Below are 143,028 nucleotides of genomic sequence, written 5' to 3'. Positions count from 1 at the left end.
TAGTGCAGAATCATGCAATGGATCAGATGGAAATTCCACATCAATGGACAGACCTTGAAATTAGGGATGGCATAGAGTATTTAGCATGTCTCCATTCCTTTTCCTTGTGAGTAGGTTAGTGATCACTGGCAATGGTGCTACGTAAGCAAGCTGAGTAAATAGGTAGTTATGGAACAGAAAGAATTTAGAGTAATAAGGAATTTGCCCTATCCTCAGGTACACTATTCCACATTCACAAGACATAGGTGTTTGGTGAAAGAAAGGGAATCCTTTTCTAGACCGTTAGCAACAAAAGGCAGCCGAGAAGTCCAGCATTCAAAACCCCAACCCCACACTAGTGAACCTGCCTTTGCAACGTTACCGTTTGCACTACGATAAACCAATGCAAATAGTTGGTTGCTACAGATAACTGTTTTAAAGAAACCACTTTGATATATAAACTGACTTGTGTAATATTGTATGCATCAATCTTTTGTAAATAAATGTTTATTTTTTAATCACTGTTGGTATACGTTCATCGCAGGCCAAACAATAACTTCAACCTGTACTTTAGTTTAATAAACACAAACCAATATTCTCTTCAGTGCAGAATTTCCTGGATTTTTAAACACAATAATACTATGTAGGGACAATGCAACGAAGTAAACCATACATTGAGAGTTATGCTACCTTTGATATGTTAGGTTTTTTTGGTTTTGTTTTTTTTTTTACATTGGTATATAAACCACCTGTGATAAACGATGGGTGTTGACACATGTTTATAAGGTTCTTTGGGTTACTGTTTTTATGGTCATTTTTGATCCACAACTGAGTTTCCATACTTTGAATGTTATGTCCATCAATAATGATGATGCAACAAAAAAAAAAAAGAAAAAAAAAAGAAAAAAAAAGAAAAAAATTGCTATTAAATACATTTTATTATATTTAAAAGTTTGCAGCAAAGTATTATCTTTATTTTCAGTCAATGGAGTAAAGAGTCCAATGGAAGGCTATGAGGATGATTAAAGGACTGGAACACTGCCCTATGAGGAGAGGCTGAGAGACCTGGGGCTGTTTAGTCTGGAGAGGAGAAGAATGAGAGGGGACTTAATAAATGTCTCTAAATATCTGAGGGCTGGGTGTCAAGAGGGAAGGGACAGGCTCTTCTCAGTTGCACCCTGTGACAAGACAAGGGGCAATGGATATAAACTACAGCACAGCAAGCTCCAGTTCAACGTGAAGAGGAACTTCTTTACTGTAAGGGTCACAGAGCACTGAAGCAGGCTCCCCAGAGAGGTTGCGGAATCTCTTCTCTGGAGATTTTCAAGACCCATCCGGATGTGTTTCTTTGTGAGCTGCGCTAGATTCTATGGTCCTGCTCTGGCAGGGGGGTTGGACTCAATGATCTCTGGAGGTCCCTTCCAACCCCTAACATCCCGTGATGCTGTAAACCTAGTACACGGATTTCCACACAAATTCTGTATATTTTCCTTATGTTGACAAACCCCCCCCCCAAACCTGTTAATTGAAATGAAAAATATCTATTTACTATCAAGCCCATTTCATCTCCCATGTGAAATACAAATGCTAAACCAGGTGGTTTGTTAAGGCAACACAATTGCTGGCAAAACATCTTCATGTTAGCACAATATGCATTTTTTGTTAATTCCAGAATTCACTTTGGAATTTTCCTGCCTGTAAAACCACCCTAAAATTGCAAAAAAATACTTGATTTCCCTTCCTTCTTTAATGTGTTTTCTGCCTGACTGATAAATATTTTGTATTGATCTTTCTACTTTTTTATTATTATTTGTATGTAAGAACATTAAAATTTAAAGTGTGAGCAATGAGGTTTGAGAGCAGAGCAAAGGGATTTTCTACCATTTCTCTTGCATGAGACTGAGTTCTGCTAAAGCTGCATCTGAGCATCAAGCAGATGTTCAGCTTCTCCTGATGTAGTTCATCAGAGCAGGTCTCTGGGGCCCTTAAATACACTTTCAATTTAGTTTCCCACAAAACACAATCAGAGTAAGCAGAAGATAGCTTAAAAGCTCTTGGAATACAGAGTGCTGGTGTAGCCACAAGAATTAAAAGTCTAACACGGTTCCTCCCCCCTCTCAAACCCAACATTACAGAGGGAGAAATCTGAGGTATGATGAAGTTAATGGCAAGACATCCGCTGGCTTTAAGGGAAACCAAGGTTTTGCCCTTTGACTTTTAACTCATGACATTCAGGCACAAAATAGTCCCCATCCTGCTCACGTGAACTCTCTGCATACTAAAAACCTTTTTAAACAGTTTGGAGACGTCAGATTAACCTCCCTCGTATCCTGTGCAGGCGAGACCTTTGCTTGCTTTAATTGGGTCAGTTCATATAGCAACAGCTGCAGAGATATGGCTGCACAGATTTCGGAGTGACAGCAAAGAAAATAATATTCCCAGTCTGCACCAAAGTCCTGTTATGACACTTGCAGGATTGTTTTCATTTGTGATAGCTCAACTCAAGCTAATCCAAATTCAGTTACCCCCATCTAAGTAACATACTTGACTGACCAGTAACAACAGCACCCTGTGAAAATGTAGTGCATGAGAGATGCAATTCTTTGCTGATATCAGTGAAAACAAAAATACACCAAACCCAAGAAATATATATGAATAAGATATGAATAATATGAATTCCCCAAAGCATCTACTCCAACCAGCATTCCATCCTGACATTCACATAAATTCTATTCCATGGAGATTTTATGAAGTATGTGTCCTTCATATTTTGCCAGACAAAGTTATTGTAGTGCAGTCCCAGCTCCCAGGATTTGGGGTTTTTTTTAATATTATATGACACACAAGTGCTTACTCAAGGAACATAGAATCAGTAAGGTTGGAAAAACACCTTTAAGATCAAGTGCAACCATCAACCCGACACCACTGTGCTCCAAAGTGCTGTGTCCACAAGGTTTTGAATGTGTGTTGGGCTGATCTTATTGATTTATCTGCTGAATGCATCATAATTAATGTGTTTATTGACAATGAATTTGGTATGTTCTCGATTCATTCAGTTCTTATTGCTACTACAATCTTGAATTTCCAAGGCTAAGGTCCTAGAGATCTCAGCAGTATCCCTTCATGGCTCACTCAAATCCCACCATTAAGCTGCTTACCCAGAAATACAAAAATAGGCAATGGGAGAAAATTTATGAGAAAGAAACAGCCTCATTTCCTTGTCTGGCTTATTAAGAAACCCACAGGAATGACACAGGGAGAATTCAGCTTTCCAAGGCAGCATCCAAGCGCTCAAAGGTGCATGTGCATGCCTGCAAATGGGGGGGGCAATCCCTCATCAAGACCTTGCTTCAGCTCTTCCTCTGGTTCTGCCACCCAACTCCACCCCTCCCACTATGAACTAGATCTTTGCCAGTGGTATTCCACCCCTACCCCCTACCCAGTTCCAGTTACGCTGTGGTTCAGGCAGTGCTTCCACTCCTACACAACATCTGCCATTCCACCCCAGCACATGTTCACCCCCAGATAGCAGCACACTCCCTACTCTGCCCCACGGCCCTGCTGCAGCATTGCCCTCCTGCCTGTAAGCCAGCTCCAACCCATCCTGCTTCTGCTGAACGCTGCGGTCTGGGGGAAACCTTCCAATATGCTCCGAACAGAGCCTTGGGGGAATTTAACATCTGACACAGAAGTCAGCAGCACTAAACATATGTGAACAGCAATTCTTCACAGATGTACTACTTTGCTACGTATCAGCAGATTTCAGAGGAACAAGTCAAGGTCAACTCCATTCACAGATTTAGGTAGCTCCTGCTCAGTTCTGTAGAGCCTAGATACGGGGTTTTATGGTTGCGCATTGGTGTTTGGGGTTTTTTGTAGGGTTTTTGGGGGTGTTTTCTTTTTTAATAAGTGAGATTATTGAATTGCCTCATTCTTGGATGCAAATGAGCTCTTTTGGCTAAATGTCTTAAAAGAAATCAGCCTGAGACCAGGCTTGGACAGCTCAGTCCAGGCAGTTGCATTTTGTTAAAGTTACAGCAAGAATAAACAGGATATTATAATATGAAGTACTGGGTGCACAAACATAATCATCAAATGATCTCACCTGCAGTTCTAAATCAATTAATACTGAAGTCAGGCAACAGTATGTTATGGAAGGCACTAACTAAAAGCTTGACATAGGGTGAGTTCAAAACAGCACCATACCTATGTAACTGAGCAACAATATCATGAAGAACTTTAGTTACCTGTGTTAGCTGGAGTACTGTGTCCAGCTTTAGGGCTCACAACACAAGAGAGACGTGGGCCTGATGGAATGGCTCCAGAGGATAGTCACCAAGATGATCATAGGGCTGGAGCACCTCTCCTGTGAAGACAGGCTGAAAGAATTGGGGCTGTTCAGCCCAGAGAAAGAGAAGGCTCTGGGAAGACCTTAGAGCTGCATTCCAATATCTGAAGGGGACCTACAATAAGGCTGGGGAAGAACTGTTTAGAAGGGCTTGTAGTGATAAGATGAGAGGTGATGATTTGAAACTGGAGCAGGGCAGATTTAGGTGGTACATCAGGAAGAAGTTCTTTACCACGAGAGTGATGAATTACTGGAACAGGCTGCCCAGGGATGTGGTTGAACTACTGTTGCTGGAGACATTCAAGATCAGGCTTGATGTGGCCCTGGGCAGCCTGCTGTAGTTGGAGGTGTCCCTGCTGACTGCAGGGGGATTGGACAAGATGAGCTTTGAGGGTCCCTTCCAACACAATGCCATCTGTGAACTGACCCAAGTCAGCTGTGTGCTTCCACTTCAGCTTCATCCCAATATTACCTTCAACAAGGAGATGTCTTTACATTAATTTAATACTAAGAAGCATGGCAAAGAACCACTGGTAAATTAATGTGACTGCATCTATACCATCTTCCCCTGCAAGCACTGAGATTGCAGCCCTCCCTTGAAATGAATGTGCACCATGTTGGAGTCACTTTTTTTGCAGTGAAAAACCTTTTCACTGCAAGGTGACAAAACACCGGAAGAGGCTTGGCCAGAGGGGTTGTGGAGTCTCCTTCTCTGGAGACATTTTAATCCTGCCTGGATGCACCCCTGTGTGATCTGCTCTAGGTGATCCTGCTATGGCAGGGGGGTGGACTGGATGATCTTTTGAGGTCCCTCTTCTAACCCCTAACATTCTGTGATGTTCTCTTGAATCACTAAAGAACCAATTCTCCCCTGTTCAGTTTATAAAAGCCCTGATGAGGTCCAAAGGAAGAAGTGAGGGCTATAGGCCAGCTTCTGAATCTCTCTTACAGTTCTGTTCATCCTTGGCTATTCCTAAATAATCCCAAAATAATGTGGGTGCCAGTATCTGCTGAAGTCATCTTGGGGTAAAAAAAGCACTGGAGAAGTGGAAACATACAGATCATTCAACAGTAAACCTTGCAAGTAATTAGTAGGTGCACTGATAAACTATGCAGAATCATTCTGCTTAATCAATCAATCATTTGAGAGGGGGTCTTGTAAATGTTTATCAGTAGCTACAGGGTGAGAGACAAGAGGATGGAGCCAGAGTCTTTGCAGTGGAGCAAACAAACTTGAACACAGGAAGTTCTACCTAAACATGAGGAAAAAACTCCCTTCCTGTGAGGGTGCCAGAGCCCTGGAACAGGTTGCCCAGAGAGGCTGTGGAGTCTGCCTCTCTGAGGAGATATTCCAAACCCTCCTGGACAGTGTGATCCTGAGCAACCTTCTGTCAGTGACCCTGATTTAGCAGGACTGGATGATTCTAATCCAATCCCACCATTCTGTGATTCCCTTTGTGAACTTGAGTTATGAGGAACTATTACTGTGGGCATTCTGCTCTCTCTTTTTCAGTTCTCCAGAAGTATGCATGACAATAAGCCCTGAACCCCTCTGTAGATGAAGTGCCACAATCAGGAATGAGCTTTGCAGCATTTTGGGTGCAAATCTGGCTGACTAACACCAGCCTTTACTGTTCAGACTTTTTGAGGCTACAGGAAAGGCTCTTCCTCAGAAGTGGACATCATTCACACTACACATGCTTCCAAAATAGTATTTTCCAGAGAAAATAATACAGTTAGTGTCCATGAGTCAGCCTGTGATGCATCAGTTCTTGACCTAGAGGCTATATGCACTTTAAATCCAATTATGCATCCAACTAACCAGTGACCCTTAAGGCTGCTCCTTTTGTCCTTATAGAAATGTCTTTCACTTACAAGTCAATAACCAAGCTTCATTTCAAACCTGTTGCTTTTCCATTATATTTATCATACTACCTTGAGGCTGTATAAGAAAAGCAAATCCCTCCTCAAGATCTGAAAGGATTCAGCTTGAATGAATCCTGCAGAGGGACAAGCCCTGGCTCAGCTCTTTTCTGTTACTCCTAGTAAATGCTGTATGACCTGTGGGTGAGACCTGAAAAACAAATTAATGCTTGATTTGACAGGACATCATGGAATCATGGAATTGTTTCAGTTGGAAAAGACCTCCAGGATGATTGAGTCCAACCATCAATCTAACACCACCATGGCCATTAAAACACATCCCCAAGTGCCATGTCCACATGTTTCTTGAACACCTCCAGGGATGGTGACACACTGGGCAACTTGTTCCAATGCCTCACACCACTCTTGTAGTAAAGAAATTTTTCCTAATCTCCAACGTAAACCTCCCCTGGCACAATTTCAGGCCATTTCCTCTTGTCCTATCACCTGATAATACAGAGAAGAGACCAGCCCCCACCTCACTCCAACCTCCTTTTAGGCAGATGTAGAGAGCCTAGTGAAACAGCCCCAGGTCTCTCAGACTCTCATCCTCACAGAGATGCCCCAGGCTCTTCAGCATCTTTGTAGCCTCTGCTGGATGCTCTCTAGTAGTTCACTGTCCCTCTTGAACTGGAAATCCCAGAACTGGACACAGCACTCCAGATGTGACCTCATTAGGGCAGAGTAGAGAGGGAGAAGAACCTCCTTTGACCTGCTGGTCAGACTCTTCATAACATGCCCCAGAATCCCATTTATAAACCTAGGGAGACAGCACTGCAGATTCTATGTCATAAAGTGCTCTGAAGCCATGCTCTTACTTAAGCATCATACACAACAGCACAGCAAAGACTTCCTTTATGCTCTAGCATCTGCACTTGTGAATTAGAGATTTATTCTGATTTTATCCCTCATTAAAATCCTCTGAAGGGATTCATTTATAGTTGAACCCTGCAATCTTAGGAAGACTTAAAAAGGATTTTACAGAGGTTTTTTCAAGCAGCGATCTGCTCTCCTATTAAGGTTTCTGTTATCATTTTTCATGTTGTTACTCATCAGGCTTGCTGAGGCTGACATATGAAACAGCAGAGCTGAACACCTGGCTGTCACATATTACAGCAGGTGGTCAGAGGAGCAGGAGATGTGTCAAACACATGCCTTCAGCCTGAGCTCAGCTGCCTACCCTACACTGCTGTCACGTGGGGAAGTGCAGTCTAGGTTCCAGTTCGGGGCAAAACCCAGCCTGCTGCTTTTGGCTATAGGTGACACCTACCACAGTATGCTGAAGCTTCACCTGACTAGTGGGGCAGAGGTTTCTCTTCAGTTATGCTGCTCTTCCATCACAGTGTGGAACAACACATCCCACAGGATTCCTGTTGCCATCAGCATACACCCAGAGGTACCAAAGAGCAAAGGTTACTCCAACTACCAGCATTGAGCATTTCCTCCTAGGTAGGAATTATTCCAATGGAGGGCCAAGAGGATGATCATAGAATCATAGAATGGTCTGGGTTGGAAGGGACCTCTACAGGTCTTCCAGTCCAACCCCCCCTCTACAGTAAGCAGAGGCATCTTCAACTAAATCAGGTTGCCCACAGCCCTGTTGAGCCTCAGCTTGAATATCTCCAGGGATGGGGCCTCAATCACCTCTCTGGGCAATCTGTTCCACCACCCTCATGGTAAAGAGCTAGTTCCTAGCACCCAGTCTGTACTGGAGCATCTGTCTTCAGACAAAAGGCTGAGAGACCTGGAGAAGACTGAGAGGAACCTTACTAATGTGTATAACTATCTGAAGGATGGGGGTCAAGAAGAAGAGGCCAGTCTCTTTTCTCTGATAGGATGAAGGGCAACAGATACAAACTGGAACACAGGAAGTTCCACCTCAACAAAAGGAAAAACTTTTCTGTGAGGGTGACAGAACCCCAGACCAGGCTGCTCAGAGAGGCTGGACACATTTCCTGTGTGGCCTGCCCTAGGTGATTCTGCTTTGGCAGGGAGCTTGGATTAGATGATCTCCCGAGGTCCCTTCTAACCCCCACCATTCTTTGATTCTATGAGCACATTAAAATGGGCTTTTCTCCAATGCAGAAGCATGCATTAGAGCACAACATGCAGCCACTGCATCAGAATTTTATACCCTGACCTGCAGTCAGATCTCATGGATCTAAGTCCTGACAGCACTGGGTTATCAATAGTTGCCAAAAAGCTCTATACATCAAACTAATGAAATTTATTTAATTTGAGTATTTTTTGCTTTGTTTTTCTTTTCCTTGGTGTTTTGCTGTTGGTTTTTTTTTTCTCCTACAGAGGATGTTGTTCCCTGGCACCCCTTCAGACAGTACATCCCATTTCTACTTATGCCAGTCTCCTAGGGAGATGGAGAGAGCAGCTGCTCAAAATACTCTCTGTTGAGGCACCTGTGTGGCTACTTGCCTCACCTTTTCTTTGTTAGCTTTTATCTATAACTTGTGGCTTACTCATTGATTAATCTACTCTTTTATACTGAGGTCTTTCAATTTCCCAATATCTTGTTGAAACGGGAAATATTATTAAATCATACAGTGAGAGTGGTGAGACACTGGAACAGGTTGCCCAGGTAGGTCATGTATGCTCCCTCCCTGGAGGTGTTCAAGGTCAGGTTGGATCAGGCCTTGAGCAATCTGGTCTGGCAGAAGGTGTCCCTCTCTGTGGCAGGGAGGTTGGAACTAGATGATGTTTAAATTCCCTTCCAACTTAAACCAATCTCTGAATCCTTACCGATTTTTTTCTTATTTCTATGAGCATCTTGCTCTTCTTGTTCTCAAGTAATTGTCTCAACTTTCCTTATCAACCAGCTCAGCTCTAGACTCTAGTTGCCACAAAATGATAATCACAAAGGTGACTATCATCTTAGGTATCTTTGCTTGCCAAAATTTTCATCTTCCCCCCTCCCACTTTTTTTTCTTTTTTCTTATAAAACTCCTTCTTTGCTCTCCCAGTGCATTTGTAAGAGATCTTATTTGACCACATCCAACCACATCATCATATAAAGCTGTCCTTCCTGTTTTGAGTGGATCTCAAAACAAAATTATGCCTGGAGAAGGTACAACACAATCCTTGGTATCTGTTTGGATTAGATACAGCTAAACTTCAGATCTTTAGCTGAACAAGGACCAAAAATTGGTTCCACAAACGTCTTTTGACTGTGATAAAGACGGAGCTCAGTTAGAACAAAATGCAATTACTCGGTTTTGGCCACGCAGCCGTCACAAGGCTTTTCCAGATCCGCTCCCACGGACCCTAAATCTTTGGAAGCCAATTGTTTCTTTGCCATGGATCAGATATTTAGCAACACCTTCTGCACCAGCTTACAGCACACCCAACATCTCCAATACACGCACAGCTTCCCCATGTTACGATTTGTAAGTTACCCACACTAGATCCTGCCCTGTAGCAGTGACAGAAAGGGGTGGGATGCTCAGTGGAGACTGAGTTCTTCTAACCATACTTGATATTGTATGCTCACAATAAATAGCAAAGGCTTCTTGTAAGTTGAATATGCAGTTACACACTAGATAGACGTAGCACAGAATATAACTGGTTGGAAGAGACCTTAAAGATCATCCAGTCCAACCTTCAACCCAGTACTGAAGGCTCAGCACTAAACACCTAAGCACCAGGTCTACACACTGCTTAAACACCTCCAGGGATGGTGACTCCACCACTGCTCTGGGCAGACCATTCCAATCTTTGAGAACCCTTTCAGTAAAGAAATATTATCTAATATCCAGCCTAAACCTCTCCTGGCACAGCTTGAAACCATTTCCTCTAGTCCTGTCATTTGCCACCAAGGAGAAGAGGCTGTCCCCTCCTTGCTCCAACCTCCCTTCAGGTAGTTGTAGAGAGAAATTAAGTCTTCCCTCAGCCTCCTTTTCTCCAGACTGAAAAACCCCAGTTCCCTCAGATGCTCCTTGTAGGCCATGTGCTCTTCACCAGCCTTGTTGCACTTCTCTGGACACACTCCAGCACCTCAATGTCCTTCCTGCAGTGAGGGGCCCAGAACTGAACACAATACTCGAAGTGTGGCCTCACCAGTGCTGAGTACAGGGGGATGATCACCTCTCTGTTCCTCCTGGCCACAGCGTTTCTAATACAAGCTGGGATGCCATATCTGAGCTACTTGATGGAAGAACACAGTCAAGATGCAGCACCAAAGAGTTGGATGTATGCCTCTAAGTCAGCAGCCCAGGACTGAGCACTTGAGCTTCTCTTGCTGAAGTTGGTGATGCTGAATCAGCCTGGGCTGATTTAACATCTCTCAGTTTGTTGTTTCTACTCATCCACAGAGAGACAGAACTACCTCTGTTGTAGAAAGCACATATCAAAGGCAAGACAGCATGTTTAGTACTTCAGCAGCAAGGAAGCCAGGTTTCAAAAGCTGAGTTCACACTAAGAAGGGCCACCACCAACAAACAAGGACCCAACTTCCCCATACATACCTAACCTACCTAGTTTCTGCATGGCTCTAGAAGTGACATCAATTCATACATTTATTTTAAAACCCAAATACATAAAGGTTAATTTATACAGCTAAAGGCAATTACATTTGTCTGAGGCTTATATAGATAGAAGGTAGCTCTCTTCTGACAGGGAGAATTATTAAGAGTGCTGTGAATGCCTCCTCTGCCATTACTGGAGCTCAGCAGCTGGCCACAGGACTGGCTGCAGTCAGAGCTTTGGTTTCTGTGATGACAGAACTCTCTTGGAGGATGAGCATTGCTGAGGAAAGGTAAGATCTATCTGATCACAGAATCACAGAATGTTAGGGGTTGGAAGGGATCTCAAAAGGTCATCAAGCCCAGAGTAGGATCACCTAGAGTAAGTCACACAGGAACACGTCCAGGCAGGTTTGGAATCAATTCAGAGGAGACTCCACAACCTCTCTGGGGAGCTTGTTCCAGGGCACCCTCACAGTGAAGAAGCTTTTCCTTATGCTCGCATGAAACTTCCTGTGCTCCAGCTTGAAACCCACTGCCCCTTGTCCTACCATTGGGCATCACAGAGCAGAGCCTGGCTCTGTCTTCCTGGCACTGCCCTTCATAGTTTTATAAATGTGAATGAGGTCCTCTTCTCCAAGCTACAGATTTTACATAAAGATATCAAAGATATTGCATGGGGCAAGAAGAGGACAGCAGAGACTTGTTGGCCAGGTAGAAGAAGGACTAATATTTTCATCCTTTGTCACAGTTAATTTTTAAATCTTGTCTCTTGCCCTGAGTCTTCAAACAAGCCCTACACTCCATGATCTGCATGGGCTTTAGACAGGAAAAAAGGTCTTGTAATTTTTTAATAAAAAACCCACAACTATTTGAAACTCTTCCAGTGACATTTTCAAAGCCTAACTACATTCCTTAATCATTATTTTTTACAATCATTTGAGTCTTTCCAGTAATGCTTGGCCAGCATGAGTAACTGAAAGAGAAATTGGCATTTTTATTTTAAAGGGGAAAAAAAAGTGTTACAGACAAATTTTCTTTTGTCTGGCCAGATGGTCATATTTAAGCAAGCAGTAAAACAATGAAAAAAACCCCCTTGGACTGACTAAATGACAAAAAACACAGAGTGGAATCTGAATTTCATGACCGCTGTTCCATAAGTGAGATGAAGCTCTTCAATTCCAGCTTTCAGTTGTGCTAAAACACTCAAAGAATCTTTTTTTCTGTTCACATGGAAAGAATGTAAGAGAATCTTGCCATTCTGGTGGCTTCCTTCAGCACACTGCAGACATCACTATGAATAAATGTATTTTATCCTAGGAATTTGGTTGAGATTATTAAAGAAGCTAACCAAGCAATGGGATGGAAACACAAACCTGTTACTCAAAGTAGGTGTCTAGATTTCTGGTTTGAATTCTTTGTCCTTACCCAGGTTTCCTTCAACTTTGGTTACTCTTGTTAACAAAATAAAAAATGAAGTCTCACCTACTGTCAGTGTGACAGTGGAATTTGGCTCTTCAAAGCTGAAGTTTCTAGTGGAATATTTTTAATGCTTTATTATATTTCACATATTTGGAGTTAAAAGGGAAGCCTGACTGCACATAAACCTCTGGGTGGGGAAGTGGCTTCAGCACGAAATTTCTGCTTCAACATTATTGCACAGTCTCATTCCTGCTTAGACTGTGATTTATATTCATTTAGACTGCAAAGCTGTGTTGGTTTTACTCTTGTGTTGGTCAATGCACTAAGTGACTCAATTCTGAGATGGGTGACCAGGAGATTTTTCTCAGCCTCACTCATCCATGCAGGCCTTGCTCCAAAAAAACCCAAGAATGAACTCATGTCCCCATTACCCTGAGCAGTGTTTCACAAGTAAATAAGTAAGTAAAAATTAGAAAGAGACTCATCTTATACTTGAAATACCTGTTGTAAAAAAATCATAAGGTCAATGTCCATTCTGTGGTTGAACTTGATAATCTTGATCAAGGGAGGTGATTCTACTCTTCTACTCTGCTCTTGTGAGACCCCTCCTGGAGTACTGCATTCAGTTCTGGTGTCCCCAGCATAAGAGGGACATAGAACTGCTGGAGTGGGTCCAGAGGAGGCCACAAAGATGATCAGAGGGCTGGAGAACTTCCTGAGTGAGGACAGGATGAGAGATTTGGTGCTGTTCAGCCTGGAAAAAAGAAGGCTCCAGGGAGACATTAGAGCAGCCTCCAGTACCTGAAGGGGGCTACAAGAAGGCTGGGTAAGGATTTTTTACAAGAGCTTGTAGTGATAGGATGGGAGGAAATGGACTGAAGCTTGAAGAGGACAGATTTAGACTGGAGATTAGGAAGAAATACTTTCCAGTGAGGGTGGTGAGACACTGGAACAGGTTGCCCAGGGAGGCTGTGGATGCCCCTCCCTGGAGGTGATCAAGGCCAGGTTGGATGAGGTCTTGGGCAGCCTGGTCTAGTGGAAGGTATCCCTGCCCCTGGCAGGGGGATTGGAACTAGCTGATCTTTAAGGTCCCTTCCAACCTAAACCATTCTATGAGGCCATGAATCTTAAAGGTCAAGGAGATATTTTTCATATGACTGTGAGCATAAAGTCCCATTGTCACATGCTGGGTTGCACATGTACTCTGACTAAGGGGATAGATACCCTGTTATCTTCTGTGCCACTGTTCAAAACCTCCAGACTGCTGCCAGGCACTAAAAACAGACTTCATGATTTCTACTACTGCTAGTAGAGCCATGTGAAGGCCTGTGCAAAGAGACAGAGTAAGTGGAGATCATTCACAGAATCACAGAATATTAGGGGCTGGAAGGGACCTTGAATGATCATCCAGACTAACCTCCCTGCCAGAGCAGGATCACCTGGAGCAGATCATACAGGAACATATCCAGGTGGGTTTTGAATATCTCCAGAGAGGGAGGACTCCACCACCCCCCTGGGCAGCCTGTTCCAGTATTCTGTCACCCTCACATAGAAAAAAATTTTCCTTCCGTTTCCATGGAATTTCCTATGCCTCGACTTCCACCCATTGCCCCTTGTCCTGTCATTGGGCATCACTGAGCAGAGCCTGGCTCCATCCTCTTGGCACTCACCCTTTACATCTTTATAAACATGAATGAGGTCACCCCTTAGGCTCCTCTTCTCCAAGCTACGGAGCCCCAGCTCCCTCAGTCTCCCCTCATAAGGAATATGTTCCACTCTGTTCAGAGCATTTTTGTGGCTCTGTGCTGGACTCTTTCAAGCAGTTCCCTGTCATTCACAGATGACTGAACAGCATTATTCTCTTGACTGACAATTAATCTAATAACTTCCCTGTTGAGAACTAGATACCTAGATTTTGATTCATATATAGTTGGGAGTGGCCCTGCTTACTGCAGTGGGATTGGACTAGATGACCTTCAGAGGTCCTTTCCAACGCAGTGCACTCTATGATTTATAAATTACTCATTTACAAAGTTCATCCTTTCTAAGCTTGTCATGTAGATACATCGCCATCAAGAGATGGCCCTGAAGGAAATAACCTTAATGAAAAAGTGTAAAAGGGCTTCTTTCCATCTGGAGACTTTGCAGTGAAATTGTCACAATCCCATAGCAACCACAGTCAGTAAAATAGTCTTTTGAAAGATTTTCCATTCCTTCTATGAGAACATCTCTCATAAGATGCTGAATTCTGGATATATACCTCTGGCTACAGTAGCTGTTTATAACTCTCTCTAACACTGAGAAGCAAAGGCCAGAATCCTTTGTGTTACTCTAATTCACACTTTGATTCCCAGCTAGCTTTTAAAACAAAACCGTGCCAAAGAGTTTACCTTCAAGATTGAATCATATAAACTTTCAGAAATATCACAGCATCACAGAATCCCATCATGGTGGGGTTGGGTTGAAGGGACCTCTGTGGAATCATCTAGTCCAAACCCCCTGCTAGAGCAGGATCACCTACAGCAGGTTGCCCAGGATCACAATGGCTACGTGGCTTTGGAAACTCTCCAGAGAGGGAGACTCCATGACCTCTCTTGGGCAGCCTGCTCCAGGGCTCTGGCATCCTCAAAATAAAGTATCATGACCACAGGATGGAGAAAGGTAGGTTAAAAGCTAATACATTCTCCTGGTTCCAGATCTGAACACACTTGAGAATCATTAAGCAGCATCATAAGGAAAAACTTCTTTCCTGTGAGGGTGCCAGAGCCCCAGAGCAGAGTGCCCAGAGAGGTTGTGGAGTCTCTTCTGGAGAAATTCCAAACCTGCCTGGACATTACCATCCTGTGCAACTTGCTGCGGGTGGCCCTGCTTTAGCAGGGAGGGTTGGACTGGATGATCCCCAGATCATCTAGATGATTCTGGTGATTCTGTCAGCAAAACCCAGCAACTAGTGAGCTTTCTTGGGGAGAACAAGCAGTGGAAAAATCCTTCCAGAAAGCATTAAAGTACTAAAAATACTAAACAAACCCCATTAAGGAGAGCATCCATGGTACTCTTAAAGCTGCTATGACAGCAGATAAGCGAAAACTTCAGAAGTGGTAAAATATAGACAGTGACTTCTACGTCTTGGAAACTTGTCTGCAATACCACAAGATGTGCAACAGAACTTCATAATGCCATGAAATGATGAAAACTCTAAAGAAATAAACCCAAAATAAGTTTCCCAACCTTCATTGTGCACTCTACAGCATATTTAAGATTTCCTAGCTTTGACTAGCTCTGTACTGTATCACAGGAAAGGATTTGGGGCTGCTGGTTGACGGTGGACTGAACATGAGCCAGCAGCATGCTCGGGTGGCAAAGAAGGCCACCAGCATCCTGGCCTGGATCAGCAAATGTGGTCAGCAGGACCAGGGCAGGGATCATGACACCGTACTCAGCACTGGTGAGGCTACATCTCGAATACTGGGTTCAGTTTTGGGGTCCCCCAAAGATACTGAGGTGCTGGAGTGTGTCCAGAGAAGGGCAACAAAGCTGGTGACAGGTCTGGAGAACAAGCCTTCTAAGGAGCAGCTGAGGGACCTAGGATTGTTTAGTCTGGTGAAGAGGAGGTTGAGGAGAGACCTCATTGCTCTCTTTATCTACCTGAAAGGAGGGTGCAGAGAAGTGGGAGTAAGTCTGTTCTCTCCATTAGCAGGTGATAGGACAAGAGGGAATGGCTTGAAACAGTGCCAGGGGAGGTTTAGGTTGGAGATTAGGAAAAATTTCTTTCCTGCAAGAGTGGTCAGGCATTGGAACAGGCTGCCCAGGGTGTCACCATCCCTGGAGGTGTTCAAGAAAAGCATGGACATGGCACTTCAGGATATGGTTTAACGGCCATAGTGGTCTTAGGATGATGGCTGGATTCAATGATCTTAGAGGTCTTCTCCAACTGAAACAATTCTATGATTCCATGATTCTACTCCTTGTCTGAACTTGTTTCCCTACTGAACATACACCCTGCTCTAGCAGAAAGATTCAACACCACAAGATACTTTGGTGAAAAAAAAAAGCAATGTGCTATCAGAGAACTGAAAGAGAAGCATTTAAGTGGGGATATACCAATAGTGGAAATATGTTTGCTTCTGGAACTACTATTCCAGAAGATCAATTTGCTCCAAGAGCAGTAGGAAACTGCAACACTCTGTCTAAAACATTTTGAGGTTTTTTGTGTTTGTTTTGATTTGGGTTTTGTTTTGTTGTTGTTGTTTTTGGTTTGGTTTTTATTTTGTCTCCTCCCTCTGACCACTAGAGTTTAGAACAGTGTACCTATCCCATAGGGACAATATAACAGTGTGAAATAGGGACCCCGTGGAAGTCCAGTTTCAAATCAAGTAACCTGAACTAAGTCACAACTGTGGCAAGCCCCATCCTACACCTCAAAAGTAATCTACTCTGAGCACAACAGTGCAAAGATTTGCCCAGGATTTGCATTGTCTCCCAGTGCTCCTTTGCTGTTTAGATAAAAACCCATCAGGGTGTGTTCTCCAAGGCTTCACATCACCTCAAAGGAATGCTGCTGACACCTAATCTCCTAGCATAGAGAGCCAAACATTTTACAATCTGTCCTCTTTCTGATGCTGTTTGCCACCAAATGATCACTATCCTACATTCAACTGGAAATTCAGTCTCCATAGAATTGGGTTTGGTTGGAAAAGGCCTTTAAGATGATTGAGTCAAATCCTTATCTAATCCTGCCAAGTCTGGTGCTAAACCATGTTCCTCAGGACCACATCTCTGTGGCTTTAAACACCAGAGACGGTGATTTAATCACCTCTGCGGGGAGCCTCTTCCAGTCTTTGAGAACCTCTTGAGGGAAGAGTTTTCTTCTAATATGCAACCTAAAGCTTCCCTGGTACGATTTCAGGCTATTTTTTCTCATCCTATCATATGATACTAGGGAGAAGAGACCAATACCCAACCTCACTACAACCTTCTTTCAGGTAGCTGTAGAGAGTGAGCAGTTCTCCCCTCAGTCTCCTTTCCTCCATAATAAACAAGCCCGACTCCCTCAGCTGCTCCTCACCAGACCTTTCACCAGCTTCATTGCTCTTCCCCAGATCTGCTCTGACACTTCAGTGTCATTCTTGCAGTAAGGGCCCCAAAACTGCACACAGTACTTAAGGTGTGGCCTCACCAATGTTGAGCACAGGAGGACAATCACTTCCCTCACCCTGATGGCCACACTATTGCTGAGCCAGGCCAGGATGCTGTTGGCTTTTTTGGCCATCTGGGCACACTGCTGGTTCACCTTCAGTCAGCTGTTGATCAACACCCCCAGTTTTTTTTCTGTTGGGCTTTTGCAAATCCCTCTTCCCCAGGCCTGGAGCATCTCATGGGAGTTGTTGTGACTCAAGCATAGGACCTGCCACTTGCTCTTGTTGAATCTCATACTTCTGGCCTCAACCCATTAATCCAGCTTGTCCAGCTCCCTCTAGACCTGGACAGCTCAAGAGAAAAAAAAAAAAAATTCTAATCAGGGGATAAAAAATTCAGCACATTGTCTCAATGACACTCTTGCGAATGAGCTGCTAATAGTAGAGACTTAGTGCTACTCATCAAGAAGACAAACTGCAAATAAATGCTCCTTCAGAACAGAACATTACCAAAAAGTTATTCCAGAATAACCTCTACAGGTGGATACCTGTGTTTAGGTCCACATGCACTTTAATTCTGGAAGAATTCCTCCTCTACAAATGTAACATAAAGAAGAAAGGGGGAAATACCAAAAAAAAATTATGAATCATTCTCTGATGGGACAAGGATGGATAAGACATCATCCTCCACATAACCTACACAAAGAGCAGCCATGCAACAGAAGGTATTTTTTGTATGCTTGTCACTTCTTAGCCTTCTTAGAATTGTGGAGTTGTCTGGGTTGGAAGGGACCTCCAAAGGTCATCTAGTCCAGTCCCTTCTGCAGTCAGCAGGGACATCCTCAACTAGATCAGGTTGCCCAGAGCCTTCTCAAGCCTGACCTTGAATATCTCCAGGATGGGGCCTCAACTACCTCCCTGGGCAACCTATGACAGTGTTCCATTACCCTCAGGACTTTAACACAGCTTTAGGGCAATTTTCACCTCTCCATAAAGACACCCACAACCTGGTTTATGTAGAACCCTGATCTGCTGCTTTTAGCTTTTCTTTGTATAATATCTACCATGGTTGCTCTGGGAGAGCTAGGATGCAGGGAACCCCTGTGCTCCAGGCAGAGCTGGGAAACTGAGTGACTCCTATAGCTTCCCTTATGAGGCCACCACAACTATGACACCTACCAAGCTTCAGGGACTGGATAAGCAGTTCTAGGGTGCATTAAGAGGAGTGTGTCCAACAGATCGAGGGAGGTTCTCCTGCCCCTCTACTCTGCCCCATTGAGACCTCTCCTAGAATATTGCATCCAGTTCTGGGCTCCCCAGTTCAAGAGGGACAGGGATCTGCTGGAGAGAGTCTAACGGAGGGCTACAAGGATGATGAAGGGACTGGAGCACTGCCCTGTGAGGAGAGGCTGAGAGACCTGGGGCTGTTTAGTCTGAAGAAGTCAAGTCTGAGAAGGGATTTAATTAATGTTTATAAATATCTGAGGGTTGGGTGTCAAGAGGGAGGGGAGAGGCTCTGCTCAGTTGCACCCTGTGATAGGACAAGGGGCAATGGATATAAACTGCAGCACAGGAGGTTCTACCTCAACATGAGGAACTTCTTTACTGTAAGGGTGGCAGAGCACTGAAGCAGGCTCCCCAGAGGGATTGTGGAGTCTCATTCTCTGGAGACTTTCAAGACCCATCTGGATGTGATCCTGTGTGACCTGCACTAGATTCTCTGGTCCTGCTCTGGCAGGGGGGTTGGACCTGATCTCCTGAGGTTCCTTCCAACCTCTAACATCCTGTGATCTGCATGAGTTTGTCACTACACTTTGCACACTTTTTGCAACTTCAAATCTCATATAAACATAATTTTGCCTCATCTTGTCAAAAGGTTGTTGAAAAAGGATGTGGAGTAGCAGGAAGCAGAGAGTTGCAGGATCCTGCAGGCATCCATGTGTTACTCTGAATCCTGTGTCTGTAACGGAAAGCCTTCCTAGTGAAAGGAGACACCTGCTTCTCTGCAGCACACAGCTCCTCTCTGGGCCATGAATAGTCTGATACACTTCAGCAGGGGTTTTCACCCTTCTAAATCCAGCAGTAATCCCAGTTAAGGTACAGAATGGATTTTCCAAGGTAATAAATTATTATTAACATGAGATATCTGGACAAATTTGTCTTTACAAAGTTAACTAGAGTTTTCTGAATACCTGCATCATTGGTCAGTGCTATTTTGGCATCCTGCCTCCTCAGGATTGACTTTAGACCACTCAAGCTGAAATACAAGGCAGCACATACAGCATTAAAAAGACTGTGTTTATATTTGCTATGTTCACGTTGTTATATGGTGAACCAAACATTTAGAAAGAGTTGGGGAAGTAAAAACATTGACAGAAACCTAAATAACATTATGTATCTAGTACTGGCAGCTTAATATATTTCCTATGTCTAAAAGTGCAAGGCTAGAAGAAATATTTATTATCACAAACCTCTCTCTGGTGAGAGTCATAAACCAGTTGGCTGTGTTCAAGTTTGTTTCTGCATGCTATACTGGGTTAAAAATAATCACAGACTAACAGCATGGTGGGGGTTGGAAGGGATCTCTGGGGATCATCTAGTCCAGCCCCCCCTGCTAAAGTAGGGTCAGTCAGAGCAGGTTGTCCAGGATCACAACGTCCAGGCGGGTTTGGAATCCCTTCCAGAGGAGGAGACTCCACAATCTCTCTGGGCAGCCTGCTTGGGGCTCTGACACCCTCACAGGAAAGTTTTACATTCAGATGAAACTTCCTGAGTTCCAGTTTGTGCCCACTGCCCCTTGTCCTGTCACTGGGCACCAATGAAAAGAGTCCATTCCTGTCTTCCTGACCCCTGCCCTTTAGCTATAGATCAGCATAGAGAAGATCTTCTCTCAAGCTGCTCTTCTCCAGGCTAAACAGCCTCTCCTCCTCACAGAGGTGCTGCTCGTGATGCTTTTGCTTACTCGCTCTTCTTCTAGCCTCAGAAATGTTACAGTCTTTGCTCTGCAGGCTTTTTAAAGATGTCTAGATGTTAGATGCATAAAAACTGATGCTCTGAATATAAGGCAGTGGCAGCAAGAAGCTAGATCAATGTTATGATCACATCAAAGCTGAACATGTTTCCAGGCACCTGTAGCATGAACCTAGAGAAGCCAAGAAATGCAGTTTGAAAACAAATTACTGCTAATTTGTTAATTAGCACTTGTCTACCAACTGGCACTGATCATCCTGAATTCAGGATTGCAGTTGTGCTAGCAATTTAGGCAGTTTCTACAACAGAGCCCTAGTGCTGGAATGCTAACAGTGGAAAACAATCACAAGCTGTTGTGATACTGTTCCAGTGAGTGATCCATTTTCAAAGGCCACTTGCCCCATCAAAGAGCAGCACTAGTGACAAGTTTCGGAGTAAGGTCTTTTCTAGCTGTATCTCAGGTCTTTAAAGTAATACAGGTTGAAAAATATTACCTGAAAATTCAACCAGCAGCCCACAGCTCTTCTGAAATGCTTTCACAAATGTACACTCATTTACAACTCCCCACCTCCCCACCCCCCCAAAAAAAAAAAAAACCACCCAAACCAAAATAAATATTTGAATGATTGCAAAGTTTATTTGCTGGCTCCACTTGAGTGTTATTTTCAATGTAACATTTCCATTTTATATGTCCATCCCAGCAGCACAGAACAGATAATGAAAATCATTCACTAGCATTACCTTTCCAGCTGCAGTTCTAGATGAAATATTAAGCTATCACATAACAGTGGCAGCTTTCCAGACACGGGGGAAAATAATTTAAAAAAAAAAAAAAAAAAAAAAGTGTTGTGCACCTGTTTACAAATGTATTTAGTCATTATTCATCCTTACCTTTACTCTACATCTGATTCAATACACCCAAGCCAGACTTGCTTTCCTTTACTACTGCTTCAGCCAAGCTTAAATCTTCACTTTCTAAATGACAGGGAACCCCAAAGGCACTCTGGCCATTTTGTTTTCCTGCATCAGTGTGGTGGGTTGACCCTGGCTGGAAGCCAGCTACCCACCAGAGCTGCTCTATCACTCCCCTCCTCAACTGGACAAGGTGGAGAAAATATAATGAAAGGCTTGTGGGTCAAGAGGAGAGATCACTCACCAATTACTGTCAAGGGCTAAAGGGACATGACTTGGGGAAATTAGTTTAATTTATTACCACTCAAATAAGAGTAAGGTAATGAAAAATAAGAATTCAGTCTTACAACCACTTCCTCCCTCCTCCTTCCTTCTTCCTAGACTCTACCTGAGTCCCTCCTTTCTCTCCCTCCTCTCCCTCAGCAGCACAGGGGTACAGGGAATGGGGGTTGTGGTTAGTTCACCACACTGTCTTTACTACTCCTTACTGCTCAGGGAGAGGATTCCTCATGTTCTTCCCCTGCTACAGCCTGAGGTCCCTCCCATGGGAGACAGTCCTCCATGAACTTCTGCAACAGAATTCACTCCCATGGGCTGCAGCTCTTCATGAGCTGCTTGAGTGTGGGTCTGTTCCATGAGGTAGAGTCTTTCAGGAACCTACTGCACCAGCATGGGTCCCCCATGCAGTCCTGCCAGCAAACCTGCTCCAGCCTGGGCTTCTCTTTTACCATGGAGCCACAGATCCTGCCAGGAGGATCCCACAGGGTCACAGTCTGCTTTGGACATCCATCTGCTCTGGTGTGGGGTCCTCCTCCAGGGGCTGCAGGAGGATATCTGCTCCACCATTAACTTCCCCAGCTACCCTAACCACACAAACTCCAATTTCTGTGATTTAAAGAAAACCTTATGTGTGTTCATTCAACATTTCCTTGAAGATCTTTGAAGACACCCATCTGCCAAGCTATGGCAGACACACAGGAACACTGAAGATCATAATTTGCTACTGATCTGAGTCTTCAACTCCAGCTCCTTCCACCAGTCTCCTTCCAAGCACAGGCAGAGAGGCAAAGGGCATTTTTTATTTACACAACCAGAGACCAGTCCCTCTTCCCATTTTCAGTGTTACAGTTGCTACAGGAGTTTGAATCGGGCTTGAATGATTTTGAAAGAGTTACACAAGTTGGGAATTGAAATCAAAAGCACAAACCAAAAGTGATGACAATATTTACTTATTTTGAATCCATAATATGATGTAAGGAACTACTGGGAAAATTTAAAATGAATGTAGTTCCTTTGCTGAACTTTGTCCAAGATACTTACATTACTGCTAACACAAAAATAAAAAATGTAGGAGGTTATTTGAGGAGCAAACAGGACCATAAGGAAAAAGTCTGAATTTCACTATGCCAAAACTCTGTTTAATTCTTGTCATCATTTAGCAGTAGTGAGCTATGTATTTTCCCTTAATTTGTCAGGCTGTCTCCTGTTCTTTAGGCACAGGATAAAACAATTAGAGAGAAATGGATCTTGAAAGTGTTTTTCTTACATGGGTCTGCATAAGCTGCATATTTGCTATTTGCCTGCAATCAGATTTTCTTGGAATTAAGTGTCTCTTTAGGTGTGCCTGTACTTTGCTTGCCTAATGTTTGGATAGGTTTTGTTTTGTTTTTTATAGAGTCAGAGAATGGTTTAGATTGGAAAGGACCTTAAAGATCATCTGGTTCCAATCCCCCTGCCACGGACAGAGACATCCTCTTCCAGACCAGGTTGCTCAAGACCTCCTCCAACTTGCCCTTAAACACCTCCAGGGAGGGGAATCCACAACCTCCCTGGGTAACCTGTTCCAGTTTCTCACCACTCTCACTGTAAAGAATTTCTTCCTAATCTCCAGTCTTAATCTATTTTCCTCAAACTTGAATCCATTCCCCCTCATTCTATCACTACAAGCCCTTGTAAAAAAGTCCCTTCCCAGCTCTGTTGCAGGCCCCTGTCAGGTACTGAAAGGCTGTAGCTAGAGTTCAGAGTTTTGCATCTATTCCTTCAGCTAATTGTGATGTCAAGGGAGTGTATGTGTCAGAAGAAGGATCCCCTCAATGACACATGAATTTACTTTGAAGGTATATAAGTATTTCAGCATGAATTACATTTATCCCCCAAGCAATTGCTCACACAGACTCTCATCTGTGAGATTCAAAGGTATTCTACAATGAGGTTCAAGATACAAAAGTTATGTTTGAAAAGTGAGGAGAGCAGACCACAAATCCTTTCTACACCTCTGGATCACCAGCTAATGAAAATTAATAATTAATGCCTGAATCTAACTTGAAACAGCAATACCTGAAAGAACCAAGGAACTGCTGTAGTTCCTAGGGAAGCAGCAGGGTCTGTTGGAGCCTCAGAGGAAAAGGGCTTTAATATGTTCCTTGTTATTTGATAGCTAGTCTTAATATAGTTAAGAAGAGTCTGAAGCAGATGAAGGCTGGCTTCATCAAGACAGGATGAATAAAGCCTATTGCTTTTATGAAGCAGGCACAAAGCCAGGGAGGGTATGAAAAAGGTCTAGGAAATAATGAAAACAGTTCATTTTCCTCTACATGGAGCAACAAAAATCTTTTCACACAACATGAAATTTAACATGGTTCAGAATAAAACATGGGCTTTCAGAGGAAAAACAGAGGATAAATCATTTGGTTACATCAGAAGCCCCAAAAGCCTTTTTAAGAAACTTGAGAGCATACCTGAATCTTCTTGCAACATAGGATATGAGAGATTTTCCACAAGATCTTTTCCATATCATCTCTCCCAGCTGAGCAACAGCCATACAGAAGGCTATGTTAGCTTAAAATCCCCAGTATTGGGCAGGTACTTTCTCAGTGGACATGCGAGGCTCCTTACAAGTTCCTAGCTTCTGCTGGAGCTCTGGCTTCCCAGAGAGAAGCTGTTGAGAGCACGGGATGGTGTGCTGCCAATGTGTCTGGATGGGATATGGACAACAGGGATTCTGTCCTACACCTACACTGAAAAGCCACAAAACCTGTAGGCTAAATGGAAGAAGAGGAGCTGTTCAGGGAATATTTCCTGTGGGACAGAGCCAAGAGAGATAGCAGTGCTAAAAAGTAATCAGGTACAAGAACAGGCAATGAAGGCAAGAACAAGACCATTAAGGAGATGATCAGACTTGAGGGCAGCCCATAATATTCTTCCCAATCTGTAACATAAAATACTGCAAAAGTGGGTTGGAGAAGGTGGTGATGTGGTTGAAGATGGTTACCTTTAGCTCTTCAGATCAAAAGGCAAAGAGGGCACCCACCTGGCAGCCTTGTCTGAACCAATCACACCCTACCTCTGTAGGGCTCCCACAGCTGGAACGCTATGGACACCACTAGAAGAAGTATTGTCTGACCAGCATGACGTCTGCAGTGCTGTACATTCAGACACAGGTTCTCTACATCTTTGGTGTGTTTCAGGAACCAAACAGAGTATACAAGAGAACACTGCAGCAACCCACATCTGCAACCCAGGCTGAGGCAAAACAGGCAACTGAAGCATCTGAGAGAAACAAGCAGAAGACATATTGCATTTTACTGATGCCTTTAAAAAACAATACTTAAAAATGAAGGCTAAATTTAGATCATTGGGTCATCAGTTACAGAAAGACAATGGCGGAGGCTGGAGGGGAGCTCTGGGGATCATCTAGAGCAACCCCCCTGCTAAAGCAGGGCCACCCACAGCAAGTTGCACAGGATCACAATGTCCAGATGAGTTTGGAATCTCTCCAGAGAAGCAGACTCCAGAAACTCTCTGGGCAGCCTGCTCCAGCACCCTCACAGGAAAGAAGACTTTCCTTATGGAACTTCCTGTGCTTCATTTTCCACCCATTGCCCCATGTCCTATCACTGGGCACCACTGAAAAGAGTCTGGGCCCATCCTCTTGTCCCCTGCTCTTTAGATATTGGTCAGCATTAGGAAGATCCCCTCTCAGTCTGCTCTCATCCAGGCTAAACATCCCCAGGTCTCTCAGTTACTAAGTTTCTAACAAGTTCTGAAGATAATGGCTTCTCTCCAACACAAAGCAAAGGACCAAGTTTCTAGGAGAACCAACAGAAGTCACTGAAACGTGAGAACAATTTGAGGAAGTTCATCATCTTTATAAACGATTAAAGGAAGCAGAGGGGGAAGCCAAATCTGACAGGACCTCATAGTGTGAGAGGTTAATACGCGAGTGGCAGATAACCCTCACTGGTGACTTCTCCCCAGTTCAAGAGAGACAGGAATCTGCTGGAGTGAGTCCAACAAAGAGCTATGAGGATGGTTAAGGGACTTGAACATCTGACCTAGGAAGAGAGAGTGAGAGAACTGGGGCTGGTTTACCTGGAGAAGAGAAGGCTGAGAGGGGATCTTATCAATGTCTATAAATATCTGAGGGGTGGGTGAGAAGATGCAGGTGCCAGGCTCATTTGGGTGGTGCCCAGTGACAGGACAAGAAACAATGAGTACAAGCTAGAACACAGAAGGTTCCACCTCAAAACAAGGAGAAACTTCTTTACTGGGAGGCTGCTGGAGCCCTGAAACAGGCTGCCCAAAGAGGTTGTGGAGTCTACTTCTCTGGAGACATCCAAGCCCTGTCTGGATGCATTCCTGTGTGACCTGACCTAGGTAATCCTGCTCTAGCAAGGGGGTTGGACCTGATGCTCTCTAGAGGTCTCTTCCCACCCCTAACATTCTATGATTCTATGATCTCCCTATCAGCAATGCTCTTCAGGTGATTTCCTTGGCCCAGTAACTCTGCCAAGGCAAACAGGGAAGGTGGGACAACATAAACCAGTTAGAGGTGTCTAGTTTTGCACCTGGGCACATGCAAGCCACCTGGCTGCAACTGACACTCCTTCACCAGTCATATGCTTCATTTGATGCCTCCAGACTGGCAATGGGAATAAAAAAAACCCTCCCCAGACTCGTGCTCTGCCATGCATCAATCAGCACAAGAACCAGAAGGGCCTCAGTGAGGAGAGGCAGGCTGTGGGCTTTGCCATGTAAGAAGCCCTGGCCAAGCTGCTGCTCCCATTTCTGCCATGGAGGGCTGGGCCTGTGGCCGCTGCTTGCCCTCAGTGGGAAGTTAAAATGACAGAGTGGGAAGAAACAGGAAGGTTTTGCATTATGCTGTTATTTGCAATGCCAGCAACAGCCAAAACAGATTAGTCGGTGTCCAAATTCACGAGCCTGTGCTTCAGAGCCAGCTTCCCAGTTGTTCACCATTTATCTATCCCTCATCTCCTCCTAAGGGAGCGCTTAACTGTTTCAAAACTCAAGTAAGTCACCCTCAAATTATTTATCTCCATTTCAGTTGAAGGAAGTATTCCTTGTGTGGCTGGTTTGTCCAAGAGCACGACAAAATTTGTGTGTCATTATCCACCTGTTTCCACAACTGACTCAACAAAATAGTTGCAAAAAACCTAAACCAAACGGAAGAGGGGAAAAAAAGGAGGAAGGGGGAAAATAAAGGAGGAAGGGGGAAAAAAAGGAGGAAGGGGGAAAATAAAGGAGGAAGGGGGAAAATAAAGGAGGAAGGGGGAAAAAAGGAGGAAGGGGGAAAATAAAGGAGGAAGGGGGAAAATAAAGGAGGAAGGGGGAAAATAAAGGAGGAAGGGGGAAAATAAAGGAGGAAGGGGGAAAATAAAGGAGGAAGGGGGAAAATAAAGGAGGAAGGGGGAAAATAAAGGAGGAAGGGGGAAAATAAAGGAGGAAGGGGGAAAATAAAGGAGGAAGGGGGAAAATAAAGGAGGAAGGGGGAAAATAAAGGAGGAAGGGGGAAAATAAAGGAGGAAGGGGGAAATAAAGGAGGAAGGGGGAAAAAAAGGAGGAAGGGGGAAAATAAAGGAGGAAGGGGGAAATAAAGGAGGAAGGGGGAAAAAAGGAGGAAGGGGGAAAAAAAGGAGGAAGGGGGAAAAAAGGAGGAAGGGGGAAAAAAGGAGGAAGGGGGAAAAAAGGAGGAAGGGGGAAAAAAGGAGGAAGGGGGAAAAAAGGAGGAAGGGGGAAAAAAGGAGGAAGGGGGAAAAAAGGAGGAAGGGGGAAAAAAGGAGGAAGGGGGAAAAAAGGAGGAAGGGGAAAAAAAGGAGGAAGGGGAAAAAAAGGAGGAAGGGGAAAAAAAGGAGGAAGGGGAAAAAAAGGAGGAAGGGGAAAAAAAGGAGGAAGGGGGAAAAAAGGAGGAAGGGGAAAAAAAGGAGGAAGGGGAAAAAAAGGAGGAAGGGGAAAAAAAGGAGGAAGGGGAAAAAAAGGAGGAAGGGGAAAAAAAGGAGGAAGGGGAAAAAAAGGAGGAAGGGGAAAAAAAGGAGGAAGGGGGAAAAAAGGAGGAAGGGGGAAAAAAGGAGGAAGGGGGAAAAAAGGAGGAAGGGGAAAAAAAGGAGGAAGGGGAAAAAAAGGAGGAAGGGGAAAAAAAGGAGGAAGGGGAAAAAAAGGAGGAAGGGGAAAAAACCCACACAACAGGAAAAAAAGGGGGGAAAGGGAAAACCCCCACAAAGCAGAAAAATGGAAAAATCCCAATAAAAGGGAAAAAACCCCAACCCACAGGAAAAGAAAAAAGGAAAAAACCCCCAACAAAGGGAAAAAGGAAAAAACCCCCAACAAAGAGAAAAAGGAAAAAAACCCCAACAAAGAGAAAAAGGAAAAAAACCCCAACAAAGAGAAAAAGGAAAAAACCCCCAACAAAGAGAAAAAGGAAAAAAACCCCAACAAAGAGAAAAAGGAAAAAACCCCCAACAAAGAGAAAAAGGAAAAAAACCCCAACAAAGAGAAAAAGGAAAAAAACCCAAACAGAAAAAAGAAAACAAAAAAAAAAAAGAAGAAAAAAATGAAAAAATTTAAAAAATAAGAAAGTAATTTAGAGCAGTCATTAAAGAGAACATCCCATAATGATGAATTTTGGAGTACATACAGCTGCTACTACAGTTTCACTCCAACGAATGGCAGCAATAATCTGCTCCGCCAAGTAGAGCACACAACTCTGAGAAGGTTTGGGCTCCGAGCAAAAATGGCTTTAATGCTGTATTTTGCAATTTTGAAATGGTGTTTCCCACATTGACCAGGACACAAGTCCTGAAATTTATTTTCCTCCCAAAAGCTTAATGCAAATCCACTGAGCTGAATTTTGTACATATTTTAGAATATTTAATTATCAAACCGTGTCTTTAATGACGTGCAACCACAGAAGGGAATTTTGGAGTGTGGAGTGCTCAACAGGCAGGTTGGGAAAGAAGAAAAATGGCATCAGTGAGAAAGGGGGAGGGGGGGGAAGAAAAAGAAGCAAAAATATGTAGGAAACTCCTTGGAACAGAATTTAAATAACTTTTTTCTTTCAACCTTTAGATATGAAAGCTTCTACTGAGTTCTATACAACTGAATTTCTATTGCCACAAAAAAGGCATTTCTAATTGCAATTGTTCATGAGAGCAGAGGAAAAAGTGTTAGATGGATCACAGGATGTTAAGGGTTGGAAGGGACCTCTGGAGATCTTTGAGTCTAACCCCCCTGTCAGAGCAGGACCATAGAATCTAGCATAGGCCACACAGGAACACATCCAGACAGGGCTTGGATGTCTCCAGAGAAGGAGACTCCACAACCTTTCTGGGGAGCCTGTTCCAGTGCTCCATGACCCTAACAGTAAAGAAGTTCTTCCTCGTGTTGAGATGGAACTTCCCGTGCTGTAGTTTACATCCATTGCCCCTTGTCCTATCACAGGGTGCAAGTGAGCAGAGCCTGTCCCTTCCTTCCAGCCCTCAGATATTTATAGACATTTATTAGATGCCCTCTCAGTCTTCTCTTCTCCAGAGTAAAAACTCTCAGGTCTCTCAGCTTTTCCTCATAAGGCAGTGCTCTGGTCCCTTAATCATCCCTGCAGCCCTCTCCCCCTAGAGAGTTTAAAACAAACAAACAAACAAAACCAAAACCAACCAAACAAAAACCCCCACAAAACAAACACCAAACAACAACAACAACACCCCCCCCAAACAAACAAACAAACAAAAACCCCCAAACATCCAATTGGGGTTAACATAAAAGAGAAAAAGTGATGAAGTCATACATGAGTAAAAGGGCACATTCCTCTTTTCCAGAGGGAGAGGGTGCAAGAAGCAGCAAAATAAAACAAAGTTTAAAAGGAGAGAATTTGCTGTAGAACAGTAAAGTCTGATAGTCAGGGTGGGGGTGAAAGCACAAGCACCAGAAATTTTTTGGTGAAAGAAGAGAAAAATCAGAATGAAAGAGTTCAAAATATAATTTAATACATTGCTCTTTGATATTTATTCCTGACAAAATTCTTTTGATAATTGCATTGAAGGGAAGTAGAGGCTTTAAAAGTTACACCAGTGTCAGGTAATGAAAAGAAATACAGAAAACCTAGAAACATCACAGAGGCACAAAATTCCGGGGTGCAATATCGAGCTACAAATCATCTTCCATGTAAATAAACCCTTCGCTGCCTTACTCTTTCAGATTACCTTGACCTAAAAATGTTCTTCCATAAAAGATATATTCACTCATAGATTCATAGAATGGTTTGTTTTGGAAGGGATCATAAAGATCGATAATTCCAGTCCCCCTGCCATGGGCAGGGACACCTTCCACTAGATCAGGTTGCTCAAAGGGCCTCATCCAACCTGGCCTTGAACACCTCCAGGGAGAGGGCATCCACCACCTCTGTGGGCAACCTGTTCCAGTGTTCCACCAACCACACTGTAAAGAATTTCTTCCTAATCTCCATCTAAATTTCCCCTCCTCAACCTTCAGTTCATTCCCTCTCATCCTGTCACTACGAGCCCTTGTAAAACAGTCCCTTCCCAGCTTTCTTGCAGACCCCCTTCAGGTACTGGAAGGCTGCTCTAAGGTCTCCCCAGAGCCTTCTCTTCTCCAGGCTGAACAGCCCCGACTTACACAGCCTATCCCTACTGGGAAGATGCTCCAGCCCTCTGATCATCAAACACATGATTTTTTTTCTGCATCAAAGTTTCCATCTGTGTCTCATCTTGGAAACAGAAATCAGCACAAAATGTAAAATGATGCTGATCTGCCAAGGTTTAAACAAATAAAATAATATAAACACCTTAGGATGCTTTGAAGACACAATTGGATCAGAGAGTTGAGGGTAGGAGAGAGTGCTTGCCTCTTGTGCCTCTTAGGAGCCCATCAGTATGAATAAAGCTGTTTAGATACACTTGCAAACCAATTAAAAATAACTGAATTACAACCTAAATGCATTTTTAAACTGTGTTAAGGATAACCAGAGAAAAGCTTTGGCAGCAGAGCCATATTTTAAGCAAATATTTACTGTTATTAAGCAAATCAGCACACTCTTAAAGGTTGCAGCACTAAAACTATACAAATGGCTCATTTTCATTCCAAATGGCAAACTGTTTTGAAGTAAGAATAGATCTGAACTGCTCCTAGGCAAGGAGAATTAAGTTTCCTATTCCAGGTTAAAAGCCACACAGAGTGGCTTTATCTAGGTAAGAACTCATATTAACATCTGGCTCTATAGATCATATAAACTCCTTTCTAAGCAACAACCACAGAGTCTGGTGTCAGGTATTTGATGAAATTTATTTCAGCTTTCATCACAGATCAAAGAGAAAGGTGTCTTATGTCCCTAGCAGTGTAGTTTTTCACTGAAACACAAAGATCTTTTAAGGACATTTTAAGCTTTGGGTTTTCAAATTTATTTTGTCATAGTAGATATTTTATTTGTTTGTTGTTGGTTTTTTTGTTTGTTCTAACCTGAAGATGAGTCAGTTCAGTTTGTCAATTGATTGGGTTTGGTTTTCAGCCGTTCCTCAAAAGCACCAGAGGGTGAGTGGCTAATGCAGGGCTGTGTGGAGATCTGCATTGTAACACAAAGAATCCCCTTGGGAGCTCACATTCACTTTGTGTAGGGTCATATATTGAATTTTGCCATCTGGGACTGGAAATAAATTTCTTGTGCTACCCCATAAGTCACCTGCAAACCTTCCACTTGAGTGGTTCACCTGCCTAGACCACCTTGAGAGATCTTACTGAAGTAGTGAGGACATTATGGCACAGATCTTTTGTTTCTACCTGCAGCCTGTGTGCTGACCTTCTAGGACGGAAGTATCTGACCTAAACCAAATATTTAAGCTTGATGTTGACACCAAATGAAATGCAATGGCCTGTTGGGACACAACAGACTACACTAAGTGAGCTTATGAAATAAAAGGTCAGTTCAATCAGGTTAGCATCTGTACAAAGATTTCCTATGTAGGGCAGATTTTGAGTGAAGAGAGAAACTGATGTTAAACTAGACTCAGTGATGCTCCCCAGCATGGTTTGATCCTGTTTGTATTGCAGATATAGGACAAGCAAATCCTATAGTTACAGAACACGATATCTGGAAGTCTCTGCATATTTGGCACATGCAGGTATTCTTTTGCTATCTCGTGAAACGTTCAGTACTACCTCTGTCTGCTTATAGGCAGGAGAAAAGACTCCAGGGGGACCTTATAGCTGCCTTCCAATACTTGAAGAGAAGGCTGGAGAGGAACTTTTCATAAGGGTGTCTAGCCACAGGCCAAGGAAGTATGGTTTTACGCTGAGGAAGAATAGGTTTAGACTGGATCTTAGGAACAAATTCTTCAGTGCAAGGGTGGGGAGATTCTGGAATTGGTTGTCCAGAGAGGTTGGGGATGTCCCCCCTCCCTGGAGATGTTTAAGACCAGATTGGATGAGGCCTTGAGCAATGAAGTCTAGTTGAGAGGCATCCCTGCCCATGGCAGCAGGGGTGCAGAAGATCTCTGAGGTGTTTTGCAGCCTAAGCCATTCTACTATTCTATGACTTAGATTTGTATATAGTGTATTTCCAATCAGTGTGCAATCTCTTAAATATTCTAGTGGTTTTTATATATATATAATAAAAGGCATTTCTAGTATAACATGTGGTAGAAAACAAGACATTTTTTAGAAAATGGGTGCTTAGATGCTGCTCTTAAGGTTGCAACAGAATCCCTAAGCAGAGGAAACACTATATATATGTGTTTATATCTACACACATGTATACATACACACACTCTCAATATACACTTCAGTTGAGGCAAAAATCTCATCAGCCTTACAAAATCGGAAGAATTTGCACTGTGTAGTAATGAACCCTTTAGGAAAGCCTTCCTCTCTTTTTCACTTTGATCTGTTATTTCTCCCCTCTAAAGATCTCCTGGGAAGAAGTTCAACAAGAAACGATAACAGTTTCTGAGACTGCCTCATTCCAGGTCTGTGGCACAAAGTTCACAGGGCTCGGATTAAACCGAGTCCATTTTGACCAGCAGATAATTAAACCAAAATTAAGCGTCATAAATTACATTTCATCCAAAGAAGGCTCTATAAAATGCTTTACAGACTTGAGGCACAGATTACTCCATCAGTCACTGAAGGCAAGTACCTCTGGGATGAAATGTAACAACTGTTCCACGAGCACGGCAGAGGAGAGGAAGTGAGGAATACCAGCACATCGAATTGTAATTGCAGGGGGAATTTAGGTAGGAAGAATGTAATTACCCTGTTTGGAGCCTGGCCAGACCACGGGGGTTAACATCTTATAAAGAGCCCTATGAGAATGTTAACAACCCCTCGTGCTCAGGACCTTTAATTTATGTTAGCCCTGAGGAGCAAGGCGAACAGCTCTGCTCAGCTGGTTCTGTATGCAGCTACAGGAGAAAAAATACCAACTTGGAGTTGTTCCCTGTGGTTTCCTCCCAGCTACTAAGTTCGTGCTACTTGGTCTGCAGTAGCTGATGAAAACGCAGCAGAAGGCAACATGACTGAAAGCTGCATCAAAGCAAAGCAATGGTTTCAAACTGGAGCAGGTTGGACATAAGGAAGAAGTTCTTCACAACGAGAGTGCAGAAATACTGGAACAGGCTGCCCAGGGATGTGGTTGAGGCCCTGTCCCTGGAGACATCCATGATCAGATTTGCTGTGGCCCCAGGGAGCCTGACCTAGTTGGAGGTGTCCCTGCTGACTGCAGGGGTTTGGACAAGATGACCTTTGAGGGTCCCTTCCAACTCAATGCAATCTGTGAATTCCTACTGATCTTCCAAAAGCTACACAAGAAGAAGATATTCCCTACTCCAGTAAGACCTAAGTCCTCATAGAGCAAGTATTCAAACTCATCTCAGCAGGTCTAACAAGAAGAAAATACTCTAAAAATTAAACAGAGTGATAGCATCAACAATACCCATTTGCTCTCCAAGAGCAAGCTCTGAGAAAGAGCACAGATCTCAAGTACTTGGACACATGGGTGTTAGGGAACATGAGGGTAGTGGAACACTGGAACAGGTTGCCCAGGAAGCTAGTTGAGGCCCCATCCCTGGAGATACTCAAGGTGAAGCTTGACAGGGCTCTGGGCAGCCTGTGATCTAGTTGAGGATGCCCCTGCTTACTGCAGAGGGCCATCTAGTCCACCCCCCTTATAGGTCCCTTCCAACCCAGACCATTCTATGGTTCTATGAATCTACATCAAGTTCTTTTGTATATGAAGCAAGCAGTTGTCTCCCATTCCACTTAGATCTAATGTTAGTAGATATCCACATGCACCAAGCTTTTTTGTCTTTTTTTCCTTCTTTCTTCAGTAAGACTGAAACTCAAATGCAAGAATGCAAGTAAGAAAGATGAGCAGGTATGAAGAAATATATGGATGCAGCTTGTGGGGGTTTTTTTGGTGTTTTTTTTTTTTTTTTGCCACTGTCATCTTTAAGACTGATGGTAAAGCCAATTGGGAACTACTTTATATAAAACCAGGTATTCTTACTTAGTGCAGTAAGTTTCCCACTCCTTTAGTAGTGAACAGCTTAATAAGTAGGAATGAGAATAATCTCCCCAACCAGTTTGCTGATGATACCAAACTGGGAGGAGTGCCTGAGAGCCCATCAGGCTCTGCTGCCATTCAGTGAGACCTGGACAGGCTGGAGAGCTGGATGAGGAGAAAGCTAATTCAATGAGGGCAAGAGCAGAGTCCTGCATCTGGGGAAGAACAGCCCCATAGATCAGTACAGGTTGGGGGCTGATCTGTTGGAGAGCAGCTCCAGGGAGAAGGACCTGGGAGTCCTGCTGGACAACAGGCTGACCATGAGCCAGCAATGTTCCCTTGTGGCCAAGAAGGCCAATGGCATCCTGGAGTGCATCAAGAAGAGTGCAGCCAGCAGGTCAAGGGAAGTTCTTCTCTTCCTCTACTCTGCTGTGGAAAGGCCACATCTGGAGTCCTATGTCCAGTTCTGGGTGCCCTGATTCAAGAAGGTCAGAGCCTTGCTGGAGAGGGTAGAGCAAAGAGCCGTGAAGATGATTAGGCAACTAGAACATCTCTTATGAGGAAAGGCTCAGAGAATTGGGTCTTATTCTGAAAGAGAGAAGACCAATAGAGGATCTTGTAAGTGCTGATGGGTACTTCAAGGGTGGGTGTCAGGAGAATGGGAACAGGCTTTCTGCAGTGGCACCCAGTGACAGGACAAGGGGTAATGGGCACAAACTTGAATATAAGAAGTTCCATCTAAACATAGGGAGGAACTTCTTCAGTTTAAGAGTGCTGGAGCAGGCTGTCCAGAAAGGTGGTGGAGCTTCCATCTCTGGAGACACTCCAAACACACCTGGACATGTTCCTGTGTGACCTTCTCTAGGTGAACCTGCCTCAAAGATCTGCAGAGGTCCCTTCCAACCTCTACCATTCTGTGATTCTGTAATGCACAGCAGAGATTTTAATTTTATTGGTTTCAAACTGCTGAATGTCCACAGGGATGCATTTTATTTGCCTTTGGCTAATTAATTTTTGCTCACATCAGACAGGCATAATAAAATTATTACGGTATTCTATATGGTTTTCTCTTAAAAGACCCTGATTTGATCCATCTTACATCTGATTTGATCCAGAATTCCTCATTAGGATGCAAGGAACTGTGAAAGAAGAAACAATGAAAGGCTTCTCCAACTCCAAGTGGAGCATTTTGGGTTGTAAATATTCCTTGGCCACAGCAGAGCTGCTGTATATCATAGGGACAAGGCTACTGCTGCAGGAGCTTTGTGATTTATACTAATGAGAAAAGCCACCTTGACTAACAGAAAACAAAGGACAGAATAGTTGAGTGCTGGTGCAGATTTGGAACATTAGGTTTAAGTTTCACAGGAAATACCGAAGACCAGTGGCTACAGGAATCCCCCAACGCTGGTACATAGCACTGGAGAGATGTCAGTCAGGGGCACAAATCACTGCTGATTTCTACCATTCAGTTTTATCCCAGCTCTTATCAGCTCTCCTGGTGAAGGAATGGACAGTCCCTGCTTTTTGAAGATTCACAGAGCAGCACTTTAACTACAAAACCACCCTTGAAAGCGTATCATTCCATGTTCCATGCAAGGCCATCATGCAAGAACGCTCCATATCATTGCAGCTAAAAGTGAGAGCTCCTGTTCAAGCAGTTCTCAGCATTGGATTGGTGTGATCCTCTCTCTCCTCCCCAAGCAGGGGGAGCTACATTTTTCAAGAGCTAAGAAAGAGTTCGGGAGCCAAATTTTCCACTTTCAAGACTTAGTGACCTTTCCCAAGTCCCCAAGAACTAGATTTTGAAAAGCATTCAAGCACATACCACGTTTTCATGGGTGGTCATCCCTCCTTGACTTCTGAATGTTTAGGCAAACCCCAGTGCTGGTTCAGAAGCTGCTGCATCCTTACTCCATTCAAAGCTGACCAAAACCTCTTTGAAAGGCCCCCAAAAGCAGATTTTCATACTTCATGAACTCAGAACTCATTACAAAAGGTGCAGAGCTGCTTTGCGTGGTGGTCTGAGTTCATTCTATGACAAGTGATCAGGGTAGGTAGGCTACTTCTAGTGATAATGTGTGTCCAAGACACAGCCTAAGTCACAAACTCATTTCTTGTCCATATCTACTACATGGAGATCATGTCAGCTTGTTGGCAAATGGAAGCCAACAGCATTAACTTCAGAAGTGGATTTATTCCTAGTAATCACACCATGCAAATCGTCGTGTCCGTAAGTTCGATTCCTCCTTTATACTTTTTACTTGACTAAATGTCAAAGATCATGGAACTAATGTGGCCTTTGTGATGACCAGAAGTGCTTTCCCCCTCCAACACCTGCAAGGAGAAAACCTGTGCTCACAAGTATTGTTTTCAAACTACTAGTGCCTCCCCTTGAATACAGAAAATTGTAGAATGGCTTAGGTTGAAAGGGACCTCAGAGATCATCTGCTCCAACCTCCCTGCCATGGGCAATGACACCTCTCAACTATATTTGGTTGTCCAAGGCCTTTTCCAATATGGCCTTAAACACCTGCAGGGAGGGGGCATCCACAACATCTCTGGGCAACTTATTATTCCAGAGTGTGACCACCATCATAGAGAAGAACTTCTTCTAAGATTCAGTCTCAACCTACTCTCCCTCAGCTTAAAACCTTTCCCCCTTGTGCTGTCACTAGACACCTTTATGAAAAGTCCCTCTCCAGCCTTCCTGTAGGTTCCCTTCAGGAAGGGAAGCTATACAGCAGGAAGGGAAGGCAGCTATAAGGTCCCCATGGAGTATTCTCTTTTCTGGGCTGAACAACTTCCTCAGTCTATCCTCACAGCAGAGGTGCTCCAGCCCTTGGATCATTCTTGTGGCCCTCCTCTGCACTCACTCCAACAGCTCTGTGTGCTTCTTATGGTAGGGACACCAGAACTGGATGCAGTATTTGAGGTAGGGGTCTCACAAGGGGCAGAATTACCTCTCTTCACCTGCTGGCCACACTCCTCTTGATGCAGCCCAGGACACAGCTGCCTTCTGGGCTGCATGAGCTCACTGCTGGCTCATGGTGAGCTTGTCATCAACCAGCACCCCCAATTCTTTTTCTTCAGGGAAATGCTACTGAGACAAAGACAAAAGCCCCTATGCACACAATTCCAAGTTGGGTTTGGGAAGAGTTTCAATTAGACTCCCATGCAGAAGACAGCTAGAAAGTGTTCCAGTGGTCATGAAATGGATCATTAAAATAAAACCAATTTGCACACGTAGCCAAACTCACTCTGGCTGAAGAGGCTTAAATGGCAGAAACATCTATGCCATTAAAACACAAATAAAACCTTTTCCAGACAACACCAAGATCATTTGTTTGATTTGTAGGGTCAGCACTGTTAATTTCTAGCAGGACCACAGCAGGCTGAGGACCCTTCCTGTGTTTCTCTGAACACACAGTGTCATACAGATGGCAGAGCCCTGGGTCATGTCCACATGAGAATTAAACAACGCTGGACAACTTGACCTAGTTGTTTGCTTTGACATATTAAAAAAACAATAAAACCCAGCAGTTTTTAGGTTTAATACAAGGTGGGGAAAAAAACCACAAGGAGTGTATTTTGCCCCATTGGTTAAGGCAAACAAAAGTGGCCATGTATCTTAACACCTGGGAAAAGTCAGGGCAGGCACAGCTGGCCGCGAGCTGGTCACACATTCCTGAGGTTACAATTACAAGCAGTGTTCTCAACCCAGGCTCACTGACAAGCAGTTGCAGATGGCCAAAACCCTTATGTATGGAAATAGCTTTACTCAGCAAAATCTTAGAAAAATAAGGTATCAATAGGAGCACTTGTATATGTAGATATAGCCCTTTCTCGGTGATGCCTGCTTCAGCTAGCCCACAGGTCATGTCCTACAAACTGAAAACAGGAAATCTTTTGTGTGGCACATCATATATATCATTTGGTACCAGCAGATCGTTTTCCCCAACAAGTAGACCTTCCAGTGTAGTTAAAGTGGGGGGAAACACTATAGGCGTGTTAGGTTCTGCTTCCCAGCCAGCAAAGTGGCCAGTCCTCAATGCACCAGTTTAACGAGGGGACAAACGGGCACCAGGAGATTCTCATGCTCATATACGACTTCACCTTTCTGCCACTTGGATGAACAGCAGCGCAAACGGTAAAGCATCATTTTATAGCCTCTACAAGTAACAGGAGAAAACAGAAATAAATCATAAATGCCCTCATGCTTTCCCTCTTCAGTAATGACATGAAAACTTCTCTGATTCTTACTGAAGCAATCAAAAGTCAAACGTGACAACAAGTGGAAAGTGTCCTGTTTAGAGGCGAGGATAGAGTTTAGTTCTTTGCAAAGGAATGGTTGCAACTGAGAAGTGTTCTCTTTAGAGGTGAAGACAGAGTTTAGCTCTTGGCAAAGGAATGGACAACCAAGAAGTATCCTGTTTAGAGATGAGGAGAGAATTTAGTTCTTTGCAAAGGAATGGTTGCAACTGAGAAGTGTTTTGTTTAGAGATGAGGATAGAGTTTAGCTCTTTGCAAAGGAATGGTAACAACCAAGAAATGTCCTGTTCAGAGGTGAGGATAGAGTTTAGTTCTTTGCAAAGGAATCCCTGCAAGATAACTCTTTAATGACAGGGTGATCACAGGAGTGGGTGACTTTTATTTTTTATGCTAAAAGCACAAGCAATGTGGAAGAAAGGACAACAGTAGTTGTGTTAAAATACAGGAGTATATAATATGCTTTTAACTAATGTTTTTTAAACTCTTGAGTCTTTGGCAAAATCTCTACCAGAAATGATAGAGTAGAATCTATCAGACTTCATCACACCAAATCAGCCACAGCCAGCAACCAGGGCAGAAATAGCAACTCCAATCTAAAGTAGGGCACTTATGGCTATCTGCGTTGCTAAGTGAACCCCTTTTTCATGAGAAAAAAACTGCTATCTTTTCCCAAACCACAACGTGCAATAATTGCATCAAGGTGTGCTTGTAAACTTTTTAATTGCAACGTTTCATCAGCAAAAGCCAGAGCAAGAGCTTGCCCCTGAGCAAGAGCTTGCCCCTGAGCAAGAGCTTGCCCCTGAGCAAGAGCCTGTTAGTGCCATTAGTACAGACTGACAGATGAACACCTTTGTGCACGATTAGCAAGACCAAAAGGTCACTATGGTTTTAATTTACTGTTTGCTCTAAAACTCATATCTTAAACTTCTCCTGCTTGTTTCAGCTATTATGCATACCTTCAGGTCAACACATCACAGCTTAGGTGACAGATCACTCAGGGTAAACTCCTATTAATATTTTTGACCTACCAGGGCAAGTGTCAAGAGAATGGGGCTGGGCTTTTCTCAGTGGTGTACAGTGATAGGACAAGGGGCAACAGGCACAGACTGGAACACAGCAGGTTCCACCAAAACACAAGGTGTTGCGAGGGTGCCGAAGCTGTAGAACAGGCTGCCCAGAGAGGTTGTAGAGCCTTCTTCTCTGGAGAGATTCCAAACTTGCCTGGACATTGTGATCCTGTGCAACCTGCTGTGGGTGACCTTGCATTAGCAAGGGGGTTGGACTAGATGATTTCCAGAAGTCCCTTCCAACACCCACCAGGCTAGGATTCTGTGAACCAGACCAAAGCAGATAAGACCTCTCCAGAGCTTCCAGCTGTCCATTCTACTGGGCCTTGCACTGATGTCCTTGAGACAGAGAAACCTTCCCTTGTGAAGATCAGGGAACTTTGCTAGGGTCGAGTGCAGAAGCAGATCTTTTGCACAGCAGTAACCATAAACCTCTCTTAAAACTATTCATGTTTGCACACAACCCTTCACCTCATCATTACAAAGATTTGTAAATCAAATAACAAGTGTGATTCTCAGTGTTATAGGTCAGGATTCTGAACCTGCCCAAGCCTCTTGAAAGAATGAGTTGCAAGGTAAGTCAGAACTTGCATATTCCTTTCTGTATATTGAGCTTTTCAAAGATTATTTGATTCAGCTTCTAACTACCAGCACAAATGCTGATTCTAAATATATCTGCTGAACTCTAAATGACTTCTGTTTATAGAAATAGGACATAACGAGCTATTAAATCTTCCTTACAACAAACTGTGCTATGCCAAAAGACTTGCTCCAGATTTTTTCAGCTACAGTGAAAAGGCTTCAGACTGGAAAATCAGAAAAATAAGTGGCAAGACATTAGTTATTAGTGCAATGTATTTTACTATTTAAGCCTTTTCTTAGATGGACTTGATTTTAGTTTTATTAATTCTGCACTACACAGGTTTAAAAAGAAAAAACTAAAAGAAAAAATCTATTAGTGCTTGAAAGCTTTATTACTTGACATGATTAAAGAATTAGGCACAATGTTTTGTTGCTAGATAGCACCCAAATAAATTCATCAGAAGAAAGAGGACACAATAAGAATGAAACACTGCACAAATTTTGATGGCTCACAGGAGTATAGACTCAGAAATTATACAGTCCACAAAGAGTTCAGAATTGGGCAAGAAGTTACTGAACCCACACATTAACCAGCAGGTTCATGCTCACCACAGTGAAAATGCAGCAGTGTTAAGCTGAATTGCAGAGTTTGGGGTTTTCCCCCCTGTAAATTCTGTATCCAGCCCAAGGCTGATCAAGCTGCTGCTTCAGTTTCCATCATCTACAAGCGGCTGGTGCCCTATGAAGTGTTTTCAGGTCCCACAGCGAAGCCCACTACTAGAGTAAAATGCTACTATTCTAAAAGGCCAGCAGCAATATTCTGGCAAATTTCCTTATTTGCAGACATAGACCAAAACTGGAATTTCAAATCCATGCCTCATACAGCAGTTGGCAGCATGTTCAGTTGCTCAAAGGTCATCATAAATAAAGCATGGCAGGTACAGCTCTCCTAAATGGCAATGGGATCTCAGGCAAGCAGTTTTGAAACTGGGAGGTTTGGAGTTGAATGCTGAAGGTTGAAGTCCAACAGTGCAATTGTATGAATTCCTCTGATGAAGGAATTTGTTTCTAGAACTACACTTCTATAGTTTCATGTGTCTTAGTAGCTATTCATGGGTTCTAAACTGAACACACCTAAGCTGTCAGGGAACATCGGGAATGGCCAAATGACTGACCAAATAATAATCCAACTATGCCTGTTTAAGTGAAGAAGAAGAGAAATCCAGCAGCACTTTGCTTTGAAATAATCTGTTCAGCAGTAGGCACTTTGGACCAAGCCTGACGAGAATCCTGCCTAGATTAGTTTCTTAGAGCTGAAACTATTTGCCTTTCAACAACTTCTTTATAGGAAATAAACTCGGGTTATTTCCAAAATAATTTTCTTTTCCATTCTCTTGAAGTGAGGTGATAAGACTCTTTTAAAGCTGCTTAATGAACAGGAGAGGCCTTCTCCCTCCTCCTTTTTGTAATTTACAGGTTCAGTTTGGATGGGAAGGGACCTTAAAGATCATCTAGTTCCAACCCCCCTGCCGTGGCCAGGGACACCTCCTCTAGACCAGGCTGCTCAAGGCCTCAGCCAACCTGGCCTTGAATGCCCCAGGGAGGGGGCATCCACAACCTCTCTGGGCAACCTGTTCCAGTGTCCACCACTCCCACTGGAAAGAAGTTCTTCCTAATCTCCAGTCTAAATCTGCCCTCCTCAAGCTTCAATCCATTGTCCCTCATACTATTGCTATCACTTGTAAAAAGTCCCTTCCCAGTTTTCTTGCAGACCCCCTTCAGGTACTGGAAGGCTGCTCTAAGGTGTCCCTGGGGCCTTCTCTCCTCCAGGCTGAGCAGCCCCAACTCTTGCGGCCTGTCCATTCTCTTACCTTTTGTCAGGAATATTCACATTTACCTAACACAAACAGTAGCAGCCTATCCAGAACAAGGAACATTATAACCTCTTTGTTATTTTACATCAACTTAGATCATTTTACTTGACTAAGCATCTTTGAAATCCTCCCAAACCAGGCTGTCCTGACATTATCAATAAAGTAGAACCTCACTTCTGCTAGTACAGTTTCATCACTGCAATGACCTGAATGCTTCATATACCATTCCTCTGTCAAAACCCTTGCTCCTTGTGAATACTGCAATTTAAACAGGCATTTTAAGTGCTGAAGCAAAAAACATCAGTGATCTAAAATATCTGAAAAATGTAATGATTCAATTAATGCTGAGTTACTCCATGCATGAATGAACAATTTGACCTGGGCTTGAATACAAGATTTTAATAATGCAGCTGCCATCTTCACTGGTCTCTGCATTTCCTGAAAACTAATCTGCCAAACAAGTTTGACAGCATTAATGATCTGTGCTTCCGTTCTTGGAGTGCTGAGTTAGTAATGCTCCACAATTGTACCTTGAAGCATTGAAATGCTCCATTTTTTAGAACATTCCCAGATACTAGAACTCTAAACTTAAGACTGATATTCCAGATGAAGAGTTACCATTGCCATCCTTTAGCATCTGAGTGGTGGGAACTGGTTTCTAGTAAACTGCAGATCAGCTTAGGCACTGATTTTTCAGTATTTTGAAATACTTGTGAGTTTTTTTCTTGGTAGATGTGGTATTGCATCTGCAGTTTTGAGGTGGTTTTTTTCCCCCAGAGGCTGTCAGAACCATAGCTGCTCTGTACTTCGAAGCCTCAGTAGCACAATACATCTGTCAGAATACATCCATAAGAAAATACGGAACTAACATTATTTCCACATAAACCAAAAAACTCTAATGCACTCTCCTGTAACACCCAATTGATACTGTTTCAGTATGCAGTACTGGGCCTAACTGGGCAAAAGCTTTACCTATAATACCAAGCAACCCCATGTGGAGCTCAGAGTAAAAGCTCTGGCCAAGCTTCACCTAGAATACCAACCAGCTTCACAGAGAGTTCAGAACAAAAGCCCTGGCAAAAATTTACTTAAAATACCAACCAACTTCACATGGAGCTCAGGATAAAAGTGCTGGCAAAGACTTACCTATAACACCAACCAACTTCACATGAACCTCAGAGCAAAAGCTCTGGCAAACTTCACCTAGAATACCAAGCAATTTCATACAGAGTTCATACAAAACAAAGCCTGGATCCTCAAGAACAATTCTCTCCCCTCCACCCAATGTATAACTTGTTTCAATTCAGGGTGAAATTAAAAACACAGAAATAATCCTTAAGCAAAACCAAATCAAGGTCACTTTGGCTGAGTGATTCAGCCTGATGAAATCATCACTTAAATGAAATCATTAAAAAAAAAAAGAGTGCAAAAAAAGACTTACGACGGGGTGGACAAAAGACTGCAATAACTTTGGGCAGACATTTACAGTTTCAGCTACAAAACTTATTTTAAAAAGTAAAAAAAAAATTAAAAAAAAAAATCAAAATTTGTAACTACAGATGACAGCAGCATTACAGTTAATATTTAATCATGACATTGTGAGAATGTTCAGTAGTGGAAGCCAGGATTAACATCTTGCTTTAAAACATTCCATTACTTTCTGCATCTGTTTACTGATAATAAACGAAACAGCTGTTCTAAATGTACCATTAACAGGTGTAAACCGTTCATCTGAGATTTAAAAACAATAAATTTTCCTCCGTTTCCTCCTTGGCTATTTTGAAACAACATTCTGATCATCCCCCTCCCATTAGCTTACACAATTATCTCCTAATTGTTTAACCTCTCTGCATGTCCACAAAATGTATACATGTGGAGTTAGCTTCCTTCTGGTTCTGTGCAGGAGGCTCTGTTCTTCTGCAGTGCACATCCTGAACGAATGCACCAGATGTGTCCCATAAAATGGTTGGTCACACTACTCAGCAGCTTTCCTTTAGCAACTGTTCTATATCAAGTTTACTGTAAAAAAAGCATTGTAATTATGAAGTGACACTGTATCAAATTCACAGACCTAATACCTCACTATGTTGGGTTCAGCTATGAATGATAATTGAGCTTGAAATTGTATATTTACTTTAAATAAGTCCTCCAAATCATCTGCAACAATGTGTGCTTAATTCGAAGCCATTAACAAAAGATTTAACATTTCCACATTCATACTCTCCATAATTTCAGATGTGATACTCCATACTCAGGGTGCAGGGAGGGGATGAAAAGCTGCTTTTTGGTAGCTTACTATTTGCAAAATTAAACAGAGGCACCTTCAGTTTCTTACAATTGCTAAGCCAGCCTCTTAAAATCTGTGTGCAAAAGCAACAGAATCCTCAGTAATTCTTCTTTTCAACAAGAAAAGTTGAGAAAATTAAGTTGAACTGAACCAATTCCCCCTACCAAACCAAAGACAGGCCTGCTTTACAGAAAAAAAAACAACCTCGGAGGATCGAGCCTCACCTCCCAGCAGGGCCGAGCCTCACCTCCCAGCAGGGCCGAGCCTCACCTCGCCTCACCTCTGAAGAGGACCAAGCACCATCTCCAAGAAAGGCCGAGCCTCACCTCCCAGCAGGGCCGAGCCTCGCCTCGCCTCACCTCTGAAGAGGACCAAGCACCATCTCCAAGAAAGGCCGAGCCTCACCTCCCAGCAGGGCCGAGCCTCACCTCGCCTCACCTCTGAAGAGGACCAAGCACCATCTCCAAGAAAGGCCGAGCCTCACCTCCCAGCAGGGCCGAGCCTCACCTCGCCTCACCTCTGAAGAGGACCAAGCACCATCTCCAAGAAAGGCCGAGCCTCACCTCCCAGCAGGGCCGAGCCTCACCTCGCCTCACCTCTGAAGAGGACCAAGCACCATCTCCAAGAAAGGCCGAGCCTCACCTCCCAGCAGGGCCGAGCCTCGCCTCGCCTCACCTCTGAAGAGGACCAAGCACCATCTCCAAGAAAGGCCGAGCCTCACCTCCCAGCAGGGCCGAGCCTCGCCTCGCCTCACCTCTGAAGAGGACCAAGCACCATCTCCAAGAAAGGCCGAGCCTCACCTCCCAGCAGGGCCGAGCCTCACCTCGCCTCACCTCTGAAGAGGACCAAGCACCATCTCCAAGAAAGGCCAAGCCTCATTACCCTTTCCCACAGCTAAAAAGTTGCTCTTTGACGCTCACCTGATGTATGTAGGCAGGAAAAAAAAAGCCACTAGAAGGGATGAAACCACTTGCACAAATCAAGAGCAAGGAACGCGTGCTTGCACAATTACAGCATTGCTTGGGAGGATTGATTCTATTGCTAGATACTGAAATATTCCATCTTAGAATACAAAAATAGAAGCGAACCACCCACTGTAACAAATCACCAATGGCATCATTCAGGTTTTACCTTCACTAGTGACTTCCGTTCAAGAACAACAAGGATCTACTAGAGAGTCCAACAAAGAGGTACAAGGATGATCAAGGGACTTGAACATCTCTCCTGTAAGGAAAGACTGAGAGATGGGTTTGTTGAGTCTTAACAAGAGAAGGCTGAGAGAGGATCTTACTAATGCCTGTAAATATCTGAGGGGTGGGTGTCAATAGGATGAAGCCAGGATCTTTTCAATGGCACCTGGTACTAGGACAAGGAATAATAGATATAAACTAGAACACAGGAAATTCCACCTCAGCATGAGGAGAAACTTCTTTACTGTGAGGGTGATAGAGCACTGGAACAGGCTGCCCAGGGAGGTTGTGGAGTCTCCTTCTCTGGAGACATTCAAAGCCAACCTGTACATGTTCCTGTGTGGCCTGCCCTAGATGATCCTGCTTAGGCAGGGGGGTTAGATCTGATGATCTCTGGAAGTACCTTCCAACCCCTAACATTCTGTGATTCTAAGTGCTCCTGAAATAAGTTAGCAAAACTAGAGGGATGTTTATCATTCTCTGAACTGCTGCTGTTCATCCTAAAGGAAGAAAAAAGGCCCAGAACTCCAAATCACTTCAGACACACACTTCACCCAAACAGCAACTTTGTTATTAAAATTCCCAACACATTCACAAATTAAACAAATAGAAGGTGCTACAGCCATTTCAGGTTTCTACCCACATTTATGTGACCTGCTGGTGACTAAAACTGAGGAACGAAGGATCCTGGTTCATGGTCAGCCTCAGATCTGCCTACCCATCATTTTAAGGGGTCCAAAACGTACAATAAAACACCAGCAGAGGGCAGAGAAAATACTGGATGTCTCCTGAAATCAGAGAATCATTAAAGTTGGAAAAGACCTTTAAGATCAAGTCCAACCTTAACTCAGCTACCACAACCACTAAGCTGTATCCCTAAGTGCCACATCTACATGTTTTTTGAACACCTCCAGGGATGGTGACTCCCCGACCTCCCTGGGCAGCCTGTTTCAATCCCTCACCACTCTTTCAGGAAAGGAATTTTTCCTAATACCCAACCTAAACCTCTCCTGGCACAATTTCAGGCCATTTTCTCTTGTTCTATCACCTGATACTAGGCAGAAGAGACCAACCCCCACTTCACTCCAATAAGAGAGCAATAAGATGTCCCCTTAGCGTTCTCCAGACTAAACAACTCCAGCTGTCTCAGCTACTCCTCTGCCATGCCCTCCAAATCCCTCACCAGCCTTGCTGCTCTTCCCTGGACATTCTCCAGGACTTCAATGTCTTTTGTATACCATGGCACCCAGAACTGAACACAGTTCTCAAGCTGTGGTCTCACCAGGGAAAGTACAAGGACACAATCACTTCCCTGTTCCTGCTGGACACACTGTTCTTGATACAGGCCAGGATGCTGTCGGGATCCTTGGCCACCTGGCTACTCATGCTGGGAACAGGTGTGTGTGGAATGGGGGGATAACGATGGGGCAGCCTTGTCTGCTTGCTGCTGGGACATGTGCCTGCCACGTCCGGCCCTGCTGCTTCTTCCTCTAAGGGAAGAGCACAACAGTAAGCAAGTCTACTCGTCATAACATGTTTTAGGTTTTCTGCTCTCTCTCTGACCATACAGGTGAGGACTGACCAACCAGACAGCCAGCCAGCCTTTGCACACTCTCCAAAGAGCCTGGTGGGGTTCATCACTTAATGACATCTGAGTGGCATAAGGTGCTGGTGCAATAGCAGTGAGTTCAGGTGCCTTCCTGCTTGAGAACCACTCCCTCAAGGGCACCTTTTGACTTTTTAACATTGTCTATATAGAAGTGGGGCACTTCCATCCTTTAAATACAGAACATAAAATAGGTGCAACACCAGAACACATCTAGAACAAAAAAGTGCATCTCTAGAAGCAGAAAGCAGCCTTTCCTTCTGTCCACACTGGATAAAGCAAGGCAAGACTCACGCAACCTAAAGCCATTTCCCAACAGCACAGTATCAAAGCAACTCAGTTTCAACTTGCACCCCCTACTACAAGTACCACAGTGGGGAGACACCCAGACTTACCACTCTGAAGCCATGCTACTGCCCTCACTGCTGGCATCCAGCTACACCACAATCTCCAATATTCCACGGAGACAGAAAGCAAACTGAGCTAAAGGACAGCAAACCTAACCAGCAGGAAAGGAGGGAACACCCAGCTCCCAATTGCTTAACCTGGTACACCTGTGCCCACAGCAATGCCTGGTGTTAATTTGCTTCTATAGCAACTAAGCCCACCCTGGAACCTGTGAACACCAATTTACCAATCAGTTTTTACCATCAGCTTAGGGCTTGAACACCAATTAAAGGACCTCTCCTCTCCAATGTTACTGTTATCTGAAAGCAGGTGATGTTGCCTCTAGCCTTAATGAAGGCACTGGCATAATTAGACACGGGTCTAATTAGGATACAGCTATTTTGCCTCTTGGAGAAGAGCTAGCAATTATTAATCTCATTAAATATTACACATTATAGTCCTACTTGACTACAACTGGTGCACATATTCATTTAAGTTGCAACAAACTTTGTTTGGAGATAAATTTCTAGTCTCCAGTTTACCTTTGGCTTTTCTCACTGTAATGGCTACTCTCTAAACTTTCACAGTTTGCATCCAAAGGAGAATAAAAATAAACAAACTATAACCTTCTGCATCCACTGCAGGGCTGGGATCCTGTTTCCCCCTCAGAGCCAAGAGTCACGTCTCCTTCCTGTGTCTCCATCCACCTTCTCACTTCCATTCTAAAAATTCACATCTTCTGCACTGAGTGACATTTACAGGCAACAAGTGTCCAGTTTTGCAGTGACATTCTCACCTTGTCTTACTCACTGGTCAAGCCTGGAAAAATATTTTGCTTGTGCCATCTGATCATCCCTGCTCTTTATGAGCAGGATAAACTTACTTTAATGGTATAAAATATAGCCATGAAATCAGTTTTACACTTCAAGTTTTTTTTCTTTTTTTTGGTTGGTAGTTTTTTTTTTGTCTCATTAATACAATTTTCTCAAGTATCTATATCTGTTTAAGGATCCTTGCCAACTAGAAAGAAATGTAAAGCTCTTTATTTGATCTTTATCATAGAATCATAAAATAGTTTGGGTTGAAAGGGATCTCCAAAGGTCACCTAATCCAACCCCCCTGGGAGACATTCTCCACTAGATCAGGTTGCTCAGACTTGTTGAGCCTGACCTTGAATATCTCCAGGCATGGGGCTTCAACTCCCTCCCTGGGCAACCTGTTGTGGTGCTCCACCACCCTCATGCTAAAGAACTTGTTCCTAACATCCAGTCTAAATCTGCTCTTATTTAAACCATTGCCCCTCATCCTATTACTCCAGGAGCTTGTAAACAGTCCATCTGCAGCCTTCCTGTAGGCCCCTTTCAGATACTGGAAGGCCAGGACTAGGTCTCCCCAGAGGCTCCTCTCCTCCAGGATGCATAACCCCAGCTTCCTCAGTCTGTCCTCATAGCAGAGGTGTTCCAGCTCACCGTTGTGGCCCTTCTCTAGACCTGCTCCAGCAGGTCCACATCCTCTGGTGAGATCTGACCAGAGCAGAATGGCAGAATCACCTCTCTCAAGCTGCTGCATACGCTTCTTTTGAGGCAGCCCAGGATGCCATTGGCCTTCTGGGCTGCACATGCACATTGCTGACTCATGTCCAGCTTCTCATCCACCAGCAACCCTAAGCCTTTTTCTGCAGGGCTGCTCTCAATCTCATCATGCCTGGGCCTGTATTGATAATGAGGATTGTTCTGGCTCAGGTGCAGGATCCTGCACCTGGGTCTTGTTGAACTTCATGAGCTTCACCTGGGCCCACCTCTCCAGCTTGTCCAGGTTCTTCTGGATGCTATCCCACCCCTCTAAGCATATTGACAGCACCACTGACTTGGTGCAATTGTAACAACTGCATAGGGCCAAGACCAAATTTTAGTACCTACATCTCTCTGCCATTCCTTTGACAACTAACATCTCATGTCCTTGGTAACATAAACTCCTCTAGGCTCTGCTGAAAGCACCTCACAGGTAAAAAAATTCTGACATACTGGTATTTTCTAAACCTGCAGCTGTAGGAAAAGCATCAAACCAGTTGAGAATGTTCCTTTAATGAATTCTTTAAAGGAAAAAAATAAAATCAGAGTGAGTTGTTGTTCCTCTACAGTATTTATTGTCAGTTTTCAAGTAGCATTTGAATTTAAATTAAAAAAGTCTCTAGGTGAACACAGGATAAGGAGAAGTTTTTATACAAAAGCTTTGCACAAAACATACTGAAATTACAGAGTAATAAACAAAATAAAGCAAGAAAAATATGATCCCAAACAAAGTGTTCCATTTATTGACTAATTTCCATGGAGTTGTGCTTGTAAGCTTCTGGAATATCTGTTAAGTGATGAAAAAAAGGACGACCATGGACACAGCCTTTGTTTTCCTTTCCAAGCTGTTGCTTCATCCTGTAAATGGTGTTTTGCACATCTTCTTTTGATAAGTGCAAGGGCAGCTGCCGAGCTAAACGCACTGCTTCTCCCTGGGAAAAGGAACAACAGAAACAAAACCCCAAGAGTTTTAAAGCACCATTTCTTAGCACGTTAATCTGGGGCTACCAGCAAGAGGCAATTAAACACAGCCTGGTTAAAGGTCAATCTTCTATTCTCTGCTGACAAATGTTCTGAATCCCAGAAACCCAAATGCCTCTGAACGTATCTTAGCGGTGCTTTCATGGCATTTCTCTACCGTGGAGGTGCACACAGAATCAGTGTCCTGGTCCTGTCTGCACTCTTCTGCTTTCAGGGTCCACTTTTGCAAGATGCTTTGGTTTCTGAATATCTTATTACTGTTGGCACCAGTAAGGGACTTTTAACAAGGGCTGGTATTGGTAGGATGAGGAGGAATGGATTGAAGCTCGAGGAGGGCAGATTTAGACTGAAGCTTGGGAAGAAATTCTTTACAGTGAGGGTGGTCAGACACTGGAACAGCTTGCCCAGGAAGGCTGTGGATGCCTTCTCCCTGGAGGTGTTCAAGGCCAGGTTGGCTGAGGCCTTGAGCAATCTGGTCTAGAGGAGGGTGTTCCTGGGCTGTGTCAGGGGGTTTGGAATTAGATGATCTTTAAGGTCCCTTCCAGCCCAACCCATTCTATGAATCTATGAAGATGTTTACCAGTTCACAAGACACATTCTACACCACCAACTTTATAACTAACAGAAATGAAGTCAAACATCCAGTTAAACACATTTTCAAAACAGCATAGGGAGATTTTAACTTTCTGTTCTAACAGACAAGGTCTGTTGCACCCAGCTGTCTGACAAGGCTAGAATCAGAACTGACTGCTAAACACAATTACTGAGGCACCTACCCTCAGAGAGCCTCAGGTTTTTTGCTTCCTCTTCCAAGACAGGGCTTCCTGCCATTCCCTTCTCTTCTCTACTTTAGTAATGCTGCCTAGACAAAAATGGATGCAGTACACAATCTCCCTTCACATTGTACAAACCTAAAGCAGCCTTCACAACATTTTAATATAAAACTTAAAAATATATTTTTTTTTCTTTGGGATTTTCTCCAACTCTTTCAAGTGAAAAAAAAGATCACTGTGAGCTATTCTCTACCTAGGAAGGCTGCTTCTTTAACCATCACATTGTTTCTAAGTCCACCAAAAGAGAGCAAAAACTCCTGCTCCAACATGAAACTTAGAATTAAAGCTGCAATTCTGAACAGCCTGTCTAGTGCTGACCCCCAAGAATGATCAAAAAACCCCCAGTGTTTATTTTTACAGTTCCGGGTTTTTTCATGACAGCAATCCATATACTTTACAGATTCATGGAATGATGTGGGTTGGAAGGAACCTTAAAGATCATCTACTTCCAAACCCCTTGCCCTGGGCAGGGACACCTTCCACTATTTCCTAGTTAACATGTAATTTCCTGCCAGTGTTACTGATGCACATCCATCTTTTTAAGTTCCTCACAAGATCAGCATTGCTCTTTAGAAGCCTTCCATGATAATTCTCTTGATATGCAAACCATTGGGTGTATATAGCTCTCTCTGTATATAAACCAACTCCATCCCATTCAGTCTGATCCTATGGTATTTGCAAGTAGAGGAAATAAAGCTTCGGAGAGGGCAGATTTAGACTGGAGATTATGAAGAAATTCTTTACAGTGAGGGTGGTGAGGCACTGGAACAAGCTGCCCAGGAAGGCTGTGGATGCTCCTTGCTTGGAGGTGTTCAAGGCTAGGTTGGATGAGGCCTTGAGCAACCTGATCTAGTGGAAGGTGTCCCTGCTCTTGGAGGGGGATTGGAACCAGATGATCTTTAAGGTCCCTTCCAACTCAAGCTATTCAAGCTGCAAACCATTCCTCCCTCAATACTTCTCATGCCTGCTTTAAGCTTCTTTTGTGACTACATGAGAATGGTTCAGTAGCACACAACAAAACCACTTGTTCCAAAGGAAGCAGCTGTAAGCTTACTGTCCCAAAGAGACAGGGAAAGACTTGTGCCATAATTGTTTAAAAGCTAAAAGACATCTTCTGTGTAAGTGCCCAGGGTCCCATGCTGAGGTAGCCCCATTCAGGGAATTATGTTAACAAATAACTGAAGTAAGAGGAGATTTAACAGACATTTTGGTGATGCTTTTGAACAAAGATCCTTAGAGTTAGGATTAAAGATAGAATCAGTGAAACATCTAGACAAGTGAAACTATTATTGGTAATTATTCCAGCTTTAATTAGTACCACATATATTAGTTGGGTTTGAAATTTCAGTGATGTTGTTTCTGGGGGATTTTATCTATTTACTTATCAAATATTAATAAGAGTCGTCCTAGTTCCAACTGTTGCATAATAACTTCTGTAAGTAAACAGATTAAAGATTCTTTTGCTCAAGCACTGTGTTTCTGGCAAATAATAACAACAATGCTGGCTGCCTGTGAAGAACACATGGGTTCCTTCTCTGTCACTTCACTGCAGAGCTTAGTGACTACTGCACTGACTGAAGTGGACTTACAAGACAGTTGGATGCCAGTAAATGCCTCCTTTAGCTGCAGAAGTCATTCCTGTTAGCTAAATACAAGCAATTGCAGAGACATGTGGGGTTCACTGTGTGTGGTATTTCATTTTTATCCTTCAATGTCTCAATTCCAATGCTTTTCTGGCAACAATAACAAAAAAAAGTCCATGTCTTACTCCGCTCTTTCTTTGAATGAATCACAGGATTTTTTCTGCCTTAAGTGGAATCGGTGCACTGATGTTCATTATTTAGAACTCACTGAGCTTCAATTACCACCTATTTTTCATAAATTATTACCTTAAATTGTTTTATGTCTTCTTCACAGATTGATTCATAGCATGGCCCAGGTTGGAAGGGACCTCAGAGACATCTACTCCAAGCCCTCTGCTATGAGCAGGGACACCTCTTAACTAGACTTGGTTGCTCAAGGCCTCATCCAATCTGGCCTCAAACATCTCCAAGCAGGGGGCATCCACAACCACTCCAGGCAACCCATTCCAGTGTCTCACCACCCTTATACTGAAGAACCTCTTACTAAGATCCAGTCTAAAATTTTTCTCCCTCAGCTTCACATCATTTCCCCTTGTCCTGAGGCTAAACAGCCTTATGAAAAGTTCCTCTCCAGACTTCCTGGCAGCTGTAAGGTCCCTCAAGTCTTCTCTTCTCCAGGCTGAACAACCCCAGCTCCCTCAGCCTATCCTCACAGCAAAGGTGCTCCAGCCCTTGGATCATCTTTGTGGCCGCCTCTGGACTCACTCCAAAAAAAACTCTGTCTCCTTCTTATGATGGGGACACCAGAACTGGAAGCAGTATTAAAGATGAGTTCTCACCAGGGCAGAGTAAAGGTGCAGAATCCCCTCTTTTGCCCTGTTGGCCACACTCCTCTTGATGCAGCCCAGGACATGTCTGCCTTCTGGGCTGCATGAGTGCAGTGCTGGCTCGTGGTGAGCCTCTCATCAATCAACACCTCCAAGTTATTTACTTATAAAGGACTGAAATTTGGTAATTGTTCTGGACTCAACTGCCTTCTAGAGTGGGTAAAGTAACCTTCTGGCAGTTCTGGATTGTAACATAGAGAAATGCCTTTCTAGTCTGAAAACTGCTTACACAGAAATGCTCTGTGAACATTAGCTCTCACCAGGTATTGGATCACACTGAGGACTGGTTTTGGATATGTGTGATGGATGTATTTTGGCAAACAATGCAGAGCTCATGCACCTCACAGAGAACATGACGTTCTCCTTTTCAAATGCTACTTCTGCTGGAATAGAGCTATTTTAATAGAGATGTCAATACAGGCTGGGGGATGATGAAATTGAGAGCAGCCCTATAGAAAAGGGATTGTGGGTGCTGGTGGATGAGAAGCTGGATATGAGCCAGTAATGTGCACTAGCAGCCCAGAAGGCAAATAGCATCCTGGGCTGCATCAAAAGAAGCGTGGCTAGCAGGTTGAGAGAGGTGATTCTGCCACTTTACTCTGCTCTGGTGAGACCTCATCTGGAGTACTGTGTCCAGTTCTGGAGTTCTCAACACAGGAGGACATGGACCTGATGGGAACAGGCCCAGAGGAGAGCCACAAAAATGATCAGAGGGCTAGAGCACTTCTACAACAAGCACGGGCTGAGGGAGTTGGAGTTCTTCAGCCTGGGGAAGAGAAGGATCCAGGGAGACCTAGTATCTACCTTCCAGTACCTGAAGGGGGCCTATAAGAAGGTTGCAGATGGACTGTTTCCAAAGGCTTGCAGTGATGGGATGAGGGGCAATGGTTTGAAATTAGAGCAGATTTAGATTGGATGTTAGGAACAAATTCTTTAGCATGAGGGTGGTGGAGCACCGCAACAGGTTGCCCAGGGAGGGAGTTGAAGCCCCATGCCCGGAGATATTCAAGGTCAGGCTCAACAAATCTGAGCAACCTGATCTAGTGGAAGATGTCCCTGCTGACTGCAGGGGGGTTGGACTAGATGACCTTTGGAGGACCCTTCAAACCCAAACCATTCTAGCATTCTATTATTCCATAATTAAAACAGAAAGCTATGGAAAAAATATCCTGCTATTTAAGGAATTATTATAAGCTTACGTAGGCCAAAACCTAAAAGTAAACTTCTGTCTTACCTCCAAGTAACTTATCACTTTGAGGGGTCTACATTCATAAACCTCCTTTGCATTTCCATTAACTACTGCCTTCAGAATTTCTTTCAAATCAGAAATACCATAATATGGCAGACAGTTTGCCAGCCCTTTTATTTCCAGATGACTTTCTGCAGCTGAAGCACCTGAAAACAGAAAACCCACAGAGTAACTTACACGTTGCTTTCATTTCTATTCCAGAGCAATTCAGAGAAAATTAAACTGATTTAAAAATCACTTAGTAAATTAGTCTCTTAGTAAATGCAATACAATTAGGAAACTTTATTTTGTTCTTCCCTTGGAGTGCAAAGCATTTATTTGTCCAGTGTTTCACAGTGCTGCTGTGTGCCTATTCACTTCACAAATGTCTCAGATGATTTTAATTCAAATCCTAGCTGGCACTGTTTAAATGCTTGAAACATTCTGCAGCATTCCCAGTCCCCAGCATTACTTTAATTAAAGCTTCCAGGACTTTAATTAAACATACATAAAGGTAGCAATAAAATACAATTTAATTTGGGTAGCCCTCTCTGCCACCCAAAAACCCACAACTGTTGGCACTTTTTCCTATGTAATTGGTTTAAAACATCTGTAGAGTTCAAATTCAGCTTCTACTGAAACAAAAAGCATTTTTTTTCCTCCTACCACAGCAGAGAAGGAACTAAACCCCATGGAAATAAAGACACACTTCATAGTGTCACTCATATGGTATCACTGCTGTAGCAGGGACCACTCTGAATAGGAATGATGAATAAAACCTTCAAAGAACCTTCCCAACAAAATCCCTCTCTAATCTTTGATCAGTAAGAGATTTTGCTTCTTATTCACATTACTTGCAAAAAGCCTGAACAAAGCTGCTGCTGTACAGCTAAATTTTCTTCCACCCCCTGTCAGAGGAAGGGGTCAGGCTCAGATATTCTCATGCAATCTTTTCAGAGCTCCTCCTCTCATTCATTTCAAGCATACAGAAATCTCAATCCAACCTGCCTGGCTACCTTCTCTTTTCCTCTGCTACAGGTGTAAGAAGTAAAGAGCTTCACAGGGAGAGAATGGAAGAATACAATTCATAATGACAATAAATCCATGCTCATGTCATGGCCCCAGGTAGGGTAAATTGCAGTCTGCCTGAGTCACCAGTGGCTTTTGCAAAGTCAGAAAAGCTGGAGACAAAGAGATTGCTACGAAGTGGATTAAGCTAACAAACTGTGCTAGGGGATCATTCATATTCCTAACTCAACGTGAAAGGTTTCAGAAGTGAGAGGAAATCCATGTGTGCAACGGAAGTCACTGCAATGTACTTCCATCAGCTAGCAGAAAGAGGCTGCTATCCATGACCAGACACTGTTTCTTTAATAGCCATTAAGACATAGATTGATTGAAAACACTGAAGGTCGGGATGCTTCCCAGAGGGACCTAGGCAGGTTGGAGAAGTGGGCTGAGGAGAATCTCATGAGGTTCAATAAAGCCAACTGTAAGGTCCTGCACCTAGGTTGGGGTAATTTGAGATATCAGTACAGGCTGGGGGATGATGAAATGGAGAGCAGCTCGGCAGAAAAAGACTTAGAGGTGCTGGTGGATGAGAAGCTGGATATGAGTCAGCAATGTGCACTTGCAGCCCAGAAGGCCAATGGCATCCTGGGCTGCATCAAAAGAAGTGTGGCCAGCAGGTCACTCTGCTGTCTTCTGGTGAGACCTCACCTGGAGTACTATGTCCAGCTCTGGAGCTCTCAACACAGGAAGGACATGGACCTGACGGATTGGGTCCAGAGGAGGGCCATGAAAATGATCACAGGGCTGGAACACCTCTCCTACAAGGACAGGCTGAGGGAGCTGGGATTGTTCAGCCTGGAGAAGAGAAGGCTCTGGGGAGACCTAATAGAAGCTTTCCAGTACCTGAAGGGGGCTACAAGAAGGCTGCAGAGGGTTTGAACACCTGCAGTAAGGGGGCATTCATGAAGTCCCTGGGCAACCTGTTCCAGTGTCTCACCACCCTTGCTGTACAGAATTTCTTCCTAATCTCCAGTCTAAGTCTGCACTCCCCAAGCTTCAATCAATTCCCTCTCACCCTATCACTACAAGCCCTTGTAAAAATTCCCTTCCCAGCTTTCTTGTAGGTCCCCTTCAGGTACTGGAAGGATGCTAGAACACTTCCTTTGTCAAATCCAGCAAACCAACCATATGTGTTTGCTAACCAGACCAAACTACTAATGCTCAATACTCATCAGTTTCACCAACAGCAATTTTCCAGTTAGCTAATTTTGTCAGCCAGATTTGACTGTTTTGACAGGACAAGAGGTGCTGGTTTGAAAGAAAAAGAAGAAGATTTACACTATATGGAAGGAAGAATCTTTTTATGCTGAGGGTAGTGAGACACTAACCCAGGTTGCCCAGAGAGGTAGTAGAAGCCCCATCCCTGGAACCATTCCAGGTCAGGTTGTTTGGGGCTCTGAGCAACCTGCTCTAGTTGAAGATGTTCCTGCTGACTTCTGGGGGCTTGGGCTAGATGACCATTAATGGTGCATTCCAACCTGAAGCACTCCATGATGTTGTGATTTCACCATACTGGTCATTAATATGAAAGCCAAAGGGGGCTTCAAAGAGTCTACCATAAAAACAAATACAAATTCTGGCCAAGAGAGGCTTTCCTCTTTAGTATTTGTTTGTGTGTGTATTGGGTTTGGCCAAGCTGGAGTTAATTCTCCAGTGCTTACCTTCTTCTCACTACATGCTGATTAACATCTACTTATCTGCAAGACTTTGCAGGAATTCCACTCTTGGCAGCTTTTGATGATAGAAGCAGATGTCCAAGCCTCAGTGTACTTCTAAATTTTTGACAAAATACATGTGAAGGTTTTTGAGTATTCAAGCAGCAGGCTTCAGGCACTTTCCATGGTGGTTTCTATGAACTGCTTTGCAACTTCCAAGGAAAATATTCCCGTGAACAAATAAACTAGCTTTCAGTTGACTCAAAATGTGGATTTCTCATTGCTACAAATTTCCCCTTTCTCCTTCCAATCATCCTTGGATAATTCCTTCTTGATGGCCAAGAAAAACTGTTCTCTTCCAGCTGTCACCTAGATTAGGTAACATTGTAAGCCTATGGATCTTCCAGTCTATGGTCAAAACCAAACTGAAACTAAGCAGCAGCAGAAGTTTCCATTAGTAAAACATTTATAAGAGCTGAGGCAGCTGACATTACCAAGGAAGATGAGTTATTTACCTACTACTGCTCCTGGAGGCCCTGTAAGCAATCTGTCCATGTTTGGTACACACATTCTATCAGGCAGATGATTCTACCCTAGAAGCTTGCCTTGGAGTATGTCCCAAGGTCCACCATTGTTACAAACCCAGGTAAGATGTGATGCTTGCTCTCAGTTCCTTTCCAGCCAAGAATTCACATCACTCCAGGTCTTTCCCAAAGGCATGTGGGCAGATGTGCAGTGAAGGTACACGTAACAAAGACATCTCAAGAAGAACCAGGAGGAAAGCAATCAATCTTACTTCTCTAAATGCTTTTCTGCATGTAGGGGTCACTGCAAGCTATACCCAGCAAGCAAATGCCTGTCAGATCCCAGAAAACTGAGTTAAGTAAAAGCAAACAGACTGCATCATTTGAAGCCTCAGCAAGGCCAGAACATGAGGGGGCGGGAGGGCAGTGGAAGACAGACCAGAGCTCAGCGTCACAGCTTTGCAAATCACAATAACTGGCACGTTCCACAAAGAAACCATTGATGTTCTCTGACATGCTTAGAGCAAGAAGCTTTTTCTGAGCTATTTCACAACATGTTTTTCACTGTCAGCTGTCAAGAGAAAGATCTAGCTGAAAGCTCCTTCAGCTGCTGTGCAATCACTACAAAGAGAGACAAGTAGATGGTACAGGAGATCCTAATCTGTAGAAGATCCCAGAATCACAGAATGGTCTGGGTAGCAAGGGATCTCCAAAGGTCATCTAGTCCAACCCCCTCTGCAGTCAGCAGGGACATCCTCAACTAGATCAGGTTGCCCAGAGCCCTGATGAGCCTCACCTTGAGTATCTCCAGGGATGGGGCCTCAACTACCTCCCTGGGCAATCTGTTGCAGTGCTCCACCACTCTCATGGTGCAGAACTTGTTCCTAACATCCAATCTTAGTCTCCTAGATTCTAGAGAGTCTAAAGAATCATAGTCCAAGTCATTGTTCCTCCAATAGAAGATAGAGCACATGAAAGATCTAGGATCTTGGAACAATTTTGGCTGCAGTCATACAGAGTTTTCCAACACTATTAAGACATTGCTGTCTTACAAGAGAACATTCAAAGGACAGGCTTGTCCTCCAGTGAAACAATAGGCAAGTAAGGCCTGGAACTCCTGCACTCTTAAAAAAAAAACAAACAACAATCCAAGGGCTGCATTTGTAAAAAAGGAAGTGACAGACCAAGAACACAACTTCATGTGGAAGAGAGTCCTTGTTAGGAAGGAATGGCCTAATTAGATCTTTCAAACCCTAGTAGCGGGATTATATCTAACCTGAGATGGTACCATGGGGTGCAGAGTGAGGCATGTGTGCTATGCCTGTGAGAAAGACTACTGGTAGGTTGTTGGAGTAACTAAAGCTCAGAATCATGCCATGACTGAAAAGGTCTTGGCCATTAAAGAACATAGTTGTACTTCAGGCTCTGCCCAGTCATGTCCAGTCATAGGACAAAGAGCAATGGGTCCAAATTGGAGCACAGGAGCTTCCATACGAACCTAAGGAAAACTTTTTCACTGTGAGGGTAACAGAGCCTTGGAGCAGGCTGCCCACAGAGGCTGTGGAGTCTCCTTCTCTGAAGACATTCAAAACCCTCTTGGATGTGTTCCTCTGTGACCTGCCCTAGGTGATCCTGCTCTGGCAGAGCAGTTGGACTTGATGATCTTTTGATCTTTCTAACCCCTAACATTCTGTGATTCTACAAATCCCAAGCATAGTGAGGGAGTAAGATTCACTTTCCTATTATTAACTCCAAGACCACCTAAATTTAGTACAAGACTAATGAATTATTATTGTTTTTTCATCCTATGAGAGGAGTTGACCCTTACAGTAAAGTCATCCAAATAAGGAAAATCCGATACTAAGTGGTGGGGTTTTTTAGGCAGGTAACTATCAGAATCAGAAAATTTATTAAAAGTTTCCTCTGTGCTGTAAGTTGCCAAAAGGTAGAAATTTAAACTGTGAGGAAGCATCTTTGACAGAGACCAGTGGGGATGCAAGCCCAAAGCAACAAAGGAATTAATCACTCAAGTCACCTTCCAAATTAAGGCAACTGTTCAGATTTCCTTCTTATTTAATAAAGTCAGTCCTGTAAAACACAACCCACCCCAAGAGGAAATAAAGAGTGAATCTCTGGTCCTACCTAGGTGCACATCGTGTAGGAAACAGCCCTTACAGGATGGTCAATACCAAGGCAAGAGGTCTTGCATTCCCAGTTACTATCTGAGTATTATGAGTAATTCGTACTAATGGGCAGCAATACTTAGCATTCTTCTCGTCTCCTTTGGTAGAACATGTGTGTTAAACAAACAATCAATACAACCTACTAGACTGACAGTCCTCTTCAGAGAGCATCACAGGTCAAGGAATCACAGAAACATTCAGGTTGGAAAAGACCCTCTGGATCACCAAGTCCAATTGATAACCCCACTCTACAAGGCTCACCCCTAAACTATATCCCTAAGCACCACATCCAAACCACCTTTAAACACATCCAGACACATCCAGGAAAGCCTCTTCTGCTGCTGCCAGACAAAGATCCAATGGTACCAGGTAAGTTTCCTTCGTCCTTGTTATGTAAAGTATCTTAGAGATACTGATCCCATCACAAACTTCTCCACATAGATCGGCAGAAAGGCTTCTAAGCCAGCAAGAAACTCCCAGAAATACCACTTCCACATTCAAATTCAAAAGCTAAGGAAGTGGAACCTTTGCTTGTAACATGCAAGAGGATATCTCTGTCCGAAAGCAGAAATTTTCTACTACAGAAAACGAAACTCCTAAGCCAGGATGAAAAAGGAAGCCGTGCACAAGCGGCTATAAGTAAGAAGTCAACCAGCAGTCAGAAAGGGACATCTAATGTGGCCATGTCAGCTCTGAAGTCCCAAAGGAAAATACAAATCTTCAAACACACTACAATGGACTTTGACATCAAAAAAGACTTGATAGTGCAGCTGAGAAACAGCAAATGCTAGCACTGACCCAATTCACCCTAAAGGTTGGGCAAAGGTAAGTTATAAAGGTAGGGGCACAGAGAATGGGGTTCAGGTGTACTCCTACGGATACTGCTAAGGTGACGCTCTCCAGCTACCATGGGTTATGTGCCCGTTTGTGTTCTGGACATCTCTCCAGAGCAAGCTGTGACTCTCCCCAAAATATTAACAATATATCCTGAAGAAACAAATTTTCTGAGGCAGCTTCTAGTTCAACAACATCTGAGTGTCCCTCTTTTAGGCTGTGTCTGAGTTTCAAAAAAAACCCCACAAAACAAGTCACTGAATTCAGACAGCAAAAGAACCCCAAAAAAACCCCCAAGCTTCTGTATGATAAAGAGGAATGTTTTATCAGAAAAAAAATAGCTCTCATACTTGAGAAATCCTACAGAATACTCAGGTTTGAGTGGGACAAATCAGTTCTGGTCTGGAGAGAAGATGACTGAGAAGGCATCTAATAAAAGTCTGTAAATACCTGAGGGCTGGGTGTCAGGAAGGAAGGGACAGCCTCTGCTCACTTGAACCCTGTGATAGGACAAGGGGCAATGGATGTGATCTACAGCACAGCAAGGTCCACCTCACATGAGGAAGAACTTTACTGTGAGGGTTACAGAGCACTGAAACAGGCTCCCCAGAGAGGTTGTGGAGTCTCCTTCTCTGGAGACTTTCAGGACTTGTCTGGATGTCTCCCTGTGTGACCTGCGCTAGATTCTATGGCCCTGCTGTGGCAGAGGGGTTGGACTCGAAGATCTCCAGAGGTCCCTTCCAAACCCTAATATCCTGTAATCCTGTGCAGGTCTCTTTCTGTGAAGATTGTATCACAAGCAGCTCAAACTGCACAGTGAAATTCCCAAAGAACACATGTGGAGTGTTAATAATTAACACTTGTGTCCCTAAAAAGCACCTTTAACAAGCTATTTGTAGAATACAAGGGCATATTTGTAGAAGACAGAATCACAGACTTATTAAGGCTGGAATAGACCTCTGAGATCATCAAGTCCAGCCTATGACCTAACACCACCACATCAACCAGACCATGTCACTAAGTGCCACATCCAATCTTTCCTTAAACACCTCTGGGGACGGCAACTCCACCAGCTCCCTGGGCAGTCCATTCCAGTGTCTAATTCCCCTTTCCCTGAGGAAGTGCTTCCTAACATCCAACCTAAACCTCCCCTGGAGCAGCTTCAGGCCACAAGTTGCCTGGGAGAAGAGCCTGACCCCCACTTTACCATAATCTCCCTTCAGGTAGTTGTAGAGTGTGATAAGGTCCTCCCTGAGTCTCCTCTTCTCCAGGTTAAATGCCAGCTCCCTCAGCCTCTCCTCATAAGACTTTCTTTCCAGTCCCTTCACCAGTCTCATTGCTCCCTTCTGGACTGCATACTTTGAGGATGAGTTTAAAAAAACCAGGAGGAACTGATGAAGCATTAAGTAAAAATCCTGGGGTCAGCTGGAAAAAAGACTGGAAGAAATTCCCTTTGCTGATATCTCTGCCTTCACCTGCAGTGGTATGCCCTTGTAACACCACCATCTGTAGCTGCTATAATGGCATCAGCAGAAGCTTATAAACATGACTGACAAGCCTCAGATGTTATTAACTTTTCCTTCAAGTACTTAAAATCTAAGACTGGGGACAAAGAACTGAAGTAAATTCCCATTCTTCAGGTGTATGGTAGTGATCAAGTCCAGGGCCACAGATAAATCAACCTGTATCGTGCACAGACAGGATTCTGGTTGATTCTGTGACAGTATTTCTCCTTTATACCAAAAGAGACCATTTCCTGACAAGATTTCACCTCTGTACATACTTAGGAACATCAAGAGAATTGTGACCAGCAGGACAAAGGAGGTGATTCTCTGCATTTACTTTGCTCTGATGAGACTCCACCTGCACTACCACGTCCAGTTCTGCTGTCTTCAGTGTAAGAGGGACATGGAACCACTGGAGCAGGCCCCGAGGAGGCCAAAAAGATGATCAGAGGGCTGGAGAACCTCCCCTGTGGGGAAAGGCTGAGAGAGTAGGGGCTGTTCAGCCCGGAAAAATGAAGGCTTCAGGGAGACCTTAGAGCAGCCTTCCAGTACCTAAGGGGGCTACAAGAAGGCTGCAGAGGGACTGTTTACAAAGGCCTGCAGTGATAGGATAGGATGAGGAGCAATGGTTTGAAATTAGAGAAGAGCAGATTTAGACTGGATGTTAGGAACAAGTTCTCTGCCATGAGGGTGGTGGAACACTGCAACAGATTGGCCAGGGAGTGAGTTGAAGCCCCATCCCTGGAGATATTCAAGGTCAGGCTCAATGAGGCTCTGAGCAACCTGATCTAATGAAGGATGTCCCTCCTGACTGCTGGGGGGCTGGACTAGATGACCTTTGGAGGTCCCTTCCAACCCAAACCATTCTGTGATAAATATCAAATAAAGAACCTTCCATTTCCCTGTAGTTTCCAGGGATCTTTTAACAGACAGAGATACTAGAGAAAATTATATTAGTGAGACAAAAAAAAATCCCTGTGGAGGAATTTTTACAAAGGCTTGGAGTGATAGGATTAGAGGGAATGGACTGAAACTTACAGAGGGCAGATTTACACTGGATATTAGGAAGAAATTCTTTACAGTGAGGGTGGTGAGACACTGGGAACAGCTTGCCCAGGGAGGTGGTGGATGCTCCCTCCCCTGGAGGGTGTTCGAGGCCAGGCTGAATGAGGCCTTGAGCAAGCTGGTCTAGTGGAAGGTGTCCCTGCCCATGGCAGGAGGGTTGGAACTAGATGATCTTCAAGGTCCTTTCTAACCCAAACCACTCTATGAATCTATGAACACAGGATTGGAAGATGGCTACTACTTCCCAGTTACTGTTCTGTTGTACAGCCCTGCTCTTAAGCTAACCAAGCCCTCTTAAAACTAGTTTCTCATCTCTAGTACCACAAGATTGGTCAACAACTCCCTTCTGTTGCTACCTAGAAACTGTCTTCAAATTTTCACATTCAATTTATTCATTAATTAGGTTTTTGAGCAAGCTTACAGTATCAGATGAAACAAAAAAAAAAGGTATGTGAGCATAAAGGCTGGAGACCTATCAGAGACCTCCTCAGCTTTTAATGTGCTAGACTGATTTGCTGCTAAATCCTTTAAGAGCTGCCTCTTACAATATGCTCTTCATTCCCCTAATCATTCAGTCTAAGATAATGATCATCAACACCTCTTCTACAAAGTTTTGCCCTTTGTGGAGGGATTAAGCAAGTCAGAAAGAAGTTTCCTTGGTTTTGCAATGCATGATTCAGTAAAGAAAACAGCTTAGGCTCCCTTCTTCCCAAAAAGCAGCCTCTGAGTGAAGGAGTTGATCTACATCCCCTTTTTTGTATCTACCCTTCAAAGATCCCATATGTTCCAGTAGATCTGTCATCACTGTACATATGTGGGGATCTGTAACACATGAAGCTAGCATTTCTAACAGCTCTTACAGTGAATTTTGTCTCTGAGCTGTCAACTGGGTACTACCCCCAAAGATGTTTGCTTGCCTTGGAATTCTGCTAGAGAAATTTTGATCTGCAGAACCCATCCTGGGTGAGTTGCCTCTGGGTTTCAACAGCATCCCTATGAATCGTTTGTCAGAAAAACACACAAACATTTGACCCCTCTTGCTAGGGGAAAAGGATCTTATACAAAGCAGATTTATTTTGTGACCAATGTAAAGGCACTGAAAAGAACTCTATCAAAAGGTGCGATGGCAATTCTGTCACCTTCCTCTACTGGCCCCTTTGGGCTCTGTATTGCAACTCTGATATGTCAGATCCAGCTCCTGACTGGACCTCCTCAGCTATTCAAAAGCAGAGAAGTCATCAGCTAAAGCACATATTTGCAGAAGCATCTGCAAATACCACCCTTGGAAGAAGCTGTCAGGACTGAGGGATTTGCATCAGTTTAATCTAAATTCTGTCAAGATGGCAATTAAGGACATTGACATCCAGCATTTTGAGAAAAGAAATAGAACAAGCCTGAGGAAAACAGAGATTTCAGGGCATTCTTTGAAACACTAAGAAAGTTTTCCATTCAGTTACCAGTTTCCAATATTCGATGTTCTATGTGGAAGGTGACATTCTCTGCCAAGCAATAAAATCTCAGCATTAAGAAAAGTAGGATGTTAGAACAGCATGATCCACACAAGCAATCTATTAAAATAGAAGAAACAAGCCTCAGCATGAGTAAACAGACTGAAGACTTTAAAACCATCCTACCTTCTATCATTATTATCTGGAATCCATTTGCCACAAGCCTTGGATCTGACAAATGACTTGATCCATTGAAACTCTGGTAATCCTTCTGCATTTTATAAAGAGCAGCCATATACTGAGCTCCACCAACGAGACTGGGGGAAAAACAAAAAAAACCCACATATCACCAGTGTTAAACCCCCAAATGCTTAATGTGAAAATTCAAACTGTGAGGAAAAAGACTGAAAAAAAAAAAAAAGTAATAAGTGATGAGGAGCAATCAATATTTTAAAATGTATTCTGGAAAAGCAATTTGTTTGAAGAAACAAAATCACAACTATCTATTATCTTAAAGAGTGACCAAGTTTCAGCATATAGTAATAATCATTACATCAGCCATTGTCTAACCCGTGGGGGAAAAATTAGCTGGAGTGAAGTAGTGAAAATGTAGAGCATTTAATTTTCCTCTGGTGGAAGAAATTTGTCCCTGCTCTATTACCAATGAATCTGGTCAAAATTCATACCTAGTGCAAGCAGAGGATGAACAGGCCTGCTCATTACCATAAGGTAAAAGTCTACAAAACATAAAAATCACCCTGTTCTTACAGATAAATGAACATACAAATAATCCTGGAATTAGCAAACAAAGTCTTAGGAGAGTTTACTGTAAATCCTTATTGAATAAGAACCACGGTTTTGCTCAGTTGTACTGTACCTGTCTGTTAGCACAATTGGCTTGTCCAGTTTCTCTACTGGAAGCTTATGATTCGTCAGTAATCTTTTACACAAGAGGGCTTCTTCCAATCTATATGGGTTCAGCAACATTAGCTTTTTGTCAGTAGCAAATATCCAGACATCAGGAAAACTCTGACAACGGATCAAGAAAAGCTCCTCTTCATCTGAATCATTTCTCTGGCGTCTCTGAAGGTGTTGTCTACAGGAACTCATAGAAAAAGGCACTGTGACGACTTTGGTAGGCTCTTCAGGTTTCCTCTTCTTTTCAATTTGAGCATGAAATATCTTGTCAAGCTTCTGCTGGTCAGATGGGGAAGCCTTCAGTCTGGGTTTCTGTTTTTCTGCCTCCTTAGTTGGTCGATGCCCCCTCTGTCCCACAGCTTTCTTGATCTCTCTGTTGTACCTTTCCATGTCTTTAGCAGCCTTCATTTCATAACTTAAAAAAGAGAGACCAGTAGCACAATCAGATAAAAAACCTCCAACCTCAACTCCTAACATACTGAAACAAAATGCACTGTAACCGTTTCAACAGCTCCCATGGTTCTTTCAAGCAGCCACACCAGTTTCCACTATGATGGAGGTGGAAGGACATTGGGCACTGTATCTGTATTATGTTACCCTTTGAAGATGATGAGTTGGACATTTTCCTTCATGATGACAGCCAGCAGAACCTGAATCACGGAACGGGGAGGAGTAGGCTGCACCACACAAATTGCTGCAGCAAGCTGCTCTTTACTTAGTCCCCAAAACTGCATTTAACCCTACAATCAGACAGCTTGGGAAAGAGTTTTGTCACAGGCACTTCCAGCTCAATTCAAAGTCATTTAAGCTCCTAGAGCTCTACAGACTTCAAGGGGAGTCCATGCGGTTAGGTAAGAGTTTGGATCTCAAATAACTTCATAAGCCTCAGGCTTTACTTAATAAAAAGAAGTAAATTTGATTTCAAATGGCCTAAAATTAGCAGCATAAAAGCACAAGAACACAGAATAGATACAATTACCCCAGATTTCTGTAACTAATAAACTTCCAGACTTTTCAAAAAGTACTCAGTAATGAACACTACTCCTCAGTGATTCAAACATCCCTACACACTAAATCTCTGCACCCTGAATGATCCTTAATGAGTTTACAAATGTCAGGAAGACAGCTAAACTTTGATAGATGCCAGGTTTATGCTTGCCTACTGCACACAAACCTGATTTTTTTGGAGGTCAAAGGAGTGATTTGCTAAACTCCCTTTTTTTTTTTTTTTTGCCCTGATTTGATACCCTAGATTCTAGCAGGTAATGCAAAACAGTCCAATTTCCAATAAAATAAACTAAAAAAAAAGTAGTACTATCATATGTAAGTATTAGCAATCAGTATTCTAGCTGGTCATATTTATTTCTTGCCACTTGCTGGAACAGTTTGATTCAATTATGTGCATGCATGCTGGAAAATTAAGGTCAACCAAAGGGTCACCATTTGCAATTAATTATGATGTGCTAGCATTCACATATGGTACCAATATTTAGTTAACTAAAAAAGTCAGCTTAAATAGTTTCTTGCAATAAATCATGTCCTAGAAAATATGGAGTAAATGTTAAGATAAAAAACATCTGCTCCTTTTACAATGAATGGATGAAATTGCTTGAACACAATTTTTTTTTTTAATCCCAAATACATTTATAGCTTTGACCAGATCAATAAATACTTTGTTTTGGATAGACCCAATTGTAGTAGAGGAGAATATTTAATTGAACTGAGCTTGCAGTGATACACTAATAGTCCAAAACCAAAGCACTTCCAAAGAAAGCCCAACCTGCCTGTCATTTTAGGCTACCATCAGAAAAATTCTAGCCTTACAAGGCTGGATTGTGAGGGGCTTGCAAATGGATACACATCACTATCAGTGCTTTGCTTTGCTCAGAATCAGAAAAAGCAGGCTTGCAAATGATGAGGGAACAGCTTTGCCTGCTCCAAAATCCTTCCACAGAGGCAAGTGTAGTCAACAACTGCTACAAGAGCAGTGTCTTCTCTGTGAATTAAGATTGTAAATTCAAAATCTTTTCCTGAAGCCACAAAACCTGAAGGCAACAAAATTTGCAAGACTGGGTGTAAGGAGGGAAGGCTAGAACTAAGTCTAGTTTCAAAGGCAGCTTGGGTTTAACTAGGAAAATGGATTTATTATTTCCTCTTTGCAACTTATACCCAAATGACATATTTAGCATATAACAAAACCCTTTCAACAGAAGGTCTCTCAGATGTGAATTTGAGTATCTGAAGTAAACTCCAACTGGAAATGGCCACTTGAGTACATTCATATGCACCCAGAAGAGAGAGGCATCCATTCAAGAATGCTACACATCTTAGCATAAGCCTCTTCCCATAATGAAATCAAATCAGCTCCAACTATCACCATGAGTATTATGTCCTGCTTCTGTGTTTCTTTGCTTTGTGAAGAAGAAAATGAGAAAAAGAAAAAAAAAAAAGCTTTTAACTGCCTGTATCAGCTTTTTAGTTTGCTTCTGAAACGTACAGGTTTCAGCACTGGTTCTTAGGAGTGCACAACATGGACCTACTACAATGCCTGAACAGATGCTGGGGACAAGCAACAATATGGAAGGACTCATAGCAATTATTAATATTCATGATTAATATCTGGCCAGTATATAAATAGAGCTGGCTAGAGATATGATGGATGGCCAATGAGCAGATGGTACCACTAAATCCCTCCATTCAAAGGAAAGAGAGCATTAGTGTCAACTAAAAGGTTAAAATACAGTTTAAAAAAATAATTTTTTTTCTGGACTTGCTAAGTGGGGATATTTACCCCAACGTAAAAGAAGTGGGAACAATGTATAGAAACAGAACCACGTGCCATGAGATGCACAGGAAGTTTATCAGACAATAAAAAGCTAACACCCATTAGCTAGTTACTACTAGCCACTAATGACTATGTGCATCCTAGTACCTGTCAACAGACAGCAAAGGCCATGCTACCTGAAATGGGTGTTTCACCCAAGGTACAAATACACTCCTGGAGAATGGCTGTAGAGCACTGACAAGGTAATCTCTTAGTCCCACAACAGTATGTGTGTGTGTCACTCTGAACCTCTCCTACATCCTCAGGATAACAACAACTGCCACTCTCACACAGAATCACAGCTGTCATGGGTTGGAGGGGAGCACAAAAGATCATCCAGTCCAACCCCCCTGCCAGAGCAGGATCACCTAGAGTAGGTCACACACGAACACATCCAGGCAGGTTTTGAATGTTCCCTGAGAAGGAAACTCCACAACCTCTCTGGGCAGCCTGTTCCAGGGCTCTGCCTCCCTCACAGGGAAAAAGTTGTCCCTTATGTTCACGTGGAACCTTCTCTGCTCCAGCTTGCATCCATTGCCCCTTGTCCTATCACTGGACATCACTGGGCAGAGCCTGGCTCCATCCTCCTGACACTCACCCTTCACATCTTTATAAACACGAATGAGGTCATCCCTCAGTCTCCTCTTCTCCAAGCTGAAGAGCCCCAGATCCCTCAGCCTTTCCTCAGAAAGAAAATGTTCCACTCCCTTCAGCATCTTTGTGACGCTGTGGTGGACTCTTCCAAGCAGTTCCCTGAGGTCCTGCTTGAACTGAGGGGCCCAGAACAAGACACAATATTCCAGATACATTTGGAGGGATTTCTCCCACTCCTACCTGTGCCTGATATGCAAGAAATACTGAGGCTAGAAACATGAACAAGCTGTATGAAGTAATAGCAGAGTGAGTGCAAGAAATGAAATCCTGGCTTTGCAAAGCAGGAAGATCCACAATGCTGCCAACATGGACACGCATGGAAGGTCTCCTCTGCTATTATAACCTAAAGACCATAACATTTTACATTCCGGTTGAGTAATAAATGCTGGCTTGTTTTGAAAGGGCTATCCTATGTCACTGCAAGACATCTGTTGGTTGTACTGCTCCCCAAAGGCATTTAAACTCATTTAGACCCGGCTGGAGGAGCCACAGAAAGAAACAGAGATGCCAAAGCTGAGCATGCCCATTGTAACATAAAGGTGTGACTCGGTCACAGAAGGTTGGAGAAGCAGAGCCCAGGAAACGTGGTGTCTTGCCAGCAAGGTGGCATGAAGTTGGAGGTATAATGTGCTCAGTAGAGCTGTAGCACTTGGTCCTGTTGTATATACATTTGTTGTTACCTCTAGGTGGCCCAATTTATCCAGAGTATCTGGTAGGCAAGACTTAAGTTCTCTGCCAACCGTACATCAGCTCCTCTGGACTGTTGCCTTGGAGAAGATGTCCAAATATCTCTTCCCATTGTTACGTTCTGAGGCAAGTTTAAAAGATTAAAACCAGAAAAGAGTACAATCAAAGCTGAAATGTATGGATACAACTAATGGGAAATTCTTCCTTCACTTCATCGTCCAACCTACATATAAGGAAAATTTCATTACCAGAGAGTTCTCCTTCCTGAACTAATACAAAGTTAATCTGCAGGCACACTCTTAAACATAACAGTTGTACTAGGAAAGCAACCATGAAATCTCCAAAGCTAAAGCAGAGCAAACTATAATTTTCTGAAACAGCTGGCAGAACCTTTTGTTTATTTTCATTAAAAGCATGAATATAATTGAGGGAGATTTCTACTATGACATCAGTATTTCTGCTAACACGGAGCCAGACAAAACACTTTCTTCTGCCTGGGGTTTTGTGGTTGTGGCATAGAATCATAGAATTGCCCGGGTTGGAAGGAGCCTCAAGGATCATCTAGTTCCAACCCCCCTGCCACACTTTCCACTAGATCAGATTGCCCAGAGCCACCTCCAGCCTGGCCTTAAAAACCACCAGGGATGAGGCTTCTACCACCTCCCTGCGCAACCTGTTCCAGTGTCTCACCACCCTCATGGTGAAGAATTTCTTCCTAACATCCAATCTGAATCTCCCCACTTCTAGTTTTGCTCCATTCCCCCTAGTCCTGTCACTACTTGACACCCTAAAAAGTCCCTCACCAGCTTTCCTGTAGGCCCCCTTCAGATCCTGGAAGGCCACAAGAAGGTCTCCTCGAAGCCCTCTCTTCCCCGAACTGTACAACGCCAACTCTCTCAGTCTATCTCCATAGGAGAGGAGCTCCAGCCCTCTGATCATCCTTGTGGCCCTTCTCTGGACACATTCCAGCACGTCCAGATCTTTCTTACTGCTTGCTTAGTCAGCTTTAAATGAGATCAAGCAGAAGCTAGGTAAGAAGATTTTACTTAAGTGTGATAGAGCTCTTATTGAAAACAGTGCAGATGTTTTCAAATCAAGGAGTCAAGGGAAAAAAAGGAACTCCAAGAGCAGCAGTTCAAGGGTTACAGCTTCTCTTTCTCACCATTTCCCTAACCAAATCTCTTAGTGTTAAAATGATTCTGCTCTGGCTCAAATAATCTTCCTTTCAATGGACTTTCTGAATTCCCTCTCCTGGCTTCCATAACATGAAACACACACATTTTTCCCAACTCTTCAATGACTTTTTTCTTCAGAACCAAAATTCCATGTCCCAACCTTTCTGCTAGAAATCACACAGATTCACAGATTGGATTGGGTTGAAAGGGACCCTTCGAAGGTCACCTTGTGCAATTCCACTGCAGTCAGCAGGGACACCTCCAGCTAGAGCAGGCTGCCCAGGGACACATTGAGTCTGATCTTGAATGTCTCCAGGGATGGAGCCTCAACCACATCCCTGGGCAACCTCTTCCACCACTCTCATTGTAAAGAGCTTCCTCCCAATGTCCAACCTAAATCTGCCCTGCTCCAGTTTCAAACCATTGCTCCTCATCCTATCACTGCAAGCCCTTCTAAACGGTCCCTCCCCAGCCTTCCTATGGGTCGCCTTCAGATACTGAAATGCAGCTCTAAGGTCTCCCTGGAGCCTTCCCTTCTCCAGGCCAAACACCACCAGTTCTTTCAGCCTGTGTTCATAGGAATGGTGCTCCAGCCCTCTGATCATCTTAGTGGCCCTACTCCGGAGCCATTCCAGCAGTCCATGTCTCTCTTGTGTTGGGGGCCCCAGAACTGAACACATTACTCCAGGTGAGGTCTCACCAGAAGAGTGGCAGAATCACCTCTCTCAGCCTGCTGACCATGCTTCTTTTGATGCAGCCTAGGATAGGATCTGCCTTCTGGGCTGCAAGTGTTCAGGTCCAGCTTCTCATCCACAGCACCCCCAAGTCCTTTTCTGCAGGGCTACTCTCAATCTTCTCATCCCTCAGCCTGTATTGATAGTGAGGATTTCCCTGACCTAGGTACAGGACCTTGCACTTTGCTTTATTGAACCTCATGAAATTCTCCTTAGCCCACCTGAGGACACACTCCATGTTCCCAAGTGCCATGTCCATACGTTTCTTGAACACCTCCAGGGACGGTAACTCCACCACCTCCCTGGGCAGCCTGTTCCAATGCCTGACCACTCTTGCAGGAAAGAAGTTTTTCCTAATCTCCAACCTAAACCTTCCCTGGCACTGTTTTAGGCCATTTCCTCTTGTCCTATCACCTGATAATGGAGAGAACTTACCCCCACTTCACTCCAACCTCCTTTCAGGTAGATATAGAGAGCAATGAGGTCTCCCCTTAACCTCTGCTTTGCCAGACTACAATCCCAGGTCCCTCAGCTGCTCCTCACCAGACCCTTCAACAGATTTGGTGCCCTTCTCTGGACCCACTCCAGCCCCTCAATGTCCTTCTTGGAGGGAGGGGCCCAAAATTTGACCCGGTAGTCAAGATGTGGCCTCACCAGTGCTGAATCAAAGGGCCAAGAGATGAACTTTAAGGTCCTTTCCAAATGAAGCAACTGATCCTAAGATCTGATCCTGGAACTTGAGAGTAATTAGTTGGATCTAATCCAACCCCTGCTTCAAATTACACTAAAATATTTACCTCCATTCAAAAACTCATTTTAATAAAATACGGAAATTAGCTGTTTACACTGCAAGCTACAAAGAAATTGGGTTGTGACTGAAACAGGTAACAATTCAAACTACATTTTACTCTCTGAATCAGCACTGGAATAGATGTTTAGAGGGAAAAGAAATTCCTTGTGTCATTTTATTACATTTTATAAATACAATTCTGAGGCAGCCTGGGCTGGGATACCTACTAAATGTAGAGGGAAGGAGTTTACCAAATGTTTGAGTCCTAAAGATTTTGAAAAGGAATTCTCACTTGGTAGCAATAAAGAAAGAACTGCTCATTGGAAAAGCTCTGGAGGAACTATATGGGGCCTCATCCATCCCCACGCTGGGTTTTGTTGACAGTGCATCAGGAGTCTCACAGAGGCAGGCCTCAGAAAACAGAAGTTTGCAGGATTCAAACAGTACTTTTTTTCCTTGCACTTCAAATAATTCAGCAAAACTGTCTCTACCTAACTGCTGCATGGCACAGCAGCAAAAAGGGGGAGTCAAAACAGCACTGCATGTCTGCATGCAGCAAAGGATGACAAATCACAATACTGTTTGTGAATTAATAGTTGGACCAGGTGATCCAGAAGTGTGAGCAGCAGGACATGGGAGGTCATTCTCCCATTCTGCCCTGCTCTTGTGAGACCCCACCTGAGTACTGTGTCTAGTTTTGGTGCCCCATTGTAAGAGGGACATGAAACGGCTGGAGCAGGTCTAGAGCAGGCCGCAAAGATAAGAGGGCTGAAGAACTTCTCCTGTGGGCACAAGCTGAGAGAGTTGTGGCTGTTCAGCCTGGAGAAGAGAAGGCTCCAGGGAGACCTGAGAGCAGCCTTCCAGTACCTGAAGGGGGCTTACAAGAAAGATGGGGAGGGACATTTTACAAGGGCTGTAGTGATAGGCTGAGGAAGACTGAAAGTGATAGGCTGAGGAAGACTGAATTGAAGCTTGAAGACAGCAGATTTAGACTGGAGATTAGGAAGAAATTCTTGACAGTGAGGGTAGGGAGACACTGGAACAGATTGCCCAGGGAAGTAGGGGATGGTCCCTCCCTAGAGGTGTTCAAGGTCAGACCAGATGGGGCCTTCAATGATCTGCTCTAGTGGAAGGTGTCCCTGCCCATGGCAGCAGGGCTGGAACTAGATGATCTTCAAGGTCCCTTCCAGCCCAAACCATTCTATAATTCTATGAATCCTTGACGTTCCTTCCAACCTGGTATTCTATGATTAAAAATTTAGAAATAATTTTCTGGTTTATTTTTTCCTAACTAGCTGGGCAGTTGCAATTGTTATAATTCACCACCCATGGCTGGTAACTACCAGACTGAAAACTTACTTCTTTTTTTCCTCTTCATTCAAATTCTTCCACTTCTCTTCAATTAGGAGAAGGATGTCATCCATGCTGGTCTTTGGATTATCAGCCATCACTTCTGGGCGATGTTCTTCAGTGAAAAATCCAACTGCAGACTTTGGCTTCTTTATTATTCTACTGCTAATTAAATCATAACCTGTCACGTGGCCAAATTTATCACTTATGACATTTCTTTTCTTTGTGCTTTGAAGGGAGATTTGTGGGTGATTGCTCTCGTCACCATTATGTTCATTCTGAAACTCATTCACTGTTCCCTCAACTTCAGGAATCAAAATTTTAACAGGTTCCAGGTTGTCTCCTAGAGGATTTTTAAATGCACTTCCCCTACTCCAATGATCAGCAGAGATTCCAGGGGGGGATTTAGGGACTAAGGATTCCTCATGTTTTACTATTTTATCAATACTGTCACAACTCAAAAGTCGCTCATCAACTTTTGCAGCCTTGGGGTCCACGGGAACACCATTACTTGCAGTATCAGTCAGATTCTGCCCATTCTGTTCCTCCTCACACAATAAATTGAAGGAACTGTCTGGAAAGGCATCACTCTTCAAAACCTCTCTCTTGTCCAGGCCACTATGTACATTATCACCACGAAATGTCTGATGATTTAAGCAGATCTCTGTGTTTTTTCCTGCTTGACAGTTTTGCACATCGCTGCTGAGTGAAAGGAATGAAGTATGAACACAGGGATCATCGTTTCCAGATGGTCCCATTTCATTAACCATCACATCTGTTTGCTCTGTTCTAGGAGCAAACATGTCTTCAGAGGTAACATCTGTTTTATTACTTTCACCAGGGACTGCAGCAGGTAGTGGCCCGTACAGTGATTTCAACACATTTTCCACAGCAAGCAAGACAGATTCCTGCAGAAAGAAAACCAACAGCATAAAAGCCACACACACAAAGCACACTGATAATGCAACTGGCTGAGAATAGAGAACAACAAGCAAAGTTATCATAGTTGGAATATTTACAGACGAATCAGGGCAGATTATTACATTTCAGTTGTTCACACATGCCCCAAAAAAACCCCTCTGCACTGGACACCTTTAGCCTCAAACGATTTGTGACAGATACTCTGCTTCAGTGGTTACCACAAAACCAGTTAACTGCTTGCTTGATAACAGGGTGCTGATTGCTGGAGCATCTCCCCTATGAAGCGAGACTGAGAGCCCTGGGGCTGTTCAGTCTTGAGAAGAGAAGACAGAGGGGCAGTTTGATCAATGTGTATAAATAGCTGAGGGGTGGGTGTCAAGTAGAGGGGATCAAGCTCTTTTTACTGGTGCACAGTAATCAGACAAGGAGCAACAGGTTCAAGCTTGAACATAGAAGATTTCACCTCAACGTGAGGAGAAACTTCCTTACAGTGAGGGTGACAGAGCACTGGAATAAGCTGCCCAGAGAGGTTGTGGAGTCTCCTTCTCTAGAGGCATTCAAACCCCACCTGGATGCATTCCTGTGTGGACTACCTTAAGTGATCCTGCTTTGGCAGGAGGGTTGGACCTGATGATCTCTTGAGGTCCCCTCCAACTCCTAATGTACTGTGATACCAGTATCAGGTAAAGCCATGCCCACATAATATGGAGTAAGAAGCTCATAGTCACAGCAGATGTATCAACAACAATTTGGACTTGATAACCTTGGAGAGCTTGTCCAACCTCAGTGATCCTATGGTTTTGTGCAAGCCTATTTGCCTAGGCACTTTTATTGGGCCTGCTTTCCAAGTCAGCTTTAAACCAAGTGAAAAAGAGAAAAAAAAAACCCAACACAAAACCCCTCCAAACAAACCAAATAAACAAAAGGATAAAACAATCACCTTTCTTAATGCCAACTACATCACACCTGTGAATGCTGCATTAGTTCCCATGCAAGTGACACTTAACAGGCAGTGAATTTACAGAATCAACACAGACAAATATAAAAACTTTCCTATCCACGCTCACTCTGAAGAACCACCTCACCACTGGAGCCTTCTTAATTTGCAGGCACTGTTTTTTTCATTAAGTGCTAATAAATGAAAGTGACTTTATGGAAATTCATCTCTACGCAGCCTCTTAAGCACAGGCATGTATGGTCTAAGTGTCAGGGCTTGACAGCATGAACAGGATATCCTGACACTTGAGGGATGGTTTTTTAAATTAGCTTGTAGTTAGAACATACCTCCACTGAGCCAGCTCAATACTTTTCAACCAAAGCAGTCATGTGAGATGAGCAAGCTGTCTGGTGCCCCCAGCATAAGGAGGACATTGAACTGCTGGAGCAGGTCCAGAGGAGCCCATGAAAATGATAGAAGGCTGGAGAACCTCCCTTTTTCAGCCTGTCCCCGTGAGTTGGGGTTGTTCAGCCTGGTCTCCAGGGTCACCATATAGTGCCTTCCAGTACCTGAAGGGTGCTTACAAGAAAGCTGGGAGCAGACTTTATACAAGGGCTTGTACTGACAGGACAAGGGGGAGTGGATTGAAGCTTAAGGAGGGCAGACTGAGACTGGAGTTTAGGAAGAAATTCTATACAGTGAGGGTGGGGAGACACTGGAACAGGTTGCCCAGGCAGGTGGTGGATGGCCCCTCCCTGGAGGTGATCAAGGCCAGGTTGGATGAGGTCTTGAGCAACCTGGTCTAGTGGGAGGTATCCCTGCCCATGGCAGAGGAGTTGCAACTAGATGATCTTTAAGGTCCCTTCCAACCTAAACCATTCCATGAGTCTGTGAAATAAAACCCATCAGTGTCACTGTTGGCCTTGAAACATTTCAGCAGCCCCAGTAGCCCCTGTCATGCTTATGTAAATAAAAAGGTTGACTGGTGAAAAACAGATTAAAAACTGAGTTACCTTATAATGCAGCAAGACTTGAGTTTTATCAGGTGTTACATTCACATCCACAGCAGAGGCAGGCACAGTAATATTCAGAAAGAAAACAGGATACAAACGAGTACAATCCTTGCGCATCACCAGGCTGTAGTACTGTCGAATGAGCTACAGATTGATTTCATGAGGAGAAGTCAATAAAGGCAATAAAAGAAGCACTAAAGGTGCAGAAATAAAAACCTGACATTGGAAAAGCATAACTGGTTTGTTGAGGTGGTTTATGATAAAAAGTTCCTCGTTGGCACCCATGTGTGGTGGAACAATGACCAAAAGGGTAGTTAGAGGGAGTTTCTCAGTCTTCACAGCTAAACTAAAAAGAACCAACCCCAGGACACTAATGGTGGCTACTTTGATCTTCTGAATGCATGAATTGATCACACCTGGAAGAAAAGATGTGACAAATTGGACTGCAACTCCAATACTTACTGGCTTGATCAACACAAATACTATTATTTGGGTCTTTATTTTAAAGAAAATTCACATCAGTAGCTTACAACTACACTGCTGCCTCTGTCAGCCAAACTATATTCTGTTTGAGAAAGCAGCATCTGCACCACAGACCTGTCCTTTTTCCAGAACAGGAATCATTTCTTCCTTTTATTAACCCAATTATAAATTGCTTGCCCCTACTTATTTCTGTATAATCTTCCAAAAAAAAAAACAAACAAAAAAAAACAAACCTCCTCCAGGAGACTACAAAATTATTTTGTTTCAGAATTTTAGTCTCATTAACTAGAAGGACTTGGGAGTTTTGGTGGATGAGAAGCTGGACATGAGCCAACAGTGCACACTTGCACCCCAAATGCTGCATCAAAAGAAGTGTGGCCAGAAGACTGAGAAAGCTGATTCTGCCACTTTGCTCTGCACTGGTGAGACCTCACCTGGAGTACTGTGTCCAGCTCTGGTGGCTTCAACACAGGGAGGACATGGACCTGATGGAATGGGTCCAGAGGAGGGCCATGAAAATGGTCAGGGGGTTGGAGCACCTCTACTACAAGGACAGGCTGAGGGAGCTGGGGGTGTTCAGCCTGGTAAAGAAAAGGCTCCAGGGAGACCTAACAGCAGCCTTGCAGTACCTGAAGGGGGCTACAAGAAGGCTGCAGAGGGACTGTTTACAAAGGCCTGCAGTGATAGGATAGGATGAGGAGCAATGGATTGAAATTAGAGAAGAGCAGATTTAGACTGGATGTTAGGAACAAGTTCTCTGCCATGAGGGTGGTGGAACACTGAAACAGGTTGGCCAGGAATGGAGTTGAAGCCTCATCTCTGGAGATATTCAAGGTCAGGCTCAATGAGGCTCTGAGCAACCTGATCTAATGAAGGATGTCCCTCCTGACTGCTGGGGGGCTGGACTAGATGACCTTTGGAGGTCCCTTCCAACCCAAACCATTCTGTGATAAAGATCAAATAAGAACCTTCCATTTCCCTGTAGTTGCCAGGGATCCTTTAACAGACAGAGATACTAGAGAAAATTATATTAATGAGATTAAAAAAAAGGTCCCTGGAAGTGTTTAAAAAAAAAAAAACAAAAACAACCAAGAGTTGCTATAGTGTTTTGGTTTTTAACTAATTTCTAAAATATCGTTTAAATAACAGTAAGCCCATTTAAATATTTTGCAGTTATTATAACCTTAATATTCCCACAGACTACCCTTAGCTGATACTGAACTGTAGTGATAAGATGTCCAGCAGCACTTCTTATACATGGCAAGGAGACTTAAGTGACTATAACTTGTTTTCCTAAATGTGGTCTTACAGATGTATTGTTCCTCACCTAGTCTAAATAAGCAACTTAAACACTGGATTAAGGAAAAGGAAAAAAATAAAAGCAGGTTATCACTGCAGAAGAGCAGCCCTAAATGCAGGGCAATATGTTGAATCCACCCTGAATCTAGGCCTCTGTGCCCTGGTTAAAAAGCTGTCCCTATCATGGGATGCAAGCTGAGGTTTGAAGTCCCAGGAGAACCAGGCACATCAAATACTGTATGGAGATAGATCAACCTTATTTGGCACTTAGCACACCAAGACAAGTTCAGGGCTCACATCTATAAAGCCTGGCAATGAAGTGAAAGTCACTTCATTGCCTTCACTTTAAAACCCACACGTGTACTTGGGCAGGAACTCCATTTTCTTTTCTGGGGAGGGCAAAGGTCAGGACAGCAAGGCTGCTCCAAGTGAGGTGCTGCAAGCTTCAGTAGTGTGAGAAACCCAGGAGTATCAAATTCTGCCTACACAATGCCTAGCTGTAGCCAATGCTGCTGCACTATCACTTTCATTTTTATGCAATGCATACACAAACTTAAAGGGAAAGTCTATTTGCTTATGAAGTCCACAGCAACTGGACAAAACCCAAAACTTCATTTCCAGAAGTCTTCTCTTACAAGAAACTACATCAAGTTCCTTCATAGAAAACGGCAGACATATTTCTGCAAGCTAATATAAAGAAAGAATTAACTGTTCTGGTCCTTTGCAGAGAGTAATTGAACTGACATGATTTTAAACAGCTACCAACATAACCTCCAGCTCTGTGCCCAGACATGACTGCAGCAAATGGAACAGAACAGAAGCACCAGGAGCATCAAATTTGTGGAAGAGGTTTCTGTTGTAAATTCACCTGTAATACTCCACTTATTTTATGTGGAAAAAAGGCTGTAGTTTGCAGAGGAACCTGTCCTCAAAGAAGGACAGGATGTGTATTTTTATTTCTTGAATGAAAAGTTAGAGGCTGTTACCTTCAGTATTTCCTTCTGCTGAACTGGACGATTATTCACAAAAATGAAACTCCTTTCTGAACTTGAAAGGCTTGTCAAGGAACTGTCTGACTCAGCTTTTGGGAGAAATCCAGAAAGGTTTATCTGCAATGATAAAACAAACACAGTGCACAAGTCTTTTTTAAAAGAGAACCCCCAAGAGGGTGCCAGGTGAGAGATTAAAATGAAGTTGTCCAGGACTCTGTGTCACTCAAGGGCATGGCCTCTTGAAAGTGATGAGACAAAAATACAAAAGCACTTAAAAAACAAAAATGGAAGTTAAGGAGCATGAATTTGTACCTATTTTCCTTCATTAATTTATTGAGAAATTTCCCACCTGGCTTGCCAGTTGCACCAGGTTGCTGTCTGCAGCTGAGCACCGTGGAGGAGAACAGCAGCCAGCTTCAGGTTTGCTGACTGCAGGGTTAACCCTGCACGAGCTGGAGTCACGCATGGCTGCCCAGCCTGGTGAAGGCAGCAGTGAATCACCCCTGTGGGGAAAGCCCAAAACACACAACCCCTCCCTTCCTACATGCAGGGCACCTTACACAGCCTGTCACAGGGCACCTAAATTTACCTACACCACCTGTATCCAAATCATCTGACTCTCAAGTGCACTGAGCATACATGGCCCTGACTGCAGCAGGCTCTGTGAGCACAAAGCACTGCCAAGGAGCCTCAGAAAAAAAAAAAAAAAATCACACCATTCAAGCACCTAACATTAATTCCCAGCTTAAAGATTCTTTTTAAGTTTCATTAGCTTAGGGGTGGGTGAGTGTTTTTTTTTGGTTGGTTGGTTGAGGGTTTTTTTGTTTGTTTTTTAGGTAAAAGTGAGGCCAATGACTTGTGTTGCCTGTCCCATTACCTCTCCCTCTCCCCCACCAAGCAACTTTGAAACTGTTGGATTGATTTCAGTTCAATCTAGTGAAGAAGCAGAAATGCCAAAGATATTGTATTTCCACAATTTCTGTGATAACTGACAGCTGTTTCGAGAGGAGAGCCTCAAGATCCTGACCTAGCTGAGGAAAAGGCAATTGTCAGTTTTCAAAAGCCAGGAGCCATCAGCATGAGATGCCAACTAGCCCACATACTGCCCCGCTGCCACCTGCCCAAATAAGAAGTGAAGGAACACGGAGGCATCGTGAGGGTGGAGGTTTTGGAGATAGGGGAAAGTCTGGAGAATGTTCTGGTAGCAGGGTGGATGGGTGGATGTAGAAATCAGCCCCTGTTAGCTCTTTTTTTGGCAGAACCACTTGTATTCACTAAAATCCAAATCATCCTGCATCTGAGAGGGAATTTGACATCCCTGGGATTTGGCCAGCCCTTCCCATTCATCTACGTCACACCAGCTATCTGCTCATGTGCTCCCTTATTCCCTCTTGACCTTGCAACAAGCATTCTGTGCTAAAGCCAGAGTGTTCTGGTCAGCAGTGCTGCACACAACCAAACACCACTGGTCAAGTTAAAGAGGGGTCAAATATCTGTTGGATGATTATCAGAAAACAACATGCAGCACTTGGAGATTTTATTCTGCAGCATTAGCCCATCCTCCCTGAACCCTCTTTCCTCCCCCTGTGCTCCAAGCTCCTTTTGCAGTTCCCAATTATCTGGACGAGTCTCTCACTTCAAACAGTATTTTTATATGCAGACAACAGTAAAGCAAAACTGAAAGTCTCTAAATAACTCATTTAAGAAGGTGCCAGATTTAGACATGGCTGACTGCTGCTACTATTTAAAGCCACAGAGAATATCACAGGAGGCTCATTAAGAGTTAGCAACAAATTTCTAGAATTAGCCTTAATTATTTGGATTTTCATCTAGGAAAGCAATTGAAGTATAAAGGCAAAATTAGAGAGACTGGAAAATATGACAAGTTTTGCTTTTAAATTGGATCAGCTGCTTTCAAAATTAATACTCTAATAAAAAGCCAACTTAGATACCTATTAAAATATGTTTAGGTTAAGTGGACAAAATGCCTTTCTTAAGTGCTTGTCTCTTTCCCAGTGGCTGCTAAACTTAAACCTCCACAGAAAAAGAAGAGACAACTGTGTAAAAGCTTTCATCCCAGACAGATCCATCCACTTAAAAAACTGAGGATCTAAAAAGCAGAGATGCTGCTTTTTTGTCAATTCTTCATTTTCTTACTTTTATTTTACCAGAGCTTCTGATTTTGCATGCTTTGGAGTCAGCTTGAACTGTGTTCTTGTTTCACCCAGTGCTCATAATGGAGATGTTTTGAAGAAGGCCAGTCTTTAAAACCCCTGGATCACCTGTTAGAGACTTTTAACTCTGCAGTTACTAAGGTAAAGTTGTTGATAGTTTTGTCTTCAGAGCAGACTTTGCAGCAAAGGAATATGAAGCAACACAATACAAAGTAGGAAAGGAAAAAAAATAAAGAGCTGCCCTCTGGTCTGTGTATTGAATGAGGCACAGACCTGACAGGAAGGAAAAAAGCAGCATATGCCTTGTCATTGAGTACCTACCCCAACACCTGCACACGAGGAAGAACAAAAGGGTTACTCAGGCAACCTTAATTCTATCATTTTGTAGTGCTTGGCTGCTTTGTTTAGAAATGTCTGTGCTTTCTGAACCCAGCTTTGTGGGTGAGCACTCTGCAGGGATACACCTATCAACGATGCACGTGGTATTTTACACACTATTTAGAGACAGAGAGAGAGATGGAATGTTCCCCGACTTCTATTCAAGGAATATGAATGCCTCAAGATATAGCAGGGAGGTAATGTGAGAACCTGAGTGCCTCCTTCAAGACAGTCCCTTCTAAATACCCCTATGTCTTCCCTGTGGAGCCCCTTGGTCTCTCCCTGTGGGGCACATCCAACCTGCCTTCAGGTAAGAATGACTCAGAATGGGCATAAGCAACTACAACTTTGCAAACTACAAGAAGCAGCTTTGCTTTTCCCTGCATATTTATACTACAAGCATTCTGACAAATTCAAGATTAAAGTCTGAATAATGCTATTAACCTTTAATACATATATATATTCAGATATCAAAGTCTGTCTAATGCTATGCTATTAAAACACAACTTACCAAGCTGAATGCAGCATGGTTAAGTTGTGTTTAACAGGCACTGTGACTTTGCAGGTAGTGATTCATATCATCCATGTGACTTGTCAAGATTTATTACTAGAAGGCACAGGAAAATGCAGCTTGTGAAGAGTCAGCAGTAGGAAGTCTCCCCTTTTTAAGAACGTCTCCAACATAAATGGAAGCAGAGGAAAAAAATTTATTGCAAATATCAAAGGAGAATGGAGAATTCTCCCACTTTCAACAGTGGCAAAGAAAGCCAAGTGCAGTGAATTTTTTGAAAAGTAACTGGTGTGTCTTTAAAACAGATATTTACTGGAAATTTTGCACAACTTGCCTTCTAATTATCTGTTTCTTTTGCTACTCAAGTGCCTCTGTCTGAAATTGAGGAGATATTCTTTAGAGTATAAGGCCAAGAGACTATGAAGATGAGAACGTTATAAACACTGAGATATTAACCAGGACACAACCTGCCTGTGGGCCAGGAATCCAAACTTAGACAGCTCTGAGCAATCAGCAATTTTGCATTTGTCATCGCAACTGTTTTTACTGCCATTTGATCAGTGCCACATGAGTCCTGACTAGATGATTCTTGGAGTGGATTTTCAATCACCAAACCAATTAATTTTACAGAGAGGACAGTAATAGAATCAAATGCATTAATCAGATGTCGGTCTGAAGATGAATGTTCTCTTTTATCTAAGCTTCCTCCTTTTTGACTATTAATTCAGCTTCTCTTCATGGATAGGCTTTAAGTGAATTTGGGAGAAGGAAGTTTAAACTCACCTCAGGATCTTCACAGCAGTGTTGAAAAGGCACCATACTGCCCATAATGGCTGTTCCCAGAACTGACATACAGGCCATTTTGTGATCTGACACCCTGGTCTTCTGCCAAATAACTGCCTGAAACAAATGGCACCCAGTCAAATTTTTGACATTATATTTGCTGAACTCAAGTCATGTCTATGAACATGCAATATGCAACTGCACACATACTGTATATGTAACATTCTGTACTTTGACCCCCTTACATTCACAACTTTCAGTGGTAGCACACACAATGTGGACCTTTGGGGCATGTCTTCTCATGTTGTGTCACTGAGTTAGGCTCCTAGCAAAAGGAAAATTAAGCAGGGTTTGTGCTTGTGGCTCTTATGTGGCTGATCTGGACTTCTGCACGTGAAACAGTTGTTACAAACAAACCAATACAAACACCACACTTCTCCTCTTGTGTGTCTAGCAGGAGGTGCTGTGTTTTTACCACGTGTGTGAACTGAGGGTTTATGACATGTTTCTGGCACAGTGGTCAACATCTGAGAGTGGGCACTGCAATGCCTGTGGTACTTGAGAGAGTCCATTTTCACACAATCACAATTGTCAGGGTTGGAAGGGGCCTCGAGGATCATCTAGTTCCAACCCTCCTGCCACGGGCAGGGACACCTCACACTAGATCAGGTTGCCCAGAGCCACATCCAGCCTGGCCTTAAAAACCTCTAGGGATGAGGCTTCCACCACCTCCCTGTGCAACCTGTTCCAGTGTCTCACCACCCTCATGGTGAAGAACATTTTCCTGACGTCTAATCTAAATCTCCCCTCCTCTAGCTTGGATCCATTCCTCCTAGTCCTATCACTACCTGACATCCTAAAAAGTCCCTCATAAGCTTTTTTGTAGGACCCCTTCAGATGTTTGAACGCCATGAGAAGGTCTCCTTGGGAGCCTTCTCCAAACTGAACCTCAACTCTCTCAGTCTGTCCTCATAGGTAGGAATCAGGCTATTAGATGTTCATTCACAGCTCTCATCTGGATACTCTAGATCTAAAACCAGCCTGCAGAAAGGAAAGCAGTTCCTAAAGAAGTGTTTATAAGAAAATCAGCTGTCTAATGAAAGCTTTGTAGAAATCAGAAGGATAAAGGAGTAGCTGCCTTATTAGCCAAGTGTCTTGCACTATTACTGCAAAGATTTAATACAGACCGTAAAGCACAATGAACTGCAACCCGCATCAGAAGTTACCTGTCAAGTCCACTTATATATACAGAAAACATTAGCTACTTTGGGAGGTGAAAATTAGTCTCTCACTAATGAGAAGTCTAAACAGCCACAAACTTAACTCTGAATCTGCTGACTTTTATTGCTATGTAACAACAACAAACAAATTCTGCTTAGCTGGCTTTCTGCTTCTAGGCAACTCAGACTGCTAGGTTCAGATCCACTTCATATCTATTTCTGTCACTGCTAGCTGACCAGAGTGTATTCCAACACACAACATTCAAACACAAAAGGGGAAATAGATGCAGCAAGTTGCAGTTAAATCTGTTGTCACAGTGCTGTTTGAAACAAGTGCTAGGTGTCCAATCAATCCAAAATGAGTTCACAGTATTCTGCTACAGGATGTTATGTGAAAGCCTGGTAAGCGAGCAAAAAAAAAAAAAAATTACACAGGCACCCATCTCAAGAAATGCAATACATAGCCTTAAAATTCCACCTGTCCAGTGGGATATTTGCTGGCCTTGAGGGGTGAATTCCATGGAAGAACACAGTGCTCCTGTAAAATGATATTCCCTTCCTACAGGACATGTGGAATTGTAAAGCTTTGTGACGGCTGAGGCCGAAACTATTCCCCAAACCTTTGCATCTCCATTTCCACGCACACCCTGCAGCATTTGGGCAGTGAGGCTTTTAGTCCTGCCTGACTTTAACTCACCTCCCAGGCACCAGCCCCTTGCACACGCTGGAGCACAGCTCAGCCACCCTACAGCCAGCGTGAACCCCTCAAACAATTTATGTCAGAGAGGGCAGCGAATACAAAAAGGGAAGAAGGAGAAAGGAGCAGGCAGAGCCAGGGGCCGGGTGTCCGCAGCTCTGGCAGGGAGAGTCCCCATCGTGCTTCGTCAGCAGGCAGTGGCAAAGGACAGCCCGGGGCTGCCCGAAGCATGCCGCCTCTCAGCCTCTCTCCTCTACACCTGCTGTAAATCTCCTCAAAGACATTTCGAAGTGATGAAAGAATTTGTCCTCTTCTTTAGAGCTCCTCTTATAAAACATATCCTGTACTGCTTCTATTTTAAAACTGATTACTTAAAATGGAAACACAAAGTGCCAAGGCTTTTTTTTTTTTTTTCCTTCTTCTTCCCTTTTTTTTTTTAAATTTACTGGATATATTTTAAATTAAATGCATGTGACCAAACTGAGAAAGACACTGGTTACATGATTAATACAAACATCATGCTGTTTACTTAGGTTAGCCTAGTGTGATGCCACAGGTACAGATATAAATCTTAGCTGCTGATTAATGCAAGGTTATTGCACTGCTTGACCTGCTGAATGGCTGATACACAGTACTGGGAGAAAGATCACTTCACTAAAGGGGTTTTTAAGAGAGCTGTGGAGAACAACAACTTATTAAATGCAAATGTGCCAGAAGTAGATACTGTTAGTAAGTTCAGGGGGTATATTTTAACTACTCATACATTTAGCAGACATGAATATTACGAAGCGCAGACAGTGTTAGAAACCATTGCAGATTAAATGAAAGCCTACATAGTAAAGGTGTCAGGGAATGCCTCAATTTCTATACTGTATCAACAATGTAGTCGATATAATCAGGGCAATCCCCCCAATAGGCTGGGGGAGCAGCGGCTTGAGAGTGGTCTCAAGGAGAAGGACTTGGGGATGTCAGTTGCTGAAAAACTCAACATGAGCTGGCAATGGTCACTGGCAGCCCAGAAGGCAGCTGTGTGCTGGGCCGCATCAAAAGCAGTGAAAGCAGCAGGATGAGGGAGGCGATTCTGCCACTCTGCTCTTGTGAGACCTCACCTGCAGCATGGTGCCCAGTTCTGGTGCACCCAGCACAAGAGGGACTTGGAGCTGCTGGAGTGGGTACAGTGGAGGCATCAGAGATGATTGGAGGGCTGGAAAACTTCCCCTATGGGGACAGGCTGAGAGAGTTGGGGTTGTTCAGCCTGGAGAAAAGACATTACAGCAGCCTTCTAGTACCTGAAGGGGGAAGACAAGAAAGCTGGGAAGGGACTTTTTACAAGGACTTGTGGTGATAGGATGAAAGGGAATGGCTTGAAGCTTGAGGAGGGCAGATTTAGACTGGAGATTAGGATGAAATGCTGTACAGCGAGGGTGGTGAGACACTGGGAACAGCTTGCCCAGGGAGGTGGTGGATGCCCCCTCCCTGGAGGTGTTTAAGGCCAGGTTGGCTGAGGCCTTGAGCAACCTGGTCTAGTGGAAGGGCAGGGAAGTTGGAACTAGATGATCTTTAAGGTCCCTTCCAACCTAAACCATTTTATGAATCTATGAACACAGAATAGATTGTGTGTTCATTTCTAGCCCTGATTGCAGTTATAAAGCAACAATATAAGAGCTGCTAATCTGAAAAAAGTATTATTTTCCTGGACTCTCCAGATACATTAACAGATACATTAAGAGGCCCAACAAAAAACAATGCCTGCTCCATTTATTTTAGAAAGTGCTTGTTTCCAGGAGGTTTCTATAACACCCTATTTTTTTAACCTTGCTTATACCCTTTAGTTTAGCTAAAAATACATCCCAACACACACCCCCCACATTTTTTTTTCTAGGTCATATAAAGCGGGTGTCCAGGATGAGCCAAGGAAGAACCTGACTCTAGTCAGTATGATGACACTGCAGAAACAGCCTGCTCAAAGATATATTGTTACATATGGCCCATCTTAGCTTCTGCTAAAGCTACTCAAATATATTCCACCTCCCTCTGTGTTTCATTGAAGGGGACTGCAGGATCTGGACCTCGCAAAATGCACAATGTATATAGAGTCTATTGGACAGATACATACTTCTGTGGACAGTGACATCATCCCTGGAGTGGTACCAAAAAAATACATAGACATGGCACTTTGGGACATGGTTTAATGGCCACGGTGGTGTTGGGTTGATGGTTGGACACGATGATCTTAGAGGTATTTTCCAACCTATGATTCTACATACACACATGGAGCAGGCAACACTGTTACTTCAGGATGCATACACATAGCCCAGAAGGATTCCCTCAAAAACATGGGAAGAGTGCAGAAAGAGCAAGCAGCCTCTTTCCACTGGGGTCCCTGGCTTGTGGCACTAAAGAGAGCAAGAGCTACTCATTATTTGTCTCCTCAAAGACATCAAGGAAGGCCATAGAAAAACTGAAGCCATTTCTCTTCTCCAGCTATCCTTCATATTGTAGAACTTCTATCAGCAGCCAGAGATTTGCAATCACAGACAAACAGAAATATTAATTAGGGCTGGGACCTGGACGCTGTTGCTGACTGTGGCTACCTCACTGCAGCTATGATGCTACAAATTAAACAGATTCCTATTTTTCACCCTATTACTACTTGAGGACAATAACCTGCCAAAGCCAACTTTTACTACCTTTTACTTTCTTTCTGATAATTGTTGAGGGGTTTATCCTGTAATAAAAGTTGGAGGGTAGTCGAGCAAGCACTGTAGCTGATCTGTAGGCTGCTAATGCACCATGAGTTAGCTCTGTGAAAGAGAACTGTATTTCACAGTCTCTCAGTTGGTTCTTTTTTACATGCTTCACAAAATTCTGGCACCCAAGATCTCACTGCAGATAGTTAAATCTTTGGCCCAGTATTAACTTAGCTTTCCTGACTTAAAACCTTGGATCTCATCAGGCTCCAACAGAACTGAAAACATGGCTGCCTACCTGTTAAGCAAATATAGAAACTGGATATTGATGCCCTTCTTTCTTCCTAAGTTTGATTTGAACCCAAGGGAATCAAAAAGCCATCACCTCGTACAATGTGCATCAACTCTTCTGCTTATGATGCACAGACACCTGCACATTCTCTGCAGTAGAAGAAAGCCCATCAGCTAAGATCACAAAGAGATGAAGATGATGTCTCAACCACTTTAAAATCCAAGCCTTGAGACATGTTGATGTTGTTCATCAGCTCTACTCTTGCCTTGTTCTAAAACCAACGGTAAGTTATCTTACTAAATGATAGCTCTTGCATAATCTTCCCTTGAAAACAGAAATCACAGCAGGTTTTCAAGTCAGCTTAAAGAAAAATAAAAATAATTCTGTGAAATCATTATTATTTTCCTCATGTACTTTATACATGTTCTTGTGGAATCAGTTGTCCCATCCATTTTGTAAGTGATGGGACACTACCATTTGTAAGGATGGGACAACTACCAGTGGAGCTATGCAGAGAAACTCAAGGAGCTCCTTTTCCCCCTCCTCAGATGCAGTTGACATACCTGTCCATCCCATGGGTATCACACATTACAGCTAGCATGGGGATTTGTTGAAAGACAGTAATGTTCCACTGTTCATCCTACAAATTCCAACATATTTCCTGCTCAGATTTCCCTCCTGTCAGACAAGAGCACCCTCTCAATGAAAAGGCTTCCTTGAGCAGTGGAGAAATGCTTGGGATTTGGGAGTTGGAAGGTAAGCTAGGAGAGGAGCTAACAGACATTACAAGGAGCCAAGGACCTCCATCTACTAATGTATCACTTCAGAGCTTTTCAAGAATTACAAAGACTACAGAGAGTTGTAAGATTTTGGCTGCTTTAACCATGCATGTTCAGCTGATGTAGTTGAGAGAAATTCCACTTTCACAGCAGAAGGGAAAAGAAACTAAAATCAGATCTTCCAAACAATTACATTACTGTCAAGCCTGTCACAGGCTGGAAACCACCACACTAAATTCCATTTAAATAAAGGGAGGTTTAAGTGCTTTTTGTAAAAGGCTTTTTTTGGTTATTTTTGTTGTGGTTAACAAAAATAACACAACCTAACAAAGCCCATCAGTAAAGGAAGAGGGAGAACTCCCAGGTGGCTTGGGAAACAGGTTTTTTTTCTGCTTAACCATTTTTAAGTGCACAGAGTTGAGCGTGAAAGCCTTGCAAGGTACATCTCAGCCTCTGCACCGCACGCTGCATATGTGAAACAGTAATTGTTTTGAGATTTCAGGCATATACTCTGCTGTCATTTGAAATAAGTGATGGATGAGAAACTGGAAACCTCAAGGAATTAGTAATAGGATATAAAGCATTTCACCTCTAGGTCACCAGTTCAAATTCGACCAGGTTGGGAGTGACCAAAAGTAGTTACCATCTGGCAGCTGTTCTCTGGCTGATGTAAATTGAGTTGAGGGTCTCAGCGCATTTCCTAGTGGACAGGTGTCCTCAGCACAAAAAACACCATAATTAACTCTCTGTTTGGCTTTCTCAGCAAAGCCACTGAACAACTCGTGGAAGTAAAGACTGAGCTGTATTCCAGGTCAACAGGAAAGCATGCGGGCTGCAGAGCACTGCAGATTCTTAATCAGAATTCCTCCTTATATTTTAAGACACAAAGATTGGGGAGGGACTTCATTTATCATCATTACACTAAATGGAGTGGCCTCTCCAACTCAAGAAAGAGCTTATGTGCTGCTGGTTCTGCTCAGGGCACGTTGCTTTTCAACATGTAGTTACAGCAGAGTTTGGAAGCACAATAAATTAATGCAAAGTATAATCCTAGTATTAAAAATTGTAAATTCACCCTAGTGTATTTACTGCATCTCAAAACCCCACACCCATCACACAGGACTCAGACACAGGACACAAACTGGTTTGAGCCTACTGGATGCAGATGGTAGGTTGAGATTATTCTGCTTTGACTTAAAGAAAAAAAAAAATTAAGACAGCACCCTTTAGGTCAACACCAGCCACAAATGAGGTTTGGGAAAGAACACTATCCACAGTTATAAGAATAGCTTGAAAATGCACCTCATGAAGTTCTGACCCAGGATGCTAGAGGAACAAACAAGGCATAATTCTAGGCTGAACTGTATGATTAAGACTTCAAAAAAAACAATGGGGGGTGGGAAGGAAAAATATTCCCTTACACATACTTTTCCTCAGCTGGAACTGCAAAAATTTATTGGCCCACTTCGGGCCCAGGAAGGCATGAGACCAGCTGTGTACGGTATGAATTGCTGGTAGGCACCATCTAAACCGCTCACCACGATCTGTTCAGCCCTATGCGTGTTGTTATTGGGTATCCTTCATTTTAGCATTTGTGGAAGAAAGACAACCAGAACCCAATTCAAGTACTCCTATTCATCAGCCTTTCCACACAAAAAGGCATTTCTTGAACATCAGTGGCTGACAAAACTGAGTTGAGGGCTATTGGTGTTAAACAGTGCAGAGTGTGAAAGCTGTTGTTCCAGGAAACAGCCCTACACCACCTTGGGTAAAATACAGCCAGAGCTTGTAGGTGGCTAGAATGTGGCATTTTGGGCTGAAGAGTTTGACGTGGTTTAAGCAGTAGCTGACTTCAGAATGTTCTTAGCACGCCCTCAGATAATCTTAACTTTAAATAAACTTGCTGAATACTCATGTAAATTATTTCCATTTGGCTGTCTCATTATTCAATATGCTTTCAAGGAACACGGTGATGAAAGAAGAAAAATACCTCTTTCTAACATAACCATACTGGCAAGAGGATCAACATTATCAGTATTCAAAGTATGCCTTGGCAGGATAAACCTTCATAAAAAGAAGGAGCACTAGCTAATCCAAGTTGTCAAAATAGCCATAGTACTTCAAGGCTTGATCTGCAAAGTGATTCATTATTTATTGCTCATGCAAACAAAACATTCTGAGCAGAAAAAGCAGTCGGGTGTTTCCCGTCTCGGAAATCCATGGACTCAGAGCACACAACAAATAAACCTGACAATGATGGATAAAAGGAGAGCTGTTTTCTCAGTCAGTAAAACACAACCCAGAGTCAGGAACAGTGTTGTGGCTCTGCACAGAAATCCGACACACACACACTGGGAATATTTTCTGAGCTACCACAGATACGAAGTGTGGCACGGGAAGAAATAAAATCTGTGGAAATTTCATATGGAAGCGCAAGATCCACACCCTTTATAAATAACCATGGTGGAAATAAAACACTTCATGTACTGTGCATCCCAAAAGCATAGATACATTCAACAGCTCCAAGGATGATTCTAGCAGCAGCTATCAAGGCAACTGGATTTCAGATGCCCAACCTCAGACACTTCTATCAAAGCTCCAGCCTCATCACGCTCTTGTTCGGTAAAGTGAGGGCTGTGCATCCTTCCATTCTCCTTTAATTTCTTATAAAATAGAGGACTTTAAAGAGTTTGGGGTTGTTTTTTTCTTTTTAAATATACTTTGTGATTTGTTTTGAAACACATGTTCATTTACACTTTATCCACTTCTTAGCCTCTCTATCCTTTTGATCCATCTTTCCTCATCTCCTTCTGCAATACCTCATCTCTGCTACTTTCTCGCTCTTTTAAGCCTCGGAACCTGATCTTACTCCCTGACGTGGATCTTCCATTGCAACAGAAAGTATTGGCTCAGCCTCAAGAATTTAGGATTCTAGGAACTCCTCTGAATAACTGCACATATAATTATTTTTCTTTTAACAAACAGATAACCTATGAGCTACGTGAAAAATAAAGCCAAACTAAGAAAGTCAGTTGTTTCTCCAAGGACATTTCCAAAAGAAATGCAAACAGCCACCATAAAAACCAAAACCCCAAATCCCACCAGAGTATTACTCTACCACAGCTATACTAATAACTCCTAAAAACACCTTCTGAAAACATCTGAATTCATCATTTTAATGACATTTACACTACAGAAACATTCAGGTTGGAAAAGACCCTCAGGATCACCAAGTCCAACCGATAACCCTACTCTGCAAGGTTCACCCCTAAACCATATCCCTAAGCACCACATCCAAACCACCTTTAAATGCATCCAGGATTGGTGACTCAACCACCTCCCTGGGCAGCACATTCCAATGCCTGACCACTCTTGCTGGGAAAAAAAAAATTCAGACTAAGCCTACCCAGTCATAGCGTGAGGCCCTTCCCCCTTGTTCTATCACTAATTACCTGTGAGAAGAGACCAGCACCAACCTCTCCACTATGTCCTTCCAGGTAGTTGTAGAGAGCAATGAGGTCTCTCCTCAGCCTCCTCTTTTTCATACTAACCATCCTCAGCTCCTTCAGTTGCTCTTCATCAGATTTATTCTCCAGGCCCTTCCCCAGCTTCCTTGCCCTCTTCTGCACTCACTCCAGCACCCCCACATCTCTCTTGTACTGAGGTGCCCAAACCTGGACACAATACTCAAGGTGTGGCCTCACCAGAGCTGAGTACAAGAGGACAATCACCTCCCTGCTCCTGCTGGACACAACATTTCTAATACAGGCCAGGATGCCTTTGGCTTTCTTGGCCAGCTGGGCACACTGCAGGCTCATATTCATCTGCTTGTCCATTAGAACCCCCAGGTCCCTTTCTGCCAGACAGTTTTCCAGCCACACTGCCCCAAGCCTGTAAGATTGCTTGGGGTTGTTGTGACCCAAGTGCAGGACCTGAAGGAAAAAATCCCTAATGAATATTCATGTTCTTTGATATTATGGTAAAAGGGATGTCCCTAGACCTGCTCAAAATTGTTCTGTGTTGGAATTTCAGAGATTCAAAGTGCTTAAAAGGTAAGATGCAATAGGTAATTTTTTTTTATTTTGCATGGAATAACAACAGAAGAATATACAGAGGAATCTGTATTCCTAGTTTAGCATTTTCAGACTGCTTTAAAGCTTCCACCGGCAGAGAGACAGGCTCCACTTTCTGTATGATTTCTTAAACCTTCAATTCTCTTTGCTCAGCAACAGCTACTGAGCGACCTCTTGTGTTGAAATGTTTGAGCAGCCTTTTACTTGCCTTTTTTTCCCCTTTTAATCTTCAAAAAAAGGAACAAAAAGCCAGCAGAGCAAAATAAAGATGCAAAAACAACCCAGCACCCTCTCTGGCACTACAATGAAAAATTCTGCCAGTAGACAGCATGCACACTGATTTATTTTACCTACTCAAATTGTGTGTCATTTGCCTCTCAAGCTAAGAGCACAGCTAGTCAAAACCAACATGCAATGGCTGCTATTACAGACTCATAGAACAGAATCATGAAATCATTTAGGATGGAAAAGACCTTTAAGGTCATAAAGACCAATTATTAAGCCAGCATTACCATGTCTACTGTCCTCAGCACCGCATCCCTGCATCATTAAGATTTGTCCAGGCATGATGATTCAACCACTTTCCTAGCAGCCTGCTTCAGGGCTTGACATCCCTTTCTGTAAAGAAAATTTTCCTAATGTCCAACCTACACCTCCCCTTACACAATCTGAGGATGTTTCCTCTCATCCTCTCACTTGCTGCTTGGAACAGACCAACATCCACCTGGCTAGAAGCTCCTTTCAGTCCCAATCAAATCAGGCTGAAAGCAGCTATGCTTCCCTAGCTTTAGAATACTAATTCTGCAGCCACAAGGCTGACTTTTGTTTTTCACACATCTACACTTTGGTATCTAGAAAGACAAACATAAATATAGTCATAGTATGCGACAGCGCTCCAGAAAAGCACGGGCAAGCTGTTGCTATTTCAAGAAGCTAAGTGTCATTCATCATTCCTGCTGAAAAGGAACACAAGCACGAATGTTTGGTTGATGGAGTCAACAAGGAAAACTGCTCAATGAACAGGCCAAACAGCAAGACCATTAAACAAAACTGATTGAGAACAGATGAAGAATTGCTGAGGGATCTGGCCACGAGATGTCACTCTCTGCTTTGTGGCAAGTTGGAAATTCCTTCCCACAGCCTTCCTCTCAGAGGTGTCAAAAAGCAGGAGTACAGCCAATAGGAGTGATGTTAAATTTGGGTTAGGTAAAGAACTGCTCAAGATGTCATTTCTGTAGCTCTGTAATTTCTGTAGTTTGTGCTGTACAATTACTGCTCAGTAAGCTGTGAAGTCAAAGGACCCTCCAAGCAGTCTCGGAATCAGTTAGCCCAAGTCTAACCAAAATAGCTCAACTAAAGCCTGTTATAATGTACAGACCTGATGGAGTGGGTCCAGAGGAGGGCCACAAAGATAATCAGAGGGCTGGAGGACCTCTGCTACAAGGACAGGTTGAGGCAGCTGGGGCTGTTCAGCCTGGAGAAGAGAAGGCTCTGGGAACACCCTAATAGCAGCCTTTCCATACCTGAAGGGGGCTTACAAGCAGGCTGCAGAGGAACTGTTTCCAAAGGCCTGCAGTGATAGGATGGGGGGCAATGGTTTGAAATTAGAGAAGAGCAGATTTAGACTGGATGTTAGGAACAAGTTTTTTAGTATGAGGGTGGTGGAACACTGTAACAGGTTACAGAGGGAGGGAGTTGAGCCCCATGCCTAGAGTTATTCAAGGTGGCTGGAGAAGGCTGTGAGCAACCTGCTCTAGGGGAAGATGTTCCTGCTGACTGCAGGGGAGGTGGACTGAATGACTTTTAGAGGTTCTATGATTCTGTGATCATGTACTGAGCTCTTAGGATTTAGTATACTACAAGCTACCTGTATGTACCTATCCAGATAGAGGGCCTAACCAAGTAAGTTTTGAGAGCTTTTTCAGTTGATTTAGGTTAACACTTGATCAGGCCACAAGGCCTTGTAAGGTCTCACTTTGTTCTACAGAACACCACCACCATCTCTATCAAACACTAGCATGCAAAGTCATTCTTACACTCTGGCACGTAACAGAATTTTTATACCTCATGTACCTAACCAGACCCAAGTCTCAGTTTAAGTTTAGGATCAAAACCTCTAACTGTTGTAAATACACATCTCAAAAGGGAAAAAAAATGTGGAAGTCCAGCACAAATCTATGAGGAAAGAAAATTCTTAGGAATGAAAGATTTTAAGGATTAGGTGAACTACACAAGTTCATCAGAAGCTGATCCTTAAGACAGCTGATAGAGAAAAGCTCATTATTACCTTATTATGTGTTAAGGTTATCCTCAGCTCTGGTTTTATGATACCATATGCTGTCAGGAGATCCTGGACTTTTTTCAGCTCTTCCTTACATTTTCTAGTTGTTGAGTAAAACTGCTTTCTCACAGGAAGATTCTTGAACAACTTTAGGACTGTTACGGTAGTACCTGCAAGCAGATGACAGAAGTGGAAGTGACACTGAAAGCATCCTGGGTATTTTCACTTGAAGAAACCTGTCTGTATGCTGCTGCTTACAAAATAAACCTTAGTAACAGTAAATTAGATATTAACATGAGAAGATATACACCAAATCAGCAGTCATCCTCCCCCAAAAAGTACCTGTAGACATCAAGAGCTCTGATCATTTAGCTATGACTGCAGGACTAAACTTTCTTTTGTACACATTGATGACAGGGAGAATCAGCACTAAATAAAGCTGAAGAATCGTTCACTGCGTATTAAGTTAACATCCATCAGTTAAATGACAGACTAGAATATAATTAGACATATGTGGAGGCAGAGGAACACTGTGTTCTATTAAGGTCCTTCATGAGCATTTAATTTAGGGTAGTACCTGAAGAGCCAGATACCTCCATCCAAAGCAAAGCACATAGTGAGAGGAGGAACATTCATCTACCAACACCACCACAGAAATTCCCAGCCCGTAAGGATAGTGCAGAGTATTAAATATATCACAGAATTCTGTCAATCATCCAGTGATTTTGACTAAAGACAAGGAAATGAGGAAAATTTTTTTCACTGTGAGGCTGAAAATTTTTTTCACTGTGACCCTGGAACAGGCTGCCCAGAGAGGTTGTGGAGTCTCCTTCTCTGGAGACTTTCAAAACCTGCCTAGATGCATTCCTGTGTGACCTACTGATGATCCTGCTCTAGCAGGGGGGGTTGGACTGGATGATCTTTTGAAGTCCCTTCTAACCCCTAACATTCTGTGATTCTGTGAAATGCAACCCACAGGCTTTCCAGCTGTGGAAAATATTGCAGTTTAAAACGTGAAAGGATCCTTATTTAAAATTAGCTATAATGAAGGGGGATCATGTGCAGATCCTTCCTCAGTATTTGCTCACTGACTAGCCCTTGGCAGTTTCTTCTGGCTTTATACCTCCCTGTGGCCAGTTAGCGCTGAGGAGGAAGGGAGCTGGGTGGGCAGTCAGCTCCCCACAGAATGGCTTAGTTTGGAAGGGACCTTTGAGATCATTTACGCGAACACCCCTGCCATGGGCAGGAACACCTCTTGGTTGCTCATGGCCTCATCCAATTTGGCCTTGAACACATCCAGGGAGGGGGCATCCACAACTACTCTGGGCAACCTATTCCAGAGTCTCACCACCCTCATACTGAAGAATGTCTTCCTAAGATCCAGTCTAAGCCCGCTATCCCTCAGCTTCAAACCATTCCCCCTTGTCCTGTCTCCAGACACCCATAGGAGAAGTCCCTACTGGGGATAAGCACTTCAGCCAGCTTGGAGGCAGCTTGTGGGCAAGGTATATTAACAGTACTGGGCCCAGAATGAACAAGCAGCTGCTGCAGCTCTGCTGGGAAAAGCTGCTACTTGCAGAACAGCTCTACTCTGTACTCTGCTCAGGGAGTTCAAACCACAAGCCACTCTAAACCTGTGCCAAGTCTGAGCCAGCAAGGCCACATCTGAGGTTAGGGCAACCTTTCACCTGCCACACAAATACACTGAAGGACTTCTAGAGACACACCCTTCTTGCAGGTTAGAAAGGACTGTGAGTCTTCCTTGTCCTGTAGCCATGCTGCTTCCAGCAACTCCTTCATTTAGCAGCAGGGCAACTGCTCCTTCTCTAAGGAGGGATTTTTCTATGCACAGAAATGCTACTTTGATCCTGGAGAAATCCTTCATACACTTATATAAACCAGCCTCCACCTGGGGCACTGAATTTTCAGAGCTTTCATTTCTGCTGTTGGCTTGAAGAAGTGAGTCAGAGAAGGAGAACCTAGTTTATAATTGCTATCTAATGCAGCTTCCAAGACAGTTTATTTCTTACTATAACAACACATTCTCAGCTGACAGACAAAGCAAGAAATGTTTACAGCTACAAAGATTCCACACTCAGCCTTCTTTTGCAGAGCAGGTATTTCAACACCAAGCAGAGCCTCAGAAACACAAATTATTTGTGCCATAGCACACCACCAGAACGAGGGTATCCTACCTTGCCCAAGATGGGAAGGCTTTTTCGAAGTTATGTGCCCAGTGCTATCCAAAGCATACTGAGTGCTGAACTCATCAGCAGCTGTCTTGGTTGTGATCAAAACCTGGAAAGAGTGATTTAAAAGCCAAGGATGTTACACAAGGATTCACAAAGTTCAGAATGAGCTGAGAAGCTTAGCTATTGCTTTGACCACCAGAGTATTTTAATCATCACAATTACATTTAATTAGTTTATAGATTTTTTTCTTTTACAGGTGTTTCTTACAGTCATGGAAACATTCTGCATTATTTCATCTATACCAGGACAGGTTAGGGATTGACCTGCTGAAAAGCAGCTCCAAGGAGAAGTACCTGGGAGTGCTGGGCAACAAGTTCACAACGATGCAAGCAATGTGCTCTTATGGCCGAGGCCAGTGGGATCCCGCAGTGCACGAAGGGTGTCACCAGCAGGTTGAGGAAGGTTCTCTTCCCTCTCTGCTCTGCCCTAGGGAGGCCACATCTGGAATACTGGGTCCATTCTGAGCTCCCTACTTCAAGAGATACAGGGAACTACTAGAGAAAGACCAGTGGAGGCTGAGGGGACTGGAGCATCTCTTTGACAAGGAAATGCTGAGAGATCTGGGGGCTCTTTAGCATGGAAAAGACTAAGAGGAGATCTCCTCAATGCTTATCAAAAAAGGCCATGGGGGAAGAGGAAGTGTCCAGACTCTTTTAAGTGTAATAGGACAGGGGAAACAAACTAGAACTCTGAAGGTTCCACCTAAACATGAGGAAAAACTTCTTTGCTGTGAAGGTGCCAGAGCCCTGGAGCAGGCTGGCCAGAGAGGTTGTGGAGTCTCCTTCTCTGGAGACCTTCAAACCCTGCCTCGACATTGCAATCCTGGACAACCTGCTCTGAGTGACCTTGCTTCAGCAGGGGGGGTTTGACGAGATGATTTCCAGAGGTCACTTCCAACCCCCATACTCTTTTTTTCCACCCACTTAACTGAAAGCCACCCGTTTCAATCACACTACTACACAGCAATCCCTACTACCTACAACACAGACTCTGATGACCTCTACCCTAAGACTGGTTAAATAAACTATGAAATCAGTTGATAATTTTGCACTTCCACCTTTTGTGACAGAAGGCACATTATGACGAGCTCTGAAATGCATGCAGGGCTCCACAACATAATGACTACTATCAAACAAACAATGTATTATCTTCCCACACCCAAACCTATCTGGCAATCAATATCAGCATGTTTTGTAAGCTATTAAAGGCAATGCACAGATTTGCTTTAGCAAGACCAGTCACAAACCAGACATTCAATAAAACTACAGGGCCCTGAGATCAGGTATCAACATTTTGAAGAAGAGAACCACTGCACTTTAGCCACCTAAGAGACATAAAGGTTATGACACAGATGGCGCTTCAGAATATTTGGGGTTATTTTAGTGTCTCACATGAATCTTTCAGAGGGAAAAAAACAGTCATTGCTTAATTGGAAATGACAATATTACAGACCTGCTTAAGAGCCAGTAGTAAAGTACTTCTGAACTGAAACTTCAGGGAGCAGTTTGGGTAGACTGAATGCAATTAATGCCACGAATGTTTAATTAACCTAATTACTGATCCAAGGACTAAAGTAGCACCCATTAAAGTACTTAATACATTCAGGCCACCTCCCATCTCTTATGAAACCCACCATAGAGCTGATTAGAAGCTGAGAACAGGTGGCATCCTGCTCTGACAACTGGTTAGAAGTAACCAATGACAGAGGTCTGTTATTACCTGTCAAAACACCAATACTTTGGAAATCATCTTTGGAAATCTCCATCCAAACACACAACCTGCTATTGCTTAGTGCAACATGCACATAGCCCAAGGTAGCAAGGACTCCAGCTCTAACATCTCTCCTGACCTCATCATTTGATGGTTCCAAACAGAGAAAGACAGCAGTATCTTCTTTCAGAATCTAGTCCTTGGCAGGCTTAGAAAGGAGAATCCAAACCTTGGCCTTAACACAGCATCAATACAGAAAGGCAGAGCACAAGGGAAGAGGCAAATACTGTGCCAACAGTCTGAACAATTTCCAGATGGGTTTTCAACTTACTTGTTAACTTCAGTTAACAAGTTAAATCCTAAATTATTCAGTCTTCCTAACACAACACATGGCCAGACTCAGGCCAGGGAGCAGGTTGTTGTTTACTCACAAGGACAACAGAGTTTATGCAATTGCAGTCATACACATGTCAAGGAGCAACGTGGAGCTCAGCAAGATCCTAAGACTCTGAATCACCTGGATAACATCAAGGCAGAAGTCATTGCTGGAATGGTAGGTACACGAGCCATCACTTCCCCGAAAGGATTTCTTCTGGCCACCATCTCATTTTGCAAATCAAAATGATTTGCAAGGAGAAACCAAATTGAAGTAGTCCTAATTATGGCTGAGTTTGCTACTTGAGTATCAAAGAGCATCTGCTCATAACACTGAAGAGGATAAGCCAGTGTTCTAAGGCCCCATGGATCTACACATGTATGCATCTCTATTTATCTCTATGTTAATATCTTGATCAATCATCTGGACAAGGGGATTGACGGCACCCTAAGTGTGCAGCTGACACCAAACGGAGTGTGACTGTTGATCTGTCTGAGTGTAGGAGGCTCTACAGAGGGATCTGGACAGGCTGGATCGATGGGCTGAGGCCAGCTGCATGAGGTTCAACAATGCCAAGTGCTGGGTCTTGCACTTGGGTCACCATAACCCCATGAACAGTACAGGCTTGGGGCAGAGTGGCTGGAAAGCTGCCCAGTGGAAAAGGACCTGGGGGTGCCAGTTGACAGTCAGCTGAAGATGAGCCAGCAGTATGATCAGGTGGCCAAGAAGGCCAACAGCATCCTGGCCTGGATTAGCAATACTTTGGCCAGCAGGACCAGGGAAGTGATCATGCCCCCGTACTTGGCACTAGTGAGGCCGCACCTTGAATAACGAGTTCAGTTTTGGGCCCCTCGCTACAAGAAGGACATTGAGGGGCTGGAGTGGGTCCAGAGAAGGGCAAAGAAGCTAGTGAAGGGTCTGGGGAACAGGCTGAGAGGAAATGACCTGAAGTTGCACAAGGGGAGGTTTAGGTTGGACATTATGAAAAATTTCTTCACTGAAAGGGTTGTCAAGTCCTAGAAGAGGCTTCCCAGAGATATGGTTGAACAGCCATCCCTCGAGGGATTTAAAAGATGCAGAGGTGTGGTGCTGGGGGACATGGTTTAGCAGTGGACTTGGTAGTTAACAGTTGGATTCAATGACCTTAAAGGTGTTTTCTGGCCTAAGCGATGTTATGATTCTATGTAGAAGGCACCATGCATCTATGCCCTGATACAAAAGAAAAGGAAACAGTAAGCAATCTGCCCCTGACCTACCCTGACTGAGGAAAATAGAGCTCTGCTGTGACCAGTACGACAGAGAGGCAGGACTGACACAAGAAATCCACACTGCTTCCCAGCCATATGACATGACTGCTGCTGGAGCGGGGAAAGGCAGCATGCACAAGCCCAACTTCAGCAAACATATGCCTGGCAGGCTGCAGGAGCAGTATAGTCTCTGCACTGGTATCTTAACAAAACTTTCCCAAACACACAAATTAAAAAATCACAGTAAAAAAAAAAACAAACAAAAAAACAAAACCCCAAAACCCAGACACATTTATAGCAACTGCTTACCTCTGATATAGAGCAAACTGACCCCAAAGCTTCCCCACGGAAACCATACGTTGTCAACCTGTCCAGGTCCTCAGAAGAGCTGATTTTGGAGGTGTAGTGTTTAACTGCCATAACTGGGACATCAGCAGCCTTGATTCCGTTGCCATTGTCTCTTACTTCTATTCTGTTAAACCCGTAATTCTCCTGCAGAACAAAAGAGCACTGAAACAACCCAAAGAATAAAGACAGAAGTTTGAAGCAGCCAAGGTTACAGCTTCCAGTCATGCAGACAGAAGTGGGGGTTTTGCTTACTTGGAGAAACTGAGCAGCTGGAAAATGTTAAAACAGTGACAATGCTGCAAGTTTCAGGCAAAACCCAGCAAGCTGTAAAATGAAATGGCCAAGTTTCCATTCTCTAATGTGCTTTTCAAGTAATCCAGAGTTTATCATAAAACCATAGAATGGCTTAGGTTGGAAGGGACCTCAGAGATCATCTACTCCAACACCCCTGCCATGGGCAGAGACACCTCTCAACTAGACTTGCTTGCCCAAGGCCTCATCCAATCTGGCCTTGAACACATCCAGGGAGAGGATATCCATGACAACTCTGGGCAACCTACTCCAGAGTCTCACCACCCTGATATTAAAGAACCTCTTCCTAAGATCCAGTCTGAACCTACTCTTCCTCAGCTTAAAACCATTCCCCCTTGTCCTGTTGCTAGTCCACCTCTCCAGCTTTCCTGCAGGCTTCCTTCAGGTACTGGAAGGCCCCCAGAGTCTTCTCTTCTCCATGCTGAATAACCCCAGCTCCCTCAGCCTGTCCTCACAGCAGAGGTGCTTCAGTCCTTGGATCATCCTTGTGGCCCTCCTCTGGACTTGCTCCAACAGTTTCATGTCCTTTTTCAGATGGGGACACCAGAACTGGACACAGTACTTGAGACAGATGCAGTCACTGAGGTGTATCATAGTACCAGGTTGATTTGGTTTAGAAATACAGGAATTTGGACTGGGCTGAACTGACAAAGAATGGAAATGAAGGGTACTCATGCACTGGAAATGGTTGAAAATGCTCATTTTAATTGATTTGGGATCTCACCCTATGGAAACACTTGGTTATTGCCCTGTGAAACCCACTCTGATTACAGAATCACAGAATTACAGCACAGTGGGGGTTGGAAGGGACCTCTGTAGATCATCTGGTTCAACTCCATGCTGAAGCAGGATCACCCAGAGCAGGTTGCCCAGGACTGAAACGTTCAATTGGGTTTGGAATCTCTCAAGAGACCACGACTCCACAACCTCCCTGGGCATCCTGCTCCAGTGCTCTGGTGCCCTCACAGGGAAGACGTTTTACTGTAAGTTCAAGTGAAACCTCCTCTGTTCCAGCTTGTGCCCATTGCCCCTTGTCCTATCAGTGGCCACCACTGAAAACAGCTCAATGCCATCCTCATGATCTCCACTCTCTAGATGTTCATCAGCACTGGTAAGATCCCCTCTCCAGGCTAAACAGCCCCAGGTCTCTCAGACTTTCCTCATCACAGCAATGCTCCAGTCCCCTCATCACCTTTGTATCCTCTCCTGGAATCTCTCCAGTAGTTCCCTCTCTTCCTTGAACTGGGGAGCCCGGCCCAGATGTGGCCTCACCAGGACAGAGTAAAGGGTGAGGAAAACTTCCCTTGAGCTGCTGGCCACACTCTTAATGAACCACAGGATCTCACAGATCTTAGGCACAAGAGCACACCAGAGGGCTTTCTTCTCTGGCTATCTGCATGGCTCTACATTGGCTCTCCAGTAAGAGACAAGACTTGTGTAATCATTTTCAAAGGCTCTAACACCTTCTTTTGACTTCTTGCAGTTACTGATTGGCTCACAGGATCCACTTCTGGTACCCTTCCCCCCAAAATGTGCATACGCTACTCACTTTAGAGTTATTCGTGAAGGAAACTACTATGCAGTCTAAATATTGAGAGGACAAAGGTCATCACAAACCATAGTGATGACAGTTACCCTCAGCTCACTTGAGGCAAGAAAATATGCTCCTTGGCATATAAAAGAAATCATACTCCAATGGAAAACACTTGAGGCTCATTCAGGAAAGACAGCTGTGGCACGGACAAGGAGCCAAACTGAAATTCAACCGCCCTTCTAACTGACAGCATCTGTCTAACACTTGATTCCAGAGCAGGCTATGCATTCACTGTTATCTGCAGAAAGGACACTGGATGCATCTTATAAAATCAGTAGCTAGAGCCCACCATGTGGTAATTTATACTACACAAACATCTAGCATGGCCATCAAACTTTTCCACTGTTTTCATTTTCATCTTCCTGACAATATTTTGTACTGAGCATTAAATGTGTCAGTAAGTCCAACCCTGAATCAGAATGCATCACAGGATGCTTTAGCTTGGAAGGGACGTTTAAAGGTCATCTAGTCCAGCTCTCCTATAGTGAGCAGGGACATCTTCAACTAGAGCAGGTTGCTCAGAGCCCCAGACAACCTGACCTTATATGGTCCCATGGATGGGACATCTACCAACATTCTGGGCAACCTGGGATAGTGTCTCACCACCGTCACTATGAAAAATTCCTCCTTATATCTAGTCTAAATCTCCCTCTTTTAGTTTCAAACCATCACCCCTTGTCGTGTCACAACAGGCCCTGCCAAAAAGTCTGTTCCCAACTTCCTGATAGATTCCCTACAGCACTGTAAGGCCACAAGAAGATCCCCCTGGAGCTTTCTCTTCTCCAGGCTGACCAACCCTAACTCTCTCTGCTTGTCCTCACAGCAGAGGTGCTCCAGACCTCAGATCATTTTTGTGGCCTCCCATGGACCTGCTCCAACAGGCCGATGTCTTCTTTGTGCTGAAGATCGTATTTTAGAACAAGCAAGTAGAAAAACTCATTTGAAAGGAGGAAAAGTATTAAAGAAGGTGGCAGTTTTTACCCCAAGATGCACTCAGGAGCACAAATATGCCTTACTGTTATAGTGGGGCCTCAGAAGTTTCAATGGACACTGATTTGGGACCATTTTAATTTGAGATTAAAATATAAACACTATCAATACCCACCCATTCCCCAAACCACCACAGCCTAAAACCCACATCTGCAGTGGAACTTTCCTTGCATCTTATTTTCCATCCAACTCTTTGTAAAGAGAAAGAAAGAGGTCTTACCAGTTTAATATCAATATTTGTGGCATCTGCATCCAAGGAATTTTCTATCAGCTCCTTCACCACACTAACAACTGATGTGATCACCTGAGAACTTGAAAGCAGACGAACAGTCTCTGCTGGCAGCTGTTTCATAGTGGAGTAAGACTCAGAGAAGCTGCAGAGAAAGATAACAGAGGAAGAATGTCAAATTGTGCATTACAAACACTTTTCTAAATTGTTTCACAGTAAGTTTTAAGCGTATGCAGAACACTGTGGCTGAAGAGTCAAATCTTCAAGACACAGGACTCAGCTTCCACTGTGCTCTATGTAGGATTTCCACTAGCTAAGTTTCATTGAAGAAATACAACCTGAAGGCAACTGTTTTGGAATTGGGTAAGAAGTGAGGAGGAGGCCCAGTAATGCAAAAGTCATGTTCAACAGCAGTATGATCTACTGGCAACAATGAAAACCAAACCCAGAAAACCTGTGTGCCCTGTCCTGGTTTGAGCTAGCACAGAACTAACCCTGCTCAGTGATTTGACTTCTCTGCTTGGTGCTGGCACTTTTTGCAGTTCAGGGAATGTTTGCACATACAGCGACTGCTTCTATCAGTGAGAATGCTGATGGGGAGATGTACTGCCAAGGGGTTGGGGTCCAGAAAGGCTCTTGCTTAGACTTGCTTCTGTGCAGACCAAGGTCACTGCTAAATCTTGTGTGGCACATTGAGGGTGCAGAGCAAAAGGCTGCACCTGCAGGGAGGAGGGGGCAGGACAGGTGACCCTGAACTGATCAACAAGGGATTCCATCCAATGGACATCACATCCAGCAGGGATCACCAGGGTCAGGCCTCTTCTTCAATGGTCAGCATCACAAGAGGATTCAGTCTATTCTGCCTTCCATCCCAATCCACAAGTTCCTGAATCCAGTTCTTTTTTTTGCCAACCTGAGACTTCCCCAGCGCCTGCCCACAGCATCAGTGGTGACAGTGACTAACTGCCATCAGGGGGTTGGGTTTAATATTAGTTGTGTATCCATTTCATTTTATTGTGACTATTTTCACTGAAACTGGTTTTCTTTCCCAACCCATTAGTCTCCCTTCCTTATTCCTTTTCTTTTCCCTTTGGGAGAGGAGAGGGGTTAATAGAGAGCATCCCTCATGCATTTAGTGGCCATCTGATTCCTAATCCTTGACATGCCCTCAGCTGGGTCAGTTTATTTCTCTTTGTCTCTATCTTCCACTTGATAATGGGGATGCCTTACATCATAAAGCCACTGAAAACACTTAAAAGTGGCTATAATATTCCTTCTGCACTACAGAGATGGTCTACCATGAATATATCGTAAGCGAATCTGCACATTTTTGCAGGCATTCCTGTTTTAAGTACCCAAGTAGAGACCATTAACCAAGCTCCAAGAAAAAAATCTTTTTCGATCTTTGTTGCCTGACACACTCAATGCTAGTTTTTCATGCGTATGAGAAAGGGAAGAGAAAGAGGATTCCCAGACAGCTCTTTGAATCTCAAGAATGGTTCAGACTTGGGTGTCTCCCCTCCACAGCAGCACTCTTCACAAGGTTACATTACATAATTTTATTTACATCAAAAGGCAAACAATCCTGCCAACTCAGTCCAAGCCCTGTGCTGGAGAACACAGACTGCAGGCTCAGCACCTGTCCCAAGGATATGAGCATGTGCGGAGGAATGGAGCAAACCCAGATCTCCTCCTGACGCAGCCAGGACACAGTGAAGGGCTGTGGCCAACACCCCAGAGCACCATTACCCCACAGGGTATACACAGCTGATACAACCCTTACAGCGAACTCCTCCTTCTCAAGGCTGCCAATGTAAACACAAAAGACAAAGCAAAAATCAGGTTACTTGGGGGGAACAAAAGTACAAGGTTCTGAAGAGGAAGCAGCATCAGAACTTTTAAAGAGGTTTTGCTTTATACTCGTTATTCAGACTCCACAGGTGGTAAAAAGATCTGACAATTCAGTTTTCCACCAAACAAACTGGGAAAGGCACACAGGAAGAGAGACCAGCTACTGATCTACTGATGATGCGTGCCAGATCACAGCTGAGTGTTTCCATCACAAAACACTGACTAAACCAAGGGAAGGTCTTTGAGGAGAAACGTTGCAGATCCCAAAGATAAATCTTCTATGAGATGTAACTGCTACAGGCTTTTGGGGAGAGGATTCAGCTTCTGGGGTGCCCTTCTTCCCTGCACGCAAACGCCCCTGTGCAGGGCTGGTGGGTTTGAGCTTCATCACTGATGCAATCCTTCTACTCCTCTAAACGAAGTCTGACACCGCAGCAACAGAGTAATATTGCAGGCCCTCAGGTAAACTGCCCACAAAAACTCCTTCGGCTTTACAGCTGCAGCCTCACGGATGCCTGGCACGGCACGCACACCTTACTCCAACTACCACCTTTCGCAGGAGCCCGCCAGAACACGTACTCGGGTAAGTCCTCAGTTTATGGGCGGAAAAAAAAGGGAAGAAATCTGCAGACGAAACCTGTAGATCGTCACTCTCGCCTTTATCTGCAACAACACTACGAGACCTCACTTCCCGCTTGTTTTTCGCCCTGCAAACACAGGGGGTAAGGGGAAGGCGGGGACGGCCGTGAGGAACGCCCAGTTCCCGCCGCGGTCAGCAGGCCTCGCTCCCCGCCAGGGCCCGGCCCCGCTTCGGAGGCGACCGCCACACCGCGGCGGCCCAAGCCGAGGCCGAGGCCTAGGCCCAGGCCCAGACACGTCCCGTTCCGTTTCGCCCGGGGCGGCAACCGTTCCCACCGCGCTGCCGCCAGCTACCAGCGGGGAAGCGGCGTCCCCTTCACAGTCAGGGCCTCGTGGGGAGCGGCGGCTTATCCCCGCGGCAGGTAGGCAGGCAGCTGCCTTGCCTTGCCTTGCCTTGCCCCGCACCGCCCCTCCACTCTTCCCGGGCGCCCGCGTCCCGCACTGTCCCGGGCGTACGCTACCTGGCCTCTACGGCTCTCCCGCCGCCGCTGTTGCCGCTGCCGCCGTGCGCGGTGCGGGCGGGCCCGCCTGTCCCCGCCCCTCGCTGACAGCCCTGCCCACAGGGCAGCCGGCAGGCTCAACCTGCGGCTGGTGGCCTGCGGTCTGCTCCTGCTCATCGGCGGCTGGTGGGTCTCCGGGGCCGTGCTCAGAGAACGGGCGGGCGGGCTCGGCTCGGCTTGGCTCGGCTGGCGCTACCGTCTACGCCGTGGTGCTTGTGAGCAGGCCCCGGGGCGTTCGGCGGCGGCGGCTGCTGCTGCGAGGCCCAGCCCTGAGGCGAGCGGCAGGGGCTGGTGCGGCGGGAGGGGATCTGCCGGGACCCGGCAAGGTGCGTGGCTGGGAAGGGAGGTGGCTCTCCGGGGGGAACCCGGTTCCTGTGGGCACAGCGTCCCGCTTCTTTTGTGCGGCCGGGGGCCTGGCCGTGAGAGAGGGGTACGGCGAGCTTAGAGAAGGCGCCCAGCCGGGGAGACAAGAATCGTGAGGGAAAGCTAGGAAGAAATGGTAGATGATGTCCAGGTGTCTGTCTAGGTACTCGCTCACCAGCGGTGCTGCATCCTAGGAAGAGAGGAACAATCTCGCTTCCCCCATCGCAGGTAATGTGTTCCCGTTTTGAAATCTTTTGCAACAAGTGTTGATTAAAATCGGCTGTGCCGGTTCAGTGTCGGGTTCGATCTATTTTTATTCTACAGCCCGTTGCTAATATTGCAAAATACTCAAGTGTTACAGGGCTTTGAAGCACTAAGAGAGCAGAATTAAAATACTACCTACCAAAGGAAGATGGTTTTGGTGCTTAAACAAGTTCTTTTGTAGACTGATATGGAAGACAGGTAAAAAAAATCTCCATCCCAGACCCATAGATGAATAGAAATAGCCTGACAGCTGACATGAATATAAAGTATGCCATGATTTTTTGGTTTAGTTTTCATTGCAAACGTTAGTGCAGGAGGACAAGTGTGTCACCTCCAGTAAGTTCTGTCTCCTGAAGAATTCAGCATTGTGAAATCGTTCTGTGTATCTCTGCCTGTCTGTCACTCAGAAAACTTTTGAACCTGTTGGCTAATTTCAGCCAGATTTGAAGGATGTAAATGTCTGTCTAAAAACTAACAGATGGGGAGAGAGGGAAAAATCTGCAATCTGCACTGTGATGCAAGAAAAGCAGGCAGAAATTGGTCCTTGTTGGTCCTTCCTAGCAGTAGGTGGCTGGGCAGTTGTTATATGCAGAATTATTCACTACCGAGTACATGAACAAGAAACAGGAGGCAAATTGCCTGATACGGGAAGGGGAAGAGCACTGCAGATGTTGTGGTTGACGAAAAGAGTTGAGAGGACAGAAGTTACAAAACCTGATTTCTTACAGGTTTGCAACTTCAGCTTACTGTTTTTTAAACATCCTTCTGTAGATGGCTTGTGGGTTTTGTTTGGCTGTTTCTAAACAAACAGTTCCCTGTTTGTGCTGACTTCTCCATGAACCACACTGAAGATTCCAAGATGCATCTTGCTTTAGGCTCTGTGCTCCTTCCAGACCTGCTTATTTATGCCGGGCTTTTCCCAGACTCTAAACCTGAGTATGCTGAGTACTCCTCTCTCTAACAGTAGTCTCAGTCCTGAAAGAGATGTGTTTTGTAGGGTAAAAATGAACGTAGGAGTCGCCCACAGCGAGGTAAATCCAAACACGCGGGTGATGAACAGTCGCGGAATGTGGCTGACCTACGCGCTGGGAGTCGTCATGCTGCACATCGTCTTGCTCAGCATTCCTTTCTTCAGCGTCCCTGTTGCCTGGACCTTAACAAATGTGATTCACAACCTGGTAAGCACCCCCTCTTGTGTCAAAATTGGAAAAGCTGTTTGTATGTATTAATTTTTTATAGCAGGAGAAGAGAAAAATGGTCAGGCTGTATGGATAATGAATTCCAGCTAGCCAAAATGCAACCTCTACTTGGCTTATCCATTGTTAAATGTGTTGGTGAAATGCTATGTGATCACTTTGGGTTTAAGCACAAAAGACATGAAACACACCTTACATAGCTTATGTATTCTTTTAAAGGGCTTTTAATTAAGCTAGAATCTTACAGGCATAAATCCATCATGCCAACTGACTTCCACAGTGCTTTATATATTCTTATGCTATTAATAAATGTTTATGTTTATTATTATTATTATTACAAAGAAACATTGTATGCTATGTTATTATTTATAATAGTGTATTATGTATTATTATATTTAGTAAGCATTGCTTGCTGTTGTATTGCTTGTATATTATGTTACTCAACTGTGCTGTATCCATAAAATACATTGCAGTTTTAATTCTTGGATATTATCTACTAATGTTTCTACATACATTGTTATTATCCCAAAATGTTTCATGTCAGCACTTGACCTGCTTCCTTGGACAGAAACATTTGTGTTCTTTTTCTCCTTGCTTTGATTTGTGGTCAAGCTAGCTAAATTTTAGCTCAGAATGACTTTAGCATACAGCTGAAGGCTATAGGTTATAAGGAACCTTTAAAGGTCATCTAGTCCAACCCTCCTGCAGTCAGCAGGGACATCTTCAACTAGAACAGGTTGCTCAGAGCCCCAAACAACCTGACCATATATGGTTTCAGAGATGGGACATCTACCAACTGTCTGGGCAACCTGGGACAGTGTCTCACCATCATCAGTGTAAAAAAAATTCCTCCTTGTATCTAGTCTAAATCTCCCTCTTTTAATTTCAAACCATCACCCCTTGTCCTGTCACAACAGGCCCTGCCAAAAACCCTGTTCCCAGCTTTCTGACAGGTGCCCTACGGCACTGAAAGGCCACAAGAAGATCTCCCTGGAGCTTTCTCTTCACAAGACTGACAAAGACCAACCCTCTCAGCTTGTCCTCACAGCTGAAGGCTTCCAGCCCTTGGATCATTTTGATCTCCTCTGAACATGCTTGAACAAGTCCACATCTTTTCTGTGCTGAGAGCTCCAGAGCTGGACGCAGTACTCCAGGTGGAGTCTCACCAGAGAGCAGTGCTATAATTTTGTTGTAATCATTTAAAGTAATGCAAGTCTCAGAAAAGAGGGCCATAATCCAGCAGTTTGTCATCCTTGAGCTTTGCTAACTCAGCTCTCTGAGATGAACAGCAAAGAAATCTTGATCAAAATATAGCTTCTTCCTTATTTAGGAGAACTCTAGTTCACTTTAAAGACTGAGCTTGGATACTATCCTCCTGAATCTTTAAAAAAAACCCATGATTTTGAATTTTAGTTAATTTTTTTTATGTTTGTAGGTGGGTTTAAAAATAATAACGGCATTTTAAGCCTCGTTAGGGCATTTTGTACATTGTCTTTGACAGCGTCAGATGGGCAGAGACAAGAATGACTTAGTATTTCTCAAACACTTTAGCAAATCATTGCAAGGAGCTACAATGACAACAGGGATGCGAAGATTCACTGGCAAGGAGTCTTCTAGTGGAGCTCTGGAAGATGAATATAACACTAGCAAATGAACATAAGCTGCACTTTTGTATATTTCAACGGTTTTGTTACTTTTTCTTTTTGGAAGTAAATCCCTGAATGGTTTGACAAATCAAAAAATCTTGTGTTTCCACAAATGGAAAAACTTAGCTGACCTTGAAAGTGGTGTTGGTGGTCTTTCTACAAGTACTGGTGTGAAATGTGGCATGTAAGTAAGCATTTGGATCTGTCCTAAAAGTGCTTTTTGGTTAAGCTATTGAAGCAGATGCTGCAAGCATCATAAATCAAAGATTTAATTAAGCAAATTAATTCTCTTAGGTTTATAGGCCTTTGGCAAGGGGGCCTATATTAGAAAAAAAGGTGGAAGAAGGCATGAAGTGACTTGTTCAAATTTCACCTCTATTATAGGAATTCAGAAGAAATGTATTTGGTTTGGGGTTTTTTGTTTGGTTTCTGGGTTTTTTTTCATTAAAAATCTTTATATAACAGTTTCTCTGTATGCATCAAAAAGAACCCAAGAGAAAGAAAAGGACATCTTTGGTATTTCCTGGCCAAGACTCATGCTTGGAGTTGGTGTGCTCTCTCTGTTAGAGAAAACAAGTGTTTGTGAAAACTGGAGGAGGGCAAACTGCCCTGTGTGAAATCGGAGGGTTCAAAGTGATCTCTAACAGAGCAGTCGTGGCAATCTCCCATCAAGCAGTCACAAAGTCCGGTGTGGTGAAGATGGTCACAGAGCTGGAGCACCTCCCCTATGGCGGCGGCATGGGAGAGTTGGGGCTGTTCAGCCTAGAGAAGAGAAAGTTCCAGAGAGACCTTACAGCAGCCTTACAGTACCTGAAGGGGGCCTACAAGAAAGGTGGGAAGGGACTTTTTACAAGGGCTTGGAGTGACAGGATGAGAGGGAATGGATTGAAGCTTGAGGAGAGCAGAGTTAGACTGCAGATTAGGAATAAATTCTTTGCAGTGAGGGTGGTGAGACACTGCAACAGGTTGCCCAGGGAGGTCATGGATGCCCCCTCTGTGGAGCTGTTGAAGGCCAGGTTGGATGAGGCCTTGAGCAACCTAGTGGGAGGTGTCCCTGGCCATGGCAAAGGGGTTGAAACTAGATGATCTTTAAGGTCCCTTCCAACCTAAACTGTTCCATGAGTCGATGAAGGAAAAGCAGCCAAGAATGGACAGATGGTATTGCACTGGTAGCTGGTGTTCCAGCTTCTGAGAGTTTGAAGCTGGTGGGGGACTGAGCAAGCTTTTGAAAGTCTTCTTGCAATATTGCCAGTATTTGTAGATAGAATTTTGCTTTGTACAGCCTCCACCTCATAACTCTGTTAACAACTGTTAGGAAAGAGTTATATGTAAATATACATCAGCAGCCCTAAAATTGTTAAAATTCTGTTGGTTTCACACCATTTTTACCATCTGATGTAGAAGACACAGCAATGGATTGGATGTCACATAGACCTAGGCTGAAACTCTGACTGTAGCACTGTCTATACATCCTCAAATCACTTGTCTCTTCCTTCCTCTTCAATGGTTTCAGGTTTGCAGCACTTCTGGTTGGGAATTCATTTTCTCTCTTTTTTTTTTTTTCACAACACCTTGACCAATGCAACAGTTACAAAAATCTAAAGCTCAAAGTGCTCCTTTTTTCTCTTTTCCAGGGAATGTATGTGTTTTTACATGCAGTAAAGGGGACTCCTTTTGAAACACCTGATCAAGGGAAAGCTAGGCTGCTGACACACTGGGAACAGCTGGATTATGGAGTACAGTTTACATCTTCAAGGAAATTCTTCACAATCTCTCCTATCATTCTGTGAGTTCCAATCTGTTATCATGGAATAATTGAATTGTCAAGCTAGGATTTAAAAGCAGCAGCAAAACGGGTTGGGAGTCACATTCTAAAAGCATTTTCTCTCTTTCTTTGGCTTGTTTGTTTCTTTCTACGTCATGGATGTAGGAGTAGGTATTTACAAGCCATATCATCAACAACCTTTCTTCTTGCACCACTTGACACTCCACATACTGAGGTCAAAGTTTGTAAACAGTTATTAATGGGCAGGTTTTAAAGGTCATAAATGCTGTGAGGAAAACTTACTGCTAACTCTTGAAGTTCTTTTAACATTGTGAAGCTGCAAAGATTGAAAGTCTAAGCTTCTTCAGCACACAGCAGCATTTACTAACCCTTTTGCAACTTGTGAGTTAGGAGGAGCCCTCATTTTATGGGGTCCAGGCCTTTGCATGTTGTTTTTGCCTTGTAAAGGTTGTCTTCTGTGTACTTGAGTTACGTAAGAAATGTATCACTGCCTGTCTTTGTTGACACGAGTCTGGTGGTGTAACTGAAGGAAATCAGATCCGTTTTTCACATCTGAAAAGTCTTTCTGTTTTCCACACAAGGAAGTTGTCCACTTGTATAGTGGAGTGGGGAAGATGCTGCATTGTGTTTAGAAAGTTGGGTCACAAGTGATAGAAACTGAAAACAAACAAAAAAAATCTATATAAACTCCTCCAAAAAAATCCTCTTTCTTGAAAGGTAAGCTTCCTACTTCCTAGCAGTAAGATGAAATTATTGGCTGAAAGCCTGAAGGAGTTGGTAGTCAGTTGGGTTTTCTTGCAGCTGAACAGGTTGTGACCTAGCTTTAAAACATGCTGGAAGCATCTGATGGATGGGAAGTATTTTAAAATCATGGCAGCCACAGATGTGCTCAGCAAAAATGATTTTTGCACTGAAAATTGTTGAATGCTTTGTCACTGATCTTGCCAGGGTAGCATAACTGCTGTCATTGAGCACCACTGAAAAGAGCCCAGCTCCATCCTCTTGCCCCCTGCTCATCAGCATTGAGCTGATCCCCTCAGTCTTTTCTTCTCCAGGCAAAACAGCTTCAGCCTCTCCTCATCAGAGATGCCCCAGTCCTCTCATCATCTCTGTAGCCTCCAGTAGTTCCCTGTCCTTGAACTGGGGAGCCCAGAACTGGACCCAGTACTGCAGATGTGAAGCAGTCAGTTGTTAACCAGTAAAATCACTCCAACTGCTAAAGCACTTTTGTCAGCTGTGCTTTGTTTATTTTTCAGTCAAGGCTGTCACTAGCTAAGCTTGCTCCCTCTTCTCCCACAGGTATTTCCTGGCCAGTTTCTACACCAAGTATGATCCAACACACTTTATCCTCAACACAACCTCCCTCCTGACCGTGCTTATCCCCAAGCTGCCACAGCTGCATGGCGTTCGAATCTTTGGCATCAATAAGTATTGAGCAGCAGAAGATTTGATACTGACTGCCCCTGACATGGCTCCTGTGGTTCCTTAGGTGAAGGAAATGAGTTGCCTGCTGTGCTGTGGATTTAATCTTACTCAGTGAGAGATGATTTTCCGTCTGAGACGCAAATCCTACTTCCCACAGCATTGTCTGGGATGAAAATTGAGTTTATAAGAACCAAAATGAACCGAAAACCTCCAGAAGAAAGATTTCTGTGAAGAAGTGGGCAGGTCCAGCTCTAAAGCGTGATCCTCACTAAGACTGTATTATGTCTGGCTGATGCAAATGACTCGTAAGGAAGATGTAAGCAACAGCTGCAATGGGGAGCAGCATTTCGCCTGAAAGGGAGAGCAGTATTTCTCAAGTAGCCAGTCAACCATAACACAGATAGTAAGGTTAGGTGTAAATCCAGGATCCTGGATGCCAAGGACTGGTGAGGCTGCACTCTGGGAGTGAAAGTAGCTTCTCTCTGCTGTATGGGCTGTAGGTGGTTGTGCTTATTATTTTGTTGTAAAGGTCTGTCTCACAGTGACAGCTACCATAAACTGATGGTGTAAGTCATGCCTTATCTGCTCTTGTGATTATTTTGTCACAAAGAAAGTCCTTCACTGCCAGCTCAGGGGATTTCTACATCCACTTGACGGCTCAGTCCATGTACACTTTGACAGGCCACCACTGTTGAGTCAATTTCATTTTGCTCTCCAGGAGACTGACTTTTCTATCCATAAATGGGACAGCCTGGAAATCTGAAGTTTCTCTTAAAGTGTGGATTTTTGACTGTTTTCTCTGGTACTTAACTGCTGACTTTTATTCTTCATTGATTGAGAGGCCTACAATGGTGAGGGAAAGGGTTGCTGCTGTGTAGAAGAGTCACTGGCAGAAGACATAGAGAAGCTCTGTATAGGCTGTAAATTAGGATAGAAGCCAAGATGAGCAGGCAAATCCCAGGGTCTAACTTTATGCTTTTGCAGATAAAAGCAAAGATAATTTGCATGTCTTAGAAAGGTGGAGGAATGCTGTGGTTTCAGGGTACTGTGTAGTACAGAGTAACCTTGCAGATAATCAACTCTGGAACTAGGCTGACAGAGGTATGTTTACAGCTCTGAGCACTTAATTCTCTGTCTTGAAAAAACGATTAATTTGTAAGTCTGCCATATGTCTGCCAGCCAAAACCAGTTTGGATTTAATAGAAGACTTCAATGTAAGATTTAATTTACATTTTGGATGCAGTGGCAGCCAGTGAGCTGGAAAAATAAAATAAAGAAAAACCCCTCAGTGGCCTATTTCTTGTATTGCTGGGAGAATTTTTTGTCTGTTTACCTTCTTCATAAAGATACTGTTAAAAGAAAAAAAAGTTGTGGGCTATGGATTTTTTTTTTTAATTGGAAATATATATTTGTGTTATTTGTACTGAAAATGACAACAGGCTGCTTTAAGTAGTGACCATCACAAGGCTGTGCTGGATTTTCGAAAATCACTGTTTTGTGAACAAGTGACAAGGATTGGGGTGAGGTGAGGGTGGGTCTCTTTGCCCTAGCAACAAGTGAAAGGACAAGTGAGAATGGGCTCAAGATGAACCAGGGAAGGTTTAGGTTGGATACCGGAAGAAACTTCTTCACTGAAAGGGTTCTGAAACACTGGAATAGGCTCCCCAGGGAGGTGGTTGAATCCCCATCCCTGGAGGTGTTAAAAGAGGCAGAGATGTGGTGCTGAGGGACACGGTTTAGCACCAGACTTAGTAATGAGTTACATAACGAATGACTCGACTACCTTAAACATCTTTTCCAACTGAAACAATCCTACGTTTCTGCTCTATGATTTTAAGGACCCGGACCGAATGTACCGACGCAGACCTGCGGTGAAGTGCTTTGGGCAGTACCGGAACACCCGGTACCAGGGCAGGGTCGCCTTGGGGAGGGCTGTACGAAGCGCGATTGAAACGCTCTCCTACGACCGTCAGCTCGCAAGGAGACAGGAGCGGAGCGTCCCTTCCAGACTGGCCACTCCGCGCTTGCGCCGGGCCCGGGGCGGCCCCGGAGGAGCCGGTGGGCGGGAGCGTCGCGGTGCACGGCGGCCGTGGCTCCAGTCTGCGCCGCTGGCTTACTGGCTACGCCTAGCAGTGCGGGCCTGAGCTGCCCGGCCCGGCGGGCGCTGGGAAAAGCGAGGGCGAGCAGCGGGCGATGGCGGTGAATCGCGACCCGAAGGTACGCTGCGGGTGCGCGGAGAAGCGGGCGGCGCTGCCCTGACGCCGGCCTGGGGCGGCTCCGAAGGCCTTCGGAGGGTGGAAGCGAGCCTTGGACGCTGAAACAGCGAGGAGGGAGCTTAGAGACGGCGCTGCTGGCAGCGTGGAATCGGACTGTGCGCGGCGGGCACATGGGGCGAGCTCGCCCTGAGGTGCTGCGGGCCAGAGGCTCACGGTGTGTCCCTCCCTTAGGGCCACAGAAAGTGCAGCAAGAGTGGGTGAAGAACTCTCTTGAAGCGTGTTAAGGTAAAGTGAAGACATCAGCTCCCGACTCTCAAATTGTTTTGGTTTACTTAGGGTCTTAAGTATCGTGCGTGTGTATTGGTAACTTTAAAATTAATCCCCCCTCCCAGAAAATCAGACCAGAGCACATGGGTGAAAAGCCTCCAGAAATAATCAACTGCACAGCTCTGTTGTAGACGCAGCTACCAGATAGATTGTGAACAATGAGCAGCATTGCTAAAAGCCTTTTGAAATCAGTCAAACGCGGGCGGGCGGTGTGGCTGAGGAGCAGAAGCTCTGCTTGCTGTGGAGAACAGCATCTTCGGCAGCTGGTGCTGGGAATCGAGACGAGCTGCGATGATACCGGCGCTGCCGTGGTGGACGATGCTGGGAACGTGCTGGGAGAGGCCCTGCACTGTCAGAAGGAAGTCCATTTACAGTAAGAATATGCTCTGCAGTCAAAATAAACTTCTCTCGGGGGCTTTCCACCTTACCAGTGATGTTATTCTTACTTGTAGTATGGTCCATCTAGAGGTTCTGTCTTCTCCAGAAAACTCAGTGAGAAGTGGGCAGGTGTGTATCCCTAGGGCCACAATACATCCTACTTGAGATGTTACTGATGGGTGAGGAAAGACATGCTCTGCATTTAAGAAGTTTCCTCCAGTGTTTTCTTTCCAAAAGAGCCAGGTTACTTACCTAGAGGGATTTAAAGGTGAAAGAATTACTACTTTTAAAACCACCAAATGGCTGTTTTCTTTTAAAGGAAAGTTCATAGAATGATAGAATCATAGACCAGCTAAGGTTGGAAGGGACCTCAGAGATCATCTGCTACAACCCTCCTGCCATGACCAAGGGATGCCTCTCAAAAGTTAGTCAGATATAGGTGTTGGTGGCTAAGTACATGAACTGACAGGTGAGGGCTTGTGAATATTAAGGTGCAGGCACTGTTTTGGAATAGCATTGAGGTACATTTAGGAGGCATCTGTACCAAAAAAGGGCAAGTCCCATCCTTTTCTGACCTCAGTGTGGTAATCTTGCTCAGTGCAGAGATGCCTTTTACACAGCATTTGAGAACATGTCAAGGAAACAGGCAGGTTATAGCAAGGTTGAGAAGAGTTTGAAATCTATTTTTAGGATAATTTATCTGTTATGACATAAAAATACAATTCTTTGTTTCTACTAGAGCAGGTGGAATAATTCCTGTGGTGGCACAGCAGCTACACAGAGAAAACATTGAGCGAGTGGTACGAGAGGCTCTGAGTGCTGGTGGAGTTTCTGTACCTGAGCTGGCAGCTGTAGCGACCACAGTCAAACCAGGCCTGGCCCTCAGCCTGGAAGTGGGGCTGCAGTACAGCCTGGACCTGGTGAGCAGGTACCAGAAGCCCTTCATACCCATCCATCACATGGAAGCTCATGCTCTGACCGTCAGACTGACACATCACGTGGAGTTTCCCTTCTTGGTTCTTCTGCTCTCTGGAGGCCACTGCATTTTGGCAGTAGCACAAGGGGTGTCAGATTTCCTTCTGCTTGGACAGTCCATAGATATAGCACCAGGCGACATGCTGGATAAGGTAATAACGGCAGGTGGGAATTGAGTAGTGTCTTCTTTTTATTGCAGTTATATGACATTATCGTACTAGCAGCAGCAGCCTGAGGACACTCTCAGTTGTCTTCTGTCTCTGTTTGAAATACCATAGTTTTAAGACATAAGAAGCTGTTAAAAATCTCTGCATGAAATAGACAAAGGATAGATACAAATAGACATGAACCAATATTGAACCCAGCCTCATCAGTGAGGCTCTGAGCAGGCACTGGGGAAGTCCCAGACTGGGCTTAGCAGGACATGGGAACCAAATCCAGGAGCTGGATTCTGAAACCCATGGAATGGGACTGAAGGCAGAATGGACAGAGTTCTCCTGTGACACGAGCCGTTGAAGAGGAAGCTTGACCCTGATGATCCCTGATGAATATGACACCCATGGAATGGAATGCCTTGTTGGTCAGTTCAGGGTCACCTGTCCTGTCCCCTCCTCCCTGTAGGTACTACCTCTGACTTAACTGCACTCCAACATGGGGCACAGCATTCAGCAGTGCCTGTGGTCTGCAGCCCAGCTCTTGGTAGTACCTGTCCCAATCTGCGTTCTCACTGCTAGCAGCAGCCCCGGGCTGTGCGGACATGCCCTGAACTGCAGAAAGTGCCAGCACTGGGCACAGACTGAGCTGAGAAGTCACAGCAGTGAACAGAATTGGTTCTGTTCTAGCTCAAACCAGGATAGGAATGTAATCAAAACTGGTGTGGGAAGTTTCATTGACAGCCATGATACAAAGAGGTTGTATGAACTAGAGAAGGTAGACAGTGATGTTTTAAAGGATACTGTCAGGTCAAAACAACACATATGAAATCATTTATCATCAGTATTTTTGTACACTTTGAAAAGCCTGCTTTGGCTATCAGAATTGAGATTCTGGGCTGCTGAGTACAGCCTGTAAAACTGGCCACCCACAATTCTGTTCTCAAAGACAAGCACAGATGTTTTTAACCAGCATTTGTGTCTATTAATGAAAAAAGTGGGAGAGTGAGTGGGGTTGAAAGTTGAAACAAACTTTATTTCTCCGGCCACAGACTATGGCAGTCAGTGTGTGTTTCCTGTACCATAAAAACTGGGTAATTAGTGTTTTGCTCCAAAACATGTTTGTCCACACTGTTCTAGATTTGCATTTCTAATTACTCCTGAAGAAGAACATCCAGCTGTTGTATGTCTTGATCTTACAGCAGCCTGCTCATAATTTCATCTTGGGTTGGATTTTATGGCATCTGAATTATACTCCATGGACTACAAAGCAGTGATGAAGCTGCAGGAGGAATTGATTGAGCTCTCTGTTACGAGTGGGTTGTGGGTTTGAAATTAGAGAAGAGTAGATTTAGATTGGATGTTAGGAAAAAGTTCTTTACAATGAGGGTGGTTGAGCACTGGAACAGGTTGCTCAGAGAGGTGGTTGAGGTCCCATCCCTGGAGATACTCAAGGTGAGGCTCAACAGGGCTCTGGGTGACCTGATTTAGCTGAGGATGTCCCTGCTCACTGCAGGGAGGTTGGACTAGGTGACTTTTAGAGGTCCCTTCCAACTCAGGTGATTCTATGACTGATTTGTTGCTTCCCTAGGTAGCAAGAAGACTGTCTTTAAGAAAGCACCCAGAGTGCCACAGCATGTCTGGGGGGAAGGCAATAGAGCACTTGGCTCAGAGTGGAAACAGGCATCAGCATACGTTCAGGCTTCCCATGCAACGATACCGCAACTGCAACTTCTCTTTCTCTGGACTTCAGAGCCTGGTCAATAAAGCCATCATAGAAAAAGAAAAAGAAGAAGGTATTTTTAAACAAAGCTGGATATAAACCGTGGGTTTGATACCCTTCATGCTGATCTGTGCTCAGGCAAAACCCTTTGCTGGTGTATTTTTATAGGTATTCAAGAGGGTGAGATCCTCTCCTGTGTGCAGGATATTGCTGCTGCTGTACAGCATGTGGTGGCTGTTCACATTTTCCAGCGGACATATCGAGCCATGCTGTTCTGCATAAAAAATAGCATACTGTCAGCAAAAAATGCAGCTTTGGTAGGTAAACTTTGGGGGTTTTCTCCATTTTCTATTCTACTGAAGAACAGATGCCTTGTTGAACTTCCCCTGGCCAAGTGAGGAAGATGTCAGTATATATGACACTTAAAATAGCAAGACTGAGATAATAGCTGTATAAATATTTACAATAAAGTCTTTCATAGTTTGGTTTTAAACTAGAAAGATATTTTCTTCCCATCTAATCTGATCTTCCATAACATTTCAGGCTATATAATTTGACCTAGTACTCTCCAATACTTGACAGCTAGAGAGATATGACTCTCTGATCCAATGAGTCCAGCAGTTGGACTGAATGATCTTAGAGGTGTTTTTCAGCCAAAAGGATTCTAGGATTCTATGCTTTATTCAGAAATGTCTTCTAGCATAGTAATGTCACGTAGCATACACTTATGTTTTCATCTTCAAAGATGTGTTTTAATCTCTTAATAAATGCATTATTTATTGCTGTCATCTGATAACCTTTTCTTAAAGAAGAGAAGGCTCCACAGAGACCTTAGAGCAGCCCTCCAGTACCTGAAGGGGGTTACAGGAGAGCTGGGGAAGGGACTTTTTGCAAGGGCTTGTAGTGATAGGATGAAGGGCTTTGAGCTGGAAGGGGTGAGATCTAGACTGAATATTAGGAAAAAATTCTTCACAGTGAGGGTGGTGAGACACTGGAGCAGGTGGCCCAGAGAGGTTGTGTATTCCCTCTCCCTGGAGGTGTTGAAGGCCAAGTTGGATTAGGCCTTGAGCAAACTGGTCTAGTGGAAGGTGTCCCTGCCCATGGCATGGGGGTTGGAACTAGATGATCTTTAAGGTCCCTTCCAGCTCAAACCATTCTATGATTCTATGAAATAGGATGTAAGTTGAGCGTGACCCATCAGTACTTCTGAGTCAATGCCTTTTTTCTTCTGGAAACTGCTCTCAGGTTGTGTCAGGAGGAGTTGGAAGCAATCAGTACATCCGAAAAGGTCTGCAGGCTTTGGCAGATGCAAATAATTTTGCTTTTCTGTGCCCTCCTCCGAGACTGTGCACCGATAATGGCGTTATGATCGCATGGTGAGAGCTGCTTCTCTTTGCATGTGTTTCTCTGATGTTCTGTAAATGCTGACAGCAAAGTGAAGAGCTTCTGTCTAATGTGACTGAACCACATACATTCAGGTAGTCAGGATGTACAATTTTCACACCATTGCTTTCTTGCTTAGGAATGGGATTGAAAGGTTACGTGCAGGCCTTGGTGTTCTACACAGTACTGATGGCATCCGCTATGAACCCAGGTAAGTGACTCACTTCATCCGTGGACCCTTGCTTCACTTATTCACCATGGTCAATGAAAGGGGAAGGAGGTGTAGACTAAAAAGCATAGCTGAAACTAATGAGGAGTGTCTTTGCAGTGCTCAGAATCAAAGAATGTTAGGGGTTGGAAGGGACCTCTAACGATCATCTAGTCCAACCACCCTGCCTGAGCAGGATCACCTAGACCAGATCACACAGGAATACATCTAGAAAGGTTTTGAATGTCTCCAGAGAAGACGACTCCACAATCTCTCTGGGCAGCCTGTTCCAGGGCTCTGTCATCCTCACAAAGTTTCTCCTATGTTCACATGGAACCTTCTCTGCTCCAGCTTGCACCCACTGCCCCTTGTCCTATCACTGGACATCACAGAGCCTGGCTCCATCCTCCTGACATTCACCCTTCACATCTTTATAAACATGAATGATGTCACCCTTCAGTTTCCTCCAAGCTAAAGAGCCCCAGGTCCCTCAGCCTTTCCTCACAAGGGACATGGTCCACTCCCTTCAGCTTCACTCCCCCATCTTTGTAGCTCTGTTCAAGCGGTTCCCTGAGGTCCTTTTTGAACTGAGGGGCACAGAACTGGACACAATATTCCAGATGTGGCCTCACCAGGGCAGAGCTTCCTTTTCAGTGTAGTTGGGAAGTAGAAATGATTGTGCCTGGCATTTGTTTGCTTTGCCTCAGGAACTACAATCACCATGAATCATAAAGTTCTGTGCATTTTCCTGTTAACCATCATGGTATGGGAACATTGGAGCAAGTTCTGCTTTAGTCCACTCCCCTTGGCTTCTCCATCAACATCTAGCAAAGTGCCCCAAGTCTCAAAGTGTGTATTGATAATGAGCAATCAATTCTGAGAAATCAGATGGTATGTCTCCAGTTCTAATACTGCTTCTTACTGAGAATATTGATTCTGCTAATGACTTGTTAGGTTAGATTTGTTCTATGGGTTTAAGTGTGCGGTGTCCCTGCCATGGCAGGGGGGTTGGAACTAGATGATCCTTGAGATCCCTTCCAACCACCTGACAATTCTATGATTCTAAGTAGATCCTTGGCTTAAGGCAAAACAAAATTCTAATATTTCAAAAGTACCAGCTGGGCTTACACTTGGAATTTTGTTCAGGTTTTCCCCCTTCCCAGGTTAACCGACTTGGAAGGTCTCAGGACAACAGCAAAAAAAATGTATAATTGTCACTTGAAAAACAATAAATTACTCCTCTCCAAAACTCACTTGCTTTATTGATACAGTGGAGGATGTTCCTGGTCACTTCAGGGGGCTGGACTAGATGACCTTTGGAGGTCCCTTTCAATCAAAACCATTCTATGATTCTGTGTATCTATCTCAGTGAATAAAACACTAAGTTTTGTTTTCTGTAAACTATGAAGATTATCACAGAAGTAAATATCTTTGGATCTGTATAATGTCATGCATTCATCAGTGAAATGTAAAATTAATTATCAATTAAAATCAGAATCTAAATAACACAATATTCCCAAAAGATGGCTTTGAATTCCCACATATGTTTCCTGAGTTTGGAATGGCTACAAATGCAAACATTTCCTCAGTGTAAAGACTTTTTAGGTAGGCCTCAGATGGACCATTGTAATAGTCACACAGTCTTGCAGTGCAGGGTGTGTGCAGAACTCCTGCAGTTCCACTGTAAACCAGGTCTGTGAACCTGTACATTTGTATGATATGGCATAATGTGATTTATTTCTAACAAATGCATCATTCTGGTTGGTTTTTTAGAGCTCCCCTTGGAATTGATATTTCAAAGAGAGTTGAAGAAGATTCCATCAAGGTGCCAAAACTCAAAAAGAAGATACGGTGGTTGGCATTGTAAAAAGTAACTTAGTCAAATAAAAGTAACTATAAATTGTTAATAATAATAAAAAAAAAAAATCTGTGCTGTTACATTTACTGACAGTATTTGCTTTGCAATTGTTGAAGATCACTTGCCAGAGAAATAAAAGCTGTGTGGAGTCACCACGATTCCAGTTACTGTTCCTCAAATGTCCAAGACTTATAGATGTTAAAACAATTAATAATTAAAAGTGCACTTGCTAATAGACAAATGAAAGTATCTCCACTGTTTACCTTATATTAAGTTTTATGTATTTATAATACTATGTTAAAAAATACACATTCCATGACTGAGAGGTCACAGAACATGAAGATGAGAAAGCACAGCTTTCAAGATCTCCATGTGTTTGCTGTGCCACTGCAACTGAATTTCAGCAGTACTCATTTGCTGCTGTCAGAACCTGTTCTTCTAGAATACTGAAATGTTGGTGTATAGGTCTAGTGCCTTTTATCTTTTTGTATAAATGGCTCAGTAAAGTTCATCATGCTGAGATGCAAGTTCTGAGTTTTGATTGTAATGGGTTATTTAACCTTGCCTTTTGATAATCACTATAATATATTTCACGTGTCAAGGCCTCACATGGAGTACTGTGTCCAGCGCTGGAGCACTCAACACAGCAAGGATATGGAGCTGATAGTCCAGAGGAGGGCCATGAAAATGATCAGGGGCCTGGAGCACCTCTCCTACAAGGAGAGGCTGAGGCAGCTGGGGTTGTTCAGCCTGGGGAAGAGAAGGCTCCGGGGAGACCTAATAGTGGTCTTCCAGAACCCGAAGGGGGCCTACAAGAAGGCTGGAGAGGGACTGTTTATGAAGGCCTGCAGGGATCGGACAAGGGGCAATGGCTTCAAACTAGAGATTTAGATTGGATGTTAGGAACAAGTTTTTTTACCATGAGGGTGGTAGAACAGTAGAACAGGTTGCCGAGAGAGGGAGTTGAGGCCTCATCCTTGAAGATGTTCAAGGTGGCAAGGCTTTGAGCAACCCGATCTAATGGAGGATGTCCTTGCTGACTGCATAGGAGTTAGATTAGATGACCTTTGGAGGTCCCTTCCAACCCAAACTATTCTATTACTCTACAACTACTCATTGTAGTGCTATTTACTGGAATAAATACTTGATGCATTAAACACCTCTACAGTGTATTGACAGAAAGCAAGATGAGCAGTTTTCTTAAATAATTTAAACATTGCCTCCTGTAGGCCATTGTAAAGTTTTACAGTGCTCAAATAAGGGAAGAAAAAGCCCCTCTAACCCCAGTCTCTGCTTGTTTCCAACTTAAACCTTGGTTTTACAGTGCTTTTGTAAGGGTATTTTTGTATGCTTGAGTTTAAAACATTAAAAAAAGTTCTTATTTTGATGAACAAGGAGGTTTTTTTGTTAATGGGTTGGTTTTTTTTAAAACAGATCTTTGGTTTATTTATTTCCAGAAAAATGTAGCTGTGCTACAAAGAAATGGTTGCACAGGATTCAGCCAGGGGCAACAGGCAGAAGCTAGAACACAGTAAGTTCTACCTAGCCCCAGCTCTCGCAGCTTGACCCTAAAGGGAGGTTCTCCATCCCTCTGATCATCTTCATGGCCTCCTCTGGATCTGCTCCAGCAGCTCTATATCCCTCTTATGCTGGGGGCACCAGAACTCTTTTGCAAATGCCAATGTGAAATCAGAAAGGACTTACATCATTCTAAAGACTATGCTATATCATCTATGTTGCTGTGCACATTCCTTACCTCCTACCATCAAATCCCACCACTGGAATGCAGGAATGTTCTCCACCTGGCATATCCAGGACAAAGAACTGAGCCTCATACACAATGCACCACATGCAGCCTAGGAGAAAACAGATTCTCAGTCAGTTGTAAGGATGGTTTCCATCAAAATCCAACTGCTTTTTTTGAGGGCAACACTGTCTTTATGATCAAGGCATCTTGTGCCAGCTTGCCCAGTTAGCAGCAAATGAAGCATATTCTGGTGAGAGGTTAAGTACTGAACTCTTTATTAGCCTGGGCTTTAAGAACCACTTAGATAACCAAGCCACAACATAATCTAGACCAACCTTTTAATTCCTGAAGCTTGTTTTTTCCTTATCCCTGATGTTAATTTTAACCAAGTACAATATTCTCTTATCCTTTAGTAGCTGTAAAGACACACATATATATTACAAGTAAACTCGAACCAGGATCTTTAACAAAATGCCTTTTACTGACAACGTCAAAATCAGTTCCCTCACTCTAGACATACTGAAAATGTTGACATTTGCAGTTTGGTCCAAAAAACCCCCAAAACAAACCCAAAGTAGAGGCAGTTCTCTTTCAGTTTTAACACCACAAAAAATTGAAAAAGATATATTTGGTTTTATTTTGTTTGGGTTTTTGGTTTCTCATAAGAGGCAATATGACAACAACCTAAACCACTAAAATTTTAGTATTTAATATATAAAAGCTATAATTTAAACATGTAACAAGTCTACAAGATATATCTAGAAGATATATCAAATTTGAATTAAAAAATAGAAATTTTGCATTTTTCTTAGCAGAATAAGGCTGAAGACATTTACTTACATTTGGGCTTTCCACCTTCTTTTCAAACCCTGGTAAAAATGGAATCCAAGCTCATTAACCTCTGGTACTGTATATTCCTGCAGATAGCTCTAAGCTTCTCCAACAAGCTTTAGCTGACAGGCTAAGCTCTGCTGCAGTCCAGTATGTTATCCTCAAAGGCTTCTGCTGATCTTACCACATTGGTGAACCTATTTTTCAAAAGCGTCAAACCTAAATGCATTTTCAAGTAGCTCAAGTGCCAATTTCAATAGCATATGCCCAGCCACAAGGACATGTATTGCAAATAGCACAGCTGCACCACCAGTGCTCTGCTACACAAAGGAAAAGCCCTTGGACTGAATTCAGTGTAGGTGACAGACTGGATATATTCAATATGCTTTTTATGAGACTGACATCAACAGGGAAAGGTGGGGGGAAGCCAGCGTGGTGGACAAGAACCTGGACATGAGCCAGCAGTGTGCACATGCAGCCCAGAAGGCAAATTGCATCCTGAGCTGCATCAAAAGCATGGCCAGCAGGTTGAGAGACGTGGTTCTGCCACTCTGCTCTACTGAAACCTCACCTGGAGGACTGTGTCCAGCTATGGGCCCTCAACACAAGATACACATGGGCCTGCTGGAATGCTTCCAGAGGAGGGTCACCAAGGTGATGAGAGGGCCAGAGCACCTCTCCTACAGATTTAAAGAACTGGGGCTGTTCAGCCTGGAGAAGAGAAGGCTCCAGGGAGAACTTAGCAGCATTTCAATATCTGAAAGGGACCTACATGAGGGCTGGGGAAGGACTGTTTAGAAGGGCTTGTAGTGACGGGACAAGGAGCAGTGGTTTGAAACTGGAGCAGGGCAGACTTAGTTTGGACATCAGGAGGAAGTTCTTTACAAAGAGAGTGGTGAATACTGGAACAAGTTGCCCAGAGATGTGGTGGAGGCCCCATTACTGGAAACATTCAAGGTCAGACTTGATGGGGCCCTGAGCAAACTGATTTAGTTGAAGGTGTCAACGTTGACTGCAAGGGGGTTGGACAAGATGACTTTTGAGGGTCCCTTCCAACCCAATGTATTCTGTGACTTAATCCTCCCTTCCCCAAAGCTTCCCTCCTCCCTCACAGAAGATACATTCCTAGCAAGTCTCTGGCCCAAGCACACATCTACATGTATTACTGTGATAATAATGTCCAAGTTTGTAAAAAACCAGACCAAAGATTCTAAGAAAACTCCAAAGATTTACTAAATTTGCATATAAAATAAATGCAGCATCTCAAGATCTGGTCTTATAATTCATCTACCAACAGTAACTTCAGTCTGCTGCAGATGTCAGATGCTTTTTCTCTGCTGCTCTCCAGTTTTGCAACCCGAGATCCAAACTGTACAGCCCTTTTGGGCAGAATGGTGGAGGCTGTGAGGCCAAGCTCCTTGGCTGCAAGGCGCAGAATCAGCTTCTCACCGACTCCTCGAGGTAAAGTCAAGTCAGCTTTTTCTGAGATGGGCAGAGAACTGAGGAATGACACCACATCTTCATCAAGAAAAGGAAACCTGAAGTGAAAAAAAAAGAGAGATGGGGAAAGTCCCTTTAAAAAACATGTAAAAATAGTCTTGGTTTTCCCCTTTACCATACAGAAATACTTCAAAGTTCAAGCCAATTCCCAACTACAGATGTACCTTACACGTTAGTGTTGCACTACTGAGGGGCAAGTTTCCAAAGCAGTTACACTGTCTTGGAGAAAGAAAACATAAAGACATAAAAAAACATAACTGGAAGAAGCTTGATTTAAGTTAGACATTAGGAAAAAATTCTTCCCAATGATGGTGGTGAGATGCTGCACAGAGTAGTGGTGGAGGCTCCAAGCCTGGACGTGTTCAAAGCCAGATTGGATATGGCCTTGAGCAACTTGATCTAGTAGGTGGCATGGGGTTGGAACTAGCTGATCTTTAAGATCCCTTCCAACACAAACCACTGTGTGATTCTATGACAATATAATCATGTTTAAACTTAGAAGCCTAAAAGTTTGCCAAAGTCAACAAACAAAAGAGTAAGAGCAAGCATGGGGAATATTGGGTTTGTACAAAACAAAAATAAAGAAAGTCAGAAAATAAAATTGAACAGTAGTTTTAAAGGAACACTTCTCAAGACAACTTCCAAGTATTTAAAGACTCTCTGAAGCTACACTGTCACTTTGAAACCAAAATACTGCCACAACACACTCTGAGAGCATTCTAAATTCCAAGTGTTCCCATCTAACCACGAGCACAATTAACGGCATTGCAACTGGTTTTGTGCTGAACTGAAAATGTGCAACCAAGAACAGATTTGGAAAAACACTGGTACAGATATCACATCAAAAGACCTTTCATGCACCTGAGAGGCCTCTGCTACCGGACAACACCAAAGGAATTCTGTGCAAGTTGGTGGTAGTATGTTGGAAATAAATACAAATCAAATGATTCTTTAACTATTTTGATTCAACAACTTGGAACTGCTGTGCATATCGATCACATCTTTCCTACCTGGCTTCTATGTTGCGTTGTCATTCTCCAAAGCCACTCCCCAAATGACCACACTAGAACTCTTCAAAGTTGTGCAGAAGATCTTAAAATGCTAAAACCATCCAGATTTTGCCAATTTCACAGAATCACCGAATTGTTCTGGTTGGAAGAGACCTTCAAGATCATGGAGTCCAACCATTAAACCATTAATCCGGCACTGTCAGATCCAGAATCACAGAATTTCAACATTTGAAATTTGATGTTCGACTTGCTAAATTTCCTGAAGTAACTCTTCCTCAGAACTACAGGCCACTTTTTAGAAATCAAGAGCCCTCACACCCCAGTACATATTAATAAAACTGCAACAGAGCTTACAGACAATAAAAAGCATAAAGGTTTCAATTAAGTTTGAGTACAATGTTAAAAGCAAAATCTAAGTGGCAATGTTTCATGTTGTTTCATGTTAAAAGAATACCTGGCTTCTTTTCCATGATCACAAATAATCCTGTCATCTCTGCCAAGATTTCTGGAAGAAATGCGATCCAACTCCATTTCAAGTTCTTTATTCAGACCCTCTAAGCCATATTTTTTGAAGCAAACACGATGTCGAGAATAACCAGCAAGTTGCTCATCTGCTCCAATTCCTGAAAGCACAACCTAGGAAAACAAGAGTAAAAGAAACCTTTCTTAGCAACTATGCAAGCTAATCATATGTAACACACCTTGCAGCCAACAAGGCTAATGGAATTCTGGGGTACATTAAGAACAGGGTGACCAGTAAGTCAAGGAAGGTTTCTTCCTCTCTACTCTGCCCTAGTGAGGACTGCTGAGTGAGGAGTACTGAGTCCAGTTCTGGGCTCCCCAGTTCAAGGGAAACTACTGGAGAGAGTCCAGTGGATGTTATAAAGATGCTGACAGGCCTGGAACATCTCTGAGGAGGAGAGGCTGAGAGACCTGGGGCTGTTCAGCCTGCAGAAGAACAGACTGAGAGGGGATCTCATCAATTCCGATCAAAAGCATAGACATCAAAAGCATGGAGCCAGGCTCTTTTCAGTGGTGCCCAATGGCAGTAATGGGCACAAAATGGAACTCAAAAAGTTCCCCCTAAACATGATGAAAAACGTACTTCCTGTGAGGGTGCTGGAACCCTGGAGCAGGCTGCCCAGAATGGTTGTGGAGTCTCCTTCTCTGCAGAGATTCCAAACCTGCCTGGACACTGTGTTCCTGGGCAGCTTGCTCTGGGTGACCCTGCTTTAGAAGGAGGGTTGGACTAGATGATCTCCAGAGGTCCCTTTCAGCCCTCACCATCTGGAATTCTGTGATCTTAAATGATTAACTACATCTTAAGAAAAAGAGCTCCCATACACATCTAAACACATTACCTATCATGATGGGATGTCCTTGCGTATTTATAGAGCCTTAAACAGCCTTATCACACTGCTACTTAAATGAGATACACATCACAGGACAGAACTGAATGCAGCTTTTAACCTCAGAACTACACAAGGATTATAATTTATGGAATGATTCCAACATTCTGCCACTGAATTTCAGATGAATATTGGAAGATAGAATGATTCCACATTCTGCCACTGAATTTCAGATGAATATTGGAAGACCTCTGCTGATTTCAGAACTGGTTTTACAGTCACAGGTCAAGCATAAGGCAGAAAGCAAACAAAACTCAGTACCTTTGCAGGACTTTTATATGGCTTCAGTTCTCCTTGGCTACTAACAAACCCCTCCCCTCTGGAAGCAAACCACATTGCACAGCCAATGCTGTCATCTAAGACTGTATCCAGGGGATAAATCAAGTGATGAATGCATTCTTGTCTCATTTTTTTCAGTTCCTCCAGTGTAACATTAATTTCCACAAAGTTCCAGGTTCTTGAAGGGTTAATGGCTTCCAATTCTTTCAGTCCAGCCCTACCAGTGATTCTGTCAGGAACATCAAAGCAAGACAGGTGGGCACCAGTTTTACCCTCAAGATCTTGACAACTTTCTTGATGACAAAGCAAATCAAGCTGCACTTCCTGTCTGGCATGTTTTTTAGTGGGACCTTTTTGTTCTGCTTGTTGTTTGGCCATGAAAGCCACATTGAGAAGATCAATTGGCTCCCCTGAAGGCACGTGTTTATCAGCAAGGGCTGCAATCACCATGGAATCAATGCCACCAGAAAAGAGCACCGCAACATGCGCCTTCCTGCCAGAGGTGCTGGGAAGCTCGCTGGTGTTTCCATCTTCCTCTCTAACGAGAGATAAAACCCGTCTCTTTGTTGCTTCACTCAGCACAGCAGCAAACTGATAGACTAATTTTCTCTTGTGTTCCACTGCAAGAAATCCTTGCAAGGTTTCTACAGAAGCCACATGGGGAATGTTGCTGCTGTCAGTGTCTGGGCACTCACCTGAAGTGCCAGAAGTTGTTTTATTCAAGGGAATAACAGGTGCTGTGAGAAACAGTTTTGATTCATTCATCACAAGATGTATGTGGTCTGGTAAGTCTTTTGAAACTTGGTCCAGAACGTTAATGAATCCTTCTGCTGCTGCTTTCTCTGTACATCTGTATTTCCATGGAAACAGTGCTAAAGACAAAGATTTAGTTGTTGCACAAACTTTGAGATCAATTTTGAAAATTCCAGATGCTGGGACTTCTTGCCACTGGTTACCTGACTCAGACTGAACACTGACAGAACTGAGACAGAAAGTACTGTCAGCCTCATCACTGAACTGCCAAAGCAAACTACGACGACCAAAATAATCTCTACCAAACCACAAAGTGTGTCTAGATGCTTGGTAATAAATAAAAGACCAGGGACCCCGAAGCAATGAAAAGAGTGATAAAATGTCTGCTTCACTACTGCATAAAGCAAGGTGATGAAACATCACTTTAGTGTCATTCTCTGCATCTCCTACATGTAGTCCACTGAAAATTTCTCCATTCCAAAGGAAAACATTGCTACTGGCATCTTCCAGAGGCTGAGGAGTCACTGGTCCCCTCAAGTGAAGTACATGGCCAGAAAAGAGACACTCATAAAAGGGATCAGACACAGTTTTTATCATTTGTTGGCTGCTGTCTGGTCCTCTTCTTCTAAGACAGCAGAGCATGTCTTCCTTAATGAAGTCACGAATGGCATGTTGGCTACACAAAGTGACAACACAACAAATACCACACATTGTGACTTTGAAGTCAGTTGGACTATTTCTTGATTTTAGTCTTCTCTGAATTTTCCATCTCCTGATGTGTCTTCTTTAATTCATCTAATGTGTCTGTGTAAGAGAAAAAACACACAACAATCAGTTCCATAAACTGGTTAAGTAATTTAAGAGTGTATCTAAGAAATTAGTAACTCCAGCCACTTAAGGATCACTGAATCATAGAACCATTTCAGCTGGAAAAGACCTTTCAGATTACTGAGCTCAACCATTATCTAACTACCAAGACAGGTGCTAAACCACATCCCTCAGCACCACATCTTTGTGCCTTTTAAACACCTCTAGGGATAGAGATTCAGATACGTCCCTCAGGAGCCTGTTCTAGTGGTTGATAACTTGCTCAGTTAAAAAAATAAACAAGAAATGCTAAGGTACAAAGGTGCTTTAGTATTGACATGACACAAACATAGCTCACAGTGGCTTACTCCTCTTGAACTGTACAAAGATTATGCTTTGGTTCTTGTTTTTCACCTTCCAAAGAAAGACACACCACAAATGTAAGGCCCCACTACAAGAGGACAGGGACAGGCTCTTTTCAGTGATGCCTCATGACAGGACGAGAGGCAGTAGACAAAAACTGGAACACAAGAAGTTTCACTTAAACATGAAGAAAAACTTCTTTGCTGCGAGGTTGCTGGAATGGGCTGCCCAGAGAAGTTGTAGAGTCTCTTTCTCTGGAGAAATCCCAAGCCTGCCTGGATATTGCAATTGTAGGCAACCTGCTGTGGGTGGCCCTGCTTTAGCAGGGAGGTTGGACTAGATGATCCCCAGAGGGGATCCCCAGAGGGATCATCTTCCAACCCTTGCCATGCTGGGACTCTGTGATTCTTTAAGAATGAGAGGAACGGCCAATTATTGCCTATGTAACTAGTATGACTTAGACATCGTTAACAGGTGAACTGTCAATTTAAATGTCCATACCATCAAATCAAAGAAAATGAAAGCAGCAATTGTTCATTCCAGAGATAAATTTATACTTCTAATTTTATACATCTAACATTTGTTCACTCATCAACTTTATCATCAATTCGCATAATTTTATAATCCCACAGATCCATTCTTTCAACTACCTAGAGATAGCCTCCAGTTTAACTCGTGATTGTTTTCGTCTTACTCATGCCATGCAACTTTTAGATTTTGTTGGGTTTTGTTGGGTTTTTGTTGTTGTTGCTGTCATGCTTTACAGCTTCCCAAAGGGTGCTGAGTATAGCAGCTCCTCCGTGGGGCTGACATTCCTGCTCTTCCTACATCCTCAGCACTCACTCTTTTATGACGTCCCTGTATCACGGGGAAACACATTCACACTTACCCAGTCCTGAAAAACAAGCGTGTGTCCTAAGTTCTACTTTACATTCCACATACTGACAGCAGTTTTTCATTTTTATATACCTTTGAAATCATGAAGAGTTTTGAAATATTTAACTATTTGATCAACTTTTCCACTGCAAACTTACTTTTGCACTGAGACAGTGTTTCTGTTCGGTCTACAAGGAAGAATATGTTGCTATTGGGTTGCTGCTTATAAACCTTCTGTAAAATAAAATCAAAGCTGCATTAATTCAAAGCAAAAAAACTCTGGCAATCACACTGCAGAAAGCTGATGTAGGACCATAGCGACACCCCTTCACTTTTATACAAGGGTAAGATCTGCCCTGACAACACCAACAGTCTAATGACAACATCAAAAACAGTTAATGGACAAGCTGTAACTATTCTGTTTCTCTTTTCTTCATATGTGAGGGATCACATTCTAGTTTAAAACACAAAAAAAGTAAGAATACTTCTCAAAGCCTTCTGATCAATTCAAACACTTTAATGAAGTAACTCAGACAAAATATAAAAAGGCAAAAAAAGCCCAACAATGCACCAGTGCATATCATCAAATCATTTGGAGGGTGAATTATTCTAACAGCAGACCACAACTATATTAAAAACAATTAAAGACAGTGTTTCTCCTCTTGTCTCTATGCTCATTTCTGTGATGGTAAAGAGCCAAAAGCAAGTTTGTAGATATTTACCCGGTTCTTCTTCAAATTAGAAAGCTCATCAACTACAACCTTCTGCTCTTTAATCTGAAAGGCAAAAGAGGCATTTCGATGTAATTATTAAAAATAAACCTGAATTATAATCCTGGTGGTGAGCATGCTCACTGCTATTTTAAGATAACTCTGTTGCTGTTCTTGGAATAAACCACTGAACAAAAAGTGGAAGTAGATAAAAAAAATTAAATACTTAGGAGCTCTAGAAACAAGTTATCTTGTATGGAATGCCACTCTCCTACCCTCAAAAGCAATCACCACCAGGAAACCAGAGTACATCCCACTATTTACAATCAGAAAAGAAGAAAACGTGCACAGAACTAATAAAACATCGAATACCTTTAGAAAACAAAATTTAGCATAATATCTCCATTTTATTATTACAGATATTCTCCAGATTCAAAATGAAATTAATACCCCAACCCCTCAAACTGTATTAAAAGCATCAGAAGCCTTTTTGTTGCTCTGATGTTTCTCACAGACTTCCTTAGAGGAATCTACCACTCTCTTCCACTGCACTGGCAGAGGTGGCAAGTATTCTCATTTTATTTACCATGACAGCTGTGAAGGCTAAAGAACAATCAGGAGGACAGCAATAAAATCCAAAAAATAGAATATGGTCAGTAGGCTCTTAATGCCTTCTCTCAAAACCAGTATAGTTTTCTTAGTTCTTCCTTTGCGTCTCCTGGAATTGTTGTAACAGTAGAAAGCTGATACAGTGCTAGGTTAGCCAAACTGAAGGTGGCACAAAGAAAAGACAACTTTTCCAACAGCTACATCAGTGGTTTATATCGACAGCTCAAACAGGTGAAAGAGCAGCATCATCCACTTCTGTTTGGCAGAACCTGCGATACTACTATGTGGTAGCTTTACAGCTTCCCAGGCAATCAAAGCCATCACTGACTTTATACAGTAGGGTCATACGGAAAGGAGGCCATTTTTTGAGGGAAAGCAACAGGACGCCACAAATGTCATACTAACCAAAGCTCTTAGCACCATGGAAAGCAGAACAGAGTATGAGGAGTGCCAACTTCTGTTACTTAAATTCCTGGGGACTTTTTGAGCAGATAGGGCTGGATTAGATGCTCAAGGAAAAACTTCACCGCTACTCACATGACATTTCAGGCTCAGCTTGGAGCAGTGAGAACCAATCTGACAGACAAGAGAGCTGAGATAAACCCACTACCCCTTTAAACCCACTATCCCTTGGCCTACAACAATCCCTGACAGGCCGTTTCTTCACACTGATCACACCGGAGAAATCACAGGGCCGCCATCCCCTGCCACCACGGCCCTGGGCACGACTCAGCCTGCCCCAAAGATCTGAGAGCACCGCGGCGAGGGGACACACACAGAGACAGGGCCGCGGCCGGGCCCTTCCGCCCAGCCGCAGGCCGCTTCGCCTCACCCTCCGGCTCAGCTCCTCCTTGTGGCGCAGCCTCAAGCTCCCGCTCTCTCCTTCCTTGTCCTCTTCCTCCTCCTGAGCCCAGCGGCCCGCCATCCCCCCGCGGAGCGCGGCCCGCCAGACCCCACGGCCCCAAGCGCACTGACAGCAGCGGCCGCGACAAAACCGCTGACACGCCCCACGCGGCCGGGCGCGCGCAAAGCGCATGCGCACAGCAGGGCCGCCCGGAGCGCCAGTCGGCGCGCGCCCCCGAGCACGCGCGGGGCTGATAGGCGCGAGCGGGCGGGGCGGGGTCTGTGCCTGTCACAGCTGCTGCGGCCGTCCGTGGCGGTAGCGGATGAAAGGGTTCGTCCGTGCTGCTGCTCTGCTTTGCATGGGTGCCACGGGGTCTGTGTCCCTGTCAGAGGTTTCCTAGGATTCGAACACTCCTACTCGCTTTGAGCTGTCACCCTGTCCGTGAGACCTGGCGCAGGCAGGAGTGATGAGCCCAGGACGGTGGGATGAGGTTCACCAAGGCTGAGTGCTGAGTCGTGCACTTGGGTCACAAGAGCCCCACGAATGCTCCAGTCTTGGGGACGAGTGACTGGAAATTGCCTGGCGGCAAAGGCTCTGAGGGTGCTGGTCGTCGGGTGACCGATGGTGAACCTCTATGTGCCCAGGTGGCTGAGAAGGCAAATAGCATCCTGGCCTGGATGAGCAATAGTGTGGCCAGGAAGACTAGGACAGGGATCATCAAAATCACTCTGTTATGTTCAGCACTGGTGAGGCTGCACCCTGAATACTGGGTTGTTTTGGGCTCCTTACTGCTACAAGAACACTGAAGTGTTGGAACAGGGTCAGAGAATGGCATTGAAGCTGGTGAAGGGTGTGGAGAACAGATATGGTGAGGAGCATCTGAGGGAACTTGGATTATTTAGAGAAAAGGAGGCTGAGAGGAGAACTTCTCCCTCAAAGTGAAAGTTCAAGAAGAAATGGCTTCAAGTGGGAAGGTTTAGGTTGACTATTAGGAGAAACTTTGTCTCTGAAAGGGTTCTCAAAGACTGGAACAGGCTCCACAGTGAGATGGTTGAATTGCCATCCCTGGAGGTGCTTAAAAGACATAGAGATGTGCTGAGGGACATGGTTTAGCACCAAACTTGGTAGAGTTAGGTATGGTTGCACTTGATGATCTTGGAGATCTTTTCTAGCCAAAATGATTCTATGAATATATGTGATGGCATTGGCAAAGTGGCCAAGGTGGAGGGCTGGGAATGGGTCTTGGGGAGTGTGCAATATTGAAGAAAAAAAAAAGAAAACCCAAACGACAACAAAAAGCTAGTGTTTGGAACTGCTTGGTTTGGTGATGAACCTGGACCAGCCTCAGGCAGCTTGCTCTAAAGGCAAACGTTTGCTTTAAGGTATTCTAGAGGAGCTATAAGTGTTTCACCTTATTTTGGTGGTATCCATGGGCTTGGTTGAAATGCCTATGCTGTTGATTGGACTTTTTTGCAGTGACATAGAGTAAGTTTTGCCTCTTAGAAGGAGCATGAAAAAACATCAATTTGGTTATAAGAATATTTAACAATGTAGCAACCTGTAAGTGTTTTGCTTGTTTGCCTTTAACAGAAAGAAAAACTGAGGTTACAGGTTCATAGAAGGTCAGACTTGCTCTTTCCTCCACCTTCAACTGCCCAATTCAGTCTCCACCCTAGCATCAACATGGCTGCTGGTGGGATTGCATGGTGACACTTTGCAGTGTCCCAGTGCTAGGTGATGCTGGCAGTCCCAAAGCAGGTTAGCCAAAGCTGTGGGAGAACTGTCTGGGGGTTTGAGAGGTTCTAGGGCCTGTCCTTCAAACTGTAGAAGAAATACACATACCTGAGTCTCATACAGCAGCTTTGATGGCATTGCTCAGTGTGCTTTGTAGGTTGTCAGTCTTGTTCTGTGGAGTAATTTGTTTATCTCCCAACCCTCTGCTGCCTGAGTGTTTTGCTGTTGACCTGTTACAAAGGTTAATGAATCCAGTAAACCAAAGTCAAAGTATAATTTCTGTACTGATGATCTCTTTCATGTTCAGTAATAAACATAGTTAATGTTAATCAAAATTCCAGCACTCCGTTACTGAGGCTGCTTTGTTCATAGGAGTGATAGTAATGATCTTGAGGCATAATAGTGAATGTGGAATCTTTCCAGCTTCTGGTCTTACACACATTGCTGATCCTTGTGCCGATAGGGAATGTGCTTTTGATAAGTCCTCTTTAAAATGAATGGATGGATACCCTGCAACATGAGTGTTCCTGAAATTAGCCACATTCAAGTCCCACAATAAAAGCAGCTGTGTTTAAAATGCAACAAAGGATGAGGTTAGCACCTTTTATCTCTCTGCACCAAGCTACAAGATCTTAATTCAACCTTACTTCAAGGCTGCTCTAGTTGTAGTGGTGTGCTTGCAGTGCCCTGCAAGAGAAGTGATGAGGAGCCTCAGGAGCTGATCAGGCTGACAACTGAGCAGGCATTGTAGTTCAATGATACATCTCTGGTCAAGCTACTCATGTCTTTGCACTTCTTTTGTGCCAGCTCTGCTGTTCTGAGTTATTTATAATGTGAAACTATTTTTGAGAAGGTATTAATGTCTGTTAATAATAAAGTATCAAGGAATATTTTTAGAGCCCTCCCCTCTTCAGTGTCTGGGATCTTTATAACTATTTAAGACAACCCAAATTAGCCAACAGGCAATGTAAAAAGTTGCAGAACAAGCAGTAGTTACTGATGCCAGGAAACATTTGATATTCCCATCACATATTAGCAAGCACATGAGCAAAGAGCTCAGGCTCTGACAGATGGTTGTCAGAGGCACACTGAAAATGTTAGGCTATGCTTCTGAAAACCATTGTCCGTCCTGGCCTCTTTTCAAGATGCTGGCAGTACGTTTGTCAGATGGTTTTACAGATGTGAGGGATACCAGGCAGCATTGATAATGCTTTGAGGCTTAGCAGTGCCAAGTTGCTATGCTTTGCTGTGAGCTAAAATCTGCATGTACTCAGTTCTCTTTCTAAACTGATGGTTGGTAACATGTTAAGACATGATAACTGGAGTGTGGGATCAAAGCTGAGTCATTTACTAGGTTCAGCTGTGACTGTAATCTGAGGAAACTTGGCATGCTTCAGAAGAGCCACTCTTGAAAGTCCTTGGAACTGAACAGCACAAGGACAATTGTAGCTCTCGTGCTGGCCACAAGAGAGCAAGCTGAAACTGTGTTGGCTGCTCTGTGAATCCGGAGACAAAGCAAGAACGGATGCTGAAATATAAGACAGGTAGAGGAGGTCTCTAGAAAGGGAAGAGCATGATGAGAGAGTATTTGCATTTATAGTTTCTTTTTGTCTTTGGAATATTTTCAATTCTTACCCTGGGTTATTTTATGTTCAGATGTTGTAGTGTCAGAATCCATGTGAGTAAACTGTGAGGTGTAACATTGGTCTCAGGTGAACCTGTATCTTAATAACCTGCTAAAACACACCAGCCTAAAGGAAGCTCAGATTATTGAAATTAGTTGGGTTTGCTTTATGGTAACCCTTCTGCTAATTGTAACATTATGATTTGGAGGGGATTGGGTTAGTTTACAGAGCCAGGGATCTGGATCTATGTACTGGAATCAATGTAAAATTGTGATTTGTCTCTTTAGGTTAAATATCTGGATTATCAGTTGCACGAGGAACCCTACAAACCCTGTAGTCATTCTACTTTAAAAGTCCTATTACTGCAGACAAAACAAGAAATCTGAGCACTTTTCTGAGCTTCAAGTAGTCAGTTTTATCAATATTTACTTCTGATGCACTATTAAAGCAATCTGAGAAGTCCTTTGTGCAAAACATATGCATACATCAGATGCATAACATTGTTAATTTTTCTAATTAAAACCAGAATTTCATCATTTTCACAAGGAGGATTTTAAGGGTGTTGTTAAAATAGCTGAGGACTTGTGTAGCATCAGTCTATCACTGACTGCATTCCTTAAAGCTTCTGAAAGTTCTGGACCAAACAGCTTGCCTGTAAAATACTTCCAGCAGAGCCATTTGTCTGATAGATTAAATAAAAGAGTGTTTAAAAAGAGATGTTTCCAAGTCCACTCAATGTAAAACTGAAATAACTCTAATGACTCCAGTAGGGTTCCACTTCTTATGTTGTTGTAGCTAAGAGCACAGTCTGACCTCTAATTCTCATAACCTTTCCTTCCTTAGCGCAAAACACCTTGTTGTGCACTTTGCCTGGAGCTTAGAAGACTTGAGAAGTTGATGTGGTGGTTTGACATGGAAAGGCAGAACAAAAAGATTTGGGTTTGTCTCTTGTTTGTGAACTCTTTTGTTAGGGCATAGCAGTCCTCTGCATGCTTTGAATAACCAACACAGGTTTACTATAGTAACAGTCTAGTTTGAATAGGAGATCAGATCTCCAGATCAGCATTTGGAGCAGTGATTGTTCAGGGATGTTTAAAAAAAAAAAAAAGTAAAAATCAAGTGCTCTATTTTACAATAAAAACTGTTTTGTTTGTAGTTTGAAGTTGGAAGTATGGTGACTGGAAGCTGGAAGGCCTTCTGTTGATGCTACTAAGGAGCCCCTGCTCATGAGCACCTGATGGACCTGTGCCTTATTTGTGTTACCTTGGATTGGGGCATCTTGATGCAAAATCACATCAGCGGGAACATTTATGCCCAATGAGAAGCAAAAGAGAACTACACCAAATACACTCTGGGGAAGGAGTCAGTCTGTCTGCAAGTCTGCTTTTTGCAAGTTTTTTCTTCCTGAGTGAGGAAGCCTGGAGAAGACTAGAGGGCTAATTATGTGCCTGCTTCTACTTCCTGTTGGGAGTGCCACCCGGAGTACTGTGAGTACTGTGTTTAATACTGTGTACAACTGATATTTTCTTGACGATAAAGCATTGGTTAGAATGCTTTGAAGAAGCAGGCAGGCCTGAGCAGAATGGGCTGAAGCTACAGAAGCAGCAGCCTGCTTGGATTACTCTGACAGGGGTCCTCTAGAATCAGGGACTTGGTTGCTTCATCTGAGATAGGTTACCATCCCATAATAAAGCCCATAAAAAAACGGACCTGCTTAAGCTCATGCTTGGGCAGACCACAGCATGGCTGTGTAGGCTGGAGAAAGGGGAAAATACCTAATACCTTTGCAAGGCTCTCTGAGGCAAGAGTGAAGGTAAGGCTGTTTGTTCAAAGATGCCCAGCTGGATTAGGATCTTGCCCAGAGTGACTTCCTGTGTTGCTTTCAAGTGGATTTTGTACCTTTGTTCTCCCTGCCACAGATTTGGACTTGGTGCTTGCTAGTGAGCAAATAGAGCCACTTGGCTGCCAAGGAGAGAAAATGTAGGTTTGCAGGTTTGCAGAGGGCATTTATTTGAAAGAGAACTCTTTGTTTTCAAATACTGATGTGCCAGAGGCCATGTTATCAGACAATTTGTTTGGCTTCACTTATTTTTATACTTCATTCTTTGTGTCTTAGGCTATGTTTTCTATTTACCCACTGTCCTTATTCCTCTCTAGCTTTTTTTCTGTCTGCCTGAAGCTGTGGTACAAACCAGCCTGCACACATGGCAAAACAACCTGGGATTGAAATAAGTGAAATTGTATTAAAGCTTTCAGTCTTGAGGGTTATACTCATTCACCATCATTTTATGATGAATATGATATTTAATGCTCTGAATGTGTTAAGGGCCCACAGAACTCAGAATGCCTGACTGAGATAGATAAATGCAAAGAGGAAATCTAAGTCAAAGTTGTGTGAGTTGGCAGACTGAGGAACACTGCCAACCTATTCCACCTATTTCCATGTTTAAATTACTATTCCCATATCTAAAACTCAGCTATTTCAAGGTATGAATTTGGAAAACTACACAGAACAATGAACGGTGAATTTTTATCTAATTTTACCACAGCTTTTATACTGACTGTTTTCATCATGCCAGTTTGGGAGCCTGGATGTTTCACCTCAGTAGCTGGAAGGAGACTAATCTAAATTGTCGTGGGGCAGCAGACAACTGGTGAGCTCTGACAGAAAACTCACAGAAGAAGTCTCATGAGAGATTTATTTTGGACTATCACAGAACAGAAGCATCTTCCATTTGTCATAAAACCTGAAGATGATCCTGTGTTGCCAGCAGTGTTGGACTTAAGTCTCTGGAGGTCCCTTCTAACCCCTAAAATTCTGTGATTCTGTGATTCACAGACTCACAGAATATAACTGGTTGGAAGAGACCTCAAAGATCATCCAGTCCAACCCTTGACCCAGCACTGAAGGGTCAACACTAAGCTATGTCCCTAAGTGCCAGGTCCACATGGTGCTTGAACACCCATAGGGATGGTGACTCTAGCACTGTCCTGGGCAGACCATTCCAATATTTGATAACCTTTTCAGTGAAGAAATATGTCCTCATATCCAGCCTAAACCTCCCCTGGTGCAGCTTGAAACCATTTCCTCTAATCCTGTTGATTGCCACCAAGGAGAAGCTGGCCCCCTCCTCACTGCAGCCTCCCTTCAGATAGTTGTATAGAGAGATGAGGTTTCCCCTCAGCCTCCTCTTCCCCGGACTGAACAGCCCCAGCTCCCTAAGACGCTCCTCATAGGCCATCTGCTCCAGGCCCTTCATGACCCAGCCACAGTTTGCTGTGTTCTGTGCATTACTATGATTTTCACCTTATTTGAAGTCTAAACATCACTGAGATTTAACTGTTCTCCCTGGATGTCCTCCTATGAAACACTGTCATTGACCCTATACTTTTTCCCACTTTTACACAGTTTTGGGGGGAATTAGAGCTGTACAATTAAGAAGGATGTACAGTAGTACAAAAGGGCTGTAACTGCTGTGAGGAGTAAGAACCTCAACTTTTATGTAATTGTCTTCAAATGGGTTTATCACTTCTGAAATCAGGACAGTGAGGCAGCTGTCTGGAAAAAAGCCCAACCTAAACCTACCATTAGATACCTTCCAGTTAAAATCTCAGCATACGCACATTGTAAGTTCAGTTAATGCTGGTAAGCAAGCTTTCAAAACCTTGCAAAAAAGAACCTGAGAGTATCAGTGTAAGCTGACAAGTGCTCAAAAGTAGTGAGCTTGGTTAGCAGTGAAAGTCAGAAAGAACACTGAACTGAGAATAAACAACCTTTTGAATCTTGCTTTATAGTCTCCATAGGTTGAAGGTAACAGTAACATCAGTATCAGTTTACATAGGAATGAAGGAGGAAAATTTAGAGTGGACTAGCAGTAGTAGCATGTGAAACTGAACTATGGAGCTACCCTTCCTTGGTAAAATTGCAAGGAATGTGAGCAAGATGTTAATAGATCTGATTTTCTTCAGCCTAGAACACAGAGGCTTGATAATGAGTTACAATGAAGGAACATAAGTTTCTAGAATTATTCCAACCCAAAAGAATGAAAGTTCTCTCAGAAGGGAAAACTGGCAACTGTTTTCCACTCTCTTTGTATCTTCTCAGCCCTCTTAGCTGGTTTGCATCCTCAATGAAATGTTGAACAATGATTATAAGGGAGAGAACAAATTTCAGCCCTTGGTATGGAAGCTGCAAATGGGTACTTGAGGAATAGGGTAGATTTTTCCAGCGTGAACTGTATGTTATATGGATATGGCTCTTGCTTGCAATGCACCAAAAAGAATCAGCTGTGTTATCGCAGTCATAAAACTGTGTCAGTGTACTGGTATCTGCATTACAGTGCCAAAAATTGTATGATGGAAATTCTGCTACGTCTGATACATAGCACTCTGGAGGGGAAAAAAAGTAGGTTAGCACGTAAGATCACGCACCAGTAGCTGCACAGAATCAGATCAAAGGTCCAGCTAGCTCTGTCCCCATCTGTGTTTGAATAAATGAAACCCTGGAAAGAAAAGACAAAGAATTATAAACAAGAAAAAAAACCCAATTTGTTTCAAATGCCAATTGCTCTAAAAATGATGATCTATGTGGCGGTAGTTCTCTAGGTTTTTGAGCTCATGCTGTGTTTAACAAGATGAGGTGGATGTCTCCTGTTTGCTGAGCAGGGAGGAGCTAAGTGTGTATTGCCTCGAGTGGAGAAAGAAAGGGCAGTATGTGTGTGTGTGTGACAAA

The 143,028-nt window shown here is 43.6% G+C and overlaps 5 protein-coding genes across 9 annotated transcripts; 2 read left to right on the top strand and 3 right to left on the bottom strand.

The window, feature by feature from the left end:
• Positions 1-49,526: 49,526 nt before the first annotated feature.
• On the bottom strand, positions 49,527-104,432 carry PMS1 (PMS1 homolog 1, mismatch repair system component). Of its 5 annotated transcripts, none has more exons than XM_054381057.1 (12): positions 104,301-104,432; positions 101,146-101,328; positions 97,447-97,549; positions 95,258-95,421; positions 83,220-83,336; positions 79,368-79,490; positions 76,600-76,743; positions 73,738-74,636; positions 65,474-65,929; positions 64,783-64,913; positions 54,318-54,478; positions 49,527-49,731 (listed from the first exon to the last, which is right to left on the bottom strand). In XM_054381057.1, exons 1-12 carry the CDS (start codon positions 104,430-104,432, stop codon positions 49,540-49,542), a joined length of 2,805 nt encoding a protein of 934 aa, XP_054237032.1. In that variant the 3' UTR covers positions 49,527-49,539. The 5 variants fall into 5 exon arrangements, with proteins under 5 accessions (XP_054237032.1, XP_054237036.1, XP_054237033.1 ...); XM_054381061.1 differs by having other exon boundaries at positions 54,318-54,469; XM_054381058.1 differs by having other exon boundaries at positions 76,600-76,731.
• Positions 104,433-108,927: 4,495 nt separating this feature from the next.
• On the top strand, positions 108,928-113,989 carry ORMDL1 (ORMDL sphingolipid biosynthesis regulator 1). The gene is made up of 3 exons (XM_054381126.1): positions 108,928-109,104; positions 112,403-112,554; positions 113,854-113,989. The coding sequence occupies exons 1-3, from the start codon at positions 108,931-108,933 to the stop codon at positions 113,987-113,989; spliced, it is 462 nt and encodes a 153-aa protein (XP_054237101.1). The 5' UTR covers positions 108,928-108,930.
• Positions 113,990-116,466: 2,477 nt separating this feature from the next.
• Positions 116,467-123,380, top strand: OSGEPL1 (O-sialoglycoprotein endopeptidase like 1). Its single transcript, XM_054380983.1, has 7 exons — positions 116,467-116,895; positions 117,640-118,027; positions 119,619-119,823; positions 119,919-120,067; positions 120,996-121,126; positions 121,273-121,344; positions 123,115-123,380. The coding sequence occupies exons 1-7, from the start codon at positions 116,681-116,683 to the stop codon at positions 123,206-123,208; spliced, it is 1,254 nt and encodes a 417-aa protein (XP_054236958.1). The 5' UTR covers positions 116,467-116,680; the 3' UTR covers positions 123,209-123,380.
• Positions 123,381-127,005: 3,625 nt separating this feature from the next.
• ASNSD1 (asparagine synthetase domain containing 1) lies at positions 127,006-131,439 on the bottom strand. Its single transcript, XM_054381071.1, has 3 exons — positions 129,958-131,439; positions 128,742-128,923; positions 127,006-127,315 (listed from the first exon to the last, which is right to left on the bottom strand). Exons 1-3 carry the CDS (start codon positions 131,437-131,439, stop codon positions 127,054-127,056), a joined length of 1,926 nt encoding a protein of 641 aa, XP_054237046.1. The 3' UTR covers positions 127,006-127,053.
• Positions 131,440-131,461: 22 nt separating this feature from the next.
• On the bottom strand, positions 131,462-135,018 carry ASDURF (ASNSD1 upstream open reading frame). Its single transcript, XM_054381072.1, has 4 exons — positions 134,926-135,018; positions 133,497-133,550; positions 132,933-133,008; positions 131,462-131,532 (listed from the first exon to the last, which is right to left on the bottom strand). Exons 1-4 carry the CDS (start codon positions 135,016-135,018, stop codon positions 131,462-131,464), a joined length of 294 nt encoding a protein of 97 aa, XP_054237047.1.
• Between the last annotated feature and the right edge of the window lie 8,010 nt (positions 135,019-143,028).

Source organism: Indicator indicator, chromosome 5, assembly GCF_027791375.1.
Source record: "Indicator indicator isolate 239-I01 chromosome 5, UM_Iind_1.1, whole genome shotgun sequence".
Taxonomy (NCBI): domain Eukaryota; kingdom Metazoa; phylum Chordata; class Aves; order Piciformes; family Indicatoridae; genus Indicator; species Indicator indicator.
This window is presented reverse-complemented; position numbering and strand designations above follow the sequence as displayed.

Bases quoted from the DNA above. Each gene is read 5' to 3' on its own strand.
- ASNSD1 (XM_054381071.1), bottom strand. From the start codon at position 131,439: ATGTGTGGTATTTGTTGTGTTGTCACTTTGTGTAGCCAACATGCCATT. The intron at 128,924-129,957 runs GTACTGAGTTTT...TTGTTTTCCTAG, and splicing joins CATATAAAAGTCCTGCAAAG to GTTGTGCTTTCAGGAATTGG. The intron at 127,316-128,741 runs GTATTCTTTTAA...TTTTCACTTCAG, and splicing joins GATCATGGAAAAGAAGCCAG to GTTTCCTTTTCTTGATGAAG.
- ORMDL1 (XM_054381126.1), top strand. From the start codon at position 108,931: ATGAACGTAGGAGTCGCCCACAGCGAGGTAAATCCAAACACGCGGGTG. The intron at 109,105-112,402 runs GTAAGCACCCCC...TCTCTTTTCCAG, and splicing joins CAAATGTGATTCACAACCTG to GGAATGTATGTGTTTTTACA. The intron at 112,555-113,853 runs GTGAGTTCCAAT...CTTCTCCCACAG, and splicing joins ACAATCTCTCCTATCATTCT to GTATTTCCTGGCCAGTTTCT.
- PMS1 (XM_054381057.1), bottom strand. From the start codon at position 104,432: ATGAAACAGCTGCCAGCAGAGACTGTTCGTCTGCTTTCAAGTTCTCAG. The intron at 83,337-95,257 runs GTAATAATGAGC...CATTTGTTTCAG, and splicing joins TAACCTTAACACATAATAAG to GCAGTTATTTGGCAGAAGAC. The intron at 79,491-83,219 runs GTGAGTTTAAAC...TTATCATTGCAG, and splicing joins ACTGCTGTGAAGATCCTGAG to ATAAACCTTTCTGGATTTCT.
- ASDURF (XM_054381072.1), bottom strand. From the start codon at position 135,018: ATGGCGGGCCGCTGGGCTCAGGAGGAGGAAGAGGACAAGGAAGGAGAG. The intron at 133,551-134,925 runs GTGAGGCGAAGC...TTTGCCTTTCAG, and splicing joins AGGAGGAGCTGAGCCGGAGG to ATTAAAGAGCAGAAGGTTGT. The intron at 133,009-133,496 runs GTAAATATCTAC...TTTATTTTACAG, and splicing joins CTAATTTGAAGAAGAACCGG to AAGGTTTATAAGCAGCAACC.
- OSGEPL1 (XM_054380983.1), top strand. From the start codon at position 116,681: ATGAGCAGCATTGCTAAAAGCCTTTTGAAATCAGTCAAACGCGGGCGG. The intron at 120,068-120,995 runs GTAGGTAAACTT...AACTGCTCTCAG, and splicing joins CAGCAAAAAATGCAGCTTTG to GTTGTGTCAGGAGGAGTTGG. The intron at 121,345-123,114 runs GTAAGTGACTCA...TTGGTTTTTTAG, and splicing joins GGCATCCGCTATGAACCCAG to AGCTCCCCTTGGAATTGATA.